The following is a 121,896-nucleotide window of genomic DNA, read 5'->3' as shown; positions in this document are numbered from 1 at the left end:
CTCCCACAGTCTAAAGACACCTATATTGGGTAGGTTCTCTCTCCTTCTCTTTGTTAGACCAAATGTCAGACCAGATGAAAAGATGGCCAGCCAATCACATCCCAGCAGCTGATCAAGTTTGTCCGACAGGGAAGTAAAGTGCCAAGCTGTCCCATTCATTTGAGGTCCCTTCTGTCATTAGGAGGTAATTGGTAAATTACAGCAGCCCTTGGCAGGCAGTTGAAGTTCCCCAGAGAGATCAACATAACATCACTGCATCCAGACATCATGCTCTGGTCCGTAGTACAGCTGAGTTTCTGTAAGAGGCAGCTTTTGAGAGAAAAGAGCTCCTGGCAGCAAGCTAACAAGCAGAGTGGAGAGCATTGATCTTCCCATTGGAAGATGGATAGAGACGTTTCATTGGAAGATCCACATAGAATTTCCTGAAATCTCTTGGAGTCATGGGTGGCAAGAGTAGGAGAAGAGCTATCCAAGGTATTATGTAGGAGGCAGAGCAGGGGAGCTTTTGGCTCTGGCTCCAGAGGAATGATAAGTTGTGGGACAATGATCTTAGTCCAGGAAATGAACGGTAGGGAGTGAACCAGCAGGGAGAGGTGGCTCCTGGCTGAAGACCATTTACCCTGTTCTCTCGCACTGTTGGAGGTGGTTCAGAAGGAGATTTTTACTGGTGTAGTAAATTGATAAAAAATTGATAATTGGCTCACTGACGAGCATTTGAGCTCCAATTATGTTTAATCATCTAGACACATGGATTTTCTTGCATTAGCAAGTTTCTTTATGTCAAACTAAGCTAAGCACATCTGGATTTCAGCTTTGTAGGTAATCTAAGAACACGGAGTCATACTTACCACCTCATCGTTTCATTCATAGAAAGAAAGCAAATTGGTCTGCTGCCCAAAGTATTAAAACATTTTAGGTTAGAAATTAAACAAAAAACATCTTGTATATAAAACTTTATTAATATTATAAAATGTCCTATTGGCTGTACATAAGTTTAGCTGTGTTTCTCTACATTGCAGGACACGGTAACTACACACAAGTCAAACACATGCCTGACAAAAATAAAACGTCGCATTCCTCAATTGAAACACCACCAATGTTACATTAAAGTAATAAATAGCACAAACACTAATTTACAACACAGGTGACCGTTACATTCAGCGAGGAAAATGGCTCTGGTAGAATGCTTCATATGGATTTTGTCTGCGTGTTTGTGTGTGCGGCTTTTTTAATATTTTCTTCCCGTCAAAACTATTCTTTTAGACTGATAATGCTAGTGTCCCCTAGAGGCTTCAGTGTGCATAACATCCCAGATTACTCAATGAAATACATCCTTGACAGCTTAGCTTAGTTTAGTGCAACAGCTAGGAAAATAACTATAACTATAATATTATGAAAGGAAGTTTGATATTTTTTCAAGATATTAAAAGACATCATTCTTACACAAAACTGGATTCAGTACTCTTGTTGTTTTACTAGGATGAAGGGCAAAATGACAAAATGATTTACTTTTAATTTTTTATTTTATGATGCATTTCTTTACTTTGAAAGCAAAGCTGTTTATTTCCTAGCTGATTTATGTCCCTACCCTATGCCCAGGGCAATACTGACAACATGCTGGAGAGATGTCTCTTCCAGCTTGGGAATGAATCTGTGTCCCCTCAGAAAAGCTGAAGGAAGTAGCTGGGGGGACGGAAGTCTGAGCATCTCTTCTTAGACCGCTGCTCACGTGCCCCAAACACAGATAAGTGTTGGAAAATAGATGGATGGATTTTCTTAAAACTAGAGTAACACTTTATTCTAATGTGACAGTGTTACTATAGGGTAATAGTGACTTTGCCAGAGAATGGGACTACAGAAATGTTCATGGACATCAACTGGCTTTATCCCCTGGACACACTTCCAGACATTACATTTCTTGTTGCATCCTTCCTATTTAAATAGTTTGTACATTTTAATATGTTTGATTTGGACTTTTCTTGATATTAATGGAACTGTAAAACTGAAAACAGTGGTAAAGTCAGGAAAATGGTTAGTATTCATCTTCCAGGGGTCTTGAGTAACCGTTATGGCAGCTTTAAAGTGTTTGTCAATGGAACATTTGACCCACCCTTGCTGAAAACACCACCAAAGCCATTACAAAACCATCATCTGCTGGAGGTTAAACTTCAGTAAAACTCTCCTAGAAAAACACTGTCAGCGTCAACATATACACATATCGGGGGGGAAAAACAAAGAGGCTGATGAAATCTAAAAGGCAAAATTCAGGAAGTGTGCTAAACAGCTCATTCTTTCCTGGTATAAAGCTTATTTTAAGCCTACACACACATAGTTGAATAAATTCTAAATCCTTTAGCTTCTACAGTAAGAGGAATGCAAATATCGTAGGAGCCAGTTATGTTTATGCGCCATAAGGCTGTAGATGAATTGTTTAACCTACACCACACAGGTATACAGAGACTCACCAGCCTCACATTGTGACACATTCAACCATGGCAGTTTGACACAAGCACACTAGAGATAGCTGAAAACTGACTTTGCCTGTGCATAGCCTGAATATGTACATTTGTTAGCTTCCGCTATGTAAAAACACAAAGATTGGGAAGAAAATTCCCCAAAACAAACAAACAAACTAGGGGTGCAACGATATTCGTATCGATATTGAACCGTTCGATACAGTGCTTTCGGTTCGGTACGCATATGTATCGAACAATACAATTTTTTTCAAATTTTTTTTTTTCAAATTTTTTTTTTTTCAATTTTTTTTTTTTTTCAATTTTTTTTTTTTGTGTCCCGTTTGGATCTATAGCCATCAGAATTGTTGTCTTGAGGCCAAGAAAGATGCCAAGAGGATTTATTTTAAGTGGATCATCATATTGGTCCATTTGATTGACCTTTATTATAATTATGAATTTATTTTATTTTCAGTTGCAAACGGGACAGACATGACTGTGGGATAGGACAGGGGGAAAGAATGAAAGAAAGAGGGGGAGAGAAAGAAAGAAAACCAAAGGGGAGAAAAAAAAAGAACAATACAAAATTTGTAATTTATTTTATCAACTTTCCTTCTGACGATGCTGTCTGTGTTGAGCACTCAGTGAATCTGCATTTGACTACTCCGCCTAGGCTCGAGAGTGCAGCCTAGGCGGAGTAGTCGAACGCAGATTCACTGAGCACTCAACACAGACAGGATGGTCAGAAGGAAGAGCGCAGGGCAAGCTAGCGAGACAGAAGTGGACCTCCCCACCCTCATTCAGATCTGGCGTTTGGAATTATTTTGGTTTTCATGTGACGTATGACCCTGAAGGTAAGCGAGTCATGGACTAAAGTAAAACAGTATGTTGGATGTGCCATGCAATGCTCAATTACATGGGTGGGAGCTAGTGTGTTAGCGCAGTTAGCTCGTTAACGTGTTGGCCGTCTAGCCCCTCTGTATAGGGTAGCTCGTTAACGGAGATTTGCCGTGTTGTGGCGTTAAGGTTATTTCAACGAGATTAACCTGAAAGCACTAGTGGGAACACAACGAATATGACTGCACATTTACACCGACATCATCCTAGTGCAAAGACAAAAACAAGCATGCATGCTACAAACTTTAGCCGAGTCATTTAGACAGCTGTTAGCACAGGATTCTCCTTATGGAGACCTGATATGTATAATATGCTGCTGAGAATATAGCCCAGAAGAAACGGATAGTATAGCTTTTATTTTGGAAAGAGACATTTCTCTGTAATAAACTCTCTTTTCCAAAGATGAGTGATTCCTCAATCAGATACAGGGCTCGCAATATCGCTAGCCCGACGTCCCGGGGCTATCTCTCCCCTGCCTGTCGGGCTATTGTAGGAAGGAAAAATATATGTCAATGCTTTTGCATTCTTTCAGAAATGTAGCTGGGTAATTATGTCATTGGGTGAGCCACTGTCAATATGTGACATATTGAAATCGTGTTTGAATTTGCGCTTGTTTTTTTGCTTTCACTTTGCAATCGCGCGAACTGTGTATAGAGAGCGACAGCACTGATCTGTGAGTGATGATAATTTGTGCACCAATTCCTCTGACATCGTCTTATTAATTGTTAGCTTACTATGCAAACATGACAAGTGAAATCTCCCGCAGCTTAAACATGTGAGAGTTTTTTTGTATCGAAAAAATATCGAACCGTGACACCAAAGTATCGAACCGAACCGAACCGTGAATTTTGTGTATCGTTGCACCCCTAAAACAAACACAAAAATCAAAGATGTCTCACTTTTAAGCTTTGGTAGACAACATGTTGGACCCCAGTAATAACACAATTCATAATAAACTTTCTTTATATTGTAATTCCAATGGTCTGAGGGGGAACTAGGCTTCTTCACCTACTCTGGACTCTAATTGAAGGCTTTAGAAAATCTAACCATTGATGACTTTGGCTAATCATGGGTCTTTTTTAGGAGAAGTAGTGCACTTTTAGCCAGCTAGGTCAATTAAGGGACTTTCATCTGGGTGATAAGGGTTCATATCCTGTGTTACATTTAATGGTTTCCACATTATTGCAAAAATAAAAAGGGGGTTAAAACAATTTCCAAATTTTGGGCTTATAGTAGATAGCTAAATTTTCAATTGTGTCCTTTTCCCCCAGGAAAATACTTCTTTAATTCTACAACACTAATTATAAAAATAATTTTACAGCATGAAACTGTTTTAAAGTCTTTAAGCATGACATCATGCTATAATTTAAGACCTGAAAAATAACGTACACGCTATTTAGCAAGTGTAAATTGATTCTATGCAACAATCTTTACCAACTGCTATTGGTCAAAGTTATTAATTTGCCAACACTCTGATGGCAGCACAAGGTGAATACTGGCCAAAGTGCAGTATTAAGTGCTCTAATGAACCAAATAAAAAAAAAAATTATTCATGACATTTACTTAATTTAGGACATGTTGTTTCTGGTTTCTCCTCTGCTCTCTGTTTCACCATGTGCATCTGCTCTGTGCGGTGTTGGTGAAACAGGAACAGAGTGAGCAGAGAAGAGACTGGTGAACTGAAGCTAGCATTATTTCATCTTTGTGTTTTACCTTGTTAGTATCTGATAGTGGCTGTTGCTGGATTTCCTTTCTGTTTATTTTTAAGTGCACACTTTCAGGTTGTTAGAAAAAAATCTAAACGGAGCAGGGTGTGGCTGACGGTGGGCCCTTTGTTTTGGGCTGACCTGCTGGTGCTCTAATACATCACCCAGTGGTTCTGTATGTCATAAATAGCACCAGAAAAATATCTCTGTATTTAAAGCCCAACAAGATGGAACCTGAATCTGAGAATGGCAAAGCAATATTACCAACAGTTAGCCTACGCGCTCTCAGGTATATAGAGCTTAGAAGATAAATGTCTTAATAAGATACATTTGAAAAATCAATCCTGAAACTTCAAGCACCAAAGCTGTCTGAACACATGAGCTGAGAAGTCTGAAACAGTAAATATCAAGATGACGAGGAAAAATAGAACCTGGTAACAGATACTGCAAGATTACAATTTCAGATATTGGTTAAAAAAAATGAAAGATGGGATTAAATAATATTAAAGTGCCTCTAAATAAATATACATTATTGAATAAAACAAATTAAAATGAAAGTCCTTTTCTGTCACACTCTTAGCCGGACACCATGCAGCAGAGTCCAGGGAAGCGTCTCTTCCTCTGCCTTATCAGTGGGTGAGGAGTCAGATTCAACAAGCTGCTGTCATCTGCAATAAACAAACATGTTATCTTGTTTCCATCACAGCCAGAGAAAGTCCACCGTCAGAGGTCACCTCCTAAATATCAGAACTTGGGAGTTACATCACAAAAAAGAAAAAACGGGATTTGGTTTTGCCTGGTCAATGCTCTCCACGTGGCAAATCATAAATACAAGACAGTGACAGACTACAATTTTTACAGTTTTACTACTGTTTACATGCACTGCACCAGCTTGAATTGCTATGTTGGGGTTGGTGGGGCTATCTGAATTGACAGGTGGCATTCCAGTTGAAAAAGTAAACTGGGAACTCAAAAATTCCAACTTCAAACTCTAGTCCGACTGCCACCTTGGAGGTCGCTCCAACATACACAGACATGGCAGGGCATGTTTGCATATTGTCAGGAGATTTGTGAGTTGGTGCCCAACCCTCCCATCATGTTGGTAAGGTCACATGGGTCAGTGTTTGAATGGTGGTTAAATCACCTGGGAATGCATCTCAGCACGGCATTATAGGTGTCCGGAAGCTGTTGTCGTAGGACACCGCAATCAGTCAGTCAGTGATCATGACCAACTACAACTGGTAGATTCTCTTTGCCAGCATAAAAAAGGACAGCACTCACTTGATTGACCAATACTCAGTCAAGAGAGTATTGATTGGGAATGTCCAACGAATTCAATGAATATCTAAGAAAGAGAAGTGTAGACTTAAACAAATTGGCAAAGTCTCTTGTTCTACGTTTCTGAATAAGTCAGAAATCAGAATTTCCAAGTTGCCAGTTGGAATTTGAATCTAGAACACCAACTCGCATTTCCCACTTGGAAAGTCGAAGCAACACCGGCAACCCTGAGTTGCCCTGCAAGAAAAGAAAACCTTTGATCTGTACTGCCACTGTTGTGTATTTGTGGCTCCCTAAATAAGCCATTCAGAGAGCACTGACCAGGCTTTATCCATGATTTTACTGCAGTAGTGCAAAACCACAAGTATTATGGTGTATTGCTAGTGATACCTGAATGGCTTTTTCCTTGGTAAGACCAAAAACAACTCCTGTTTGCTCTCATTCTGCAAGTTACCAGAGGAACTACCAGTTGTAGGTGCTAGGTGGGAGTGATGTCACATTCAAGTTCCCAGGTATCTGGAACCATTTCTAAACAACTAGGAACCAACATCCATCTTGAATAACCATTATGGCAGCTTTAAAGTGTTTGTCAATGGAACATTTGACCCACCCTTGCTGAAAACACCACCAAAGCCATTACAAAACCATCATCTGCTGGAGGTTAAACTTCAGTAAAACTCTCCTAGAAAAACACTGTCAGCATCAACATATACACATATCAGGGGGGAAAAACAAAGAGGCTGATGAAATCTAAAAGGCAAAATTCAGGAAGTGTGCTAAACAGCTCATTCTTTCCTGGTATAAAGCTTATTTTAAGCCTACACACACATAGTTGAATAAATTCTAAATCCTTTAGCTTCTACAGTAAGAGGAATGCAAATATCGTAGGAGCCAGTTATGTTTATGCACCATAAGGCTGTAGATGAATTGTTTAACCTACACCACACAGGTATACAGAGACTCACCAGCCTCACATTGTGACACATTCAACCATGGCAGTTTGACACAAGCACACTAGAGATAGCTGAAAACTGACTTTGCCTGTGCATAGCCTGAATATGTACATTTGTTAGCTTCCGCTATGTAAAAACACAAAGATTGTTTTCTTCCCAAACAAACAAACAAACACAAAAATCAAAGATGTCTCACTTTTAAGCTTTGGTAGACAACATGTTGGACCCCAGTAATAACACAATTCATAATAAACTTTTTTTATATTGTAATTCCAATGGTCTGAGGGGGAACTAGGCTTCTTCACCTACTCTGGACTCTAATTGGAGGCTTTAGAAAATCTAACCATTGATGACTTTTAAAAAACCCAGGAACCAACAAGGCTCAAACCTATCATGAACTGGAATTTGCTAGAACACCAGAGTCACTGTCCACAGTGAAGCCAGTTTTATATCACCATGGACTGAGAGGGTGCCGACCAAAATAAGAAGCGACCCTGTTCCAAAATCTCCACCTTCTGAAATTTTCAGCTGCCCACATAAACAAACCAAATGCCTTCTGGAGAAACGTTTTAAGGACTTTTCTGATTTCCATTCTTCTTTATCAACTCTCTTACATATATTTTACCTATAACAAATATTACATACCTTGATTTTTCAGTGGCAAGGGCATCGTCTCCCTGAGTTTGCTGAGTAGATTTCGCATCTCTCGCATATCTCTGCACACAAAGAACCAGCAGTGTTTTATGAGTAGTTTAGATAATCCTGGACAAAAACAGAGTTTATACTGGTAAAACATTTTCAGAATATAAATTTAAAAGCAAGTGCAGTGCGTGTACCTCTCTATGTTTTCAATATCATTTCCCACCAGCCACTGCTCCTGAGGAAAGTCGATGGGAGAAGAGGATCGGTCCTCCAGGATGGGAACATCTGAGCTCTCGTCCAGCCTGAAATCCACCCTTGGCTCCGAGTCTGTTCCTTCAGAACCGCACAAATACAGCAGCACTCAAGCATGATTGACAAAGAAATCTCACACACTATAAAACACTTACATCTGGAATGCAATTCATGATTTCAAGAAAATTAAATACTTTAGTTTTAACATTTGACAAAAATTATTTCTTCCTTTTAACATTTTTTTAATTATGTTTTTAAAATGTAATGAACGTGAATACAGCACTCTGCTTCCCCCTACTGTTTCAATACAAAATGACAGCTCCACTGCAATCTCAAATGGGAAAGTTGTGACGTTTATACAGCAATTTACATATAACATTTAAATATATCAGGAGTTTTCCTGCATATAAGAATTTCAGGTGGCCAACAGTGAGGTTTCAGGCAGGTCCAAAATAAAATCACCAGTTTTGCAGTAAATGAACTTTTAGAGTTTTAATTCGTTTTTCATTAAGCCAAACAGTTTTTAGAAGTAACAGGAACATTTACTGCACTTGGACAAAACCTGTGCAGTCACCCCTAAAGCCCCAGTGAGCTGGGGAAAACTGTGCATATAAAAATAGCACATGATATATTTTATTGCATTGTGCCCTTAGCTATCAACTACTGATGTTCAGCATAATTAGTTTTAATAACTATAAGCAAACAAAACAAGTATTCAGCAAATGCTTTAATATTTATATGTATTTAAATGTGTTTTAAGCCGAAAACAGCACTTTTGGACAAATGCAGTTTGAACTCATTACCAAGTGAACTAGAAATGAATTGCAGATCACAAGAAATTATTCCTAGATGAGGGGCCAGTACAGTAGGTCAATCTGAATTCCTGACTAAATGTAAATGAACTGCATAAAAGTTTTGTATTTTAATAATTTACTTAATAATATTTTAATTAGTTCAATAATGGAGAAACCCAAATTCTGAAGCTGTAAATCCTAAAAGTGTCAGAAGTTTATATTTTCCTTCTATACAGTGGGAAAAACAGAACATAATGTGATAGTTAGTGTGAGTACAAGAACATAATTATTACAACATAATGTTGTTTTGTTTTTTGTTTCTGATGTATGGGGAAGGTTTTACCATGGCACACACCTGGGGACAAAGGAAGAAACTGATCATTTCAATCTGATCATTGGTTGGTTGATGAAAGTTTTGGGGATTTTTTTTTTTTTTTTAACTCTTTATTTTGTACTTTTTCCTTTGTATTACATACGGACAAGACAATAATAATAATAACACAACAACAAACACACAAAAAAAAAAAAAAAAAAAAAAAAAAAAAAAAAAAAAACCACGAGAGGTCCCGCCCTATAAGGCTGACTGAGACTTATAAATTATCCATTTTGTCCACTGTTTTCGGTGTTTGTCAGATTTCAGTCTCAGAGTGTAAGTCATTTTTTCCATTGTATATATGTCCTCGATTACGTCCATCCAGTCTTCCAGTTTTAAAGGATCGCTTTTCAGCCAATTCTTTGTTATCACCTTTTTGCTTGACAACAACATAATCTTAAACAAATACCAGTCCTCCTTTTTTACATTTTCCCATATTCCAAAATACATTACTCGTGCCTCACACAGTACTTCATACCCCAGCACCTTCGTCATTGTTGCCGCGATTCTTTCCCAATATGTTTTGGGGATTTAATTGGCTGAGGTATTTTTCTTTTTCACCAAGTTTTAGATTTGGTGTGTTTTCACCTAATAGAGGAAGAATATTCTGAGACAAGTCCTAAGACCGGGCTTCTGTATTTTTATTTTTCATTTTGATTGGTTATTTTTATTTTATTTATTTTTTTTGGTTTTTGAACAGTGCACTGGGAGTTTTGTTTGAGAGTTTTGTTTGGGAATTTCTTTTCTTTAAGCAGATCTGCACGATGGGAATTAAAAGCTCTATACGACACGTCGAGAAAACCGTTGCAAGTGAGTTTCTCCAAAATTACAATGGGCTCGGAAGAAAGTCACTTATTTGGGACAATTAGAAAATGAGTCCCTGCCCAAAAAGGATTCAACGAGGTAATCCAGTCTAAATTCTTCTTTTTCTTTTGAAATGACGTCATTTTGCTGAGGGTGGAAACGAAATGCGACAATTGATTCCACTATCAGCAAAGAAAGAAAGAATGGATGAATGAATGAGTGAAAAAAACAACAACAAAAAACCCAAAACTGACTGACTGGTAAAAGCTGACAAAAGCTCACAAGACTTGACTGACTTGACCACTACTCAAGGTTAACCTCCACCTAGACAGGACAAAAGGGTGGATGAATCTATGTGTGTTTCTTTTTACAGGAGCAGAAAGATGACAGCAACATCCTAGGTTGCATGAGCTTTGGGCCATACCGATTTGACCTTTTAAATGGCACTTTCTGTGTTTGTGGATTTACCAGCGCTGTGTTATTCATGGGCTTGTGTTGCTCACAGAGGTCACTGTGAGAAAGTGTGTATATACCTGCGCAGCACTAACATTTGCATTCTCTTTTCTACAGCATTACAGTTCTTCATGTGATTTGATCATGTGATTTATAACAGGACACAACTGGTTGATGTTTTTTTACTACAGGATTACTGGATTTATGAGTGAAGGGAACTGTGTTTGCAGGCTACAGTATATGTTGATTATGCTATTACAGTGTGTTCTTGGGAAAATGTTGAATATTACAGGGGAGAAGTGACTATAGTGTATTGTTGATCTGCCATGGGGCAGATCAAAAGAGGGATTTGTGAGTACAAGAAAATAATTATTACAATATAATGTTTTATTTGCTTAGATCAGAGGAATAGGGAAGGATTTGTCTGTGTTTCAGTTTGGCTTAGCTGTAGGCTTGCGAGTGTGTGTAATTGTTTAGAGGGAAAGGAATTTATTGACACTGGGGGTCTGCTGTCATAAAAGGAGACAGGAAGCTGCAGTTGGGGATTGCTGATGCTGATGCTTGTACCTTTAATAAAAACTCATAATTGTTATAACTTAGAAGCAGGTTTGCAGGAGACTCTCCACATGCTTATCTGTAAATGTAAGACAATAAGAGGCCAATGGCCCAGTGGATGCAGAGTGGGAGTCTCAGTGTTTGTAATATGTTAACTGTGTTTTGTATGTTGTCTAGAGGAATTTGGTGTAGCTTGGGTGAGGCGATTACTTTTATGACCCCCAGGAAGTCACGTATACAGAGACACACACACACAGTGCTTTGACTGTTACGACGCACCCACATTTACATGCACACTCACTCAGGTACTGGTGCATACACACACAAACTTTTTGTTTGCAGCACACCATGGGGGTTTTATGATGGGGTCGCTTCTATAAAGCTGACTGTAACAAACAAAGGAGTGGAAGATTTTCAGAGGGACACCGGCCTTGCTTCTAGAACAGCGGTCCCCAACCTTTTTTGCGCCACGGACCAGTTTATGCCCGACAATATTTTCATGGACCGGCCTTTAAGGTGTCGTGGATAAATACAACAAAATAAAACTAGTATCGGTACCAAAAAAAAGAAAATTTATTCATAACACACGTGAAAAGACCCAGGAAAACCGAGTAAACGATAAAAACGACAACAAAATAACGCTGAAAACCGATAAAACCCCTGAAAACCATACATTTCACACCTGAGCCTCAACTCTCGCGGCCCGGTACCAAATGACTCACGGACCGGTACCGGTCCGAGGCCCGGGGGTTGGGGACCGCTGTTCTAGAAGATGGATGCTTAAATGAAGATGAATAAAGATGAATAAAAGGTTTTTGTGAAAATGACTACTGAGTCCGGTGCAGTCTCTGGATGCCCGAGGAATAAAAAGAACCGGGGTGAAACTGATTTCGTAACATTAGTAAAGGCTGCAATGTAAAAAAACAAACAATCTGCATTTGCAGCTTGTTTATAATTTAATTTGTTTCCTTAGTAATATCTAAACTTATTTGTTTGTGGACATATTTTTGATCTGGAGAAAGATTAAAATTGGAGGCAATGTAAGATCAAAACACTACATATACTCTTCAACTAAGTTCAGCATTAAATAATAACAAACTAAACTGATTTTCTCTTATGATACAGTCACCCTATAGAAAACAGCAGTTGGAGACTGCAGCGCAAACAAATTAGCTTAACAGTGTGCAATGAACTTGAGCTTGTGCCTTTGCTTCAAAGATGAGGACCATGTCTGCAACCATTCGCAGTGACTGCTGTCTTCAAAGCATACAGTGGCTTGCAAAAGTATTCGGCCCCCTTGAATTTTTCCACATTTTGTCACATTATAGGCACAAACATGAATCAATTTTATTGGAATTCCACGTGAAAGACCAATACAAAGTGGTGTACACGTGAGAAGTGGAACGAAAATCATACATGATTCCAAACATGTTTTACAAATAAATAACTGAAAAGTGGGGTGTGCGTAATTATTCAGCCCCCTGATTCAATACTTTGTAGAACCACCTTTTGCTGCAATTATAGCTGCCAGTCTTTTAGGGTCTGTCTCTACCAGCTTTGCACATCTAGAGACTGAAATCTTTGCCCATTCTTCTTTGCAAAACAGCTCCAGCTCAGTCAGATTAGATGGACAGCGTTTGTGAACAGCAGTTTTCAGATCTTGCCACAGATTCTCGATTGGATTTAGTTCTGGACTTTGACTGGGCCATTCGAACACATGGATATGTTTTGTTTTAAACCGTTCCATTGTTGCCCTGGCTTTATGTTTAGGGTCGTTGTCCTGCTGGAAGGTGAACCTCTGCCCCAGTCTCAAGTCTTTTCCAGACTCCAAGAGGTTTTCTTCCAAGATTGCCCTGTAATTGGCTGCATCCATCTTCCCATCAACTCTGACCAGCCTCCCTGTCCCTGCTGAAGAGAAGCACCCCCAGAGCATGATGCTGCCACCACCATATTTGACAGTGGGGATGGTGTGTTCAGAGTGATGTGCAGTGTTAGTTTTCTGCCACACATAGCGTTTTGCATTTTGGCCAAAAAGTTCCATTTTGGTCTCATCTGACCAGAGCACCTTCTTCCACATGTTTGCTGTGTCCCCCACATGGCTTGTTGTAAACTGCAAACAGGACTTCTTATGGTTTTCTGTTAACAATGGCCTTCTTCTTGCCACTCTTCCATAAAGGCCAACTTTGTGCAGTGCACGACTAATAGTTGTCCTATGGACAGATTCCCCCACCTGAGCTGTAGATCTCTGCAGCTCGTCCAGAGTCACCATGTTTGGAATCATGTATAATTTTCGTTCCACTTCTCACGTGTACACCACTTTGTGTTGGTCTTTCACGTGGAATTCCAGTAAAATTGATTCATGTTTGTGGCTGTAATGTGACAAAATGTGGGAGAGTTCAAGGGGGCCGAATACTTTTGCAAGCCACTGTATCTGGTGCAGAAATTCACTGTAGTGTACAAGTAGTGATGTAGTTGCTGCAGGATGGCAACTTAACTGCACAGTGACAAAGGGTCTGGTCAAAGTGCTGTTACACGGTGATCATTCACAAATCGGAGTGAGATTGGTTGGAGACAGCAGCTACCATGAGGCGACCTGTACACAAATGTGTTCCCCCAGAAGATGAATTTGTCACCTTTGAACAAGCAATTGGTTACTGCAACGACTTGCAACTGGTTGATGAAAGTGAAGAATAATCACTGCAATCACCAAGCAACCACCTGGTGATATACTAGTCACAAGGAGTGTTCTACTTTTACTCCAAGTGTGACTGAGCCATTAGCACAAAATGCAAGACATGCTGCACAACTGCCTGGAAAACACGGAACTTTTTTCTCCATATACGTCAGAAATATTTATAAGTTGAACCACAAACATCCACTCAGGTCTTTTGGGGATTTCAGGTTGTAAAGTCTGCATCTCATCAAGCTGCATCAAACATCTGTACTGTGCGTTATTGGGCATATATATCCAATTACTCCGACTATACAAACACAGCCCAAACAAACCAAAACATAATATCCATGGTAGCAGCATATTGCACTTGGAAGGTGGTTAAAACAACAATAATAATATTCTTGTTATCTGAAAGCAAAATGAAATCAGTTGGGAGTAACACTTGATTTTTAAAGCTTTTAAATACTACACTTGGCTTTTAAATACTACACTCAAACACCTGGCCACAGGCGGTTTTTATTTTTTATCTTTACTCAGCAATTCAGCATCATCACACCGTGTGTTCACTACTGTAACTGTACTTTTTCTGTGTAGCTGCAGCACCCCCAGCAGGCACATCGACTTGAGCATCTCCGTTATGAACATCTCCAGGCAGCACTGCAGCTGGATGAAGAGCCGACAGATCTCGGGATGGATCTCCCCGTCCTCTGGACTGCAGCATTAAGGAGAGGAGAATCAGACACTCGCAGTCAATAGTTTCATCTGTTATTCCACACCAATACGTAACAATTAAACTGCTAGACAAACTTTTAGCTAAATAAGTTCTACTTATATTTTTACTGTATTTAAACCATTTTTTTGTTGTTGTTTTTTTCATTTTTTGTGGTCTCAAATCAACAATAATCTATAACTTTTCATTCATAATTTAGCCACGTTTTTCTGTTAAGTTTATATTAAACTGTTTAATGCATGTAATATTTTTCTAATCGTGCTTTTTCAACCTTTTATTCCTACCTTTTATTTAGATCATTACTTTTCTATTACAGTCACAAATTAATTTATTTTGTCTATATTCTAAGTCTTATTTTGCATTAACTGTTACCTTTTCTGCTCAAAGCTAATTCATCAGTTGTAGTTGTTTAGATAACTGATTGATTAGTATCCCGCTTGTATGTATCCCTGATTGGGAACACATAGTATCTAGCATATTTAACCTTCACTTAATAAAATAAAATATGTGTATATGTGTGACTAACTGTGGATAAAATCTATCACTGACTCCTTTTTCAAAATTGTTGCTTTACTGATTTAACTTAAAATACACTCTGTGATGCTCACCTGTTCTACCTGAATAAACGTTAGCTCATAAACGTTTAAAAAAAAGACAAAATAAATTCAATAAATGAGGGAGCCACAGTTTCTTCTTAAAAAAATATTATCATTCAAACTCGTGTCTAACCCCGAAACAGAGATGACGGCGAGGTCCTGGTGCGCAGCCCGGGCCATGGAGCATCCTTTGGACCGTGTGTGGTGCATCTGAGCCCGCAGAGAAGGACAGTCGGCGGAGATCTCGCCGACGGAGATGACCTGCTCCCGGTACAGCGCTACGAGGGTGTTGAATTCCTGCACAGTCTTAAGGAAAACAAACCATCACGCGATCAGGAAGGACACGATATTACTGTGTGTGATTTCAAATGCAACAAATACAACAAACACACTCTTAATGCGGCTCATCGCGACGCTTTTTATCCATTATGCGCCAATGCTGCTGCACCTGCGCGTAAAAAAGTCGGATTTACACGCATGAATCTGTCCTTTGGTGCAGAGCTGAGCTCAAGTTAATCATTAACAGACATGACTACGATCCTTATTTCAGTACCCACCATCCTGCTGTCGTCCACAGCCCCCTCAGTACTCTCCCGGCGATCCGTCTCCGTCTGCGCCGCTTTACCGAGCGGAAAGATGCTCCCTGTGGATCTTGGGCGTTTTTTCCGCCCATACGGTGCAGAACACATGCATGCACACCCACCACCGGAGCCGAGCCAGACGCAGCGAGCGATGCCCTCTCTTTTCTGGTGGCTGCTGTGTCCTCTGTGGAGAAGAAGACGACACGCAGACGCTGCTGGGTGTGGGCTTTTCTTTCCCCCCCCTGCTTAATGCCTAAAGCCCCCTCCCGCAGCGGTGCGTGACTGTTCCCCAGAACAGGATCAGAAAAGATATCCCAGCAGCTCCCTCCACATCCCAGCCGAGCGGAGAGTCACCTTCAGCCCCTCCTGAAGGCCGACAGGGAGGCTCCTCCGTCTTCCGCCCCACGCTCACGTGTGCGGAGGATACAGAGAGAGCCAACGGCAAAACAAGTCGTCACCCTCCGACTGAAAATTAACCGTTTCTGTGCATACAGGACAAACGATATGATTTTCTTGCATCCACGAGATGCACGTTTTTTAAACTCATTACCTACTGCATATCAGTCAGGGGCGTGTGCGAAGTGGACTGTGTGGTGGCAGCAGCCCACCTCCCTTTCACTGGTCAAAGTGGGTTGCATGTGGCCTATGACATTAAGTTTGACATCCCTGGTTTAAATGAAGACATTCACTACAAAAAAAAAAAAAAACAAACAGGTGAAAACAAAGCTACGTTTCTTTAGTCCCCAGTGTGCCACCTTATTAAAAAAGGAGTCCTGGAAACAACCCCAATATCAGACATGGGGTAACTTCTTTTTTTTAAGAAACCAAGACCTTGTCAGCATAAATGCTCATCTCAAGGCTTCAAAGTATGACTTGAATGAATGAATCATGTAACTTCATCCATCTTTTTTACTGTTATGTCATGTATGTAAAGAAACTAGGCTTCAAAATACAGACACTTGATGGCTAGATTACAGCTTCCTGTGCTTTAAGCTAGCTTGATGCAACCTCAGACCCCAGTGTGAAATAACCAGCATCATTATGGTGGTTATCAACTTTATCTGTTAAACCAGGCTCTCTGCTGCAGGCGCCATGTATACTCAAATATCAAGGTCATGTGACTTCTGACCAAAATGCTCTCCGAGTACTGCCTGCGCCAATCAGACTCACAGTTAGATGATGATAAAAATCTGAAATGAATAAAACAAACGTAACAGTAAAACGCAAAATATACTGGGACAGAAAAACATTAATGTGGTGATTTAGGGCTTTCTTTGTCAGCAGATACTGATTTAGATTAGAATCAAGTATAAGAACATGTATAGATTTTCTCCATCACCACATTATTGCATGCAACTATGCAATGCACATTTTGTGCTTTATATCGTGGTTTTACTAAAGAACGACATTGCGGCAGCAGAGAATTTTAATCATTTAATTACATGGTGCTTCAGCCATTTTTAAACCACAATTTAAAACCTGCTCCTGACCAGGTGTTTGCTGATTTAGCTGGGTAAAGAGAGACAAAGGAGGGGCTTTGGGCCCACTCTGTGAGCGCCCTTAAGTGGTCCAGTCAGGGCCCAGACTAACTCGACTGATCTGAAAACGGCTGTGCACCAGCGCTCCCCGTCAAACTTGAGAGGTTCTGAGAAGAATGAGAGAAAGTGCCCAAAACAGGTGTACCGAGCAGTTATTATAGTTTAGCATTTTCCAATGAGTTAAAAACCATAAATAAAAACACATTTTCAACCAAAAATCAGCCAGCTAACCTTTATTGAGACTCCTGGTATGGATTACATTTCACAGAAGCAGCGTGTCTCTGTACATTTGATACAGAAAATGGAACAGCAGCAAGATCTTTGGATGGCACTTTTGAAAACACAAAGTGCTTCACAGTTTGGATAAAGTGTACATAAGTCAAGGATATGTACTTACATTCAATTTTTTTCACATCCATACGTTGTGAAACATGACGGACAGAAATTAAAGACCTATGAAACAGTTTTCAGCAGATGATTGAAAAAAATAAAAACACTGATACGGTCGTTTTCAGGTGATGCCTCAAAGCTTGGCACCTTTGAATTTAAGAAATATGGCATTCAAAATTCAAATTGCTGTCAAGTGACCTTAGTGAACACGACACAAGAAGCTCAGTTTTGCAGTTCTGTGCTTTGTTATGTTAGCAGGACAAAAATCATCAGACTGAAGATTTTTCAAGTAATTAGGTAGTTATTAAACCCTAATCACACTCAATACTATAAACTTTTCTCAACAATTTCTGCAAATGTCTCACATGCCCTCTGTTGTTTCAGAGGTATTCCCGGACTCTATTAACATCCGACATGCGATTCAGTAGGCCTAATCTGGAAGAAACGATGCAATTAGACCATAAGGTCTAAAACAGCAGAGGAATAGGATAAAACAGAGGAACACTAGAACACAGCACAGGATGCAGCTGATGACAAAAAATATCTTTAACAAAATGTGGCCCAATTGCACTCCGTAAAAATGAAGCACGGGAAAATCTTCGTCTCTGATACCTAATGAGAAAGAGATGAAATGTTCCACATTTAATGACCAATCAAAATTTGTGTGTAATGTCATTATTTGTGCCGAGGTTCAAAATGTTATTCTTTTAAACAACAGAAATACAAATTTTATATTTTACAAAGTGATACATGTTTAACGGGGAAAAAAATTTCTCCAAATACAAATAAACCTTTGATAAGAGCAGAATTTTATAAAGTGGAAGAATATTAAACCTATAAAACAATGATTAGCTTTTAGATGAAACAAACATATGAAAATATTCAATTCATTCGGCAGATAAGCGCACTACACATCATTTCCTCAGCCAGAAACCTTCATCTGGTAATTCTGCCTGAGTCTATTCACAACCATCAAATCCTTCAATCTCTCATCAGTTTCTTTCCTTTACTTTTGCTCTGCAATAACATAAGGAGCTCTACATAAAGAATTCAAGTTAGAAAACCAGACATTTTTTTAATGGGACTCAGGTTTTTTCCTTATTTTAGGTTCTATGATTGTGCCAGTGCTAGATACTCACATTAGACATGACATGTCTGAACATGTAAAAATAATAGAGGTTATCCGAGTAATTAATTTGGATTTATAACAAGTATTAAAACAAAATGAGTGAACTGAACTGCATTCTGTTCAATAATTTACTCCTTTTGCCCTTCAGCAAACTTTTCTTTTACTCTTGTTTCTCCATGAAAGTCCAGATTCACTCGTTGCCAGGCTGCTGTGAAAGGTTTAGTTCATTTATTTATTAACATTTTGAGTATATTTCATTTGAATTTTAATTAAAGCTCAAGGGAAAAAAGTGACCATAATAGTGGTAAATAATCATGATCTCAAAACAAACATAATTATGGTTTTATGCCCTGATCGAGAAACCAGAAGCTCAGGCTTCAGACTGCTCCACACACTCCTCAGTTTCACACAATGTCATCTTCTCTTGGATTTGTTTGTGAGTAAGAGGGAGTAACTCCAATATGGTCACCTCAGGCACACAACTAAGGGGTTCAAGTGAATACATACATGTATCACAACCCCAAGTGTACATAAGTGTGTTACATTTAAAGAATTAAAAATTATATATTTCCCAAAGACATAAATATCTATTGTCAAATCAGAACTGGTCCCATTCCAAAACTTTAAGTTCTGATGCTTCTTTCTCTGGGTGTCACAGTTATCACAGGCAGTATTATTGTAGCGTCTATTTTACAATATAAAGCACCTTGAGGTGACTGATGTTGTGATTTGGTGCTGTATAAATAAAATTGAATCATCTATCCACCATAAGAGACTAAAAGCTTTTAAGTGGAGGAATGCTCTGTCTGGTTTGCAAACCTAACTATATCGATTTTAACTCCAGTTTCAGTTATTGTTTTAACAGTTTACAACCAGCTGTGTAAAGATAAAATACCCTACAGACACTAAAGCAAGGCGATAAAGCAATACCATTTATTGCTTCCTCAGAACCAAGGTCCTGATGCAATGTGAGCTGAGATTGAAAACTACTTCATGCATTTTTGCTTTTGTCAACCTTCACAGAAACGGGATAATCCAGACTTTTCTGTCACAGTATTACACTGGAAACACTTCCTAGTCAAATAAAAACAAATTAAACTAAACAGCAAAGCTTCTCACCTTCAGGCAGAGGCCATGATGCACACGGCGAAGCCTCAAATTCACACTTGCGAGCCTTGTAAAGTTTTGGGAAAAAGGTTTTTGCCCTTTGATCGAGCTCTGAAGAAGACAGAACAGGGGACGAACTAAAGAGCATATCCTCACCAGAAAATGTTTGCTATTCTGAACACAAAGAGCGAATTAACAAACGTACCAGTTTGTAAGTTGGTGTATAAGATGACATCCCGGCAGAGAGGGCAGGTGGTCTTGTCATTTCCACTGTTCATGGCATGTGCGCGAAGACATGGCTCACAGAAGACATGACCACAGGGCTGACTTCTGTGAGGACTGAAGTAGACATCCAGACAGACAGCACAGGTGAGGTTCTCCCTGTTCTCCTGGTGCTCCTCCTCCTCATCATCATCATCATCCAGCAGCAAAACTCTCACATGTTCAGCCTGGACATAAACATCCGAGTTTTTATTTTTTGGTCCCAAACGGCGGAGGGAAAAAACGCTTCTACAAGCATACTTTGGAGGAGAAACTGCCCAGATCACATTTTGAATCTTGTATCTAAAATAATTTAAGTCCTGCTCATTATTACATGCATATGGTAACTGCACTGGTTCTTATATAGTGTTTTTCTACACTTACGGATACAGTTATGTCTGAAGGTTTTCACAGGACTCCAGGCAGTCATATGAAAAACTACACTCCGTGATTCAACAACATCTAGAACCACCTTCAACAGCAACTTTAAGTAATGATTTTCTGTATGACTCAGTCTCTCACATCATTGTGGAGGAATTTTGGCACACTCTTCTTTACCATGTCACTTCAGTTCACAGACTTTTGCACACCACAGGGAAACGCACTTCAGCTGATTAGTGCCAAACAGCAGACTACTAAAACACTGGATTTTCGCTAACCACAACTGAAGCACGGCCTTCATGCATTTGGTCTTCCATCTATACACAGCAAGCCAAATCAGATCATTTTATTAAAATGCATCTAAAAGTCACCAACATACAAACACTTAGGTGAAGTCCAGCAGAGCTATCAGCCCCATCAAATAAAGCAGCCACAGCCTCAAGTTTCAGTCTTAAAATAGAGTTGTTATGAAGGGAAAACTATCCACAGAGGCCAAAGCCCCCATTCTGTGCCAAACAGATTTTTTATGCTGTAATGTTTTGGGGTATTTTACCATGATAATGGGGACTGCCCTGCTTTTTGAGCTAGAACGAAGGAATCATTGGAGAAGCTGCAGTTTTCAGCACTTCCATGTTGGCTTCCTTTTTCAGCCACAGCAGCTGCCACTTGATCGCATCCTTCATACTGACACTAACTCAGTGTGAACCTTGCTCTCTCACCAGTGCTTTCTCATTCTGGTGTTGCAGCCATCTCTCTCTCTCCTCCTTTGTTTCAGTCTCACACTCTTCATATGGTTCTTCTCTTTTTTGCTAAGGCTGTTTGAGGGTGGGGAGCCGACAGGTTTGAGGCTGAGACAATAACACACACGTCACTTATTTAGCAGCTCAAACAACAGAATCTATCAGCTAGTGAATTTTTTTTCCCACTGGTATGCAAGCAGACAGTTTAACCACAAGTTTGGGCTGTCTATCAGGGGGCAAGAGGTTGGGAACACAGGGTCATCAATCTGTCACAGAGTTAACTTGGAGAGAAAAACAACCACATTCACACTTACAGCCAAGTTAGAATCACAGTTTAACCCAATATGCTGGTCTATGGAGTGTGGGAGGAAGCCAGAGCACGCAGACATGGGGAAAACATGCAAACCTCGCACAGAGGTCCTAGTCATTGGATTTGAACCCAGGACCTTCTTGCTGTAGGTGACAATCCCATTGGACCACTTTGCTGCTCACTTTGGAAGTTATCTGCCCACCAGCTATGGTAGGCTACAGCATACATTGCTATATGAGAATGAGGTTAACCGTGCCTTAAAACTCTCTTGGCTGCTAAGTTAGACTGAAAATGGGAAATAACCTTGCCAAGGTTTCAGCCCCCCCCCTCCCAAATTCAGATGCATTCTGAACACTGGAAATACTCAGTGTGGTTTTGGGATGAAAGTCAGTAACAGAGTCGAGAATTCACTTGACCATTACTTCTACTACTCTGTACTCACACGTAATCACGTGGTCTGGCAGGTTAAAGATAGTTTACAATAAATCCAAACAGAGAGAAAATAAATAAATAAAAATGAATATACCACTGGTTCTTCTTCATGCTCAGAGACACTGTCAGAGATCCATCTCCTGAGAAACACAGCAGGATCAGAGACCTCGTCGCAGAGAGCTGCAGTCTCTACAGAAGACTCAACACCCTCCTCTGTTAGCAGGAGATGCTGATCCAGAGGCGGCTGGGTACCCTCAGAAACAGATGAAGAGGCTTCACCATCTGTGTGAAGCTGCTCGCTTGCAGGATGTGAGACAACATCAGGGTAAAAATCACGACCACAGAAAGCTGGCACACTCTTCCAGCGAGCATTTTCTCTTTCTACAGGAGTTCGCCCATCAGTTTGTGGATTTGAGGCCTCCATAGGACTCTCATGGGGCATTGTAGCAGCACAGTTAAAATCCTGAAATCTATCCAGTGTAGTCGTGCTAAACTCAGCCCTCTCCTCGTGATTCTGAGAAATGTCCATCTGTCCCCTGTTGAGCCTCGACCTTAAAGGCTGGCCCATCAGGATGGAGTGCTTGTGGTCGTAATCCAGGCGGCTTTTGCTGAAGTGAATGGAGGCGTCAGTGCCACAGGGACACTGACTGCGATTAATGAAGTTGAAGCCTCCCAGGCGAGCTCTACAATTCTGGCAGTTGAGTTTTCCAGCAGTCCACTGGGTCTGGGGACACCAAAGGAACAAAGCTTAAAGATTAACTTTTTTCAGTTTCTTGCTCCTCTTCCAACAATAACAGTCAACACAGCTTTAAAAAAAATAAATAAATAACTAAATAAAAATGTTGACATATTATCTTTGTTCACACGGGTCACACTCACTTGGTGAACTGAGGTCAAAATCCACTCTGGCAATATGTCAACATCGAGGTGCCAAATACTGCAAACATCAGCAGAGGCTTCATCTGTGTACGGAATCTGCTCCAAAGCAAAAAACACACAGACAGCCGAGACGGTTTACATGAAAAAAAAAAAAAAAACAGCTTCTCAGGTACTGATAGCCAGTTAGTGCCATGTGAGAAAGGATGTTTTCACACGACTTTCTACAGTCCAGTGGTGGAGGTGGTGATGATTTGGGCTTGTTTTGCAGCCATGGGACCTAAGCACCTTTAGTTATTGGGTCGACCATGAACTCCTCTGTACATCTGTGGACTAGAGCTCTATTAGTTTGAGGTCTGGTCCATAAACCTCAATGAACTGAAGCCACATTAAAAGACTGGGCCAAATTTGCTTTTTTGTGAGTTTTGTTTTAGCTTCTGTCACACATTAATTTCCCAATCAAATACCATAAAACGTCTCCTAAAGTAAACTATGAAGTTAATGAAAGAAAACACATTTAGGATTTTAAAATAAACTGTTACCGTTAAAAAACATGTTGAGTCTATGATGCTTTTCCGACACTTCCTGCAGCGCAGCATGGATCTCTGCATATTTTCCTGCAGTGGGTCCTTCATCTGTACATGGTGACAAAGGCTGTCAATGCATAATGATGAACTCACCTGCACTGGTCCTGACTCTCAAATAAAAGGACAAAAAAAACAAAACTAATGACAAAAATATTTGGACATTCAAACTGTCAGCTGAAATAATCAGCTGTGAATACAAACAATTGGTTGTTTGAAGAGTCCTCCTCCCATCTCTCTTCCAGAGGCATTAGGAAAACCACATGTACAGAGATTGATTTCTGAGTCGGAAGTTGGAGGCTGGAAATCAATTAGTTCAATCGCTTGATGATGTGGATCCAGATAGGATCTGAAGTGGCTCAAATCATTTTAAAGCTACTACCTTTGGAAGTAGCCTACACATGCAAATAGATATAGGCTCCATGTGGTCCACAGCTGTTTCATTTTGATGATAAAAAAATAAATTTATAGTTTGCAGCAAATACGTGGATATTACTGTTTAGTATTTAAGGTGCAAAGTTAAACTCACTTAAAGCTAGGCCTGTAATCCTGGAAGGTGCTGGAGGTGTTACAGCAGTCATCAGAAGGATTGTTAAGCATTTGGATGAACAAGGGTTTTACAGTTAACTAAAGTGCGACTTCACTCACCTTCAGGACTTTTTGGATTGACAGGGACGTTAATCTGAGCACTGAGAAGCAATGTGATGAATCCTGGACATGAGATGTTTCAAAAATCAAAACACTTATTGTCACATGGATTTGGTGAGACAACATCAGTCTCTGAGATTCTTTTGGTCCTGGTAGAGATCGCGCTGAGATGTTTCCATGTTTTGCACAATCCTTTTATTACCATTGCAAGCAATCACAACTATGTTCTCTTTAACTTTGATGTACATTAAGGAATCTATTCTCAACAGATTACATGGATTCTTTCATCAGCTGACAAAGAGGTGATCAAAAGGTGAGCTATTGATCTGATAACCCTCTACACCACCTACTGGAGATGAACACTACAGGGAGTGCAGAATTATTAGGCAAGTTGTATTTTTGAGGAATAATTTTATTATTGAACAACAACCATGTTCTCAATGAACCCAAAAAACTCATTAATATCAAAGCTGAATGTTTGTGGAAGTAGTTTTTAGTTTGTTTTTAGTTTTAGCTATTTTAGGGGGATATCTGTGTGTGCAGGTGACTATTACTGTGCATAATTATTAGGCAACTTAACAAAAAACAAATATATACCCATTTCAATTATTTATTTTTACCAGTGAAACCAATATAACATCTCCACATTCACAAATATACATTTCTGACATTCAAAAACAAAACAAAAACAAATCAGCGACCAATATAGCCACCTTTCTTTGCAAGGACACTCAAAAGCCTGCCATCCATGGATTATGTCAGTGTTTTGATCTGTTCACCATCAACATTGCGTGCAGCAGCAACCACAGCCTCCCAGACACTGTTCAGAGAGGTGTACTGTTTTCCCTCCTTGTAAATCTCACATTTGATGATGGACCACAGGTTCTCAATGGGGTTCAGATCAGGTGAACAAGGTGGCCATGTCATTAGTTTTTCTTCTTTTATACCCTTTCTTGCCAGCCACGCTGTGGAGTACTTGGACGCGTGTGATGGAGCATTGTCCTGCATGAAAATCATGTTTTTCTTGAAGGATGCAGACTTCTTCCTGTACCACTGCTTGAAGAAGGTGTCTTCCAGAAACTGGCAGTAGGACTGGGAGTTGAGCTTGACTCCATCCTCAACCCGAAAAGGCCCCACAAGCTCATCTTTGATGATACCAGTCCAAACCAGTACTCCACCTCCACCTTGCTGGCGTCTGAGTCGGACTGGAGCTCTCTGCCCTTTAACAATCCAGCCACGGGCCCATCCATCTGGCCCATCAAGACTCACTCTCATTTCATCAGTCCATAAAACCTTAGAAAAATCAGTCTTGAGATATTTCTTGGCCCAGTCTTGACGTTTCAGCTTGTGTGTCTTGTTCAGTGGTGGTCGTCTTTCAGCCTTTCTTACCTTGGCCATGTCTCTGAGTATTGCACACCTTGTGCTTTTGGGCACTCCAGTGATGTTGCAGCTCTGAAATATGGCCAAACTGGTGGCAAGTGGCATCTTGGCAGCTGCACGCTTGACTTTTCTCAGTTCATGGGCAGTTATTTTGCGCCTTGGTTTTTCCACACGCTTCTTGCGACCCTGTTGACTATTTTGAATGAAACGCTTGATTGTTCGATGATCACGCTTCAGAAGCTTTGCAATTTTGAGACTGCTGCATCCCTCTGCAAGATATCTCACTATTTTTGACTTTTCTGAGCCTGTCAAGTCCTTCTTTTGACCCATTTTGCCAAAGGAAAGGACGTTGCCTAATAATTATGCACACCTGATATAGGGTGTTGATGTCATTAGGCCACACCCCTTCTCATTACAGAGATGCACATCACCTAATATGCTTAATTGGTAGTAGGCTTTCGAGCCTATACAGCTTGGAGTAAGACAACATGCATGAAGAGGATGATGTGGACAAAACACTCATTTGCCTAATAATTCTGCACTCCCTGTACAGAAAGTATCGTTACCGCCTCATAGCACTATACGTGCTAGTTATTCTAGATTTAACTCCTTAATGTGTCTTTAGAGGGGTTTTTTTAAGCTCTTGTATAAATTAGCTTTATTGTATTTTTTATTTTATGTAGTTCTGTTATAATGTTTGCTATGTTGAGCCATGTGGCCTTTTCATGTTTTGGATGCTGTACCACAGCAATTTGCAAACTTTAGTGGTAGTAAGTATTTCTTATTTAACGTTATTTTTTTAACGCTCACAGGTGTTTTGCGGCTCCAAAGAATCTAAATAGTCACTAAAATAATAAAGGACACTCTACAGGCACGCTGGCGTGCACAACACACACATCAGCCTGGGACAACCAAACTTCTCACTATCGATGTTTAAACTACGAGGGCAAAATTACGGGTTTTCGCTTAACGTGCATAGTTTAAAGTTAACGGTTTCGATGAAATAAGAAAAACACAATTCAAGTAAAACAATAAAATGAGTCGCTAGTTAGCTACTGAGCCCTATTAAACGACAACGGCTACGGTCCAAATACAACGAAGAACATTTCGACAACTATAAAAATAAAATAAGCTTACCTTTAAGACAGACGTATTTGCTAGGTAAACACGGCTACGCTAAGAAAACAAAATATTTCTCTTGAGTTTAAATAGCTCGGTGACGTCATGAAAAGTGCTCAACGGGACGTCTAATGGGCCAAAAAGGACCGTAAAGGCCGCTGCTGTCGCTTCAACTTCATGGTAAATGGAGTTGAATTTGTATAGCGCTTTACTTAGTCCCTGAGGACCCCAAAGCGCTTTACACTACATTCAGTCATTCACCCATTCACAAACACACACTGGTGACGGCAAGCTACATTGTACAGATCAGTACAATTTTCGTTAAACACAAATAAAATCTGGACTTGAATAAAAAAAAAAGAGAACTTGTAAACTAAAATAAAATGAAAATATAGAGGACAGATCTTTAAGTAATTTTTAGTTTGGTTAAAAAACATTACAAGTTGCCTGATGAGTCACTGAAAGACAAGTTTACTGAGACTCTGGATGTTTATAATAGTATGACACACGTTCAAACAATTTGTTATTCTAATAATACCTGTACTAATCTTAACTATGACACGTCATTGCACACAGCAATAATTGGAAAGACAGAAACTAACAAATACTAAACTAAAAACCCAACATTGTCAAACAAAAACTAAAATGGAACTGAACTAAATTTTAAATAGATCAATTAAAATAACAACAACAAATAATTCGAAAATACCAAACTATATTTAACTCTGAGCCTGAGGAATAAGCAGTCACCAGACTTGCGGGATGTTAATTTATTCTTTAACAATTTCATTTGTAAATCACAAAATAAAACTGATTTTGTTTAACAGCTAAACACAGTGTTATGTTACTTTTATGGGTTGGCCTTGGGAGTCCAGTAAGGTCATTGTGTCCCCTCAGATGAAATCTACTGATATGTTTTTACATCTATGAGTAAAACATAGAGATTCTTAGTTTTGTAATGACAGACTTAAACGCTCACGCTGCAGCGCACACAAAGATCAAGCTTAGTCCTGCAGCAGCAATGGAGGGAAAGAGTGTGACTGAGGATACAAACTATAAAAGTCAGATTTTGAGAAATACTAGTTTCCTTTTTTGACTTAAAAAAACTGCAGTGCGGTGAATTTCTGCTCTTGTCTGTGACTCCAGGTGTTCTCGTGTGTGGTGACTTCATTAATCCACGTTTGCACATTGAGAAAATTTCTCTCCTTTCCACAATATGCTACCCTCTTTGTCCTTTAGAAGTGCTCAAAGTATGCTAAGAAAATAAGTCACCACCAGCCCAGAGCTTTAATAGAAGGCAGCATGGATCCATGCTTTCATGTTGTTGATGCAAAATTCTGACCTACCCTGTGAATGTCTCAGCAGAAGACTTAACAGAGCAGGTGATGTTTTTCCAGTCTTGCATTTTCCAGTTTTGAAACCTCACTTTCCTGTCCTTAGCTGGCTGGTGTTCTGCTGATGTAGACCATCCGCTTCAAGCTTTGATTGGATTCAGAAATTCTCTTCTGCATACAGTGGTTACATGAGTTACTGTCGTATCAGCTTGAAGCAGTCTGGCCATTCTTCTCTGATTTCTGGCATCAACAAAGCATTTTCTCTTTTGAACCATACCCTATAAACCCTAGACATGGTTTTGCAGGAAAATTCCAGTAGATCACCAGTTTCTGAAATACTCATCTGGCGCTAACTGTAATGAAATGCTATGTGACAGGTAAAGACCGAAACACAGGACTTGGGAGACTAACTTGGGAGAGTAACTTAAACTCAGCTTAAGAACAAAGCATACATGGAGCAAGGCTGGTGCAAAACACATGGAAAACTTAAAAATACAGGGAACAGAGGGATACAACATAGAGGGAGAACATAAGAAAGAACAGATTCACACACTACACACCAGGTAATGAAGGAAGAGGAAACAGGTCGGAGCACAGCTGATGCTAATCACAGAAGAATAGACAAGGGAAGAAGAACTTAATACAAAACACAAGAGATTATCAAAATTAAACAGAAGCTAACACTGAGACACGGACTCAAACCACAAAACCTGACACAAGGACAGAAAGGTAAACATGAAGAAAAAGCTGACTTCACCTGAGAAAAAAATAAGGACAAAACACAAAGATGAGGCTTGGACAGAATGGGCATGAAAGAGACCTAACATCATCAAGCGACAAACAAAGAACTAGAAGCATAAAAAAGAAATTAAAAAGCAAGAAGCAATAATAACAAACTCAAAAGAAAAAATGATAGAAAGCTTTACCATAAATCAATATTCAAACCCCAAAAGAATCATAAACCTACAATACTCAAAACCAACCAGATCAAGAAACACCCTTTCCACATTTCACAGTTACTTAAATTGCATTTATTGCCCATTCTGATGCTCAGTTTGACCTTCAGGTGGTCACCTTGACCATGTCTGCATGGGTCAAAGCATCAAGTTCCTGCCATGTGTATTCCTAATAAAATGGCCAGTGAGTGCAAATGGTTGTATACTAATGCAGGCCATTTATGATTTAAAGCAGGATGTTTATCCTTGTTTATACTTGACATTATGTAACATGTGACACAGATGACACAATGTATGAGTTTATTAATTATACAGGAACTCATCCTGCACTCCAGTTTTGCATGTAATTTTGCAGTTGTGCATCTGAGTTTATAACCTCTGATTTGTGGACAAAGTGTGTAAGTGCAACAGCACACATAAAAGATACTTAAGATAAAAGTTAATTTTGCCTTTAATGGAACAGAAAAGTGATGTAGGGAAAATGCCCCCCTGTTAAAGTTGTTTGGTTGGCCAATGTTTATGTCTGTCACAGATCCAGCTAAACTTTCATTACTTTTAAATATTTATTTAAATTGATGGCATAATTTTTTCCAAATCAAATAGAGGAAACAATATGGAATTACTCAAAGATTTTAGGCTCTCATTAAAGCTCGTTTACTCGGAGGTGCAGCAAAGCAGTACTTTTTATATTGTTCTTGACGTTTTTTGGTTTTTAACATTGAACAACTGAATGAAAATAATACAGTGTCATAATAATACAACAATCTGGCACAATGGCCAAACTTTTTAATTATTTTATTTTATTTTACTTTGAAGGCGTTTGAAGCTTAAGATAACAAAAATGTAATAATTGTTTATGTGTTGTGACAGTGAATCAACGCCGGGTGGCAGTGTGACATCTCAGATTGACTGCACTGCGCTGATCGTGGTGCTGAAAGCAGACGACTGCCACAAATGAAATACACGGGAAGAAAAACATATTTCATATCAACTCATATTGAGTTGAAACAATAACTGAAATAGTTTTAAATTAAAAAATGATTTTAATTTTAGGCCATTCAAAAATGAGCAAATCCACTTTTTTCAATAAAATTTACATAAATAAATAAATAAATAAATCTTAATCCACTTGCAGTCTGGAGACCACGGAGTAGAAGGAAACTACTGTGTTTTTTTTCACAGCTCCTACATCTTCACTGCCTGAGCTGTGGACTAAACAGACATAACCATGCCTCTGTTACAGCCTCACACAGAAATGACGCATTTTCCATCACCGGTATAAAACCGCAGCATCATTCTCCGTCAGCAGCCAACACTCGCAGTTTACAGCCTCTCTGCACTTCTCGGCAGACCAGCTGACCGCTATGCGCTCTTCACGGTGTTCCCGTGCCATGCGCTCTGCAGAGTAGAACCTCTCCAGTCGCATCGAAGTGGCCCAACGATGGAGGGCACAAACAACACGACCGCCTGGCTTCAACTCGACAACTCTTCAAACAAAGCCCCAAAACCAGAAGACGAGGAGGTGAAACTCAGCTACCAAGTGGTCACATCCTTCCTGCTCGGCGCGCTCATCCTGTGCGCAATATTTGGGAACGCGTGCGTGGTTGCAGCAATCGCGCTGGAGCGCTCTCTCCAGAATGTCGCCAACTATCTGATCGGCTCTCTTGCCGTCACGGACCTGATGGTGTCGGTGCTGGTGCTGCCCATGGCGGCGCTCTACCAGGTTTTGAATCGGTGGACTCTCGGGCAGATTCCGTGCGACATCTTCATCTCTCTGGATGTGCTATGCTGCACGTCGTCCATCCTGCACCTGTGCGCCATCGCTCTGGACAGATACTGGGCCATAACCGAGCCCATAGACTATATGAAGAAGAGGACCCCGAGGAGAGCCGCGGTCCTCATCAGCGTCACTTGGCTAGTGGGGTTCTCCATCTCCGTGCCGCCTATGCTGATCATGCGCTCCCAGCCCAGCAGCATGGCAGAGGACAGGGCGAACCCCAAGCAGTGTAAGATAAGGCAAGACCCCTGGTACACAATATACTCCACTTTCGGGGCTTTTTACATCCCGCTAACTCTGATGCTGGTTTTATACGGGCGGATATTCAAAGCTGCCCGGTTCCGCATCAGGAGGACGGTGCGTAAAACGGAGAAAAAGAAAGTGTCCGACTCCTGCCTGGCGCTCTCTCCCGCGCTCTTCCATAAAAAGATCCAAGGAGATGCACAGGGCAAGAGCTGGAAAAGAAGCGTGGAGCCCCGGCCACTGCCGAGTGTCAACGGCGCGGTGAGACACGCCGAAGACGGCGAGTCTCTGGAGATCATCGAAGTTCACAGCAACTCCAAAGGCAACCTGCCGCTGCCCAACACCCTGAGCTCCGTGCCGCTCTTCGAGAGCAGGCATGAGAAAGCGACGGAGGCGAAGAGGAAGATCGCGCTGGCACGGGAGCGCAAAACGGTGAAGACTTTGGGCATCATCATGGGCACCTTCATCCTCTGCTGGCTGCCTTTCTTCATCGTCGCCCTGGTCATGCCTTTCTGCCAGGAGTCGTGCTACATGCCCCGCTGGCTAGAGGATGTCATTAACTGGCTGGGCTACTCCAACTCTTTACTGAACCCCATCATTTACGCGTACTTCAACAAAGATTTTCAGAGCGCTTTCAAGAAAATCATCAAGTGTCACTTTTGCAGACCGTGATGGTTCAAGACTCACCGGGTCACTGAGGGCTGATCTGGAGACATCCAGGTGAAAAAGAGACCAACAGCCTGCGAACAGATTGTTCTCAAACAAGAACTGAGGGCTCACAATGATTATTGCCGCTCATCACCATCGTTAAATATCTCCAGAGATGTCTATAGCCTATGCATAGATAAAGCTGTGATCGTTTGATTCAAGCTCCGTGTTGCTCATCCTGTTCTTTGATGTCCAATAAAAAAAACAACTTTTTAATACTTTTCCCCCTGAAGTCATTATTTTAACACTTTTAAATTCTGCGCCAGGAAGAATTTATTGAATTAAAACTGTGAATCCACGTTTCCAGTAGCTAAGCTGTGAATATTTAAAATTAAAAAATAACATTTTAACTAGGCAAAAAATCAATAATATAGTGTTTCTTTTAGAAATTTGATGCTTTCCTCAGGTGCCAGTCGAAATTTTAGGGTTATTTTAATCCGATGGTTTACATTACAACATTGAGGCGATGGTTGTTGTAATATGTTACTGTATAAAAAATAAGAAAGAAGAAGAATATGAAGCATTTTGTGGGGTCTGTTAATTGAATAAAAAAAAACAGTAAAATAAATTAAAAAAAAAAACTAAGACGACAATTTTTTGGACATTAAATTATAGACAATGACATGTATCTATGATGTCGCTCTGCTACACCATAAGTAATTACATACGTTAATAATGGATGCAGTAATAATGGATACAATAATGTGGCAATTAGCAAAACAGAAAGGGATTTAGTCACAATAACATAACCTTCAACTTCTGAAGGATTGTCATTGTCTCTGGTGATAACCCGTCACCCAGCTTCTATAAACTACCATGCATGGGCATGCAAATGATGGCATTAAATATCTACTGCAGTGCCCTCAAGCAAGGTGCATAACGAGACACTTTTCCCAGCAGAAGCGTCAACAGTTAAGGATGTGACTGTGCAGCTTCCACATGTGGATTTTTTTTTTAAAATCCGTCTGTCTGAATATGACTAAATTACCTCTCCATCCACTGCTGACCTGTTGGAGGCCGACTCATTACAGAGTCATGCCATTTTGGTGTTTATTAAATTAAAAAAAAAATCTTAAATCAGAATCAGAATACTGTATTAACATCAATCCCAGAGGAAATTATTTAGATGAAACTGAATTTCTGGGAAATGTGGCCATAAATTAATGCTAAATATAATGAGAATATTTAAATGGATGAAAGAGTGTCTCTAATTAGAGAATTTCTTTCTACAAGAGCAGGAATGAATTAAACTGAAATGTGATCTTGCAGGCATTAAAGAGGAAAGTGATCTTAAATTTAAAGGGGCAGCTGTGCATTTAAATCTGTCAAAAAAGCACCTCACTTCCTTACAGGATCTAATCCCTTGCATTTGAAGCATGTCACCCTCCGCACAGCATCTTCACACAGACTCCTGAGTCCTGAGATGGTTCCTTATGAGCGCCACCTGCATTCTGATCATGTCGTGTCATGCATGTATGGGTGTTACATCAGTGTTCAGAGTGAAACAAAAGCTTCCTTATTACAGTCTGAAAAAATGTATTTCACCATTCCACTGAGGTGTGTGTGTGTGGGAGCTTTTTGCATGTGCCGGATATATGGACAAACCCATGGAAAGAGGGGACAAAAAATAAACACACACCATTCATCATATGTGAGATTTCACAAATAGGTTGCAGCTTAAGTGGAAACGGTGCTACTTCACTTGTGGCTTCGTAACATATAAGTTCATCTTAAAAGGGGTGTGAAGGCGGCTTGCAGATGGATGCTGAAGAGGTGGTCGCCATAGAGACATATGGGGGATGCAAACTCCGGGGCCGAGGGGCAATTACCTGATCAAAGGCCTGTTGCGACACAGGAACACGGAGGTGTGTATGAGGGACCCACAGCTGCCTGCTGCCTCACACAATAAGCAGGTGTATTATTTTATTTTATTTATTTATTGGCTGGTGCTGAAAAGTGGTCTTCTAGCAATAAGAGTTCCAGAAATCTTCCTCATATCTGAACAAAAAACCCCAAAACAAATAAAAAAGAAATTATTATTTCTAGAAGTTGGGAAATCATAATTACGGCAGCTAAAACATGAAAAGTGGCTTATTTCAATATAATGAAAGCAATTACTCAGAATGAACAAACTCTGAAAATTAAAAAAAAAATGACACTAAAGAAGAAGTTCAGTTTAATAGAAAATGAAAAGAGGTAAGAGCTCAAGAATAGAAATTGAAGATGCTTTAAATCCTATTTAACTTTTATTTGAACTTAACTGTTTTTTCTCTATAAACCTCAGACAATAACAGAGCCACATATACACCCACAGACAATTCTTCGTTGCAGTTCAATGAGGTGCTGGAAACATTCTTCAGTGAGTTTGATTCATATTGACATGATAGATTTTATGTGGCTGCACATCCTGAATCTCCTGTTGCTCTGTTTGATTGAGATGTTTTGGCTGTGGAGGCCATTTCAAACTGCTTCACTGAACTCATTGTCATGTTCAAGAAACCAGTTTGAGATGATTTGACCTCTGTGACATGGTGTGTTATCCTGCAGGAAGTAGACTCCAGGAGATGGGTACAGTGTGGTCATGAAGACATCGAGATGGTCAGAAACAACACCAAGCTGTGGCATTTAAACAGTGCAACACCAGCCTAAACTGGTGCTACACGATGCAAGGGACCCACACTTTTGTGTTTTTTACACCAAATTGTGACTCAACAACGTGAACGCCACAGCAGAAATACAGACTTAGTCCAGACAATGTTTTTTTTTTTTTTTTTCAGATCATCTATTGTTCATTATTTTAGCTGATCGGAGTGGTGCCTGGTGTGGTCTTCTGCCTCTGTAGCCCATGTGCTTCACGGTTTGATGTGTTGTACAATCGATCTTCTGCATACCCTGGTTGTAATGAGTGGTTGTTTGAGTTACTCTTGCCTTCTTATTTGCTTGAAGCAGTCTGGCCGTTCTCCCCTGTCACCAAAAAAGCTTTTTACCCAGAGAATGGCCGCTCATTAGATATTTTCTGTTTTTTGGACCATTCTCTAAAAACCCTACAGGTAAATGTGAAGGAAAATCCCAGCAGATCAGCAGTTTCTGAAACACTCAGACCAGCCCACAACAACTCTACATTCAAAGTAACATTTTCACCACAATTCTGTTACTCTGATTCAACCCTAGTAAGTCATCTTGACCATGTCTACATGCCTAAATGCAATTAGTTTCAGCCATGCTCAGCTGATTACATCTAGGTTAAGGAGCAGCTAAACAGGTGTACCTAACAGAGTGGCCAGTCATTGTATTTGTTTTAACAAAACATCTCAGATATACAATACAATGCAAAAGTTTTAGGCAGCTAAGAAAAAATGCTGTAAACAAAGAATGCTTTGAGAAACATAAATGATTGTTTATTGGGCCCAAATGTATTCTGGAGCAGAACAACGACCCCAAACATACAGCTAAAGTCATTTGGAACTATCTTCAGCATAAAGAAGAACAAGAAGTTGTGATGGCATGGAGTCCGCAGAGCCCTGATCTCAACATCATCGAGTGTGTCTGGGATTACACGAGGAGACAGAAGGATGTGAGGATGCCTACATCCACAGAAGATCTGTGGTTAGTTCTCCAAGATGTTCGGAACAACCTACCAGCCGAGTTCCTTCAAAAACTGTGTGCAAGTGTAGAACTGATGCTGTTTTGAAGGCAAAGGGTGGCCACACCAAATATTGATTTGATTTCGATTTCTCTTTTGTTCATTCGCTGCATTTTGTTGATTGATGAAAATAAATGATTAAAACTTTCACTTTTCAAAGAATTCTTTGTTTACAGCATTTTTCCTCACCTGCCTAAAACATTTGCACAGTACTGTTGAGATTTACATTTTTTCTGGCTCAGTTCTTCAAAGGACGTTTTCAAGACAATTCTCATGATGAGTTTGGATGATACAGAATAGTTTATAACTCTTCACAAGTTTACATGTCAAATTTCTTTTCTGGCCTGAAAAACTAATTACAAGAAATGATGCTCTCTCACACATGAGCCAAAAAATTAATGTGCTTTTGTGGCTTTTTCTCTGTGCCACAGTTTAAATATCTGGGGAGATCATATTATAATTCCATCTGTGTCCAATGAAGAATATCTAAACTGACACAAAGATTGGCTTTTCTATTTTTTTATATGAATACCCAAAATATATTTGTCATCATATATATTTCTTAAATTAATGATTATAACTATTTATTTTAGCTTGCCACAACAGAGCCTCCAGAATCCCCATGGATTCTGATAGATTACACTTTAGCTAAAACAGAGGACTTTGCATACCAGTAAAATACAGAGAAATGGGAGAAATTGCACAAAAAGGAAAAAAACAACAACCAAAAAACCAAAAAGGAGTTACATATTTTTGTGTGTGTGTTTTTTTTTAAATACTGTTCATATTACATTACAATCATGCTACTGACAGGATTCACTAATTTAGGATAACATCAACTTATGTCACTAATGCATCCACCATCTTAGTATTAACATTTCTTTAAAGATAGGAATACATGGTGTAATGTAACACAAACGCACATTCAAGTGACAGAATAGCCTTTTACATTATATATGGAGTACGGTGGTAAAAGGCCTAGCAGGTCAAAAGGGTGGAGTTTAAAGACTCCTAGGTGTGCCCAGCAGATTGACAGGTGACGCGATATGATGTTTGCTGGTATAGTGAAGTTGGAAAAGTTTTAAAACTTGTGATTTTAACAGTCTTACTTTGAAATATTTTAACATAAAACTACATAAATCTAAAGATATAGCCTGGAAGTGTTGCAGAAATGTTTTAAAACTAGGACAGACTCACAGAGTTTGATTGATGTGTGTTTTTAGTAGGTAGTAATGAAGAGAAAAATGCTATTGAGATGCATAACGGGAAGTAGGAATCACTCCTTTAGGCAGTTCCCTTAGAAACAAATCCAAAGTTCTATAAAGTACCTACTTAATTCATAAATATACAGCAATGGGGAAATCAAAAATACAGAAGTATTTTTAGTCTTTCATAATGCTTAATGATCTTTTCTCTTCACAGTGAGGCATCCAATTTGTGTGTCCTAATAACTTTTAAACAACAAAAATAGGTGTTTTTTTTCCCCGATGGCTGATTGCTCAAGGTTTCCCCCTCTGAATGAACATATTAGTCACATTTGTCATCATCTCTTAGAGGTAATTTCTCAAAACACCAGCAGCAACAGTTTCACAAAACCTGCTGAGCAAAGCATTAAACTTTTCCCTGAGTGGTCACTTAAAAATGTGCAGGACAGAAGCAAAGCCACTGAAACACTGTTTGGATGCTAGTGTTCTCCAGCTTGGTTTACTGCACTTCCTCCGGAGACTGCAGCCAAGTGCACTTGGCTGTAAATCAGCCTGCATACTGGAGGAGGTGAAGAGTGTGGATTAAATTTCATCCATACACTCTTGAACTGTTCCATCGTGTTTCCCCTGCTGGGCTGCCTGTGGCGTTCTGCTGTCAAAGGAATTACGTTATGGGTTTCCGCAACCTCACGGGAAGCAAAGGCGAAATAAAGCCTCGTTGTCTATTAAATTTTCCTTTCTTGAAACTGTTGTTAACGAGTTCAGCTCAGAAAACGAGGCATTAAACTCAGAACAGGGCTCACAGTAGATTATTAAAGATATATATAAGATATATACAAGATATTATTTAAGAAATATATAGGAAATAAATCTTCATCTTTTTCAGGGTTGTTTCTAGGAACTGACACTTTTAAAGCATTGTTGCAAGTCTTCAATTTTCTGTTATGAGTTTCACTCATAAAGAGCAAGTACATAAACTATATTTAATGAGATGTGTTGTGTAGCAGCTTTTGCACTTTTTGATGGGATGACATTTTCTTTGGAAAACATCCAAATTAATTCAGTCTATGTTGCTTCCTTTAATCATAAATTTAATATTGATCTTATTCAAAAAGGGACAAATGCACAACAAACATGCAAATGCACAAGATTTTACCCAACCAATTGTAATCTACCACCCTGGCAGGTCAAAGGCATTTACACACAGTAAAATGTGAAGCAATTGTTCTGTATGAGTTTATAAGTCTTCCCTCTACTTGTGTAGAGTTTCAGTCTTCTTTACAAAAGTGCTTTATTTCATCTAAGTTTGCGGGGATTCGTATATACATCGCTCTCTTCGGGCCCCGCCCCTGCATTTCAATCAGGCTGAGGTCTGAAACATTAGCTAACCAAGGTCTAATAATAAATAAAGCTGTCATCTTGGGTAGGGAAGGCATATTTAACATGTCTTCACTCCTCATCCAAGGGCTCTCTTTAAACTGAATTAAAGATGCTTTCCTCTCATCAAGGTGAAGTTCTCAACTGCTTCATCATCCTGTCTCTGTGGGGGAAGCACATACACCTTCATACATCATATGGAGGAAGTGGATGATGCAGTAATTTCATGTTTTCTATCTTTAAGTTTTGTATATTTGTATATAATAATAATAATAATAATAATAATAATAATAATAATAATAATAATAATAATAATAGTGTGTGTGTGTACAATGTAAAATCTTACATTTAATTAAATATAGTCCAATCAAATTTACTTTGGTATACATTCAGTTGATACACATTTATTGCACATTTTCCTTAATTATTTAAATAAATTAACCTTACAATTTTTTGCATTTTGCCTAAATTTACTATATCATGTTTATTTGAGTATGAAGAAACCTTAGGGTTTTTTTTGGAGTGTTATTGTAAGAAATAATACTCTCCTGCTTCTTTTATCGCAGCACACTGTGTAGTTACAGAGTTCTGAACGTGTAGCTGTTCTTTCATTGGTGATCAAGCTTCTGTTGATGGGTTCATGTGAAACACACATTCCTGGTCATGCACGAGTGTCTCTTCTGGAGGCGCAAGTAAACAAATGAAGCCTCTGCTGTGAAGTCGTGATGGTTCGGTGTGCAGCTCAGGGCTCCTCTAAAAGTAATGAAGTCAAGACTCATTATGAGTACATCTTTATTAAATTAACTTTGCCAACTGGAGGCCGGAGCAAAGTTTTAATGAATTTAAGTGCTCCGATCCTGCATTTGAACTGAACTGACTGAAGCAAAGGATAAATCCTCAGTATCATATCTAATATCTTAACCTGATTTATCAAATCTTAGCAGGCTGTTGAAGATGAAATTTTCCAGTATTCAGCATAGAAAACAAAATGTGTAACAAGTAGTGATTTAAGAGAAATTATGGTCTGTAACTATTATTAGGCCCAAACCACTGTATTATTTTGCATTTTGTTGAATCAGACACTGCTCGCTCCTCTCTCTCTCCAATCCTTTCATAAATCTTAGAGCCTGTTCGGCCTCAGTCTGACCCTCCTGAACCTGCAGCAGGTGTCAGCGCTGTGACTTTGTTTGGTTTCACAGGCGTCATTTTAAGTTTGACATCAAACAGAAGCTCTTTCTTTGTTGTCTTCTGTTTGATACCTTCAGCAGGTGTTCAATCTCATCTCCAGCAGATTGAGCACAAGATGTTAAGAGTAACTATCATGTTTATAAAGAAAAAGGAGTAAGAATGTGCAGAGTTGTATGTGATGACCTTTTTTTCTCAACCTCTTGATCTTGAGTTCCCTGTAATGGGTCCAGACTGTGCTATTTACATGTTTCCACATTTTTTAACCCTCTGAGATCTAAGTTGTGTGACATCTCGAGCCCTAACCATAACCCTAATCCAAATCCTTGGCAATCGGAATATCCATCCATCTATCCGTCATTCCTAACTCTAACCTAACTCTCCCCAGCCACCTGCTTCAGCTCTTCTGGGGGGACTTCGAGGAATTTTGAGGTGCACTGAAAAAAGGAGACTGGCCATCTCTTGGATTTCTGTCTTGGGTGTATTAAACAGAAATTACCTAATGTTTTAAAATTAAGTGTTAACTTATCTCAGCTGTTCAAGTTGCTGTCAAAGCAAAACATCTGTGTGCAAGTATTGAATTAAATAAATCCAACACGTTCTTTTTTTAGTGTGGGGCTCATCTGAATATGCCTGAAACGTCTTATCCAGGAAGCGTAGTTAGAGCCACCCAAAACTGGTTATTTTTGATGTGAAGTGGTAGCTGATCTACTCTGAGCTCCTCTTGAATGACTGAGTTAATCACCTTATCGCCATGGGAGAGCCCATACACCTACGGAGGAAGCTAATTCCACTGCTGTATCGGCAATCTCATTCATCTGATCACTACCCACAGCTCCTTGCCATAGATGAGGGTGGGGATGTAGATCAACTGATAAATTTCTCTTTTTTCTTTCACGCCAAGCTCTCTCCTCACCATGACACATCAGTTCAGCATCCTGCTCCAGTCTGTTGTTACTCTACTGCTCCATCCTTCCCTCATCTGTTATCAAGTCCCCAAGCTACTTTAGCTCATACAATTTGGGCAGCAACTCATTCCCAAACTGGAGCGGATACGCCACCTTTATTCTGACTGAGAACCACAGCCTCAGACTTGGAGCTCTTTCTCCTTATACTAGTTGCCTTGCACTCGGTTGCAAAGTTTCCAAATTAAAGCAGGAGGTCCCCACTTGATAAAGCCAATAGGACTGCATCGTTTGCAAAAAGCAGTTACAAGATCCTGAAGACACAGAGTCCTCCTCTCTTTATTTATGAACCAAATCAGTGACAATAAGCAGCACTGGCAGTCCAACAGCCAACTCCCAAAGGAGGGACATGGCCTACAGTTTGAGCTCCTGTTCTCATCCTTTTAAGTCAACTTTTCCCTGATTTGCTGTCCTACTATTGCTACTATGTTTTTACATTATTATTTTCTTAGTTAGCAGCTATTTTTGACATTGTATTGAAAGCTTTAAATGCAGTTTGCTGATAAAGTTTGCTGGCATTGGCTGATCTGATCGAGTTTCAAAAAACTGGTGACTAAAACCCAAAAATTAGGGCAAACTTTACAGTGGATTCATCCATCTTTAATATACAGTCTATAGTGTGGACCCAGGCAAGTAAAATTTCATTTAAAGAAAAGCTTAATCATCAACCAAATGAGGTGATTATAAGATAGGAAATAACTAAGTTATTAAGGATTTCTGAAGTTCTTTGCTACATCAATTGAAATGGTGAATATTGATAATTATAAAGAAAAGAACATGCTGTTGGAAAAATTAAAAATGAACTGAACTCAAAGGAAAAATAGATTCCACAAAGATTTTTGCATTTAGTCACTAATTTTAAAAAAGCAGTCGTCATTTCTCCCACTGTAGTTTTGTCCATGCATTCTGGTTCATTTTTAAACAATGAAAGGAAGACGAAAACGTCAGAGTCATAGCACAGCCTTTTTGTTTTCCTTCAGAGGAATGGAAAATTTCTCTCGATGTTCAAAGCACAATATTGTCTATGTCGCTTGGGAAAGCAATTTCCATGCATCCTCATCCTGTGTTATTAAGGATGGATCAATCCATGACATTTTCCATCTGCCTCTTAAATCTGCCTGTATGGATGTTTTGGGACACATATAAACTTTGTGAAGGTGGAAGTCTGTTTTTATTGCCGACAGCTGACAGCAATCTTCTCTGGAATTTGGCTGTGTGATTCCAGCGGTAACTGAGATTTACCTTTCAGCATTTCCTCATTGTTTAACACCACGTTTGTTTTTAGGCGATAACAAAAACACAGCATGCAGCTTTTAGGAAAGGATAAGGTCTTTAATGTTTGATATTTTTTATAACTTTTAATAAACTGTGTGGCACAGAAATCAAAACTAGCTGTACTGACCTAAAAACCCATCTGTAGTCTTTTGGAATGAAAGTGTAAGTTATAAACACCCTCTCTTGTGCCATCTGGTTTACAAAAACAAGATAGGGATGTCCAATCTGTTAAACTCAAGGCATTAAAATTGTAGTGCATGATGTGTGAAGTCATCGATACCCGGTCACTGGACTGTGTGATCGTCGACACACTCGTTCCAGCAAATGGCGACTATGACACAGTAAGTAATGATCCTCGATCTGATACACAGTTACATGCGTTAAGTAGGGACAGAAACTGTATTTCATTTTATTTAGCACTGCAAACACTGTTCCTACCAGTCAGACACAGCCAAGCAAGATTTAGAACACTTTTACTCACTGTTATAGATAATAATTATCATAAATACCTGAAGTATATTGAATAGTTTTCTCTTTTTTTATTTAAAAGGAGTGCAAACCTACAGACCCCATGAACAGGATACATAGACAATATGTTATGTTATGTTGAAAGAACTAGATATAGAGATATAGATATAGAGCTCATGAGCTCACCGAAAACTCAAAACATTCCAAAACTCAAAATTTAGGGTCAAAAGCCCATGACAGTCTGTATGAATTATATTCATCTTTCTTTCTATCTAAACATTTCTTGTCAAAAAAAAAACACAAAACACCAAGAGACAACATTCATTAGCTATATAGTCACATATTTCTACATAATATGCCACCTTGCAGAAGAACATGCACTTGTGCTACCCGTGTTACCTTTTGGGAAAGAAATTCTTGCAGGAAATAAGATTGTGATCTTACCTAATCTCATAAGGTTCCCTTAAATCCAGTGTAGCGATAATCAATTCAACTGAACTTCTAGGGATCAGTTGTGGCTGCTGAGCTGATCGGTGTACATGTAATTAAAATTGATCTATTCCTACTAATAGTTTATATGCTTTTAATCCAGTGATTCTTAGCACAAGCAATATGCTATTCAGTGATTAACTTAACGAATAGGAGTACTTCAGTATTTCACTACTAATAACTCTGATGTGAATGTTAATATGAAAATGGGAGCATTTAAATTGGCTTGTATCACACTGACATACAGTTTCCTCTAACAGCCTCTTAGCTATTTTTGTTTGCTTGCTTGTTTTTTATTTGTTCCCTAGTTTTTTTCCTTTTTTTTTTCTTCAGAAAATCACCTCTGTTTGCATTTTCATCATTGAGCAGCACTAGTTTATGATAGCTTATGGAGTCCATTGATCACTAACTAAAGACAATGAAGATTGTTGTGGCTAGAGACAGCATTTTTCTAGAGATAATGTTAGCCAGCTAGCTGCTACAATGAATGCCAAGTTGTCCACTTTATTACTTAAGCTAATGCTGGTAAGCAGAAAGCTTTATCTGGCCAAACAGGAAATTCACTGTAAGCAACAAAACACACCAGCATCAAATATTGCCTGTAGAGGTCAGTTTGCCTCATTAATCAAATTTCCCTGCGCTGAGATTTGAGGTATCACTAGATTTGTGCAGCTAAGTTACAGGTAGACTGACCAGTTTGAAAAGAACAATTATGTTCTTTTCACTCATTTTCAGTCTAGTTTTTATGCCGATAACTGGAATACTGACAAGCATTTCACTACATATCGTACTGTGTATGACTGTGTACGTGACAAATAAAAATTTGAATTTGAATTTTTTGACATATTTTCTTACTTTGCATGAATAACAACATGCACTTAATTACTTCAGGGTGCCCTCCACAATGCAAAACTCAAGTGGTTTGTAATAAATAAACTACTGCCCGATTAGAAACGTAGCGCTCCTAACCTGTTTATCTTAACCATTTTTACTGAATTGTTGCAGTAGCAGAGCTCATTGTTTCCTTAGTTGGGAGGTATTTCCTGAGCTGGGTTTTCATGGCAGCGTCCCTCCCTGTTTCACACCATTCTTTGCATTCATGCCCCCCCCCCCCCTTGTCTCTTTCTGTATCATAAGCTTTTGCTTCATTTAGTAATATAAGCCTTTAACAGCAAAAAATTCAAACATGATTATTAAACCGTATGTTTAACAATGCAATCGCTCAACTCTTAACTATTTCATTAGTGCTCTTCCCCAGTGGATGAACTTAGCACATATTAAAAAGCCCCATTGGCACAAAGGCAATGTCTGACATCTAACATCTTTTTTCTATGGTGATCTTAGTGGCCACATTAACAAGGTGAATTTTTCTTCAATATTTCAATATGTTTTTTCCAACCAACCTCTCATTTATAATTCAACATTAGTTTGTAAAGGGAAGCTGTTTTAGTTGATGGTTGTTTGTTGCTCTCTGCCTGCTGGGGTGAAAACCGCGACCTTGTGTACCTTGTATCTTTAGTCATTTCTGCATACAAGTCTGCTCGTGGGGTCACGGTCTCCATTCTAAAAGCCAGTTAATTCAATATGTGCATGCGCTTCTGCAATGTCTCGTAAGTGGTTGTAAGCTGAGGAGGAAAGACATTTGTAACAATATACAGCAGAGGCAATTAAATAAAATGAGGAAATGTCAGGCAAGGATGAATATGAATGTGTTTGTTTTCTGGATGTGTTGAATATTAATCAAAGTTTTTCATTTTGAAATGTTGCATATCCACTTTAAGAATCCTTCAAACTTCAGAACTACTTCATGCAGCAGAAATTATACATGGTTATACATATACATGACTTCTTTCATTAGTTAAAGTTCCTCTTAAAATTTGATGATACATGCACTGTTTACTTGAATCCCCAATTTTCATGGAAGGATTAAACAGTATTAGCCACTAAGAGATAATAGTCTCATTTTAGGAGACTAACAGCATCCAGGTGAAAGGGCTGGAAGGATGGCATTGACATTAATCCCATATTTCTAACTCAGGAGGCCATTAAACATCAGAATGTACAGGAGAATATGAGAAAATGAACCTACAGGTCTCTTGATTTATGATGGTAGTGAACATTTTCCTAAACACTGTCGTCGAGTTTTAAAGAAAACAAAATGATCATTTTGTAAGTTATGATGCTCATTATTAAGGAGCCACAGAAAGAGGCAGAAAGTAATAGTGAGTTAATCATTAGGTGATCACTAGATAGCTAAAGTGACTAGGGATCATGGTTATTTTTTTAATATTTAAAAATGTCGTTATTATTATTATTTTTTATATTACAATATTTTAAGACAAATAACAGGGTGTGTATTTTCTCAATCTGCACGATGAAGTATGTAATGCAGAATTTCTTATTCACACCTGAATGTGGTCACACAACGAAAACACAAAAATGTGTTACTAACTACCTGGTGATGGACTCGTTATACAGTGCTTAACAAACTTATGAGGACACCACAAAATGCAAGCGTTATGCCATATCTGCCCTAAATTAACAGCATAGGTAACTTATTTATTTATTTTTTATGTTTCTGTAATGGTTAATCCACCAGGATTGAAAGGTCTTTGATCAAACTATTTTAAACTCTAAAATACAATCATTATATCCATCCACCCATTCACTTTCGCTTCTCCTTTTCAGGGTCACGGGGGGCGCTGGAGCCTATCCCAGTTGTCATAGGGCGAGAGGTGGGGTACATCCTGGACAGGTCGCCAGTCTGTCGCGGGGCCAACACACAGGGACAGACAACCATTCGCACTCACATTGACTCGCACATTCACACCTAATGGCAATTTGGATTTTCCAATTAACCTATCCCCACAAGCTGCATGTCTTTGGACGGTGGGAGGAAGCCGGAGTACCCGGAGGGAACCCACGCAAACACGGGGAGAACATGCAAACTCCACACAGAAAGACCCCGGCCTGATGGTGGAATTGAACTCAGGACCTTCTTGCTGTGCGGCAACAGTGCTAACCACCGTGCCACCGTGCTGCCTACACTCATTATAATCCATGAATTTTCAAATTCTTAATTTTTTCTTTTCATGGGATCCCTGTCACGCTGAGAAATGAAGCTGTTGTCAATTAGATGCTTCCAAATGGTTCTGATTGGTGGATCTGGCTGTGCTTTTTTTGCATTCACATCAACTTTAACACATTCCCTGACACCACTGACTGAAATGCAACCTTCTGCCATGTTTTACAGATGACTGTAGATGTTCACTGTTGTACCTCACTCTTGAAATCCTTCACCAAAAAGTCAATGTATTCATAAGCCCTGTTTTACATACTGTTCATCTGCTATTGGTAGTTTTTTAGTCCTGCTTCTTGGACAAGTGGAGGGTTTCATCTGTCCTCCTGACGTCACAATCCAGTTAAGAAAAAAACATGGTTATAATAGAGGTGTTTTTAATTAAATTGCAATTTTATTGCATCTGCTTTTTTCTTTCTTTTTTTTGTCAATAAAGCCCTTCAGTGGCTGACAAAGTGCAAACTTCATGTTTTAAAGTTTTGAAACGTTAACCTCTTATATTTTGCTGTATATTACACACACAAACATAGAGTACAGGAAACATCTTGTAATCCTTGTCACAGTCACAGACTCCTTGAGGAGATCACACACATTCTGTGAGAGTTCAAACAGATGAGTGTTCAAACAGGATGACCGTCGACTGGTTGGAGAGGTTGGAAAGCCTGGATGGCCTGAAAGTCCCAATCCGAGAATAAACATCTGCATCTGAGCAGGCACCCCATGACAGGTGAGGGCTGGGCGGGGTGGTGTGGATGACAGGCACGGGAAGAGGGAGTGACAGGACAGGGGGTGTCGGAGGGAGAGAAACTGGAGGGTGAAGAGGTGGACGTGGTAGGACAGGAGGTGGGGGGAGTGGCAGTGGAGGGGGTGCCGGTGAGGGCAGCGATGGAGGTGGCACTGGGGTGATGACAGCAGGTGTCACTGAGGTTATGGTTTGGAGTGGTGCAGTGTCTTCAGGTACTGCCCTGTTCTTCTCTGGCAGCTCCTGACAAGGTGTGGGGTGTTTGAGTGTGTAGGTGCCACTGTGGTAGAAGCTGGTGTACTCCAAAGCATGCCTCGCTCTGGCCATCCTCAGCCTGAAGAAAACATAACACCAAATAAATATAGTGGTAAAACTTGGATCCCATTTCTGAGGCCAAACTGAATTGGGTCAAGACGCACACAGATGACTTACCAAACAAGCCTGACATCAATTTACCTTTTGGCTACATGTTATTACACATGTACACACCTGTGTCTCAGCTGTAACAGTCTGTACAGCAGTAGGAGGATTACTGCTCCTGCCAGAGTAAGCAGAAGAATAGCCACCCTCAGGTCTAAACTCCAGCAGGATTTCCCACCAGGTCCCGATGAGCTGCAGTTACTGGGGCTTTGTGGAGTCTGCGGCTGGAGAGGTTCCTCCATCCCCCGTTTTGGATTGATGATAGCCCTGACCAACACGGGCTGGATGGAGTCCAGCAGGAATGGGTGTCGGCTCCTGGATATCAGACTCTGAGGTTGGGGAGGGATTTGGAGAGAAGTGCTGATGGTGACTGGATGACCAAGCTGCATCGCTGCCAGTTTGATCCAGTGAGGAGGAGTAATGGAGTGCAGCTTGATGTAAATCAGTTCTCCATTTCTTTCTCGCAAGTGTGTTCTTGACTCCCCAGGAAGTGGTTTTTAGTCTCTCTGAAATATAAAATAAACTTTCTCTGTATGCCTGCTCTGTCTGATATGCTTTTGTTATCTTTTATGTAGTTCACTGTCATTCTAAGATGTTTTCACTCTCACTGCAGACAATGGCAGAATATTCCCTCTACAGTTTTTTTCCCACATGTATAACACTGCCTTATCACTGGAAAGAATCCATTAGGTTTGTGAGAGGAAGATGTCTAAATAAGAGGTTGGACAAAAGACATCCACTCACTTACTGTGAACCCAACAGACTATTACCACAGTAACCCAAACACAGACTTTATAGTGGTGGGTATCTAAACAACCAGTGGTTACCAGGCAGTTGCCAACATATCTCTGTGCTTGTCTTGCTTATCCCATCTCTATTGATTCCTAAAGATTCAAGAGTTTAAAAAAACAATCTAAAACTAACACAGACCATGTTTAATATAGTATATTTAATATGTTATATCGGAAACATTATGCCCATTGACCACTTTAACAGCAGCAATCAGCCAATCACACAGCAGCAACCTAATACAGTTAGTCAAAAACACATGGTTAAGATGATCGACTGAAGTTCAAACTGGGTATCAGAATGGGGAAGAAAGGTGATTTAAGTGACACTGAACATGGCATGGTTGTTGGTGCCAAACAGGCTGGGCTGAGTATTTCAGAAACTGCTGAGCTACTGGAATTTTCCCACACAATCATTTCTGGGCTTTACAGAGAGAAAATATCCAGTGAGCAGCATTTTCTCTGTGTGAAAATATCTTGTTGATGCTAGAAGAGGTCAGAGCAAAATAGCCAGACTGCTTGGAGTTGATTCGATGGCAACAGTAACTGAAATAACCACTCGTTACAACCAAGTGAGTGCTGTTTATACACAACAGCCTACCTGAGTATTGTTGCTGACCATGTCCACCCCTTTATGACCACAGTTCTGCCATTATAATACATCATGTCTCAAATAATCTTAACTCGTTTATTGAATGTGGCAAGCAATTCACTGTTACCTCCAAAGTCAACAGATCTGATTCTGGTGAGAGCACCTTTGGAATGTGGAAAAACAGGAAATTTGCATCATGGATGTGCAGCCGACAAATCCGCAGTAACTGTTTAATGCTATAATGTCAATATGGACAAAAATCTCTGGGGAATGTTTCCAGCATCTTGTTGAATCTATGTGAACTAATGTAGTAGTGAAGATCAAAGGGAGCCCAGCTAGAACTAGCAAGACGTAGCTAACAAAATAGCCAGAGAGTGTAGAAGAGACGAGACATGTCAATGAAGAATCCCGAATGCAGAATCACACAACAGCAAAGATGAAGGTGCTTTAAGTATGACTTTTAAAACCTTACTTTAGGGCAAAGTTAGCAAATCTTTAAAAGATTTTTAAAAGTCAGAGCTGACAGCTGATTTTATACATGCAGCTCTCGTGTCCCACTGAGCAGTGATATGAAAATAAATTTAGATAAAGCTTCAAAATCACATTATTAGAGAAATTAATTGATCTCACTGGTTTTGTTCACTCGAGTAATCACCTGAAAAGTATTGAAAACATAAGAAATAAAAATGAAATCTTGAAACTGCCACTGCCTAAACTCCTGTTTGGTCTAAATTTTTACAAGAAAGTTTAAACTTACGTCATTCAAATGTGACTGCGTTGAGGGCAAATTCATTAGAAAATGCAGAAAACAGAAAAAAACTGCTCACAACAAGAGCTGTGGTTAAAAGCTGCACAGCTTTCCAGGACCTAATGCGGAATCCTGAGTTCACACCAGTGGAGAGGAAGCCAGTGAAAACAGCAGGAAGCTGTTCACTTCCCTGACATACAGTACAAAAACGTGATTGGAGAGGGCTTCCTATTACCATGGTTACAGGAAACTAGTCAAGGAAATGCTTTTTTCAAGGACCTGAGCTTAATTCTGATAGACAATGACAGACGCTCTACTGTGTAGAAGCAATATTTAATTCTTACAATGCTATAAATACCACTCACATCATCCAACCATGTACGATAAAAAAGTAAGCCTCCTATTTTGCTGTAAAGCCTCATATAACAAAGAAATGCTTTATAAAAAGGGTTTTTAAGGCTTCTTTGCTTTGATAAATAAGATAACAAAATGCCCAATAGAGTAGAAGAACCACATATATGCTTCCTAACCTCTAAATCTGAGGTTTATCTGGTAAGAAAGAACAAAATTAACAAAAGCTGTTTCAAAGGGAAAGTGCTGTTTCAGAGCCGCCAAAGCAGCCCAAATTATCCCGACTGTGCCGCAGTGGGTCAACAGATGCAGAGAGATGGAGGCCGCCATGAAAGGCTACCCACTATCTGATGGAGCCTTTATTCGGGGGACGAATAAATGACACACAGGCACAGAAAGAGGCCCGCTCCGGCACAAGTCCAGCTCTCATTTATCTATCTAATAAGTTTTGATGCCGGGCCAAGCCGAAAGGGAGAAACTCTTAGCTTTCGCTCAATATCCCTGCCTGGCAACCTTGCAATCCTCTGATATTGAAGTCGGGAGTAATATTAAAAGATCTCTTATCAGAAGCCCAGTTGTAGTTCAGAGAGGAGGTGATCCGCCCAGGCAACCTGGCAGAAAAGGCTTCAGCAGCTGTCCTGTTTCTTAAAAACACTAAGACGATAACAGAAAAACGTGTCTTCATTCTGACGTCTACATTTAGTTTGGTTATTCTTAATGTCTCTTTAATGAAAGTAGCCTCTATTGTCAGGAATGCAAAATCCAAGGAAACACAAAGCTCAAAGAGTAAAACTAGACTAAGTATAAGGAAAAACTATTTGTCACGGCCAGGCGGATCAGCTGCACGCTGATCAGCACGCTCTGTTTCTCTGAAGTCATACAGTTACACTGCCCTGTTTAAAAGCCGCCACCCCCGCCATGAACCCACCAATCAATTCAGCGATCTCAGAACCGTCAGATCTGTCCTCCATGCCGTCTGTTTATTACGACCTGGCACTGGTGTTTTGTAAGGATAAGGCACACTCCTTTCCCACCCACCGGCCGTACGACTGTGGGATTGACCTCCTCCCAGGCGCACCACTCCCGACTAGTAGGTTGTAGAGCCTGTCCCAACCTGAGCGTGAGAGCATGGAGGGATACATCAACGAATCCCTTGCCGCGTGTCTCATTCGTCCCACGTCCACATCTGCTGCAGCCGGTTTCTTTTTTGTCAGTAAGAAGGACAAGAGTTGCCCTGTATCAACTATCGTGGCCTCAATGCCATCACAGTTAAATACAAGTATCCCCTCCCGCTGCTGAGTTCCGCGTTCGAGCTTCTCCAGGGGGCCACTATCTTCTCAAAGCTGGACCTGCGCAACGCCTACCATCTGGTGAGAATAAGGGAGGGGGATGAGTGGAAAACGGCTTTCAATACTCACCTGGGCCATTTCGAATATCTTGTAATGCCTTTTGGTCTCACCAATGCACCAGCTGTGTTTCAGGCTGAACGACGTTCTCCGGGATTTCATTGACCACTTCGTTTTCGTCTACTTGGATGACATCCTCACCTTCTCCCGCTCTGTCACAGAACACATACGCCATGTCAGGCAAGTCCTTCAGTGTCTCCTTGAGAATCGTCTCTTTGTTAAATGGGAGAAGTGTGAGTTTCATATCTCAACTGTTTCCTTCCTGGGCCACATCATCGACTGATCACGCGAAGGTCCAAGCCGCTGTTGACTGGCCGACCCCCTCTAACCATAAACAGCTACAAAGCTTTCTGGGGTTCGCGAACTTCTATCGTCGCTTTATTCGCGACTACAGTAAACTTGCCCTGCCTCTGACCCGTCTTACTTCTCCCAAGGTTCCCTTCTGCTGGGATGAACCGTGCTCAACAAGAATTCGCTCATCTGAAGGACCGCTTTGCCTCGGTGCCCATTCTCGTCCAACCCGACCTCAACCTGCAGTTCGTTGTAGAGGTGGACGCCTCGGACGCTGGAGTGGGGCCGGTGCTTTCCCAGCAGCAAGGTGATAAGCTTCACCCCTGTGCCTACTTTTCACGCCGTCTCACCTCTGCAGAGAGCAACTATGATGTGGGAGACCGAGAGCTACTAGCCATCAAGCTAGCTCTGGAGGAGTGGCGCCATTGGCTGGAGGGCGCTGCCCAGCCGTTTGTGGTCTGGACCGATCACAAGAACCTGGAGTACATTTGATCGGCAAAGTGCCTCAACGCCAGGCAAGCCAGGTGGGCCCTGTTTTTTCCTAGTTTCCAGTTCACAATCACTTACAGACCCAGTTCCCGTAATGTCAAGCCAGACGCCCTCTCACGCCAATTCGCCACCTCTGAAGACGCAACTCGGGACTCTCCCATTCTACCGCCCACCTGTGTAATTGGGGCCCTGACCTGGGAGATCGAGTTGGCTATTAGAGAGGCTCAATGGACAGAAGCAGACCCCGGAGAGGGACCTCCAGGGTTGCTCCATATTTGAACGCCATCTGGAGAGATGGCGGTCAAATTTAGAAGCAAGACGACAGCTACATGGCCTGTGTCTATTCTGGGACAGGATGTTGAAGTGGGGGTTAGTACAAGTACATAGTACATGACACATCGATGCACAGTGTTTGCTTGAGTCTGGGAACAGAAGAAGAGTTTGGACCCAGAAATGGCTAATAACATCAGACTTAGTGGCGGTTTATATAAAAGGGGGATGTAGCCACTGTGACATCAGACGCTGGTTAGTGATCTGTGAGCTCAGCATTTTGTCCAACATCATTTTGGTGGAAAGAGCGGTGGACTATTAGAAACCGAAGGAAACTGCACACTCACACAAGTTAGGCCAACCTTGACAAAAAACATGGTTTACTGCCCATCCAGCCTCTTCCAAACCCAGCTGTCGCAGGGCAAGAGGACAGGTTGTTAATCTGCCGCGCAATTGGGACCATAAATTCATCAGAAAAGTGGTTAATGAGATCATAAATCAAGGATATGAGTCACCTCCTGTTGGCCATTAGAAAGAATACAGTTTTTATTCAGCTTCATTTTTCAGTTTCCACACTCTACCCACAGAAAAGCTACTAATAGTTCCCAGTAAAACAAAATATCCACTTCCTTGTTTGGGACCAGATTTAGTTTCCTTGGGTAATTTGACACAATTGCAAAGTGAAATTTAAGCTTGTATGGGACCAGTCAGAAAGTTAATGGTGCTATGGTTATATAGCACCATTAACTATAGTCAGCACTCACTTTGCAGCCAACACCTATTTGAACTGAGCTTTACTTTATTCGTCAATTTCTTTTTATGCATAAAAATAAAATAACATTTCTGCTTGCTCTAGGCAAATAAGCATTTAATGTAACATATAAGTGCCATATGAACATTAATAACTACAATAACTGTGTCTAATTAAAGACAGTGTAGAATAAAATGCAGAATAAAATCTTCTGCATAATAGAAAGTTTATGTCCAGAAATCAGAGTCACATGTTTTAGTTTAGTAGTCTGATTATGGTGGGGAAGATGTTATTTGCCACTCTTGTGGTCCTGATGCAAATGCTTACCTTATCCCTGACTGCAGGAGTGAGAACAGGCTGTGAGAATGATGGGAGGCATCATTTATGATGATGCAACCTCTGATAATGCAGTACTGGTTGTAGACATCAGACAGAGATGGAAGCAAGGCTTTTTCACAATCCTGTTCTGTTTGTCTCTTTCCTGCTGTTTTCAAGCCATGAAGTGATGCTGTATGTAAATAGGCTTTCAATGGTTCCTCTCTAAAACACTGTTAGTGCTCGAGTGGGTCAATTTATGAAGAAGGTGGAGAGAATTTTGCCTTCTACACAATGGATGCATTCCCCAAAACTTAGTGCACTTTACCCTCCCTACCACTAAAGGTCAGCTGTGGAAGAACTCCATGATAATCTCATTAGTTTTGTCTCTGTTCACAGTGAGGTTGTTCGTGTGAATGCAGTGGAGCGAATCCTTTGGTTAATGATCCCAGAGATGTAAATGCATTCATGAGCTCTTAATGTGAAGGGCTAATGTGGCCGAGTGTGGAGCTGCTGTTCTGACACGCTGACGAGACGACAGAAGTAGGATCTCTGTGATTGGACTTTTGTTTTTTTCTGTGTGCATGACTAAAGACTCCCAGGGAGCTCTTAAGTGCTCTTTGACTGGCCACTGTTAACCTGCAGTGTTAAACACAAGCATGTTCGTCACATCCTCATCTTTATAGCAGCCTTCATGAGTATGACAGTGTGTGGGGGAGTTTGTCTTCATAAAGAAACTCATACTGAACTGTATACAGAGATGCATTATGAAACATGAGTCATCTCAGTTTGGCTATACCATGGTGTTAGTTTTTGCAGACAATGTAGTACTTCTCTAATAATTCTTCTCTTTCAGAAAGTAGATACTGAAACCTGTAAAATACAGGGTGGGCCATTTATATGGATACACCGTAATAACATGGGAATGGTTGGTGATATTAAAGTCCTGTTTGTGGCACATTAGTATATGTGTGGGGGCAAACTCCTCAAGATGGGCGGTGACCATGGTGGCCATTTAGAAGTCGGCCATCTTGGATACAACTTTTGTTTTTTCGATAGAAAGAGGGCCATGTGACACATCAAACTTATTGGTAATGTCACAAGAAAAACAATGGTGTGCTTGGTTTCAATGTAACTTTATTCTTTCATGAGTTATTTACAAGTTTCTCTTTGTTAATAATAATAATGGATTGGATTTATATAGCGCTTTTCAAGGCACCCAAAGCGCTTTACAATGCCACTATTCATTCACTCACACATTCACACACTGGTGGAGACAAGCTACGGTTGTAGCCACAGCTGCCCTGGGGCAGACTGACAGAAGCGAGGCTGCCATATCGCGCCATCGGCCCCTCTGGCCCACACCAGTAGGCGGCAGGGTAAAGTGTCTTGCCCAAGGACACAACGACCAGGGCAGAGAGCCCGGGGATCGAACCGGCGACCTTCCGGTTACAGATACGCTTCCCAACACCCTGAGACACAGTCGCCATTGACATGTTGAAGAGGTTAACACGTGAAGAGCGGATTGAAATTGTGTTGATATCTGGTGAACGCAGTAACCGGGTCAGATTTTAATGCAAGACACCCTACGAGAACACCCATCTCCCATGCTACAGTCAGCAAACTGCTTGCTAAGTTTCGTGAAACTGGTTCAGTGTTGGATTTGCCAAAATGTGGAGGCAAGAAAACTGTCACTAATGAAGAAACATCAGTGGCTGTCCTAGCTTCATTCAGCTAGCAGGTGTGTTCACTTACATCTTCAACGAGTCCCTGGCGAAGTCTGTGTTCCCCACATGCTTCAAAAGATCCACCATCATCCCTTTGCCCAAGAACAGCAAACCCTCATCCCTGAATGATTACCGGCCAGTTGCACTGACCTCGGTAGTAATGAAGGTGTTTATGAGGCTGCTGAAGAACATCATCTCCTCCTCCATCCCAGACACCACAGATCCGCTGCAGTTCGCCTACAGATCCAACAGATCCACAGAGGATGCCATCGCCCACGTCCTACACACCACTCTCAGCCACGTGGACAAGAAACAGGGTAACTATGTGCGAATGCTGTTTGTTGATTACAGTTCAGCGTTTAACACAATAGTGCCCTGCAGACTGTTCACAAAGCTGAGGGATCTGGGACTTAACAGCCGTCTGTGTGCATGGGTGTTGGACTTCCTCACTGGCAGAACTCAGGTGGTGAGGGTGGGCAGGTGCTTCTCCAACAGCATCACCATCAACACAGGAGCACCTCAGGGATGTGTCCTCTCGCCACTGCTCTACTCCCTCTACACTTCAGACTGTGTGGCCACCCATGGCTCCAACACCATTGTGAAGTTTGCTGACGACACAGTGGTGTTGGGTGCCATCTCCAACAACGATGAGGCGGCCTACATGGATGAAGTGAAGAATCTGGCATCGTGGTGCCAGGACAACCACCTCCAGCTGAACGTCAGCAAGACCAAGGAGCTGGTGGTGGACTTCAGAAGGGGTCAGCACAGAGACTACAAGCCCATCATCATCAATGGAGCTCCAGTGGAGAGGGTGCAGTCCTTCAAGTATCTTGGTGTCCACATCTCCTCAGACCTGACATGGGCTGCCCACATTCAGGTCCAGACCAAAAAGGCTAGGCAGCGCCTGTATCACCTACGACAACTGAGGAAGTTCAGGGTCTCTCCAAAGATCCTCAGGATTTTCTATACAGGCGCTGTGGAGAGCATCCTCACACAGAACATGACATCGTGGTTTGGGAACAGCTGTGTGAAGGACCAAAAAGCTCTCCAGAGAGTGATCCGTACACAGTGTTGGGAAGGTTACTTTTAAAATGTATTCCATTACAGAATACAGAATACATGCCCCAAAATGTATTCTGTAACGTATTCCGTTACGTTACTCAATGACAGTAACGTATTCTGAATACTTTGGATTACTTAATATATTATCATGCTTTTTACAGCAACGTGAATGTACTATTGCTGTGTGATTTATTACTATTACTGAAGGTCCGCGACTCCGAACTGTAGTAAAGGGACCTCTGACTAATACGGCGGGGTCCCTGTCGGCTCGTAGCCGAAAAATAGCTTTACTTTGTTGTCTGGGTCAACTTTTCTTGCGACAGACAGAGAGAGGCGTTGAAAGACTGCTCCAACGGAACTTATTGTTTTCGGAGGAAAACACGAACACGGTGTACAGTCGAGTCTTAATAGCTTACTTACAACTGGGCTCGTCAGGCACTCTTCTTGGCTGAAGTGGTTATTATTATATTTACATGCTTCCAGCTCCCGTTTTTCCTCGATGACAACTCGTACCTTTCCACTCCCCTTTTTCTCTCTCCCTCCTCGCGCTCACAGACTCATAACGTGTATGGCAGTCCATTCTCCCTGCAACACGGACTACACTGCCCATGATGCTACATTCTTTAGAGCTATGCTTGTAGCATTCTGCCTGTTAGCTTAGCACAACAACAACAACGAAAAGGCGCTCTCTCACCCAGGAAACACACAGTCGCAGAGAGAGAGAGAGAGAGAGAGAGCGTCGCCCTGTAACCATGGCAACCGTAACGCTGCCGCCTGGAACAACAGAACGTAGCTGTCAAACAAAACCCAAACAGTCCTGACCCGCCACAATATGAAACAGGAAAGTACCGCAGTGTAATCCATTTATTTCAACAAAGTAACTGTATTCTGAATACCACCCTTTTAAACGGTAACTGTAACGGAATACAGTTACTCATATTTTGTATTTTAAATACGTAACGGCGGTACATGTATTCCGTTACTCCCCAACACTGTCCGTACAGCAGAACGCTGCTGCAGGATTGCTCTCCCCCCGCTTCAGGACACCTACACCAGGAGATGCCGGACTAGAGCAGCGCAGATACTGAAGGACCCGTCCCATCCAGGCAACAAACTGTTCCAACTTCTGCAATCTGGTAGAAGGTTCCGCATCTTCCGGGCAAGGACAGAGAGACTCAAGAGGAGCTTCTATCCCCAAGCCATCCGTGCCCTAAACACACACACCCGCCCTCTCACATCATCTATAATTGACTGAGACAGGACTCTTCCAGACACTAAACCAAGGCACAATGTACATTTCAATTCCTTTAATTTTAAATATGTTTATATTGTCTATCCTGTAAAATAGTCAGATGTCTATTCATATTAATGTACAGAATTCACCTGCTTGCTGCTACTACTGCACATTCACCCAGTGTATATACTATATGTATGTATATATATATATAATGTTCTTCCTCTACACCCCCCCCCCCCCCCCCCCAATTTTTGCACATGTCGAGGAGCGTGTCAGGCTACATTTCACTGTGTGTTATACTTGTATAACTATGCATGTGACAAATAAAGAACCTTGAACCTTGAACCAAGAGCCCACAGCGTAGCAAGAACCCACAGCGTAGCACTCGCCGCATGTCACTACTCACAAATGGCACCCTTACAAACTCCAGCTACTGCAGCATCTCAACGAGGATGACCCAGATCGGCGCACAGAATTTGCAGAATGGGCAAAACAAAAATTGGAACAGGACCCTCAGTTCACGTAGAAGATTTTGTTCAGTGATGAGGCAAACTTTTATGTGAATGGTGAAGTTAACAAACAAAACCACCACTATTGGTCTGACACTAACACACATTGGATGGATCCCTCCAAGACTGTTGGAACAACAAAAGTGATGGTTTGGTGTGGTATATGGGGTACAACGATAGTGGGTCCATTCTTCATCAATGGAAACCTCAAGGCCACTGGATATTTGAAATTGCTACATGATTATGTGTTTCCCTCTTTGTGCACTGAAGCTGGCACATTCCCTGAGTTTTTCCAGCAAGATGGTGCACCACCACATTATGGGTGCCAGGTCCGAGTATTCCTAGATGAACAGTTTCCTGGAAAGTGGATTGGTCGTCGTGGGCCAGTTGAATGGCCCCCAAGGTCTCCCGATCTGACCCCCTTAGACTTTTATCTTTGGGGTCATCTGAAGGCAATTGTCTGTGGTGTGAAGATACGAGATGTGCAGCACCTGAAACTACAGATACTGGATGCCTGTGCTGGCATTTCCCCTGCGGTGTTGCTATCAGTGTGTGAAGAGTGGGAGAAGAGGGTTGCATTGACAATCCAACACAATGGGCAGCACATTGAATACATTTTATAAGTGGTCAGAAACTTGTAAATAACTCATGAAAGAATAAAGTTACGTTGAAACCAAGCACACCATTGTTTTTCTTGTGACATTACCAATAAGTTTGATGTGTCACATGGCCCTCTTTCTATTGAAAAAACAAAAGTTGTATCCAAGATGGCCGACTTCTAAATGGCCACCATGGTCACCACCCATCTTGAGGAGTTTGCCCCCTCACATATACTAATGTGCCACAAACAGGACTTTAATATCACCAACCATTCCCATTTTATTATGGTGTATCCATATAAATGGCCCACCCTGTATATTCACTTTTTAACATATAGTTCATTTTAAATAAATATTACCCTACAGTAATATGCACATTGCTCAACTTAAAAAGATTAAAAGCCATATTTAGAGTGTGTGCATAGTTGGTCAAAAACACTCACACTACTCTAAACATAATATCTGCAACTCTGATTTGGGACATCAACTATTACAGCATTGTAGCCCTTGAATTAAATACTTAAACTGATTTGTTGATAGAAATTGGGTTTCTTTTATAAAAACAGAATCAGTGTAGTGTGTAATGCCTTCTAAATGAAGTGATAAGTGCACTGGTCCAGTCAACCATCAGAGGCTAGAGGTCCCCGCAGTCAATGACCAGAATTTATGTAATGTCCACAAAACCTTAAAATAGCAGTCACCTCTAGAAACAGAGTTGTACTTCTCTCAGTATTGAGAGCAGTCTATAGTAGCAGAACATGTTCATAAAAAGAAGCTTTTTAAAAAAGTTGCAACATTTGAATCCGGTAAGTGAAGCAACTGATAAAGCTCAGAGGGCGCAGAAACCAAATTAATAATTTCATCACAACACTGAGCTGTTTTTTTTTTTTTTAATTTTACCTGAGGGACTCAAGGACACAACTGAATGACTTAGCAGGTTTTGATGAACAGTTTCAGGAATGTGCAGCAAAAGACAGCACTGAAAAGCACTTCTCCAAAGACCAGAACATCACTCGGGAACGTTTTCTCAAAACAAAATTTTCAAATAAGTATTTTTACTTCTTTTTCACAGGGTTATCCGTCTGGTTTCCTCGAGTTCCAGAACAGGTAAGTCTAACTCAGTGGGTCAAACAAGTGTCCAGGTGAGAACAAACAAACTCACAGGGCTTTTACATTAAGGGTCGTTTAAAAAATCGATTTCCTGATTCAAAATGATTTTAGTTTGAATAAAGCAATATCGATTCATTAAATCCTAAATTGATTTTTAAATATAAATGTGTTTTGCCAGAAATGCCAGAATCTCAGGTTAAAGCTCACAAAACTATTTCAACAACCACCAGAGAGTTAAAACACCAAATTAAAAAGCATGTAAGCAGATTCCACATAAAGATGTAAACACAGAGCGTGGATCGTTCACCCGAGGGCACATACATGGACACGCCGTCGGGTAATGAAAACCGACATCTCACATATTCTGAACCTTTAGGTTTTGTCACTCTCTGGCCAAAAATCATTAAACCAGCAGCAAAAGAAGATCAAAGCTGCGCTTGAGGTTGGAAAAACACAATTTTTAATTCCCTCTGACTTTCGCTGTTTTGCTTCCACCACAATAAAATCACACTTCCTGCACAGCTCTTTCTCTCTCAGTGTAATTCAAAAAGTTTCCGATCTCAAATCTCTGTTTTCTGCATAATTCACTTGCTTTTTATGCACCAGTCTACCATTGTGTACAGCGCTGTCAGCTGCTGTATTATCTTTTTTTTGTTTTCTAAAATGACCTCCTAGAAGGAAGCCTAACTTCTGCTGTCTGTGAAAGTTCTTAGTCATCCAAGTCTTTGTAGTCTAAGGAGCTTGGAAAGAAAAGCGTCTGGACTTTTTAAAAAAGTTTCCTTGAAGACGTTTCACCTCTCGTCCGAGAAGTTTCTTCATTCCAAGAGCAACTGATGGAGAGTCCCAGATTTCAAGCCCTATGGTAGTGTCCCCCAAAAGGATCATGGACCCCTGTTGATCCTTTACCTAATCACACGAGCCAAGGTGTGAAAACTGGTGTGGGTCAAAAGAGTGACTTTTGTCCTGTAGACCAAGGACAATTTCTGCTGTTCAATACCAAAGAAATTTAAACTTTTTAAAATTATTCCAAATTGCAAAAGGCTTAGCTGTGTCCCTTATAAACCTCTGTGCCTTTGCTCTGTTTCACTTCAGCAGCATCAGGTAATGTTCATATGTTGATTCATGGTTTTCTTCTGTTTTTGAGCTACTGCAGAGTATTTTTAAGTGGTTTATCTGCTATAAAAAGCCAGGCCAGGAAAATCTCCTTCATGTTTTTCTGTGCTTTATCCTCAGTTACTTTGACACCAAGGCATCTGCTGTGATGCTTACACCTCTGATGAAGTCTCACAAGTGTCAGCTTTGTTTTTGTACACAGACATAAAAATATAGATACGTACTGATAAATGAATCGGAATCGAATTAATTATAGAAATCGATACCCAGCACTATTTTACATGGAGTAGAAATACAGGCAATAAACAGAAAGTGGAGATAGGAAACAGCTGAGCATGCTTGAGTTCAAGCCCACTCCTGGAAAACGGTCAGCATGTGATACATAGTCATGACTTGATCTGGAACAGGATGAGGCAACAGCCAGTGCCAGTCCCACCATGCTGCCCCTTATGTAGCCACAGTGTAGGAATTTTTATCAGGTAGGAGTCAAGTTGCTGAAATTAACTGTTTTAGTTATTTGGACATAACATTTTTTGACTTTTAATTTTAATGAGGGCACTGCTGAGAGTTTGCCCAACTCATTAATTCAGTTTTTAAAGAAAATAAAACGACACATCAGGAACTTAATATGTTGCTTTTGGATATCACAGCACTGAGTGCAGGGACTGAACTCTTGACCTGTCTAATATGATGCAGTCTGATCTACTCATCAGGCTAACTCTAAACGTGCCAATTCAAAGGAGAGTAGCAATTGTTTAATTGATGAGCAAAGTGTTGTTGTTAATGGCTCAACACCTCCCAGCCCTCACTCTCCTCCTGCCTCCACATCTGACAGTTAGTCAGTCTGTGTCCTGGTGGCTATCTGCTCTTCCACATGTGTGTCTGCGGCCTTGGGCCTCGTGCTGTCAGATCAGCTTTCCACGGCAGACAGCACAAGGTCATCAGACGACGACCCTCGGCCGGGGCTGCCCCGCGGTCACTCAGCTGTCCAAATTCATTTTCAGCCATCCATTGTCCTGCGCTCACCAGCCATCAGGGTGGCACCACTGTCAGGAGAGACCCTCATCTGTACACACAAACACATACGAACACGCTCATAGCAAGCATGTCCATCTTAAAGTATGACGCCTGACATCAGTTTAATCTTTAAGCACTTGGTGCTGAGGCAGTTCAGACTTTTTATTACATTAAAAAAATTCTGAAGTGATGTCAGATATTTAGTTTGCTAGTAAATAACAAAGAGAGAAACGGAGAAATCTTCAGAAATGCTATAGCCCGCTCATTTTTGGAATTTTGCTCCAAAAAGGAAACCATTTTTTAAAAAAAACCCAATTCCAAAAAACATTGGGACGCTGTATGAAGTGCAAATAAAACCAGAAGATAAGATAAGATAAGATAGAACTTTATTAATCCCTCGGGTGGGTTCCTCTGGGAAATTCGACTTCCAAAAAAAGCACAGCAACGACCGAAGTTACAGTTACAGAATTGTTATATATATATATATATACACACACACACACACACACACACACACACACACACACACACACACACACACACACACACACACACACACATATAAATACAGAGACAAATATAAATAAAATATACAAAGGGGATAAATAGAATAAATAGGAATAAAAAATAAAAATACAAGTGAATTGCACATTTCAAGTATTGAGTCTATTGCACTGTTGACTATTTACAAAAAGTATTGCACAAGGTATTGTACAGTGAGGTGAAGAGGCACTACAGCTTAGTTGTTCCCCCCTCCTTTGTCCTCCTGTTTCCCCTCCCTCTCCCCTCCAGAGAGGAGTTAAACAGTTTGATGGCGTGTGGGACAAAGGAGTTTTTAAGTCTGTTAGTTCTTGTCTTGGGGAGAAGCAACCTGTCACTGAACAGACTCTTCTGATTGTTTATGGCCGTGTGCAGAGGATGCCCAGCATTGTTCATAATGTCCAGCAGTTTCTTTAATGTCCTTTTCTCTGCCACTGTCACCAGAGTGTCCAGCTTCATGCCGACCACAGAGCTAGCCTTCCTGATCAGTTTCTCCAGCCTGGATGAGTCCCTCTTTGCTGTGCTGCTCCCCCAGCACACCACAGCATAGAAAAGTACTCCAGCAACCACTGACTGGTAAAACATCCTCAGGAGCTTCCTGCAGATGTCAAAAGACCTCAGCCTCCTGAGGAAGTACAGTCGGCTTTGGGCTTTTTTATACAGGTGCTCTGTGTTGCATGACCAGTCCAGTTTATTGTCCACCCACAGCCCGAGGTACTTGTACTTGTTGACCACCTCCACCTCCTCCCCCTCTATCTGAACCGGCAGTGGACCTTCTCTGGACCTCCCGAAGTCCACAACCAGTTCCTTAGTCTTTGAGGTGTTGAGTTGCAGGTGGTTTGTGTGACTCCATGCGACAAAGTTCCTCACCAGACTTCTGTACTCCTCTTCCTGATCATCCCAGATACACCCCATGATGGCCGTGTCATCTGCAAACTTCTGAATATGGCATAATTCAGAGTTGTAGCAGAAGTCAGAGGTGTACAGGGTGAAGAGAAGAGGGGACAGCACAGTTCCCTGTGGTGCTCCTGTGCTGCTGACCACAGTGTCAGACGTGATGTCCTTCAGCCTGACGTACTGTGGTCTGTCGGTGAGGTAGTCGGAGATCCAAGCCACCAGGCAGGGGTCCACCTCCATCCTGTTCAGTTTTTCCTGAAGCATACAGGGCCGGATGGTATTAAAGGCACTGGAAAAGTCAAGAAACAGTATCCTGACCGTGCCTTTTCCCCCATCCAGGTGTGAGTGGGCTCTGTGTAGGAGGTACAGGATGGCATCCTCCACTCCGACACCCGCCTTGTATGCAAACTGTAGTGGGTCCTGGGCATGTTGTACCTGTGGTCAGAGGAGGTTGAGGAAGAGCCGCTCTGGAGTCTTCATAAGATGTGACGTCAGTGCCACCGGTCGGAAGTCATTCAGCTCATTGGGCCGGTTCTTTTTGGGGACCGGGACGATGCAGGATGTCTTCCATAGGGCGGGCACTCTCCCCAGTCGCAGACTGAGGTTGAAGACTCGTTGTAGCGGCTCCCCAAGTTCAGCAGCACACGCCTTTAGCATCCTAGGACACACCTTGTCTGGGCCTGCTGCCTTTCTGGGGCGAAGCTTCCTCAGTTGCTTCCTGACCTGATCCACTGTGACACTGGGAGATGTTTGGGAGGAGGGGAGGGGGGGAGATGTCTTGCTGCTGAGAGAGGGATTGGAGGAGGGGGGTGTCATGGTGTCAGGAAGGGGGGGGGGGAAGCGAGGGAGGCAGGAGAGTGGGGAGAGGACTCTGGATGGAATGATTTTAAATCTCATAAATCTGTATTTTATTCACAATGCAATATAAAAAGTGGATCTTAAAGAGGCAGACTTTCTCAGAAGTAAAGAAGGGCAGTGGTTCACCAATTTTCAAATAACTACAGTGGGGCAAAAAAGTATTTAGTCAGCCACCGATTGTGCAAGTTCCCCCACTTAAAATGATGACAGAGGTCAGTAATTTGCACCAGAGGTACACTTCAACTGTGAGAGACAGAATGTGAAAAAAAAATCCATGAATTCACATGGTAGGATTTGTAAAGAATTTATTGGTAAATTAGGGTGGAAAATAAGTATTTGGTCACCTCAAACAAGGAAAATCTCTGGCTCTCACAGACCTGTAACGTCTTCTGTAAGAAGCTTTTCTGTCCCCCACTCGTTACCTGTATAAAAGACACCTGTCCACAGCCTCAAACAGTCAGACTCCAAACTCTGCCATGGCCAAGACCAAAGAGCTTTCGAAGGACACCAGGAAAAGTATTGTAGACCTGCACCAGACTGGGAAGAGTGAATCTACAATAGGCAAGCAGCTTGGTGTGAAAGAATCAACTGTGGGAGCAATCATCAGAAAATGGAAGACATACAAGACCACTGATAATCTCCCTCGATCTGGGGCTCCACGCAAGATCTCATCCCGTGGGGTCAAAATGATCATGAGAACGGTGAGCAAAGATCCCAGAACCACACGGGGGGACCTGGTGAATGACCTGCAGAGAGCTGGGACCAAAGTAACAAAGGTCACCATCAGTAACACACTACAACGGCAGGGAATCAAATCCCGCAGTGCCAGACGTGTTCTGCTGCTGAAGCCAGTGCATGTCCAGGCCCGTCTGAAGTTTGCCAGAGAGCACATGGATGATACAGCAGAGGATTGGGAGAATGTCATGTGGTCAGATGAAACCAAAGTAGAACTTTTTGGTATAAACTCAACTCAAATTGACCAGTACTTATATATTATATAAAACAGCCTCATTTTTACTTCAAGGCTCATGCCCCCAGTCACACACACACATTCATACAAGTGCTTTTTCTGTACCCAAGCCCACTGCCTAACATTCGCACAGACATTCACACTGGGGCAACTTGGAGTTCACTATCTTACACACAGATCCTTTGACATGCAGACAAAGTAGCTGGGAGTAGACCTGATTGATAAATGACCCGCTAGTCTTTTCAACCATAATTTATAACTTGAGCATCAGTTAAATGGGGCTTGAGATAGCTATGCTGTGACATCATAAAAAGTAAAGAGAAGGACAAAAAGGGTGAATTTGAGCTTTTAGATAAATTTGAAGCAGCGTTTGTGATATTACACGTTTAAAAAAGTTCAAGCTTAGAAAGAGGAAACAGAAAATTAATCACATGGTTGGGAGGATCCTAGTTGGCGCAGCCTCTGTAAGAGTCATCCAGTATCCTCTTGATCTGTGTGTTGTAATGCAGGCCTAAGGCCTGATGAGTACCAGGACCTCCAGCGGAGTCAGGCCAAACTGCTGTTGTGCAGCTTGTTTTTTCCACTCTTGAGCTTTCTGCTGCTCTACATGGGCCTGGAGAATATTTACAGAAATGCCTTTCTATTCTACAGGGAGTGCAGAATTATTAGACAAGTTGTATTTTTGAGGAATAATTTTATTATTGAACAACAACCATGTTCTCAATGAACCCAAAAAACTCATTAATATCAAAGCTGAATGTTTTTGGAAGTAGTTTTTAGTTTGTTTTTAGTTTTAGCTATTTTAGGGGGATATCTGTGTGTGCAGGTGACTATTACTGTGCATAATTATTAGGCAACTTAACAAAAAACAAATATATACCCATTTCAATTATTTATTTTTACCAGTGACACCAATATAACATCTCCACATTCACAAATATACATTTCTGACATTCAAAAACAAAACAAAAACAAATCAGCGACCAATATAGCCACCTTTCTTTGCAAGGACACTCAAAAGCCTGCCATCCATGGATTCTGTCAGTGTTTTGATCTGTTCACCATCAACATTGCGTGCAGCAGCAACCACAGCCTCCCAGACACTGTTCAGAGAGGTGGACTGTTTTCCCTCCGGATGATGTGGACAAAATACTCATTTGCCTAATAATTCTGCACTCCCTGTAAAGTGATATAGTACAAATGTTTCTATATCCACAAAACACAAATAAAAACAAGATGTGATTAAATAAAAGCATAATTGTGGTTTCTGTTTTAGATTCATGGTCTTACTTAAAACCTCCTCCAACTTCACTGCCTTGGACTACAATTACTGACTTTAGCCTTTGCTCTGCACTGCTGATAGTGAGTTCAGTGTAGGGGTACCTGAACCCTGTGCTGCTTAAAGAGGCCACATAGCTTGCAGTGAACATCCAGAGCAGAACAGCTGGAGTTGGAGTCCATCAGACTACAGCTTTGACTCTGGAGAGCAGCTGATATCATGGATCATAACAGCAACCAGGTCAGGAGGAAACACGTGAAAACTAAATGATGGGAGCTTTGTTTGCAGACCATATGCATGAGGCCCTGAATTGTTGCTGATAAAACCATCAAATGATCTTTTAAGAGACATGTGACTATTTTAAAATATCGATGCATTTATTTTGAAATGGCATTTTATAAAAAGAAGAGGTGAACATAAATGACAGCAGTTTAAAGAGATCTTTCATTAAATGCTAAAGAGAGAGAGAGAACGTATCAAAGGCTTCGCTTAAAAACCTGTTTTTCAGACTCCCCTAAATAGTGAGACCTCATGAACTATAGGCTTCATCCCCAGTTTGTTTGTTTTTGTTAGTTTAAACAAATACAGTGTAAACAATGTCTGAATTTACAAAGACCCTTTTGGTGCAGAAAATGTGCATTACTCACCTCGATACGGCCAGAAGTCCCTGGAGTGGGAGCTCATCAAAAACCAAAAAGTAGGTGTACCTGAAATGTGTTCATCATGTCCTGTACTGGTACTCATTTTATTTTGATGGCTTTTAATCGCCTTTAAGAAGCATTTTCACAGGACTTTTTCTTTTTTTTTTAAATCCAAGAACTTCTTAGGCACTCCAAACTTTGCATGGCTGAATGTGTATTTTAGGATCTGCTTTCACGCCTCGTAATTCAAAGTGGACATTAGTGTCAGTATTGTTTGTCTTGAATGTGAAGATGAGATGTGGGTTAAATGGCTTTTATTAGTGTCCAACCAAACGCTTTACAAAAGCTTCACGCTTATCAAGCGATGGCTCATTGGACTGAATAATTTCCAGGCTTATTTGCATATTCATGTTGGTGACAGAGGTCAGAGTTTGAATTACTGTCAAGGTGCCTTACAACAAGTTTTATGGCGAGGACTGTCTGATTCAGTATTTCTTTCTGTGGACAGTCAAAGTTAATTTGTGACCTTGGAAGACAGCGAAAAGGCAAAACAAAAGCAACTGAGCAACAATCAGACTCAAAGTTACTTTGAATTCCTTTTTGTATGACTCACATATGAGCTTATTCCACAGCTTTATAATCTGGATCACATGGGCTCAAGAGGTTAAGCATACACAAGTGGAACACTTAAAGTTTTCAGAAAAATTCAGTGTTGTGACAAACTCTGTTCACTGAGTGAGACAATGTAACACAAGTAAAAACAACAACTAGAGTTCTGAATATGAAGTACGACCAGCAGATTGCCCCGGTTGCCTGTAGTTTGTTGCCTGAACCCCATAAGCATGCTCTGCCTTTGCCCATCCATCCATCCATATGCTCTCAGTGCACTGTGTGGGGGCAGGTATGCCTCTGTATATTCCAGTAAACATTTATACCAACTGTAGGGACTCTATTGCAGTTGAAATTATACAATTTGCAATAGAAAAAAAAACACTTCTAAGAAGTTTCTGCTGTATAGCTCTATCACGTTGAGGTGGAGTGCCTACCTGCCTTCGATCACCTCAGGAAACACAATTAATTATGCTCTTATTCCCAGCCAGACGGCTCCATCTTTCTGATTTATCTGAAATGCTCTGAATAAGTTGTCACTCAGCCCTCTGACTCATGACTTTCACAAAGCAGCAGGTACAGATTCCCGATGGTTATGCCGGCTGTTAAGTACCCTTTTAGTCAGACAGGTGACCGAGCAACTGCCAAGAAAAAACGACTTTGCTCATTGTTTTTTAAATACATCTTTACATCTTAAAATTTATGAAAGAAATACCATGCTTGAAAAAAAATAGCATACAGTTTTTGTATTCAATATATCATATACTAGCCCTGTGTTTCACAAACCATACAAACTCTTTAAAAACTTTAAGACATAAAAAACAAACAGTTTCTTTTCTGATATGTCAATCAAAAAATGTCTGAATTACTTTGGGAGGCTGGAAAACCACGAAGAAGACTGAAATGTACACAGTCTAGGAGAGAGATCTGAGCTTATATCAGCCACAGAAGTTATTTTAAGTGATGACAGAGCAGCATTGTTTCTAATGCCTTTGATTAGGCCCATATCTTTTTCATATACCGAGAATAGACATGAGTCCCCCTCCCCAAAAAATATTGAATGATCATTACAGCTTTTTGTTAGCACTGTCTCCGCATAGTACGACACCAGCCAGTTTAACCAACTGCTTGACTCAATAAAAGAAGAGCGCTTGTTTATTTTCTAATGCTGCTGTTTATTTTCTGGATAACAACAGAATATGCACCAGACAGGCAGATTGGCTCATTACAGAAGGCCCAAACACTCCACGCTGAGATTTGTGCTTCAGTTTTAGTGACTGACAGTATTTTATTAGTCTGTTGCTTAGCACTGATTAGTGGGTATTTGTCTCTTTCTCTGTCATAACTAACCAAATGCTTGGACTCAAAGGAGCTGAACCCAGAGACAGACTGCAGTTTAAAAAGGCTTCATTGCAGGAATTACTAGGAAAGAACTTGGAGTCGTTACAGGTAATTGTGCAGGTAAGTGTCTCTTTTACAGGAGCGAGACAGAGAGGAAACAAGAGGAGGTTTCGGCCCGAAGTGATTGCTTCAGAATTGATTTTGATAACGAGTGAATTTTGGTTAGAGTTCTCACTTGGATATTTCTTTGTTTGTGTGGAGGAGAGGTTAAGAATGGGCTGGGGAAGCAGAGAAGGACAGCAGTGGAGAAGTGTGCAGGAAGGTGAGTTAACATTTACATATTTTATAGGGCTTTGGAGTGTGATGCCACGGATTTTTGGTTGAGGCGCCATCTTCCTGGGCCAAACAAAGCTCAAGCGAAAGCACACACATCAGCCATGGTTCGTATTTGCTGTGTGGTCGGCTGTAATGTTTGATCGCACGACCGGCAAGGAAATAAGCTTGAGAATGGTATATCTTTTTATTCTTTCCCAACCTGGAAGCAACATGAGGGAGCTTGTATAGCGGACCTTACCAAAAGAAGGCGTCTAGCCTGGATAGCCGCCGTGAGACGAGCTGATATCCAGTTCTCTTCCATCTCCAAATATCGGTTGGTGTGCTCCAGACATTTTCATTCCGGTAAGTTCAATATATGTTCATATCACTCTTTATAGCTTAATAATTTTATTGTTGATGCGCTCGGAGGTTATAGAAATTGCGAACAAACATCGTATTGAGTGACTTTGCAGACATATGTGCTATGTAGAGATTTGCTAATTCTTTCGCACAACTGTAGGGAAGCTTGCCTATAAAATGGATCAAACAAATCCTGACTGGGTACCAACGCTACACATGGGGCAATCTGAAATTTGAACTTCACATTCTGACCGTCACAGACGGCGAACGCAACGACAGCAACAAAGAGCACTAGTCGGAGGTAAACACCACCCCCACCCCAACCAAAGGGTTTTAAGTAATATCTAACCGGATTATCAATGTAGTAGTTTGCATCTACTTTGCAATTATGGACACATAATATGACAACGAGATTTTTGCAATTCATTGATAAATATATAACATTAATTGTGGTGGGGGGTGGACAATGGCTATTATACTCGACGCACTCCAGCTGACTTAGCTTGGTTTGAATGACGACGTTCTCACAGGTTGGCAGCTTGAAAATAGCCAAATCTTGCATCCAGCCTTTAGTAAACTGGATGTGCGCCTCCAGTGATATGTAATTACGAAACTGGTTTGCCGTGTATGTGCTGACTCCACAAACAAGGTACGTAAAGATATCGGGGTAGGACAATGGCAGTAAGTTGTCTGGGTCTCTACTCCACTGGCGTATTTCATACGGGTCCACATTTGCGACGCACTCATTTTATGTGCATACATTTTTTGCAAGTACCGTCGCTTCGCCTCCGGACGCAATCGGTCTCTATACCGTCCTTTTTCTTTTGAGCTGCTTTTAAGCATGTTTCTTGCAGTCGTCCTTCCGACACAGTGTGTTTGTTTTGATTCGTGGCCCAGGAAAATGGCACCACGCTCCCACATTACCTTGCGGCGTGACATCAACTCCAAAGCCCTATTGTGAAAACTGTTGGCGGAACCACACTGAATTTAACCGGATAAATATTTTACATGGTGAGAGAGAGAGAGTGAGAGTATTCAAAGGGCTAATGCCCCTCTCCTCCCTGTGCAGCAAGCAGCAGACGCACCTCGTAAATGGAGGTCGCCCTTACTCCTCACAAATGGGCAATAGAAAACCTTTCGGTGCCCGTGCAGTCCCCAAAATCCGCTGGCATGATGTCGGGGCAGCATGGATGCAAGCAACTTTTTTTGCCAATGCCATGATGCCCCCCCTCCACGATGCTGCCCAGGGCAACCGCCCATGTCGCCCATATCAAAAACCGCCACTAGTCACTTGTGCATTGGTTCCTATTCCAATTGGCCTTCCAGGATCAGAACAGAGAGAGTAATGTGTTCCTCTACATGCTGCACAAGATCAACACATACCTGCAAGATCTATGATGCCTGTAGGAATCTTTTTTGAATATATTCCAGCACCTCATACTGAGAGATCCTGGGTAACAGATTTCCTGATAGAATATTCTCAGTTTGTTAGGTTGGGGAAAAGTTATAATACTGTAGATGGAGGCCCTCACAGGGCTGCAGAGCTGAGCAGTTCAGAAGGTCCTTTGTCCCCACTTAAATTCATTTTTATCCTTGTTCTTAATGCTATTTAAATATACAAATCGGATAGTGTAAATATAGATGTTTCTATATGAATGTTTACAGCACTTTGGCAAACCAATGTGATGAGGAATTAAGGTCACTCTGAAGGCAAAAGGAGGTCCAGCTAGAAAGAGGTATGTACTAAAGTTTAGGTGAAAAATAACCAAAGCTGAAACTTTCTGTGAAAAATACAGATTTTTCTGATCATTGAGAGCAGTTCCAAGAACTTCATGCTGATGTAAACATGTCCCCCAACCACACACTTATTACCGTGAATTAGTTTGAACAGCACTATATATACCTTAAACAAAGGTTTGATCATTTTTAAATGTTAACCAGGTTCTTGTTCATCATTCAAAGCTCATCACTCTCTAATAAGAATTGTAAAATCAGTCCTCATTATGTTAAAATGTTCTGCTCACTTGGCGAAAGAGAAGGAGGGTTGGATCCAATCAAAATAAATATTTGGTAACTTTTTATCTGTGAATGCAAGGATGACTGGTTTTAAAGCTGTAACATGGGGAGTAAAACACCTTACTTATGGTTTTTATGAGATTATTTTTCTTTCAACATCTTAAATGATCATTTTATTGAAAATTGATAATCGCCTTTTTTTTAGATGTCCCTAGTATTAACATCCTGCTGTGTTCTTGCAGCTGCGTTTCTAAAGACCGTTTGGTTACCCTCCTGTCTGAAAAGGCTGGAGATTTATACAACCTGTAATGATCAGGAATTTTCCAAGAAATACTAAATATTATATGGAAAGCTGCAAATTGGGGCCAGCAGGCCTCATTAGTTGAATCTCTCAAAACATCGTGAAGGCCAGTCATTTGAATTCTGGCTTCTCACACGTGTACCCACCATGTATGCTAAGTATTTCTGTGAAAACCAACCAACAGCAACAGTGAACTGCTGTTTATAGAGGATGATTGCAAAATGATTTAAAAAAAAGATGATAATGTCAATGTGTTTGGTAAAATGCTGAGATTCTCAGCATCAATAATTAAGAAGGGTCGCCCCTGCTTCTGCTGGTTAGAATAATGGAGCCCTCCTCACGCGGTGAGTTTTTCATAAATCTTCAACAGTCTGCTTTATTTACCTGATATTTTATTCATATTGCCATGTGATTTAACTTCTCCTCCAAACCACACAATATCATCTGGAAATGTTGTAGTCCACAGAGACTCCTGTTTGACTTCACTTGTCAACCTGTCCATCACCACTGCAAACAAGAAGGAGCTCAGAGCAAATCCCTGATATTATTTCACCCCTACCTTGAACCATCTGTATCCCTGCACACCTCACCACAGGCTCTCTGTGTTTGAACATGTCCTGAACCACCTTTACGTACTTTTCTGCCACACTTTTGACTTTAGTACCATAGTTTTTCTCTTGACCTAACTTATGCTTTTACCAAAATATGAGCTCATATTTTAAACAGCATATATTTGGTTTGTTTGCTCAATGTCTTTATTTGTAAGTTCGTTGGTTGTTTTTGCAGAATTAGCCAAACGCAGGATTTAAAGCAGACAGTACAATGAAGAAAAAGCAAACAAACCTTTCGTTCAGGTTCAACATTCAATTTAAAATAAAGTCCAGCACAGGAACGAAGAGAAATCCAGAGCGTTCATGTGACAGATGAGGATGCCAGAGATGGAGGTAGATGATCCACTATATCAACCCCTAAAGGCAGCAGCCAAAAGAAGAAGAAGGAAGAGACCATAAACAACCACACTCAATCATTTAAAGGTTGTAAACACTTTCTTAAGCAACTTTCTTGGCTGTGTCCCTGCATGGGATGACCATATTAGGCCATAGCTGCTCTCTCTAACATCATAATGAATAGGAAAAAGTATGACAGGCTTTTAAGGGAGCTGTCTCAACTACAGAAGGGTCAGCATAATGATGGTTATTGTCATTACCCTCAGGTTTTAAAAATCACTGTGCTTTGTAACACCCACTGAGGCGTAACACTGACTGCAATTATCTGTCCTCATCAGACACAACGTCTTGCTCTCAAACACAGACAGTGCTGTGCTCTCATGCACCTTTTTCCCAGCACATTTTGAATTTGCACACAGTACAACCTGAATAGAAATGTGACCAATCTAACAAATACCTGAACATTAAAAATGTACATATGACAGTATGTACATATTAATTTATGGTCACTAACTGAAAATTTGTTTAAAAAACTTTACGAAGCAAAGCGAGTTGCAAAGCAAAAAACGAACTGTTCATATGAACAGAGTTCCAATCAGGAACAGTGTAGATGGTAATTTTTGAATGGATTACATGTGATCATTCAAATTTTCTTCCATTCATCAGGTCATGCAGACTCATCACATATTGTTTGCCCTGGTAGACAAAGTTGCCATATTTGCTGTATGCCAGAACAATTTTTCAGCGCTCAATTCCTGATTTTTTTTTTGTTTTATTACAAACTAAACAGACTTTCTTTTTCTTGGATTATTTTTTTTTCTACTTTAACCAGACACAAACCAGAAAGATCACCTTTATCCTCACACACACATTCAACTGTCTAGTCTGCACGCGAGAAATCACTTAGGTATTTAAAGATGAAACTGCCATGGTCAATTAGATTAATTATTTGCGCGCAATGACTGACACAATCTCAGTCACGCATATCAGGTGTCTTTGATGAATCAGATACGCTTGAAATTTGCTTCACCTGACTGCTTAACGGCACTTGCACAACATCTTGGCATGTCTTGATGCATGCTCATTATTCCAGGTAAAGCTGATTCTGTTCATCTGGAAGTAGTTTTCAGTGGGACAAACGACTCATCAGTCTTCTGTCTCGGCTGATTTACTCCAGCCCTATAAAAGGACAACACACCAATAAAACAAACTTCAGGAGGCCTACCGGGCTGGTAAAACACACACGGATTATTATAAAAAGGTGAATAATTTAAAAATGAAGAAGCAAATAATTATTAGAGTGCAAGTATTCAAGTTACTAGAGCTGCAGCTGAGCAGTCAAAAGGGGGTTAGATCTTTTCTGAGTCACTTTTTCTTGACCTTGAAAGAAAACATCATGAGGTCAAGAAAGGGTCAGAGAGGTTTCATAATAACATTTGAAATGGAACTGCAGTGCTGAGAGGATCACTGCATAATAATACGATGGAATACAGTGAGTCTGCAAAGTTTAAACTATAAGTCAACAATGGACTACAAAAAGCAGATCTCTGACACTTTGGCCTGTGTGCTCTGATCATGCTTGACTTCGTGCAGGCTGCATAAACATGGAGAATCTACTGAAAAATATCCCTCAGAAGACAGGAAACAGAAGATCATTTCTCTTCCTGATAAACCCTTCCTTTTTTTAAGACTTTTTTCTGAAGTTAATTAATGATAATTATAAAGAGACTCCAACACATAATATACCAAAACGAGGCCATAACCAGCACAAGCGGAATTTCACTTTAATAATTTGAATATTGCTAATTCTCCATGTACAGAATATTTTTTTAAACCCACCGACAAAACATGTTGTTGAATGTTCATAATGTATCTGCAGTGTATCCTGTGCATAGCCTATTATGCACAGGATGAAAGCGCGCGAAGATCAGAGTCACTAGTTTTTGAGGCTGGCATATATCCTAATATGGAGGTGAATGAGATTTTTGTAATTACATTAAGAAGCCTGCCCCATGAGATTTATATCTAGCTTCCTTTAATTCTCATTGTATTCAGTTAGTCAGGGAATTAGGAAGGTCACATTCAAATAAAACATGTCCTTTACATAATAAATGCCTCTCTTCATTAGTAACACAAACATGCTCTGTGTTCCATATTTAGTTTGTTGGGTTCTGGTCACTCTAGTTTCAACTCACTGTTACAACCTGTCGCTGAGCAAGAGCAAAAAGCAATGAAAAGAATTTTACTGAGCTCAACATTTGAGAACTTCTATTCTATTTTTCTTTAACACAGCCTGAACTCGCTCATGCATGGCTTCTTTAAGTAGTCTTCAGGAATAGTTCTCCAGGCTTCGTGAAGGACATTTAAAGCTATTCTTTGGATGTTGGCTGCCTTTTATTCTGTTTTCTGCCATGATGATCCCACTGCCATGCTGAAAAATGAAGCTGTTGTAATCGGCTCACTGTCGTACATCTCTCCCAAGCTCCTCTGTACACACTGATAAAGGTGAAGCAAACTTTTCAGCTGATTCATGACTTGTTCCACCGATTTTCAGTCCAACCCTTGTGTAATTTGGAACACCCCATCCTTTTTCTCTGTTTCCCTTCCTTAAGAGATTTTTAAAGATATGACTTTCAGATACTGTTCATCTGCTGTAGATTATTTTTTAGGCCTGCCACTTGTTCAGTTTCCTCAAATGTTTTTAAGGAGACTTTGCAAACCATGTCAATACATGCCTGATTTTTAGCTCACAGCTCTTTAAGAATCACCTTGCTGGTACAAAAATATTCTTTCATGTTTGTAAAACTTTATCATTTTTGTGATTTTTTTCATAGATTCAGTGAAAGAGAGATTATGGGGTTTTCTGACAGGCTGCTACTAACAAAGAGCCCCTAGATACAATGTAAAATGAGTTCTTTGCTATATTGTCTGATGTGTGCAGACCCAACACTGGTTCATCCTTTGATTTCAAACCTTTTCATGCTGATTGATTCATAGAACAGGGACTTAACAAACATGTCTGAAGAAAGCCTGGGGAACTATTGCTCAAGATCACTTTAGAAATAATAAGAAAGGCTGACTACTTGGAAGCAAAATGACTCAATACTTTTGATCATTAATGTAACTTCTTGCTTTTTACCACCAAACACCATAAATGTATAAGGCTAAATAACATCCGTAATACAAACAGTCTTTTAACCTCTTAAGCCCCAAGCCTAACTGATCTCCTGCCTTTTGCCCCTGTATCAGGGGGCATTGGGGCTTAAGAGGTTAAAGTGTTGCATATGGTGATGCAAGAAGATTAGGAAAACAAACCAACTTCTCTGCACTTAGCTAATGACATCCATTCATTAAGAGCACTGCATTTAACATTCAGCCTTTTGCGCGTGCACACCATGTGGTGTTGTGCAGTGACACGTTCGGGCGACATCATCTCTGTGAGCATAAACATGAAAGACAGGCTCATTGAAGAGAAGATAGTTATCAGGCAGCATCGCACCCACACGGCCACTGATAGCTGCAATCAGCAGAAGAAGGAAGAAGGGGACTCGAGAGGGCAGCTCGTCAGCTCGTCAGCTCTGATAAGGCCTTTTGTATCACCTCTGATTGAGTTGGAATACTTAGAAGATGCACTGTAATGACAGTCATCTCGGCTAGTGCCTGTGCGGGCGTGTTGTCTGAAGATCTGAAGCCATTTTATATTCATACGTGCTCGTAAAGAGCGAGGGAGAGAAAGTGAAGATGCAGGGGCGTTTGTGTAAGTCAAGAGCTCGAGTGGGAAAATGTAAACACGACCAGGCCCGTCGTCCTCCATCAAGAAATTCAATCTGATGTCACATTGGATAAAATGTGAATGCAATATAAAGACACTTACAGTGAGAACATTTCACTAAATAAACTAATATTGAGCATGACAGTAACTCCATTTGTGCAGTAAATGTAGTTCTCTGGCTGTCTTCTACTGACAGTTACTGGGAAATTACCTGGGAACCTTAAGTGATGAATATCTCTGTTGTTGAAGCCAATAAATGGAAAAAAGATGCTTCTCAGCAGGGACAGTAGAGTGATTTCCACATTTGCAGCCGACAAGTAATTTTACCCCGAACATGGTGCACGTTCTTCTCCATTTCCCCCACTAATAATTACTACTTGAAATACTTCCAGTGCAAAAATAATTATGTTAATCAATAAGGCGACTAAAGCGACATCTGGAGTGATTCTAATGAAACACTAAGGAAGAGGACTCCCTTACTGCATTTATTTATATTGTATTGTCTGTATAGCACTTTAGAGCACACCTTTCACTTTATTAAAAGCACCTTATCAAGCACTTTATGAGCATTGCACTTTAAGCATGGATTTGCACACAAGAAGTTTAAATATTTATTGACTATTTATTGGGAATTTTAAAATCAGTTGGTGGCCTTGTTTCAGATCCTGCACAGCTGCTCCTCATCAAGGAATGTGGTGGTTGTCTGTCAGGAGAGAAGAATGGTGATTGAGATTGTGATTAAGGTTTACCAATAAGGAAAACTAATGCAAATGTGTGTGTGAAATCTAGGGATAAAAGTGGTGCAAATAAGTGTTTGTAAGTTAATGATTACTCACCTTTCTTGCCTGTGTCCTCTTCAAGGTGTTTGGGCAAATGTTTCCCTGGGGGTCCAGACACCATTTAAAGGTTCCGGGAGAGACCATTGGTAAAGAGAGTGTGGTGAATCTTTTTGTGCTTGGGTTTCTGGGTTTTTATAATATTGGGTTTTGTGTAACATTAAAGTGTGAAATATTTATTAATATGTAAATGTGAAGATGTATTTATGTATTTATTTATTCTTATTGATATATTGTATACTGTGGTGGAAGGTTGGGATTTAAGAATTTACCTGAGAGTGGAATAATGGTTAAGTCTGTGACAGCTGAACATATTTAAGGCTGCCAGTTGTCATTAGAGGATGGATTTTTGTGCTGTGAAGAAGCTCGACAAGTTAATTGTTTTAAGGAGAGCCATATAGCAAATAAATACTTTGTTCCACTACACTTGCCTTGGTCTGTCTCACTGTGTTTCCAGCCGCTAAGGGCTGCACTGTTACAAACACTGAAATTATTATGTTTTTAAATGTGGCAAAAAAATCTGTTTAAATATTTCCTATATAAGTCAGTTTTCTATATAAGAATCACCAAGCGATTCTATCTATACTGTGCACAAAGCAGAAACTAAAATATCACTGGGTAACATGAGTTACATTCACAACCATATAGATTCAAAGATTAAACAGCAAAATCGTCTGTAGAATTAATATGTGTTTAATATCAATAACTAATAAAACTGGCCTCCAATATGTTAAATGATAACTTCAAAAACCATCAACTGCATCAGCATATGACCTTGAATGAATGTTTTTTTTAGACATCTTTGGCCTTTATGTAAGGTTTATTGTTCTAATGTTGTTTGATCCAGAGCCTCTTGTTTGTTGCTCTGAAGCTGGAGAGTTTGAGTTTTCTATAAATTGCTTTTGAGGTTAATATTGTCACATTGATGTTCCTTTTAATATTATTGCCAAACACTGGCAAATGTGGAAGATGTACATTCGCCAGATTAATCTTCAGGTTAATCTTCATCCTGTTGGATGAGGCATCCTGTGTGTGTCCATATGAAAATGAAGGAATGTTATATAAGTCCTGCTGAAAAGAAAGTATACCCTCTGACAGTTGTAAGGCTGTACATATCAGAATATAACAGAAAACTATCCAGTAGTTAGCAGGTCTTAAAACAAGGTAATTACAGCCCAGGTACATCCCATGATTCAATAGCTCCTTGAAGCACTTTGAGCAGTAATAACTGGAAGTAATGGTCTTCCGTATGACTTTATCAGTGTCAGGAATTCTGGCACATTCGTTTTTACAGTGTTTCTTCAGTTCATTCAGGTTTGCAGTCATTCGCCTCTGCACCACTCTCCCCACCTTGATTGTTTTCATCATAAGACATCCTGGTGTAGACTTAGTGCCGTGCTTGGGATCTTTGTCTCGTTGCATGACCTAATTTTGGCCAAGTTTGAGCTTGATTCTATAAGCTGGGGCAATCATATTTAATGAATCTTTTTTAGTTCTCAGAAGCTGAGAAGTAGCTTTTACTTCTCCTTATTTTTAGTAAAAACCTGACTGCAAACCAGTGATCAGAGGTTATTCACAGATCTGTGCCCCACAGACTGGCTTATTTAACTTCCTGAGGGCTACCGGGTGAAGTGGAGTTGCATTTGTTTCCTCTATATTGAGTTCTACATGGTCTTCCTAGGTTAATATAACACCTTTTTTCATTATTCTGTATTTATTGCATTGGATCTTGGAAATCGCAGTTCCATGAGAACATCCATAAAAAGCATTGTGGATCTTGGATATAAAAAACTGGATATCCCAGAGTTTCTTAGAGTGAAACTACAGTTTCCCCCCTCCACTGTTAATTGGGACCTTGAAGGATAAAGTCAATGAAGCAAATATGAAACAAATTAACACTGTGGTCAAGAACAGTTTCTTGTAGCTCGGAATCAATCGCCATCCTTTTTAAAAAGTTCAGGTGTGAAATGGGTTAGGCATGCCTTTGTTACATCTAGTACTTTTAATGGGTGAGCTTAGCTTACACATTAAAGTTGCTTCCAAAGGCCAAAGGAGCTTGCAAAGAAAAGCGTCTGGACGCTTTTCTTTGCAAGCTCCTTTGACTACGATGACCTGGATGACTGAGAACCTTCACAGACATATTGCTTCCAAAGGTTCCAGGGGTGTTGGACTGCAGCTCGCGATCATTACTGTATACAGATCAATCATCATACTGGGTTTATTAAGTGGAGCACTGTTATAAAGTTGAAAGCATATAATTGTTTGAAGATTGCATAAGGATTTGCCTTTTAGTCCAAGTCACCAGAAGCCTTATATGCGCCCAGCTACTTTAGGCCATAAGTAGAAAAAAAGATACTTTAACTGTTTTAGCTGTAATGTTCAGGCAAACTACTTCGATCTATTTCAAGTACTACCGTTTGCCGGGGTGCATTTTTGCGATAGTTGCTGGGAGTGGAGGGCTGAACTTTCTGACTTGCAGCATGTTGTTGGTTTCCCAAAAAGCTCTTTGGCATCATGGAGCTGTCAGAAAGGAGAAGGTCAGACCCATGCTGCGAGCAGTCATACCCACAGATGGCTAAAACCTCCCTAATATTAGCTGATGTTGTCACAGCAAGCTGATGTGTGAAGAGTTCCAGATCACGCCAAATATGTTCAACATTTTTGTTATGTCTACCCAGAGTGGGATTTTTTTGTTGTCAGTCTTGAATTGGAAACAAATTAGGAACACAACATATGGAGGACACAGGTAGGATCATACCTAGTTCCTTGGGTTAAGTAGGTGAAGGTGGAAAATGTGACAAGGACAAGATAGACTAAATGGATGTTTCACTGTGTCAACTGAGTTTACATCTCCCTCCCTGCCCACACATGTATATATGAGCCATTTTCTCCCATTTTTAAGTCAGAACCCAGCTGCTGATCATGAGGCTGTGCTCGGGGGTGGAGAAGGGGGAGGGGGGAAAGCCTGTAGCTTATTTTGCCCTTGTATTATAAACCTGTGGGGACAGCACGGAAAGCCTATGCTTGTCCCTCAAAGGTTCAATCCTGTGCAGAATACATACGGAGAGAAGTGTGGCATTATTTGAAATTCACAGGTCTCTGAAATTCAGTGAAGGCAGAAAAAGCCTTTAGCAACATTACCTGCACTATAAGGTTTCCATGCTCATTGTACTTATGAAAGTACTCTTTCAAGCTTAATAGCACTGCAGAGAAAAACAGATAATCTGCTCTGTGAGCAGTGCCCGATGAAATAGTATCGAAAGATTAGATTCCATGGAAATAGTTTCTTTTTTCTTTTTACTTAATTCTTATTGAAATAGATGAGAAGTCGAACAGATGAAGTAGAAATCCTTGAAAGACTGATATTTAAAAATAATTGAATTTCCACAGAAAATTAATAATTATTCTGTGAAAAATTAGGTAAACCATCACCACCTTAAACAGAAGCACCTTTGACTTCTCAAACAAAGAAAAGCTCAGTCCATTTACAGCACCAAAAGTGTTACTATTATTTTAATATAATTACTTCTGGCATTTTTGCCTTTATTGGATAGTGAAGCAGTGCAAATTGATAGAAAAGTGGGGCTAAAAAGAGGGAAGAAATGCAGAAATTACTAAAATTACTAAAAAAAATTTACTATTTTTGAGTGGTACGGTGACATTAGAAAAAGGCTTCAGATGACTTTTTGTTGTCCTATAAAAAAAAAAAAAAAGCACAGCGCATGAGTCATGTAAAGCCACTTTTAGCAGCAATAACTTGAATTAATTGTTTTCTGGATGACTCCATCAGTTTCTCACATGGTTGTGGAGAAATTATGGTCCACACTTTTTTTTTTTTACAATATTGCTTAAGTTCAGGATTGCACTTGGACTGGGCCAGACTGGGATCATTGTCTTGCTGCACGATCCATTTTCAACCAAGCTTTAGCTGTCAGGCAGGGCCTCACTTTTGACTCTGGAATGCTTTGGTACACAGAGACATTCAATGACCGCAAGGTGCCCATGTCCTGTGGCTAAAAAAAGAACCCAAATCACTAGGGCTGCTCAATTAATCGAATTTTAATCACGATTACGATCTGGGCTTTCAACGATCATTAAAAATGACTGAGCCGATTATTAGCCCCTCCCTCGTGCTTTACTCTCGCGCTGCTCCATGTGGCAAATCGAGCGCACCTATCTGCATTTCGAACATGCATCACAACAATTAAGAGGACCCGAGGGAAGCTCGGAAAGCTAAGCAGAAGTTATTTGGAGAGGAGAGTGACTGCCGTTGGTTGAAAAGAGAGGTAAAAAAACTTCAGTGGTGTGGAAATATTATGGGTTCGTGGAGTCAGACGTGGATCAAGTAGACACAGTGTGTAAACTTTGCTACGGTGTCGTAGCTGCACCACAGAGCAACACTGCAAAGTTCACTAAACATAGATGTTTACATTTTTCATTTATTTTTTATATTGCAAACATTTGCACTGTTATCAGTATTTGCACACTATTTTATATTATTTTTTAAAGTCATTATTCAATACATTGTTATTGTTAACTCTTTAAATCCCTGTAGAACCGGAACCGCGTAAGCTAGTGCAATAATTTGTTTTGCATATGAAACCAGAGGAATTGTACTTACATCTTATGCCATCAGCTTGTCCTCGGTCACGGTTTCCTTTCACATATAGCTTTGCAAAAATTGCATAAAAAGCGCTTGCAGGAACAAAAACATAATATTCCAGAAACACGCTTTGCCAATCTGATCAGCTGTCCGTAACACTTCCCACATTGGTCAACGCAAACTATCGCATGTCCACCATTTCCTGTCCGAAACCGGAAGTGACGTAATTTTCGCGGAAAATGTAGTTTTGTACTTGTAGGCCTTAAAAGCCTATACTGGTGTTTTTATAAGTCATGTTTGACCCTATGCTTTTCTGAATAGTTTCTGGGATGCTTAGAACTCGAATTGCACTGCTGGAAATAGTTTATTTTGACGCACATGCTGTTTTCTTTGCAAATTTGCATCATAGGATTGTTTTTTGTTTTTCCTGCAGTATATAAAAATTGCTGTATCTCCAAAATAAAACTATGAAGACACTCAAAATAAATTTCCTGTGGTGGGAAACTATTTTTGCAACCTTTTTGTATTTAAAGTTTTGAGGGATAAACCTCTTAAATTTCTCCAAGTAGAAATATATATGTAAAAAAACAAAAATGATTTTCAATTTTTTTGTAGTTTATTGCACTTTTTTGTAATTAATGTAATTACTATGGACTTAATGCATACATATTATTAAAATATGGGCTATAACAGTTGTATTGATGTATAGCAACTTGAAATGCTCCCAAAAATGGCACTACAACATGTAAAAAAATAATATAAGCTCTGGCGGACTTGGTTCTATGGTAGGTCTTAAAGGGTTAAATAAATATCGTCAAATAATCAAGATCTCAATTTCAGTGAAAATAATCGTGATTATCATTTTTGCCATAATCGAGCAGCCCTACAAATCACCACCCTCCACTACAGTGATTGATACTCGGTATACGGCGTTTGTACTGATATGCTGTGTTTGGTATTCATCAAATTTAGCACTGTGTGTTGTAGCCATGCAGCTCTACTTTGGGTTCGTCTGGCCAAAGGACACTGGTCCAGTGGCCTTGTGGTTTGTTCAGATGCAACTTTGCAAACCTAAGCTGAGCTGCCATGTTCCTTTATAGAGAAGAGGCTTTCTTCCAGAAACACTTCCAAAACAATTGTACTGTCATGAAGTATGTCAGTGAAGGTTCTCAGTTATCCAGGTCATCGTAGTCAAAGGAGCTTGCAAAGAAAAGCGTCTGGACTTCTTTAAGTTGCTTGAAAACGTTTCACCTCTCATCAGAGAAGCTTCTTCAATTCTAAGGTCAAATGGTGGAGAGTCCCAGATTTAAACCCAGTGGGAGCATCCCCCCAAAGAGGGACAAAAGGACCCCCTGATGATCCTCTAATCACATGAGCCAAGGTGTGAAAACGGCTGTTGGTCCCAATCAGCCAGGGTTTCGGGTGAGTTCATTGTGAAACCTGGCCCCACCTTATCATGCGATTTCCTGAGGTCAGATGGCCCAGGATGTGAGTGGGCGTTAAGGCGTCTGGGGAGGGATCTCAAAACTGGATTATAGATGGCAGAGAGTTGGTGTCGTAACCACCGCCTCTGTTCAAAGATGGACACTGTGAGTGACCATCGTCATGAACTTTAACATTTAACATGCTGGTTGTAAACCTGTTCACTGTTATTTTTAATAAATTTGACACCCCAATTTTGTGCATAATCAAGTCACCAAGTGAAGTGATAGTTGACAAAGCGTTTCAGCTGTTTACTCCTACATAAGGAACACGGGGCTCATTCTGGTTACTTTTTGGCTCAGTCACGTCAGAGTCACAAGGAATCACAAACTCCTCGTAATGAAGAAAAATCCGCGGATGACCAGTGATTGTGCAATTTTTATTTTTTATTTTGCATTCAGGAACCGATTGAAGAGAAAGTAGTTGCATCGACCAACTGGTCTCCCAAAAGGTTGCATGTACAATAATCTGAATCTCTGGGTGACCACTTTCAACTGAAAAGGTGACAATAGAGGTCGCATTTTAGGGGGCAACCTGTCTCCAAGCAATCACAGTCAAGCTTGGACAGACTGCAAACTCTCTTGGGCATATTGGCAAAACTTTGCAAATAACTGCCAATCTCATTTATAAACATAAACAAATGACCAAGGCATTGCAATCAATAAGCATCTGTCTGTTTGTCAGCTCTTGGCAGTAGAGTAACAGAGGACTCAACTGGTTGCCGACTGTTATAGCTGCTCATCTTGGCTCCTTGTTGTGTCAAAGGCGAGACATTGAATATTTCATGCCTGCTTCACAATAACACCCAACTTGTGATCTGTTTGTGGTTGTGCCGTTTTCTTGCATCCTTGTTTCTGTTGCTGCCTCCCCAGCGAACTGCAGCATAGAAAAGAACACTTACCACCACAGACTGATTGAACATCAACATGTCACTGCAAATGTCAAGAAATCTTAGTTTTCTTGACAAAAAGAGGCAACTCTGCCCCTTTTTTCTGTCATAATGTAATTTTACTTGTCCAGGGTTGCAGGGGACTGGATAATATCCCAGCTGCCATAGGTTAAGAGGTGGCCAGTCTGTTACAAGTCTAACACAGACCACCAACCATTAACACTTTCACACCTGCAGCCAATTTAGAATCACCAGTGACATCAAGCCCAGTGAACTGGTGAATTCAAACTGAGGATTGTCTTGCTGTCTGGCACTGACTCCACACCTATCATTTTAACTCTAATTTTTATTTTGAAAATGAGTGTGGGAACATTTCTTCCAGGCAAATATACAGTAGTCACCAAAAGCCTCTAAGCGTTTGACTTTCTGATGCTAAAATCTTTGCAGAAATCTTTTATTTAGGTGAAGCTGCTGTACCTGTGGCTGGACAAAGATGGTCTAAGACAGGGGTCCCCAATCCCAGTCCACGAGGGCCGGTGTCCCTGCAGGTTTTAGATGTGTCCTTGATCCATCACAGCTGATTTAAATGGATAAATTACCTTCTCAACATGTCCTGAAGTTCTCCAGAGGCCTGGTAATGAACTAATCATGTGATTCAGGTGTGTTGACCCAGGGTGAGATCTAAAACCTGCAGGGACACCGGCCCTCGTGGACTGAGATTGGGGACCCCTGGTCTAAGACCTTGATGGAGGATTCCATGATATATGTTTGATGTTATCTCTCATGTAATCTAAGGAGCTTGTAAAGAAAAGTGACTGAACGTCTTCTTTTTTTTTTCCTTCTTTTTTTTTTTTTTTTACCATGAACTGGATGACTGAGAATCTACACTGCCATATTTTTGATGTACAAATATCTAATTCTGTCCATCCTGGTCACAACATTGAAAATCTCAGCATCTTGAACACTACGAGCTCTGCCTCTTGTCCCCCCATTAGTGCCACCATCTCAAAACATGCATCACAGCAGGTCTCAATAAGATCTTGTTAAGCGCTTTCCCTCTTGCTGCTATTCTTCCATCTGAAGTGCCCCTGACACTCGTGTCCATCCCACTCCATCCTGCCTGCAAAATGTTTCTTTGAATGGTTGACCCCAGCTATATTTAAACTCTTTCACAGCCACCACCTTTTCTCCTTCCAGCTTCGCTGTTACACCTGTCTCCCTCTCATTTACACATGTTTTGCTGTGTGGCAGGCAGGATGCAGGACCCAAACACACGACTCATATTCAGAGTACACGGAGACAAAAGTAACTAGACGTGGAACACAGGGAAGACGTAGTGACAGAGAACTAACACTCAGAACTAAGCATGCAACACACAGAGACAAATAAGGAGAACAAGAATACAGAACTAAACCTTCACAAGAGACATGACACCAGGAACACAGGGGAGGCACAGAAACAGAACAGAAACCTCGAAACTAGGACCTATAAATATAACACAAGCAGAAAACAATAAAACAAAATTACACATACTGGGTCACAGACCAGGTACCGTGACACATGTATTCTGTCTCGCCCCTACTGACCTCCATTCCTCTTCTCTCCAAAGATTCCACCTTTTCAGGCTCTCTTTTACCTGCCCCCTACCATTACTACAGATTAACACATGTTGTCTGCAAACATTATTATTATTGGAAACTCTAGCTTGACCTCGTCTGCCAACCTGTCCATCAGCACTACAAAATTTTTCCATCACTGAGGGAAAATGTTGGATCAACATGACATCTGACAAGCATAATATCCTGTAAAGTCCTTGCCACCTACAAAGAAGGCAGCCATACCCAGAAACATACTCTAAGTGCGCTGTACTTTCCACCCTTGTAAACTAAAGAACTATAGCATGAACATGTAGCTCAAACCCATGTACAGGCATCTTCAAATATCACCAAAGCCCTATTTTCTCTAGCATTTTTAAGTGCCTCTAAAGAAACAAAAAGTTATTACCTACCACAAAGTACTGAGTGTAAGAAAGAAAAAGTGACCTCGTCATAATCTCAAAATGCCACAGTTCCTGTATTTCACAGATCCCTGCACATATTTCCCTTCTAGGCATTGCTACAGTGGGAAACAGACTGCAGCACCCACTGCTACCATCTGCCAGTCTGCACTGGCCTGACACGGGTTAGCAGGTTTTCACATTATGAAGAAGCTCGCAAGACTCATCTGCTTCTAAATAGGAAAAAAATCAAACAGGATAAATTACTTGGGTGATCAACTGAAACTACCTTTGGCAGTTTTCATAGACAAAACTTCTATGAATAAAAGGAGAAAAAGTTTTTCTCCAAGTCATTCACAAAACTTATCATGAGGCATGATCACAGCATGTGCCTGTGTGTGAGGGTGTGTGTGAGGGTGTGTGTGGTTATGCTGTGTTCAGATCTTTGGGAAAGAAAATGTCTGTCAATTAAAACAAAGTCACTACAGGTAATTGGTTTAGACTGATGACAGTATGGTATCTCAATTAAATATCTGACATCTCTGATAAAGATAATGATATTCATATGTAATTCCATTACTACAGATAAAACAGATTGCCATTACCTTAATTAATATGCTGCACCAAACCTGAACACAGAAATTCAAGGACAGCTTTGGGGGCTGTTTGTAAAAGTAACCAGAAACAAACATTTCCAATATATGCACCCATGTACGAAAGGAACTAAAACTTTGAACTTTGAATTCTAAGGTTTTATGTATCAGAACATGATGAAAAAATCTCACCTGGTCCTTACCAGGTTCTAAAATTATTTAAATTAAACCTGGGATGAAGAGCAGACAATTTATCAGACCATGTGATTATTTATTTAACAAAAATTCAAACTGCAGAAGCAGCACGTGAAAAGTACACCCTGAGATTCAGTAGCTTGTTGCACCACCTCTAGCAGCAAAACAATTTCAAGCCTCAGTCTCTCACATCGTTGTGGAGGAATTTTGGCCCGCTCTTCTTTATGTTGTTGTTTTAATCCATTGAAATTCACAGGTATTCGTTTATGCACAGCTCTTTTAAGGTCCCCCACATAATTTCCATCAGACTGAGGGCATGTGACATTGTCCTGTCACATGACTCAGTTCCTGTGACTGCGGCAGTTATGCAAGTATGAGGCACATAGTTTGGAAAGGGTTTTATGAGCCTTCCCAGATTGATGGGCAGCAAATATCTTTGATGATGTCTTTTCTCCTTGGGATTGTGTTAACATGCCTGGATGCTCCAAGACTGCACACTGCTAATGTTAGGGTCCCTGGGTAATCGACCCAGAGTTTTCAGTTTTACATTATTATTGAACTTTGATTTTTTTATATTATTTATCATTTCTAGTCTTTTGGTTTCTTAGAGTTCTCTGTCTTATGGTTTATGTCTCTGTGTTCCACAGTTGCTCTGCCTCCCCTGTCAGCTGTATCCCCTTGTCAGGTCCATGTGTCTGTGCTATGTTTCCTGTTTTACTTTGAAAGTCCATGTGTCTTGTTAATGTATCTGGTTTTGCTTCCCTTGTCTCGTTTTCCCTGATTTGTCTTAGCTGTGTTTCCCTCCTGTCTCCCATTCCCTGATTGCTCCCTTTGTGTTTTGAAGCCCTGTGTTTTCTTTGGTCTGTGTCATGATTGTCCTTATCCTATGCTGTGTGTTCTGTCTGGCTGCCTGTGAAAGTTTGTTTTGGTATTTTCAGTTGTGTTACATTTGAGTTGAGCATTAAAGCTGTTTTGAGTTCACATTTCTGCCTCTGAGTGTCTGCACATTTGGTCCACCGTTCCTGCCTGCACACAGCTCATGACAGCTCAAAGATCTGCTCTTACAGAGGTGCCAACACTTGCTCATGATCAATTAGTCAAGCACATGACTGGCTGCTTCTTACCCTTTTATTACCTAGCAGTAAGGGTAAGCTAGTCTTTGACACACTGATTCTGTATTTTGTCGTAGCCTTGTATTTACCTAATTTTAAGATCTGCTCAAGACCAGATTATTTTTTTATTATGTCCTGATATGTAAAAACTTATAGATGGTGCATTTTCATTCTCACATAACTCTATATTGAGAATGTGTTCAAACTGGAGCTTAAATATATGCACTGTGCATATATTTAGCATAGCTACTGGGACGCTTCAGGTTTATTAAGATCTGTTTGATTTAATGGTTTGATTCCAAGGTCTAATAGTCTAAAGCCAAATGATACAAAACACAGTAAATGTTCATGCTGGGCCAATATTGATTGTTTTATTTAAGCAGTTTGAGGTTTTTAGATGTTATTTTACACTGCAAAATGACACACTTGATGCAGCAATACATAAACAAGAAACAGAAGCCTGAAGCAGCATGCTTTATGTGGAATTTTGCTGTCACACAGGACAAAAATGCCAACAAGTGAAAATTGATAAAAGTCAAAAAGATAGGAGATGAAATCATTTGTCACTCAGATGAGAATTAGAGGTGTCACAAAGTGTTCATTCTTTGACAGACGCTAACTGCCAGAGAAAATCAGTTTAACCATTTCCTGACAGGAGAGTGTGTGAGCATGAGGCTGAAGCTTTAGATGCACTTAAAACAAATGTGGACAAGCTAAACATAGGTGAGATTTACATCTTCCAATTCTCACTTTTATGTGAGAAAATTCTCAAAGTGAAAACCTCAAAGGCAAGCCAAATGTGATGAAGACTAAGGCTTCACTCACACAGGCCTAGAGACAGGTTAGCAAACCCCTATAAATATTGTTTCACAAGAAAAAAAAGTCTAAAATTGCACGATTTTTGGTTCAGCACTAAGTTCAAGTTCAAATTTTATTCGCCACATGCAGTGGACCAGTTGATCAAATCCATAATTCTCTTTTAGGTTTTAGAGAACAGACTGTGAGAGAGTGTTCCAGGGAAAGTAATACACACGAGACAAGACAAGGACACAAGAGGCTAAGCAGGGAAGATAAGGGGAAGGAGGAGAGGAGAAAAGTGCGACTGCCTTCGCCGAGAGCCAAATGACCATATACCTCTTTGCAAACAATTTCACATTAGCAACTACCAGCAAATGCTTGCTAACCTGAATACACACCTTTTCCTAGTAAGTGATGGTTGCCAGGGCATCATTGACGAGTCTTTGGGACAGAGGCACTGGGGTCCCTATGCCATCAATGTTTGAGTCTCTTTTAGCTCAGTTTTTGGTCTTTATCAGTCTCTGAGGAAAATACAGCTATATTTAAACAATTTTTTGCTAATTGCGTGTAGCTGCACATAGGGTACGTTGTATAGTTTGACTGTTAACGATGAGCTGAAACTTTCTATTAGGCTCTGAGATCTGCAGATTTGGGTGCTAATGAGAAACCCGTTTCTCTACTGTCATGCTGCCTTTTGATACAAGAATTACTTGTTTTTTATAGTTGTTTAAAAACTATTTTGTGCTGTTAGAGAATTGAAAGTTTTACTTATGTTCATACTGTGACACCCTTTAAAAAGTATTCTGTTAAGGTTAATTATGTATGTGTGACACTGCTTTCATTGGTTGCTGTGCCACCCATTAATAACATGTTTGTTATTGTCATTAGCAGTTAGAATGAGCAGCAATGTCCCTCTATGTCTTATGTTGATATTGCCTCCCAGCAGCTGCTGATTGATCATCAACACTGACCTCAGTCTACACTGCGACCTCTGGGACCCTCATCAGGACAGCATGTGAAACAGAAATAATATGTTTTGAGTTGGCTGGAGAGACCAAAAGGCCCCTAGATGATACAGTATGTCATTTATCAGCCCCTGTCCAGACTGCAGCCGCTGCAACCGCCAATGCATCAATCACATCACACTCCCAACCCATCAATATAAATGCAAATCACACAATCTGGTATTGCTGTGTAGATTATGACTTTGCAATAGACTGTCTGCAAAATGATGCTGAGAAAGGTCACCAGCTCATTAAGTTCGGGTGATCTCCAAGACCGGTACACAGAGTAGAAGGGGATGAGCTGATTCTTCTGTACACTGTAAAGAGCAACAGTATTGCCGATTTAAGATATGCAGAGCTGGGACTGCTGTATTTGGCAGCAGCTGTATGATGTTTCAAATCATTTTCAGAAAGGTAAACCTGCCCTGGATATCCATGTGACCTTTTGTCATTTGACGCTATGTTTATGCCCACTGGAAATTTCATATATTTTTCCATCTTTTTTTTCCTGTTGCTGAACTTCCTTCTTCTTCTCAAGTTGACAAGAGATGATTTATTACCTTTGAGATAATTGTAAAATTTAGATAGAGGCCAAAATGTTGAGAGTTGAGTTAAACCAGGGTCGAATTTCTGTGTGGATTTTAAGTAACACGTGATTTAAATGGCTAATACGTGAAAATCCTCACTGGCCAGAGCAACAAATTACTGTCTCATGACACGAACGTGCTTTGGACTGGCTTCTTGGTGATAAAGCGACACACAAAAGGGCACAAAATGATGACACCAATGGAAATTATATTTTATTTTTAATGGAAAAAAAGTCGGTATTCATCCTACAGCATTGCAAAGTGATCAATCTGCACTCTGAAAAAATTTATTTTGCACAAACATTTCTACTTTAGGCAAGAAATATCCATCAACTGCTGGATGCACTTCCTTGAAACTTTGTGCATTTATTTTCCCCTTGTGGATGAAATGAAATAACTTTTACATTTTAGTCACTGCTGTTTGTTTTTCAAAATTTAGAGCTTATTAAAAGATATCGACATGACAACACAGGAAATTAAGATGGTGAAAACTGCAAAAGCATTCTGCCCTAAATTCACTGGTTGCCACCAGTCAATGGACAGTAGTCCACCTCACTAGTACTAGATTTGCCTTTTGCCTTCATCACTTCAGTCACATCCTGATTGCTACCCTGAGGTGGACACCACAAGGAAAATGATAAAAATGATGTGTCTTTGTCCAAAAACTTACAGCCTTAACTGCATGGACTGGGACAAATAAGCTTCCTCTGTTACCACATGAACAACATGTTTGGGGATAGCTTTTTTTGAATTTCTGGCTGCCCCATAAGCCTGTTTGCTCCCATGTCTGTGCCCTACTGCCCCTTCCTCTTTCTCATTTTCTTGCCTACTTTTGCTGGTACGAGGGAGATCCTCACTAAGACCTTCCCCAAACTGCTTCAAACATTGTCTAATTGTATATGACGTTGTTGTCCCTTCTAGTGAAATGATAGTAAAAATCTAGTAGGTAGATTCCACATGACATTAACTAAGCACATTCAGTTCTATCTGGAGGATGACTGCTTTCCAGTAAAATGACCATGTACCTCTATTTCAAACTTCATGAGAAGCATGATCAGCAAATATGATTGGAGGATGCTGTGTTGGTTCTGTTACATGCACAGAGAAAACAGACACCTCCGCACTGGACTTAATCTAGTGATGGCTAAACTCCAGCCTCAAACAGTCCATTTAAATTGCAGACCTTTCTCCACTCGAGGGATAATTACCCCCATTATTCTATTGATCAAGTGGCACCTGAAAATCCCTTTAATGTCTTACCCGCTTTGTATTTAGCAGCAGCAACACACCTCCTGTGATGTATAAGCAAAAAGTTCTTTTTCAAAAAGGGCTAAAATGGCTCTGTGGGCACCGGTTCAACCTCCAGATAAACCAAATGTCCACCTGTGTTGAACTGTGGTGGAGGAACATTAAACCCCTCCTGTTGCTCCTTTGTGCTTGTAAATCGTTGTTCTTTTATCAGTGGAATAAAGCCCCTGGACTATCGGTATAAAACACAACGAAATAGAAATTATTCCTCAAATGTGAAAGAAGTATGGGTCTTGTTGTTCATTCATGACAGCACCTCCTTCACTGCCCATCCCCACAGAGGTTTCAGTGGTGCAGCAGCCACCCTCATTTGTTTTGCAAACTAATTCAGAGCTATCAGCCGCCAGGCCCATTAATTAGGCAATTGGTCGGAGAGCAGAGGGAGTTTTTCCCAGCAAGGTCATTGGGTGAGGCGTCCGTTATTCTCATCTCCTTCTGAGGTCTATGTAATCTAGGATTTTAATGCAGATCGTATTTACATTAGCTACAGTTACTTCATTAGTTTTGGGAAGAAACAAAAATAGATTGATTTTTTTTTTAAATCCAAAGGAGGTTAGGTCTTGTTTGTTAACTGATCAGTCCAATCTGATGGCAAGTCCTGCTTGCTTAAATGCAGGGTGCCTCCAGAATTGTTTACACAGGAGTGGCCATATGGGTGCCACTAAAAATATTGGGGTGGCACACCAAATACAGAATTTTCATTTTTATTATGCTGGGAGAATAAAGCTGGTGCTGTATCTATATATCTTTTAGAAACACTAAAAATGGAACAGCTTCTTGTTCATGATGTCCATCCATGAGATTGAGGATAATCCTGGCCTTGTACTCTCTAGCCACTGTGAACACAGAAAGTTGCAGACATGTACGAGTAGCTCCTTTAATGCCACATTCTAATCAGTTTGAAGGATGCATGTACAGACAAGACTATGGAGACAAGCTGAAGCAGTCACAATAAACTAGAGGGGACGTAGATGTCTGCAAAGAGTCCAGCCTCTAATGATCAATTTTGCATCACTCTGAGCCAAGCATACCTTTGCATATTTGCAAATGCACACAGTGGTGTACAGTGGTCTGGTGTTGCTCAGTTTGGCAGTTTGTTTCTACAATTTGTATTCATGATTGAATAATTTGAGTTTCTGGACTATGTCAAAAACCCATGCACCTTATAAAAACTGAACACAAATTATTAGATTCAATTTCCTGGCTGCTTCAGCCTGTGTTGTCATGATTGCATGTTAGCAGTTAACAGCGCTCAGACTGAAAAGTCATGGTGGCCCGTAGCACATGAGTGCATCAAAAACTGGGGAGATGTGCTGCAAAATTATTATTTAGTGTGAATAACATGTGCAGATATTATTCTGTGTCTATTATAAAATGATGCCCACAGACTTCCTTAGAGATATTATATTTAAAAAAAAAATTTCCTGCAGGAGATCTTTATCCTTCAAGTTCAGGTCCTCTACTGGTGGCTTGGGAGCTTGAGGGTCCTGCACAGAATCTGTCCAGTTCCTAGGACTGTGTTCTTCTGGACATAGATCTCAGATGTTGTTCCTGGGATCTGCTGGAGCCACAATTGCTATACATTATTAAAATAAAAAAATAAAATAAAAAAAGATTTATCAAACAACTTGATTCATTCCACAGTGGACATTATACCATTTGTAAACATACCCTGAAGCCCCAGGAATCTGGCTTTTTCATGATCCTGTGTCATTTGACCCATCATTTTGAGTTTTTAAATGTTTTGATGGTTTATGGTTTATGTTTAAGTTCATTTAGTTATCTTAAGCTCCTAGATTGCCAAGTTATAGTTCATTGTTTATTAGATTCTGTGTGTTTCTGTGTGATAATGAGGCTGCAGCATGGATACGGACATATGATCACAATGATCATGTTTTCCTTTGTGATAATCCAGAATCTGCTATAATTTTTAAAGAATTAAAGAAAACACAGGCCTTGTTATAAATAACTATACTGCTCTCTACTGGTGTATGATTTAACTGCCAATATATTTTAAAAACAGCTTGAAAGTGTAATCTATGAACTTGGCAAATAAGTATCCGCAAGGATAACCACAAATCCTTAAAATTCTGTTAACAATCTTCTGAAACTGAAATATGCACAAGGAATACAAACTCCAAGTCCCAGAGTTTGCACACTTAAACATAACACCAATGTGTGGGTGGTGCTATTATACTGATTTTTGCTACTACTGTTTCTACGACTACTAATACTGCACATAATAGAAGTCACAGACTGATGCAACATATGATTAGGCAATGTGTTACTGCTCAGAATACATGATGGAAAAATGTAGAAATTACATTTCCTGTTAATCCCCTTCTCAAAATAACAGATTCAGAGCTTTAGGTCCGTTTACTTTTTTCAAATTACTTAAATTACTTGTGTTTATGCTTGAGTGTCGCTTCCATTTTCACTTCCCCCTTTTTGGGTTGCAGACAAATTTCAGTTTTATTTTGAGTCATTAAAGCAAAGGTGTGACACATGCAGCCCAGCTCGCCAAAGGTTCGCCTGCAGCCCACTGCGTAGAGCTGAAATGTGAAATCTGCAGTTATTTTCTTTTTTTTTGTAAACCTCACTGCCACACCTGCTATACCTGACAGTGAGGTTTAAATGTATCTTCTCTGTAAAGGCCACCAGAGGGAAAGTCCTCTGTTTGCAAAGATTCAAAATTAGGTACTAATGAGATCACAAAGAGGTATTTAAGGTGTGGTGCATCTTCAAAGTACTGTGGGAAAAGAAGCTGTTCAACATCCTTTAAGTCTTGCAATGTGTGCCATAGGGCAGCAGTTCAAAGAGGGTTGCGGTCTCCAATAATATTAGAGGCCCTTCACTGGCCCTTCTCTCTAGAAAAGCTGTGTGCCTATGATGTTCTCTGCAGTTCTGATAAAAAGCCATGCCATCAGGTGCTGTCAGCACACTCTCCCCTGTGCATTTGGTAGAAGTTGATGTCTGATTCTCCTCAGCCTTCTCAAAGGGGTTGTTGTGTCATGTTACTGGTGACAGTGGAAGTCGAAGAAAAGACCTTACTGATGATCACTCCCAGAAATTTGAACTGGGACAGTGCTATCCAGCTCCACATGGTTTGATCAGCTCATGCCAAACTTTAAAAACGGCCTGGAAAGAAAGAAATTATTCAAGGACCAACTTATTCTTCTCTGTCCATTTTATTTTCAGTTCACATTCATGGCAGTAAGATCTTCATCATTTATGCGATGCCAAAAGCTGAACAACCCTTCTCTGTTACTTCTTCCATAACAGAATAGCTGACTGTCTTTGTGTAAAGCCAACACACAGCTTATTATACATGCACTCTGAATTTACCTACAAAGCTACTTTCAGCTGCTCCTTTATTTAGTCGGGGTCACCACAGGAGGTAGCTCCACGTTTGATTTGGCAAATTTTTACATCAAATGATCTCCCTTACACAACAACAAAGGATTTGTATGTCCTTCCAAAATCAAACCAGGAGTCTGTCGCTTAATCTGTCGCTTGAATGTGTAATTCACAACATTAAAGCCACTCTGACTTCACCTAACAAGCTTAATTCATTTCTTTCTTCCTTTCAGAACTACAGTGGAGTAATTTCTCCCCTTTAAGGAAAGCTGAAACTGATGTCCTTTCAACCACTGCACTGAGCCTGAACTGATGGTTGGACATTCGTCTTCAGGATTTTTTATTAGAGAGCAGAATATATCAATTACAGTGAGGCATCCAGGCCCTGAAGCAGCAAAGCAGCCCCACACTATGTTACTACCACTGCTATTTTTGAATATTCTCATGATGTTCATTTTATGAAATACTGTGTTAGTTTTATGCCAAATGTAATGGGAATCAAAACTTCCACATAGTTCAGCGTTTGTCTTGTACGTCTGTGGTTTTTGCTTTGAAGCTCTCCCATGGATGCTGTTTTAGGCCAGTCTGTGTAATTTTAAAACTGTACATACTGTATATTCCGTGTATTTATTATTTCACTCCTATTGCCTGTTCTTATTGTCTTTATCTTCAACTTATGCTGCTCGGTTGTTTGTTAATTGCTCCTTGGGGATAAATAAAGTCTTCTGATTCTGATTCTCTTTCTTCTTGTCGACTCATGAAGTCTAACCATAACGGAAACGAGATAAGCCTTAAGTTCTGTAGCTGTTGTTCTGGGTTTTGTTGTGACCTAATGGTTTAGTCATTGATGCACTGTTGTAGAAGGTTTGGGTGGCCAGCCACTCCTGAGAAAGTTCACCACTGTTCCAAGTTTTCGCCTTTTGTGGATATTGATTTTCACTGTGGGTCACCGGAGTCATAAATCCTTGGAAATGGCCTTGTAACTCTTCCCAGACTGATAGATGTTGTTTTTCAACTGCTTCTTTAGATCCTGTTTTGATGTGTTGCTTTTTGACCTCTCTTAGTCTACTTCACTTTGTCAGACAGGTTGTATTTAGGTGGTTTATTTATTCAAGCATATGGCAGTAATCAGACCTGGGTGTGAATACTGAAACTGATCTTTGAAGCTTTCCAAAAAAAGTGGTCAAGTACACGACTTAAGGCCAGGTACATTAAGATACCTTTTTTCTCTTCATAGAAAAACATGAACTCATCATTTTTTTTAAAAAAACAGCATTTTGTATTTACTTATGTTACTTTTGACAAATATTAAAATTTGTTAGATGTTCTGAAATGTGTAAATGTGACAAATATTTTAAAAAAAATAACACAAAAAAATTAGGAATAAGGCAAGTACTCATACAGAGTTGTTCTCATCTTCTGTCTTTGTGTTTTAGTTTTGACTTCACTATCTTCACTTTGCAAAAGTGCTGTTAAACTTGCCGCCCCTGGCAAAGCAACACATCCTTAATTCCTGAGAAACACATCCAGTTCTCTTTCTCTGTGGCCTCACCCGTACTAATCTTATCAGTCACCTACAGTCACACTCCAGGCACACACGTCTATCCACAGCGCTGCGCACGGCACAAGATGTCTACAGTCTAGGGAGATGTACTGGCTCACTGTGATGAGGATAAGCCAGCACACTTTGAACACATGAAAGTGAAGTTTTTCATCACCGCATTAGAATGTTTGAGTTGGTGCCCAGTCTAAATTTAAATGTTAAAAAAACCAAAGAAAAAATTTTAAATGCTCAGAACAAGAGGAGAAATGTGAGAATGAATGATATTTACTACGAAGAGTCTTTATAACTGGTGGAAATAATGTTGGGAGAATATTTTGTGCTATAATGCAACTGATCCCCTTTGATATATCAACATGAATGTAAATGAAGAAAATGCTGGAAACCTATGACACACTATGTTAAACAATGATTTAATTATAAGCTTTAAAATAAAAAACCCCACTAAAATACAATTACACTCCACAGTAGATGGAGTAGTAGATGGTATTACTAGTAAGTATTTGTAAGTATAAAATCATACAGATCTTTTAAGAATCATTTTCTTCATGGTCAGTATAATCAGTTACTAGTTCAAATTATCATCCTTTTAAATGAACAAGTAATGCTGGATCTGCATTATCTTGTTTCACCAACACTACTAAAAAATGAAATTGGCACGCCGGTGTAGACACAGGCAGTCAATCAACAGTTTCAGTTCAAGTTTTTGAACCATTTTCAGGGAAACCGAAACCTTTTCCAGAGAATCGCACAGCCAAACCTTTGAACCTGAGTAAGCTGGTTCAAGAGAGATTGATTTAGATAACTGCACATCTAATCAGATACCGCCTTAGTGGCACTTTTAATGTGAAAATATTCTATGTTTATGATTGTATTTGATTTTAATTATATCTGAATACTTTTAAACTCCACACTAAATATTTCACATTACAAACCCTTAGTGAGCTACATTTATGATTGCTAATTTTATTTTTAACTTGATATCAGACTTGTACTACATTTCAGCTATTCTAGTACAGCTACTGTTGTTAGATTTGTATTGTTGATTGTCATTTATGCTTAGAAATATTTAACCATATATGCTTAGAAGTGTATAATCATTTGTAGATTGAAAGAATGTCTCATCCTAGGAGGTCTGTAACAGCTCTGTGTAGCATGAAGGGGGAGGGCGTTCACTCCCTCTACAGAGTGTTCTGGCATAGATCACACACCTCCTAGGAGAGGTCGTATCTTCTCTTGCTGATATATGGTATAGCAAACACACGTATATCTGTTTAAGTATAAGAGCCCTTTGTTCAGATAGATCTGCTAGACGCCTGGCACCAGCTAGCACCAGAGTCTTCACAGGGTCACACCTTGAACTCACACACACACACACACACACACACACACACACACACACACACACACACACACACACACACACACACACATACAGTATTCTTTGTTCACATGTATACCTATGTAAGATGTTATATGTTAATGACCCTATGCATATTCATGTAACCACAATAAAAGGAGTGCTATGGGGAGCCTAGCTGAGAGTCTGATGGAGGCTAGGTGGTGGGACGACACTTGGCCCCAGCCAGATTTCCCTCATGCATGAGTAAACCAGCCTGCTTGTGTCTTGCTTTGCAGTGTAATTATATTGTCTTCAACGTTCCAGCGGATAGGTACAAGCTACAAACCTATCAACTGTGGTACTGCAGCTAGTGTAGTACCCACTTTAGAGTGCCCAACACCTATCTCCCACATCTTTACAAAAACAAATTGCTCATGGATGCCTTTCTCCACCCAAACTGTCTTTCATGCCATTTCAATTTAATTCAACATAAGTCAAGTGCTAAGTTTACACAAATGATTGCTGAGACAGAAGTAGGCTACCCATGTAATTGTTACTCAGCTGTCAAAGAAACTGCAGGAGCAGCTTTCGTGCCAAGTGAAGGCATATATGAGCTAAAGGTGATTATGTATATTCAGATCTTTTCCAGTGTTGTGTTTGGACTACAAAGATTTAAATTCAAATTGATTCACTTTCTGGGGCTCGAAGATACAGAAGCGGTATGTGTTCATTAGTTCAAAAGAACAAATTAATTAGACTTCCTCAGAAAATGTTACATTTTTCTGATAGGGTTTTTTCTTTGTTTGTTTGTTTGTTTGTTTTAAATAAAATGTTCTTTGACTTTCCAAGATAACTGTATCTGATATATTTCTGGGAGGCAAAGAATATAAAAATCAAAGGAAGTCTCTTTAAGGAGGAAGTCTCCTTTGCTTTATTAGGTTAAACAGTCAGAAGAAAAACGAAATTGAAAATTGTTATTTCATGTCAAATTGCATGTTAGTGATAACATGTAACCCACATGCTACTATTTTATGCACACAAAAAACCCTGCAGCTAACATTTGCATTAATGTTAGCTCATTTACACAGCTGGCTCGGTCTTAATTTGAGTTACTGGGAACATCTGATGGGTCTCTAATTTGCCTGAGCACTCACTCGATTTACTATTCATGGAATTACATTTTTCTTACGCTGTGTCTACATCAAACTAATAGTGTCATGGTCCTGAGTCTGAGGACTCGGTGTATTGTGTTTCTTTATATTATTCTTTGTTCTCGTTTATTCTGTTTTGTCTTTTGTTTAGGTTTGCTATGTGTTAGTGTTTTTGTTTCATGCCTACCCGTGTTCTCTCTGTCTGTCCATGGTGTTATTGTGTCTGCTCATGAGTCTGCCTGTCAAGTTCAGTGTCCTGTCTGGTTCTCTGTGTCTGTTAGTTTCCTGTTTTATTCTGAAAGTTCATGTCTCATGTCAGTGTGTTCAGTTTTACCTCTCCCCTGTCTCGTTAGCCTAATTGCTCCCAGCTGTGTCTCCCTCCTGTGGCCCATTCCCTGATTACTCCCTGTGTATTTAAGCCCTGTGTTTCCCTGCGCTCTCTATTGTGTCGTCTGGTTAATGCCATGTCCGGCTGCATTACTCTGTGTAACCCGGTGTTCAGTCTGCGTCTCTCTGCCATCTTTCTTTGTGCATTTTGTTCCTCCTCCTGTGCGTGTTTGGTTTAAGTTGAGTTCTTTAGTTTTCCCCAGTTTAGGTTTGTTTACTCCCCGCTCTGCTCCTCCTGTTTTTGTCACCTTATCACCTCTGTAAATAAACACTCACTCGCACCCCAGCCAGTGCCTGCATTTTGGATCCTTTTCTCTTTTTTTTTTTTTTTTTTTTTTTTTTTTAAATGACATCAGAAACAGCAGTATGCGACATTACGTGATGGCAGAGCTTCAGTTCATCCTTTGTCATTTTTTTTTTTTTTTTTTTTTTTTTAATAAATAGGACAGGGGGAATGAATGAGAGAAAGAGGGGGAGAGAAAGAAAGAAAACCAAAGGGGAGAAGAGACGGTGAGAAGGGGGGGGGAAGAGAGAGAAAAAAAAAAAAGAACTCCTGGGTCACCTGTATGGAGAAAAAAAAAAAACAAACAAAAAAAACAAACAGAGGAGACAGCAAACAACAAAGAGCAACATAATAATAGAGAAAACAAAGCACCATCACAATAAACTAGCTAGTCATAGATATCAATATTTACTAAATAATAAACGATATTGTGCAGCACGCAAGATAGACAGCGCACAGTGTGCTTTGAGGCAGCAGCCAAGAAAGCTTTAGTCCGCGTCTGTGAATACCCATGTGTGCATACCTGTGTGGATCAGCATGCTTGCATTCCAAAGGTTTCTCCATGTAATGATCTGCTAGGGAGTGTGGAGGGGCCACAGCCCCGTCCTCCAGGGTGTGAAGTGGGTATGGAGGAGATCAAAACTCCAGACATCCAGAGGCCCCCAGAACACAAGAGACCATGGAAGACCAACAGAGGGGCAGCCGCGCCACTGTTCCAGTAAGAGCTGAGGAGAGTCCCAGATGAGGGCTCGCCCAGCAGCCGCGGAGCAGAAGTCAGGGGGAGTTGCAGTGACGCGCCCGTGAGCTCCGCCGGCCCCCAGCTGCGCCTGAGTGACCGAGCCCCAGGCCGAGAGGCCGGGGGCACCCCACCTCCAAAGGGGCCCGAGCGAGCCCCAGGCCCCAGGCCCCGACAAGCGGCCGCCAAGGAGTGAGCCGGTGTGTACCCGGACGCCCACCCCCAGATACAAAGAACCACCAACACACCGACACCTGAGGGAGTCCGCCACCGGCAGGGGAAGTGGTGGTGGGTGGAGATAGGCCTCCAAACCTTGGAGGGCCTGAGGTGTCCCCAGAGAGGTGGCGTCTGATACCCAACCTGACATATAGACACAGACATACGGGCACACACAGACACAAACATCCATTCCCACCCTCATGCTCTCATATGCACTCACTCCACACTCACCCAATGTGGAGACAGATATAAAGAGACGCTGTACACACAATCACACTCCCCAAGCGTACTCTACAAACCGGGTCTAGGTACCCTTGCCCCTGGAGGGGGGAATTGCACCCAGACCCAGGTGGTGTTACCCTTTTCCCTGCGGTGGGGAGAGGCAGACCACCCCGACTCCGCAGCAGCAGGGAGGCCCCACACCCCAGACCGCAGTCGGACGGCCAACTCCTCCTACTAGCCCTCCCGCTCCAGCAGGCCGCAGAGAGTGGGGGTGGGAGAAGACTCCAAACCTCCCTCCACCCGCTCATTGTAGTGTTGATGCATATGTGTTCTAAGGTGCAATTAAAACCCAGGAGGGCATGGAGCTACCTGCCAAGGAGCAGCAGGTAAGCGCATAGTCCCTCCTGCTAGCCCTCAATGACTAAGTGTATTTAAAATTGAGAGGTGGGCAACGACGTCAGGGGTGAGGTATACACCCTGATGGTATTTTGGACTCCGTGATTGTGCCCACCCCCAAGATCCTATATGTATGTGTAATGAGAGTGTGAATAATGTGAATGTCTAAGTTGTGGGATAAAATTGAGGCAGAGGCAGCCAGAAGGGGACAGGGGGGGGGGGTAGTCTCCTCTGCACCCTGGTGACATACCCCCACTCCAAGGCCCTGCATGTGTGAGTGGTTGTGGAGGAGCGGGAAGAGGGAGGCAGCTGGAGATGGGGAGGGAAGGAAGGGAGGGGCAGGTAACCCCTCCCTGGGGCCAGCTCCCCCGCTGACCCCAGTAGGCACTCCCACCCTCCGCGACCCGCCAGGGAAGGGGGGCCCAGGCCCATCAGACCGGGGCCCAGTGCAGTAGCGCCCTCCGGCTCCACAGAGCCCTGGATAGTCCACCCAACCCCACCACAGAGAAAACTGCACCCACCCCACCATCCACACATCTTCCAGACTACATAAGACGGTAAACGCCCAGGCTGAGATCTTCCTCCACCTCTCCTGTATCTCCCCCTCCTGCAGAGAGTTCCTGAAGAGAAGAAAGCTCCTGCAAGATGTGACCATCCCCCCTACCAGTTGAAGAGCCCCCCAGGCGGCTCGACGCACCGGCGGCACCCTGCTCCAGGGCCGGGCCCCCATGCACCCACCCGCCCACAACCCCGGCAACACACCAACCAGGACCCAAGCCCCCGAGGCCCGGCCCGGGCCCCAGCCCAGAGACGGAGCGCCCCCAGAACCTCACGCCCATCCCGGACCCACCCAGGGGCAGCCAGGTTGCCAGGTCAGTAACCCACGTCCGTCAGCACAGACCCTCCCCTAGCCCCGCTGCACGCAGCCGCGAGGAAACAGTCACCTGAGAGCCAACAGAGCCCCCAACCGGACGTGACCGCTACCCCGGGTTGAGCCCCCCAAGGAAGATGCCTCCGGGGAACCCCCCGACGCCCTAAGCCTGTCCCTACCCCCTCACCAATCACAACAGTGAAGGCGGGACCAAACTATGACCCCCCACCCCCACTAGGTGATGGAGCTGATAAAAGGGGCCCAGAGCAATTGATCTAATGTGGTGGCAGAGGCTGTGTCAAGACTAATGTAATCTAATAGATAATTTCTATATTGGTTAGAATTAAGATTATTTTTATTTTTCCAGTTCATGAGGACTGTTTTCTTGGCTATGCATAGGGCAGTGAAGATCATATGGGCTATATTCTTTTCTGAAGTGACATTATCTAAGCTGCCCAGTAGACACACTAAGGGGGAAGTTGGAATGTTACATTTCAGACACTTTGATAAGTCTTCACATATCTCGCGCCAAAACTTTTGCACTGGTGGACAGAACCAAAGAGCGTGGATGTAATTGTCTGGTGTATTGCCTTGACAGTGTGAGCAGTTGTTGGAAGATGTAAAGCCCATCTTGAACATCCGATGACCTGTATAGTGCACTCTATGAAGTATTTTGTATTGTATTAATTGCAGACTGGGATTTTTAATTCATTTAAAAGTTTTTAAGCAAATCTGAGACCAGAAGTTTTGGTCTAGGTTGACTGATAAATCTGCTTCCCACTTTGCAGTAGGAAGGGATATTGATTCATCTAATTTAGAAAGTGTTCTGTATATTTTAGATAATAATTTGGGGGATTTAAGAGTAAGAAAATGTGCCGCACTTAGTGGTGTTTGTAATTCAACTTGACTGAGGTTAAATTTCTTTTTTACTATGGATTTAATTTGTTGATATTCTAAAAACCTTGTCTTGTTGATCCCATATTGTTCAACTAGTCTGTCAAATGGAATAAATTCTGTTCCCTCTAATATATGTTCTAAGTATTTAATTCCTTTACAACTCCATTCTGGGAAATTAATCATATTATTGTTTTGTAATATGTCAGGGTTATTCCAGATAGGTGTACGTTTGCATGGGATTAATGAAGACTCCGTTATTTTTAGAAACTCCCACCATGCTGTTAGAGAAAAGCTGATGTTGATACTTTTAAAGCATTCATGTCTTTTGATGTTTGAGCTAATAAATGGTAGGTCTGAAATCTCTAGATCCTTGCATAGTGCCTGTTCAACATCTAGCCAGGGCTCAACTAAGAAGGTGTGTTTTGTTCCTCCTCCCGTGCGTGTTTGGTTTAAGTTGAGTTCTTTAGTTTTCCCCAGTTTAGGTTTGTTTACTCCCCGCTCTGCTCCTCCTGTTTTTGTCACCTTATCACCTCTGTAAATAAACACTCACTCGCACCCCAGCCAGTGCCTGCATTTTGGATCCTTTTCTCAATTCACCACATGACTGCTGCCCAGCCGTGACAAATAGTAACTAATATACAGTGTTGGGAAGGTTACTTTTAAAATGTATTCCATTACAGAATACAGAATACATGCCCCAAAATGTATTCTGTAACGTATTCCGTTACGTTACTCAATGACAGTAACGTATTCTGAATACTTTGGATTATTTAATATATTATCATGCTTTTTACAACAACGTGAATGTACTATTGCTGTGTGATTTATTACTATTACTGAAGGTCCGCGACTCCGAACTGTAGTAAAGGGACCTCTGACTAATACGGCGGGGTCCCTGTCGGCTCGTAGCCGAAAAATAGCTTTACTTTGTTGTGTGGGTCAAGTTTGCTAGCGAGAGACAGAGAGAGGCGTTGAAAGGCTGCTCCAACGGAACTTATTGTTTTCGGAGGAAAACATGAACACGGTGTGCAGTCGAGTCTTAATAGCTTACTTACAGCTGGGCTCGTCAGGCACTCTTCTTGGCTGAAGTGGTTATTATTATATTTACATGCTTCCAGCTCCTGTTTTTCCTCGATGACAACTCATACCTTTCCACTCCCCTTTTTCTCCTTCCTCGCGCTCACAGACCCATAACGTGTATGGCAGTCCATTCTCCCTGCAACACGGACTACACTGCCCATGATGCTACATTCTTGTAGCATTCTGCCTGTTAGCTTAGCACAACAACAACAACAACAACAACGAAAATGCGCTCTCTCACCCAGGAAACACACAGTCACAGAGAGAGAGAGAGAGCGTCGCCCTGTAACCCTGGCAACCGTAACGCTGCCGCCTGGAACAACAGAACGTAGCTGTCAAACAAAACCCAAACAGTCCTGACCCGCGACAAAATGAAACAGGAAAGTACCGCAGTGTAATCCATTTATTTCAACAAAGTAACTGCATTCTGAATACCACCTTTTTAAACGGTAACTGTAACGGAATACAGTTACTCATATTTTGTATTTTAAATACGTAACGGCGGTACATGTATTCCGTTACTCCCCAACACTGCTAATATATTAGTTGGCTCTCAAAGGCTCATGGCAAGCTCTTTGTCATATATCTTATATCTTTATTTCTCAATGACTGGAACGTGACTCAAAACCTGTCCAATCAGTTTTTGCTAAGTGTCCACAATGTTCTGATGTTACAGCTCTAAACCTGTCATTGATTTACTCTCCTCCACCCTCCACATCACCTTGAAATGCTGAAATAAAGGTACATGTGGGGAACAATGTGTACAGCCCATATCTGGTTTTATGCCTCAGATAGTTTTTTCTAAAATAAAAAACATAAATATAAATTTCCTATAATACCATATTACTAGGTAGTATATTACTGACTAGATATGCCAAACTAAAGGAATGTAGAAACATATAAATGGTTTCTATATTAAAAATAGACCATGAAAAGCACAGACAGTGGCTGATGCAGACATTTTTCATTGTTTATAATGCTTGGTTTCACACTTAGTGTGTTACAACTTCACTCTTCTCCAAGACTAGCTGATGGACAAACACCAGCATGTAAAATGTTAACTGGTTGTACCACACATTTTTGATACTGTCAACATCTGATAACAGACGCTCACTTTAGGTAGGCGGGGTACATAATTTCCCTATAAGATTGCATTTCTGCTTCCTGGTCTCAGCTCTGGATAGTCATGGTTTGGGAGTTTGATAAATTTGGCCAAAGTTGTAGAAATGAGAGATGCAACAAGACAATATTCTCCACAGAAAATTTTCAAATTATCAATAAATCCTTTATTATTTTCGGGACACTACCTAGTCAGGCAGAGGTTGAAGGACGACAAGTGGGTATACCTGTCCTCGCTGCTGATATTGGGTTTTTTGCTCAATATTATTGACAAATAAATGAGGCCAAGTAATAACTAAACAGCACAATGACCTGGTCCCATGACATTCTGCCTATTAGCTTAGCACAACAAAAAGGCGCTCTCTCACCCAGGAAACACACAGTCGCAGAGAGGGCGCGCGTCACCCTGTAATCATGGCAACTGTAACGCTGCCGCCTGGAACAACAGAACAAAACCCAAACAGTCCTGACCCGCCACAATATGAAACAAGAAAATACCGCCGTGTAATCCATTTATTTCAACAAAGTAACTGTATTCTAAATACCACCTTTTTAAACTGTAACTGTAACGGAATACATTTACTCATATTTTGTATTTTAAATACGTAACGGCGGTACATGTACTCCGTTACTCCCCAACACTGACTACCAGCAATACTACCACAATACACATAAGACCAAAAGGTTCAACTCTTCTTTGATTCCCAAATTCAAACACTGTGGTATCACTGAGAGTTAAAAATGGCCCAAATTCTTTCAACTTCAATAAAATGTTCAGTGTGTCTGATCTCCCACATGTTACAATAAAGTAATAAAAAAGAGGATTTATGAAATTTAACGAGTTAGCTTGGAATGGAAAGTTAGCTTGCTCGTTGTAATCTATACACTCTGACTGAGGGATTGTTAAAACACTAAAAATTAAAACATGCAGCTCTATCATTTCAGACGTAAATGAAGGCAGAAAACTAAACAGCAGTAATGTTACTATGGTTACATTAGTTGGGGTAGCTAGCATATAATGGTGTGCTACCTGATGGCTAGCTACAGAGCTAAGGAAAGCGCTTTGGGTTCCTTGAAAAGCGCTATATAAATGCAATCCATTATTATTATTATAAGTGGGGGGTGAATGTTAGCTTTCTTCCTGTCAAAAAAAAGTTAATTTGAGAGTCCCCAATGGACAGAGACAAATGCAATCATATGGCAGGGAAAAGAATGGACCAAAGTTCAGTTAAGAGAACACCTGAGACAGTGTTGGGTGTAACGCGTTACTAAGTAACGCATTACTGTAATTACTTTTCCACTGAAAAAGTAGAGTAACTGATTACTGTTCATTTTTAGGCATTTTAATTACAGTTACTTACAATGTACTTGCGTTACATTGTAAAATAATTAAACTCGCTGAAGATCATTATTTAATTTCAATAATTTATCTTCTAAGATGTCGGACTCGGCTGAAGCGAGTGGCTGTTTTATGAAATGGACATACTCTTCACTTTTCTGAAACAAGCAGACAAGAATATTACCGAAATATGTAAGCTATCTCTTGGGGAGAAAAAACTATCGGCCGTTGTTAATAGCACGAGTAATCTACTGAAGCGCCTGACACAAGAGCATAGACGAACACTTGATCCTTGTTCATCATCCATGGATAACACCGCGGCAACTCCTGCTAAGCAGGCAAAACTAGATTTTACTTCAGCAGCACAGAAAGAGTCTGAAGGTGAGCTTAAAAAAATGATTGCATGCTACGTTATGGAAGAGATGCTACCGCTGCGTACAAAAAAGGTTAGGGACCGCTGCTGTAGAGTCTCCGTCTTTTAAAAAAATATATTTATTATTCGAAGAGTTTAATTTCTATTGTTTGTCCACTCAAGGTTTATAGGGATTTTAAAAAGTATTTAGTTAAATTACTTATTGAGTAATTAAGTTGCTTTTCAGACACACTAATTAGATAAGTATTTTAAATACAATATTGATTAGTAATTAGTAATTAATTACTTTTTAAAAGTAACTTACCCAACACTGACCTGAGATGATCCATTCCCAGCATGAGGTTAGTCAGTAATATCCTGCTGCATGGTCTGGATGACTGGCTATGAAAAAAATCCTGATTCTCAGCGTCACCTACCCATACAAATATTATTGAATCCAAATCTTGATTATTCAAAACATCATAAATATTTAGTGCCTGGCAATCCATGAGCCTGTGGGCTGTAGTTAGACCATGAGGTTTTAAAAACTGAGATTAAAGATGCACGGCCCATTAACAGTGTTAATAAAAATCCAGAGAGGCCTACAGTGATCACAAATTATGTTTAAGGTCTTGTTTATATTAAACAAAACAAGATACAAAGCATTAGAAAACTTGTTAATAAATTCAGTGGGAGACTTGGACTTGAAATTTAAACATTTCTTTTCTTGACTATCTCACATGCACATATTATGAAACCATAGGGGAAGTTCTGAGTCATACTAGTTCTCTGACAGATTATATCTAAATCTAATGTGTCAGTCATCTAAAATTCTACAGGCCTTTATATTGAACATCACAGATGGCTCAGCTTATGGTGACCTTTTAGACTGATGCTCGGATATTGAAGTGTGGAATTCAGTAAGACATACAGTATTATGCAAACAATAGTATGCAATCCTAGACATACTTGCAAGAATGATGCTGATAAAAAAGACAAAAGGCTGACAGCATAGCTGGGCAGTATAAAAATTACAGACAACAGGATAATTAACAGTTGCACAACTTTACCTCTTTTGTGTAGAGCAATGCAGTACTATAAAAAAGTATTGAGTCACCCTTCATTTCTTTACATTTTGCTGGGAAAATAGGAAACGTGCAGTGATTTATTGAAATGTAAAAATCAATAAATAACAATGTGGAATAACAGTTTACAAGGGGGAGTGGCCACAAGTCCATCTGACTTGTGCCCACTGGATTTTCAGTCCAGTTCTTGTTTAATCTGGCGTACCTCAAAATTTCTTTTCTGTCTTCTTGACGGTGCCTTCCTTCCATCGATACAGAACTGTATCACCTGAAGGCCCAGATGCATCTTTCATAGATAGTAGATAGGTTATTTTTTAGGCCTGCCACTTCGTCTTTTGACCCACGTTGCATTTTCAGCAAACATCTCTTTGAGACTCACCTTGTTAGTACAAAATTATAAATGTATGTTCTTCAGACTGTGATATCTTTATCTGTTTTTCATAGATTCAACCAGTGGCAGATGTAGAAAATTTTAGATGGGGGAGGGGTGAAGGAGGGGCAAGAGGTCTAGGCAGGGTGGCACATACCTGTTCAGTGAAGTATGGGAAAAGCCCCTATATGTAAACGGAGTCAATTATCCACAAAAACACTTTAGGAGAGACCATGATACAATAAATAGTTTTAAGCTACAGATATCCGGTTGTTCAGTGATGACGCGACGAATCCTACTTCCGGGTCTAAAGTAGTCTGCGTTTAATATGGCTTTTGTGTTGTTAACATGTTTAATGTTATGTATTTTCTTCTATTTGATCTCAAAAAGCTCCTAAAACAGTCAGTGATCACTGTTGACCTCCCTCGGCTTTTATTACCGCTAATCATTTATTTAAGCTCAGTTTTTAAAACCTTAGGATGTAACTACAGCCCAGCCCATGCAGCAGTATATGAATGACTAACCTCGTATTGTGGATGGATTATCTCAGTTGTTCTCCTGGCTGAAGTTTGGTCCTTTTACAGCATCCTGCCATGCGATTACATTTGTTCCTGACCACCGAGAACACACGGTAACTTTTATCGAGTGGAAAAAAAAGTTAGCTTGTTTATATTATGCTAACGTAGCTGTGTCGCTAGCGGTCACGCAGCACATCATTATATACCAGCTAGCCCAACTTCAGTAACCCTACAAACGTTACTGCTGTTTAGTTTTCTGTCTTCATTTATGCTGGAAGTGATAACAGAGCTGTACGTTTTAATTTGTTTCCAAAACCCCGCAGTCAGGACATGCTATATTGTATTTAGATAGAAGCTAGCGAGCTAACTCCCTGCTAACTTCTAACTCCGTTAAATGTCATAAATTCCGTTTTCATGGATGCCTGGATGTTAAACTCAATTGTTACACCTGGTAGAGCAGAACGCTGATCATTTTATTAAAGATGAAAGACTTTAGACAGTTTTTCAACTCTCAGTAATGCCACAGTGATCGTTTGATATATGGACCTGCAGCGGAGTTTAGACCCAGACACGGCTAGTGACATCAGACTGAACAACCGGATTGGAACAAATGATGTCCTATAGTAACAACATCCTGAAGATACAATTAAAAACTGGTTCAGTCTTATTTTTTTTTTTTTTTTTTTTTTTTTTTTAAATGACATCAGAAACAGCAGTATGCGACATTACGTGATGGCAGAGCTTCAGTTCATCCTTTGTCATTTTTTTTTTTTTTTTTTTTAATAAATAGGACAGGGGGAATGAATGAGAGAGAGAGGGGGAGAGAAAGAAAGAAAACCCAAGGGGAGAAGAGACTGTGAGAAGGGGGGGGAAGAGAGACAAAAAAAAAAAAAAAAAACTCCTGGGTCACCTGTATGGAGAAAAAACAAACAAACAAACAAACAAACAAACAAACAGAGGAGACAGCAAACAACAAAGAGCAACATAATAATAGAGAAAGCAAAGCACCATCACAATAAACTAGCTAGTCATAGATATCAGTATTTACTAAGTAATAAACGATATTGTGCAGCACGCAAGATAGACAGCGCACAGTGTGCTTTGAGGCAGCAGCCAAGAAAGCTTTAGTCCGCGTCTGTGAATACCCATGTGTGCATACCTGTGTGGATCAGCATGCTTGCATTCCAAAGGTTTCTCCATGTAATGATCTGCTAGGGAGTGTGGGGGGGCCACAGCCCCGTCCTCCAGGGTGTGAAGCGGGTATGGAGGAGATCAAAACTCCAGACATCCAGAGGCCCCCAGAACACAAGAGACCATGGAAGACCAACAGAGGGGCAGCCGCGCCACTGTCCCAGTAAGAGCTGAGGAGAGTCCCAGATGAGGGCTCACTCAGCAGCCGCGGAGCAGAAGCCAGGGGGGGTTGCAGTGACGCGCCCGTGAGCTCCGCCGGCCCCCAGCTGCGCCTGAGTGACCGAGCCCTAGGCCGAGAGGCCGGGGGCACCCCACCTCCAAAGGGGCCCGAGCGAGCCCCAGGCCCCAGGCCCCGACAAGCGGCCGCCAAGGAGTGAGCCGGTGTGTACCCGGACGCCCACCCCCAGACACAAAGAACCACCAACACACCGACACCTGAGGGAGTCCGCCACCGGCAGGGGAAGTGGTGGTGGGTGGAGATAGGCCTCCAAACCTTGGAGGGCCTGAGGTGTCCCCAGAGAGGTGGCGTCTGATACCCAACCTGACATATAGACACAGACATACAGGCACACACAGACACAAACATCCATTCCCACCCTCATGCTCTCATATGCACTCACTCCACACTCAACCAACGTGGAGACAGACATAAAGAGACGCTGTACACACAATCACACTCCCCAAGCGTACTCTACAAACCGGGTCTAGGTACCCTTGCCCCTGGAGGGGGGAATTGCACCCAGACCCAGGTGGTGTTACCCTTTTCCCTGCGGTGGGGAGAGGCAGACCACCCCGACTCCGCAGCAGCAGGGAGGCCCCACACCCCAGACCGCAGTCGGACGGCCAACTCCTCCTACTAGCCCCCCCGCTCCAGCAGGCCGCAGAGAATGGGGGTGGGAGAAGACTCCAAACCTCCCTCCACCCGCTCATTGTAGTGTTGATGCATATGTGTTCTAAGGTGCAATTAAAACCCAGGAGGGCATGGAGCTACCTGCCAAGGAGCAGCAGGTAAGCGCATGGTCCCTCCTGCTAGCCCTCAATGACTAAGTGTATTTAAAATTGAGAGGTGGGCAACGACGTCAGGGGTGAGGTATACACCCTGATGGTGATTTGGACTCCGTGATTGTGCCCACCCCCAAGATCCTATATGTATGTGTAATGAGAGTGTGAATAATGTGAATGTCTAAGTTGTGGGATAAAATTGAGGCAGAGGCAGCCAGAAGGGGACGGGGGGGGGGGTAGCCTCCTCCGCACCCTGGTGACATACCCCCACTCCAAGGCCCTGCATGTGTGGGTGGTTGTGGAGGAGCGGGAAGAGGGAGGCAGCTGGAGATGGGGAGGGAAGGAAGGGAGGGGCAGGTAACCCCTCCCTGGGGCCAGCTCCCCCGCTGACCCCAGTAGGCACTCCCACCCTCCGCGACCCGCCAGGGAAGGGGGGCCCAGGCCCATCAGACCGGGGCCCAGTGCAGTAGCGCCCCCCGGCTCCACAGAGCCCTGGACAGTCCACCCAACCCCACCACAGAGAAAACTGCACCCACCCCACCAACCACACATCTTCCAGACTACATAAGACGGTAAACGCCCAGGCTGAGATCTTCCTCCACCTCTCCTGTATCTCCCCCTCCTGCAGAGAGTTCCTGAGAGAAGAAAGCTCCTGCCAGATGTGACCATCCCCCCCACCAGTTGAAGAGCCCCCCAGGCGGCTCGATGCACCGGCGGCAGACTGAACAACCGGATTGGAACAAATGATGTCCTATAGTAACAACATCCTGAAGATACAATTAAAAACTGGTTCAGTCTTATTAAGTGGCTGAACAAAAACAAAATCAGCCAACGTCCAAACCTGGAGAACTATTACTCAGGACCACTTTTTAAAAAACATTATAAGTCTGACTCCTTGGAAGCATTGAGAGGTGGACGAAGACTTTCACACAGTATTTATTTGTTTTCACTGTTATTTCACACCTTTGAGTCTATAAGTATATCAACGCTGTTGTATATTATAAGCTTATCTGCTGGTTGAGAAGGCCTGAGCCATGTTTTAAATGTTTGTGCTGCTCTCTGCTGGTACAAAATAATAATTACAATTATCAATGGTTTAAGGTTTGATTAATTATTTACATATACACTAGCCCCAAATAAGATAGAATAAATGACACAGATATTCAAAACACAAGATTACAGCTAAGGCTTATTTTGTAATATACTAAAGTGACAAAACTTCATCTCCGAATTGTTACAGGCGTATCTTAGATCAAAAATGAAGATGAAGTCATTATAAAAAATCAAATACAGATGAATTTTGCAATTTCTAGTCAGACTTCCTGTCTTCGCTTGTTCATATTTTGATGAACACAGCCTCATGAGGTTTGAAAAGTGAAGTGACATCACGAAGCCTCGCCCCCCCAGGCTTTTATAATTAGTCACCTACAGTCACAAGCAGCCGTACACACTACAGCTTTCTACAGGGAGCAGAGAGCACAAAGCTACAGCCACAAAAGTGTTTGTGAAGACATACAGCTAAAGGAAAACTATGACGAGGGTCAGTCGTCAAACTCTGATAACATGTAAGTAAACATCAAAACAGGCTCCTTTCTGATTTACCTAGATCTGTTTTTAAGATAAAGGTCTTTAGTAAGTGATTGAAGAGCCATGTGAACTATCATGTTTATTGTTAGTATTTTTTTAGATTATAAGTGCAGAAATTACTCCCTTCAGTAGCTGATCTGTAAATTATTTGAACTGAAGGTTCTTTGATGAAATCAGCCTTTGCAGTGTTTTTAAAATGCCTCTTTTCACTGGTTCAAATAGCTTGTTAGAAGTGAACTTTCAGTGTAAGAAGGTTAAACTCAGACCTGCTAGAAGTTACACAACACAATGCTTTTTCAGTGTTTGATTTGTTAAGGAAGTAAATGACACATTTCTACCGGTCTAAACTGAGTGATGATGACATGTGGTGCTAAAGCTCTCAGACAGGAAATGTGTTGTTTTTTTTTCTTTTTTTGACTCAACACTATTTTGGAACCTTTGGGTTGAATCTTTATCACAAAGTACTGCATCATCACTTTAATGTTTCTTTCTCCCACTGGTGATAAGTAGATAGTTTATTTTCATTAGATTCTCTTTTTTAAATTAAACTTTTAAAATTGTGATCAAACAACTATAATCGAAGGAGGAAAGAAATAATACATTCGTCATACTAGATCCTTGCTCTGACTTCCTTTACGTTGACAGAAACGCTGATGGCAAGACTGTGTCTGTGATGAAATATGTACTACACAGACTGTAAACGTTCAGCCTTTCTGGTCTTTTATTCATGTTAAATTTCAAATCAAAAGATGGGGAGAGCTTTTTTTTTCATGGTTCTGCCAGATAAATTATCATGACTAACCATGACCAACTACATTCTGATTGCACAATGGTAGTGGTCAAAGAGGTATGAAATATACAGTCCCGGTCAAAAGTTTAAGATCATATTTTGCATGGTTGGATCTTAACAAGGTTCCAAGTAGAGCTTCAACATGCAACAAGAAGAAATGGTAGTGAGACAAAACATTTTTTGAGCATGCAATTTATTGAAAATAATGCTTAAACCGAAACAGTCTGTTTTACAGCTGATCAATAGTTTAGGACCACATCCCTTTAAAAGGCCAAATCTGTGCAAATGTGGATTCATTGTCATTTTCTGTCAGGTAGTCACACTGTCATGACGTACTGATGGCAAAGGCAAAAAAACTTTCCCTTTTTGAATGTGGTGTTATTGTTGAACTGCATAAGCAGGGTCTCACGCAGCGCACAATCCCTGCTGATGTGGGATGCAATAAGAAAGTCATTTGGGACTTCTTAAATGATCCTGAGGGTTATGGAACAAAGTCAAGTGGAAGACCCCAAAAAATTTCACTAGCACTGAGCCAGAGGATCCAACTGGCTGTCTGTCAAGACACTGGACAATCCCCAAACCAAATTAAGGCAGTTACTGGTGCAGACTGCAGCCCCATAACCATCAGACGGCATCGGAGACTGAAGGGCTTCAAAAACAAAAAACGTCTACAAAGGCCTCGTCTCCTTGAACGCCACAGAACCGATCATTTAGACTTTGCAAGAGTGCACCAAACATGGGACAATGAAAGATGGAAGAAAGTTTTATTCTCTTATGAGAAAAATTTAACCTTCATGGCCCTGATGGTTTCCAGTGTTACTGGCAAGACAAGCAGATCCCACCTGAGATGTTTTCTACATGCCACAACAGAGCTTCAGGAGGTGCAGGGGCATCAAACGGCTGCTGGCTATGTCCAAATGTTGCAGAGAGCATTCCTCATGACTGATGGCCCTCATCTGTGCAGTAACGAATGGGGTTTTTCAACAGGACAACGCTACAGTACACAGAACAAGGGACTATATCCAGGAGAATAATATTGCTCTTTTGGACCATCCTGCATGTTCCCCTGATCTAAATCCAATTGAGAACCTTTGGGGATAACAGGGTTTTTTTTAGGTGTGGTCCTAAACTTTTGATCAGCTGTAAAACGGACTGTTTTGGTTTAAGCGTTGTATTCAATAAATTGCATGCTCAGAAAAATATTTTGTCTCACTCCCATTTCTTCTTCTTGCATGTTGAAGCTCTATATGGAACCTTGTTGAGATCCAACCATGCAAAGTATGATTTTGTGCCATTTTTCAAGTGGTCTTAAACTTTTGATGGGGACTGTATATATAAAAGCTGGAGTTGTGCAAAATTAATTGACTTCAATCCGACTAAGCAAGTGAGATACTGTTCATACCTAAGTGACATTAGAACTACCTTAAATTTAAAAAAGTGCAGTCTGACAGTTTTGCGATCAGTTTTAGCCTACAGGACATTAGAAAGAATGTAAGGTCTTCCCCCTTTAGCTTCAGACCTGGAGGCCTAAATTCATCTTTTATATGTAGTTAATGGGTTTATTATATAATTAACATAGTTTAGTGCATGCAAACTCACCGTCTTCAGTCCTTGAAAACAGCTCAGTGTTGTATTTGCCAAAACACCCAAACTGTTTCACAAAAAAGATCAATACTTTCAGTAATAGATGCTTTCAACTTCTCTCTAATTTTCCAAGAGGTCACCAAAGATGAAGCTACACATTTGATTTGTCACTGATGTTACACCAGATCCCCTTCCTGATGCAACCCTACTATATAGCCAGGGTTGGGACCAGTACTGTTAGTATGAGCCTGTAAACAAATAAAAACAGCTTCCAAAATGTACCTTTAATTGGCACGAGTTCAATAAACTCCAAATAAAGCTGCACACTATATTTTTTTAACTAAATATCAGTCAGAGAAGTAAATAAAATCAATAACCTATAAAACTATATACAACCTAAATCAGATTGCATGAATTCCAAAAGCAGAAGACTTTCCAGGAAGCACACATGTTGCAAATTTAAATGTTAGAGATCCTGCAACTGGCGTTTGGGCTGTGTAGGGGTCTCTCTCTTCCGGAAGATGATTGAATAAAAAGAAATATAAATGTTTTAACACACTATGAGTCAGTTTTCTCTGTTCCATCACGGGGACACAAGAATCGGGGTTAATACTACCTAACTCTAATTTCTATTTGGAAATTCATTTAACACCAAGAACTTTCAGTGTGACACTCTACTTATCAGCTAAAACATTCTCAATCCTACCTGGTACATATGGAAGGGGTCCACGTTACTATCGATTTCTAAAGCTCCGAAATACTAGTTTACCATCATTTTAAGAGAGAAAAGAAAGGACAGGAAAATTCCAAAGTCTACATTCGAAAGCAGGAGGAATGTCATATATCACATTCTCACCACCTTACAAAAATCTCCTGTCTTGAATTGCAGGTCTGCTGTTATTCTGTGCAGTAACAAAACAGATAGTAACCTCCACAGCACCACCTTCAACTTCTGCAAGCCTTAACGAGACATCAACAGCAGGTGTCACTGAAAACACCAGCACCACTGACCTCACCCAAAGCACCAACACAGCCACTACTCCCACAAGCACCACCACCCAAACATACAGCACCACTGACCTCGGCCAAAGCACCAGCACGACCATTACTCCCACGAGCGCCACCCAAACAAACAGCACCACTGACATCGCCCAAAACACCAGTACAGCCATTACTCCCACAAGCACCACCCAAACAAACAGCACCACTGACATCGCTCAAAACACCAGCACAGCCATTACTCCCACGAGCGCCACCCAAACAAACAGCACCACTGACATCGCTCAAAACACCAGCACAGCCATTACTCCCACGAGCGCCACCCAAACATACAGCACCACCGACATCGCCCAAACCACCAACACAACAATCACCTTAAGCACTTTAAATGCAAGTATTCAAACAATCCCGGAAACTACTACCACTCCTGGATTCACCACCTCTCCAAGATCCACCACGAAGGGTACCACTGTGGGGCAAGATGAACACAAGCCCAAAGGTCTAAGCTCAGGTATGGAGTATTGCTCAGATATAGTTATCCTTTCTATTTCATGCATTTCCTTTCCTTTCCCGATCAATCCCACAACAATTCTGCTACATGACAGTAAGTCAGAAACCAGTGTATCTTCACTGACAAGAGGACATCAAGACTGAAAAATGTCATCTAACATCAAAAGCCTGAATGCAAAAATGGTATCAATAACCAGAGCTTGACTAGACAGTATCATGTAGATTTTTATCATAGTTTAGCATAGAAGCATTACATTATTACTAATTAGTTATAAATAGAAATCTGATCTAAAAAAAAATGTATAGTTTATCCTCTTGGCACCATGAAAGCTGACAAACTGCCAGTTAGTTGAGTCGAGTTACTGTTGCCTTCCTTTTCACTTGATGCAGTCTTGCTATTTTCTTCTGACCTCTGGGATTAACAAGGTATTTTCACCTAGAGTTACTGCTCACTGGGCCATTTTTGGACCATTCTCTGTAAACCTTTGAACAGATGGTTGTGTGGGAAAATCCCAACAGATCAGCAGTTTCTGAGATTCTCAGATCAGCCCATCTGCCACCAACAACCATGCTACATTCAAATCACTAAAATCCTCTTTCTTCACCCTGCTTATGCTCAGTTTGAACTTCTGCATGTCGTCTTGACCATGTCTACATATTGAAATGCATTGAGCTCCCATCATATGATAGATTAGATGATTTGTGTTAGTGAGCAGTTGAACAGGTCTACCTAATAAGTGCCCAGTGTTAAAAATGGTATACCCAAACTCATAACTCCTAAAATGTCAAACTCAGTAGGATTAAAGGTAACACTTTATAAAAATGACCCAAGAGCAAGGCCTCAATGCTCATATAATTAAATGGAATTTCAATGTATTGTGTTTAAAATTATGTAATTATATTTAACTAAAAATACAGGTAGCTACACTCAAATAAGGGGGAAAGCAAGGAAAAATTATAATGTAATTTAAAAAAATGGATAACAGAATATATATTGTGCACATAAAATAATGAATATTAAATAAAGATGTTAAAAAATAAGCATAAAAAATGGAAAGATTAAGGCCTGCACCCCTCCAAAAATACAGCAAAGGATGACAGATGGAAAATATTATTTGTTTCCTTAAAATTTCCTCCAAAATACCATAAACATAGCATTTAAAACTACTTACAATGTAATTTATGTCTCCTTTCCAGTAAAATACATGAAATTATGCACTTAAAATTACTTACACACCTCTGAAATTTACTTATAGTGTAGGGTTTTTGTTTGTTTGTTTCTTGCAAAACTTGTTCTTATTCAAGTGTCTCCAAGTAGCTGATAATTAATCAGACATATCACGTAAAGTAAAGTAAGGAAGTATACTCAATGTTTATCATATATAATTTATTACTTCTTCTTCTTTTTTTGATAACACTAACCTGTAGTTTGGATGCTACAACATTTACCTGAGACACTGCCACATATTTGATCAGATAGTACCACATTACACTGCACCAAAACTTGTTACCCAAGTACCTGCCCTTTCTAGACAACTCTGTGTTTATTGCAGATGCTCTGTCAAGACACCCACTGTGTGTTCCCTTGAAATGATAAATTATTTTCTTATCTTTATTGTACTCCTTCAGATATCTCTAGTATGCAAGTCACTCATTAACTTTTGGTTTTAATCAAAGAATAGTTACAGTATACTGCCAGTAAAGGGCACGTACTCTAACAAAATGACTGGTGTCTGACCTGAATCTGATGTAAACCAGCTGTCTGTCTATAACACCCGAATGTAAATATCAGCGAATGTGTTGAACATAGGATTTACAAACACAGTGGCACAGGTACTCATAGTTCTTTTGTTAAATGAGCAAAGTGAAAGCATGCAATACTCATGCACTACCCCAGCCCTTCTGTTGCCTGTCTGTGACTGACCTCTTTTCAGCGTGGTTTAGTCTGTGGTTAATATGTGAACAGTTTCCTTTCACGCTTCCTTGTTTACTTCATAGTAAAGTCCTTACCAGCTAAATAAATGCTAGTTCTTTCTCTGCTCATTCTTTACGTTACTTCATGGGCTCAAAGATCAGTTACTTTAGACATTGGGAATTATCTTAAGAATTATCTTAAGTTCATAGTACACTGTGCCACAAAATGGCCACCACCTCTCGAGACTTTTAGCTTATCTCTGCATAGTCAGTACAGTCGGCTGAGGCCACTGACATACTTAAACATCAGGTGTGTTCAGTTGATGGGAAAAACACATTTTATGAATCCCAAATGAAGAATCATTCAATAAAGTTTTCAATACACTTTAGACTGATTGATTTTAGCTTGTTGGCGGTGTGGCTCTTTGGTTAGTGCTTTCCTGATACATCAGTCGATTGAGTTCGGGTTGATTTCAACTGTAATTTACAGAGTCCTTTAACCTTTTGTTGATTGCTATTTTTAAAACAGCTGCCCAGTTGTTTAGTTTATGACCAAACACATGCACAAAAAGCCTATATATTTAGGCTGTATTCACATTAAGTAATTTATACTTAGCTGAAGAATCTGAACAGTAAACATAACTCTGACCACCAGTTTTTTCAAATTTAGTGTGATTACTGCATATTATGTGTGCGCACGGTTAACCCTACTTTGTCCTGGCCCATTGAAAAGGTCAGACCAGGCAGGGTTTGGTTTGACTTAAGAACAGTGCACATGTAGTGTGATTGCTAACCACTCCATTGAACTCTTTCAAACCAATATAAAAAGTAAACTAATAAACTGGAGTGAACTAAAGAAGGAACTCACAATCTAGTTACTAGGAACCATAAAGCAGAAGGGGAAAAAAAGAACATTTACAACTTTGAGTTTACAAGCAAACCATGATACACAAGGACGCACACAGCAAATGGGGACGATGCGACAATAAGAAGAGGAAGACTGAGGATAACGAATGGATGGGAAACAGGGGGAAACACACCTAGAACTAACCAGTTAGCAAATGTACAAGTAGAAGTACAACTACTACATCTAAAAATACTCCAGTAATAGTTGAAGTACTGATCTAACTTATTTCTCAGGTAAAAGTAAAAAAGTACAGGCTCTGGAATTTACTCCAAGCAAGAAAGTAAAAAGCGTTTTTTATTTTTATTTTTGTGCAATGCTAACTGAACCTTCAGCTAGATTTAACATAATGAATAAATAATATCAGTAGATGAGAAAACAAAATTTAGTCTAACTTTTTAAAATTCTAACTATACTCAATTTGAATCTAAAGAAAAAGAAGGAAAAAAAAAATCTATATATTCTGTTGCCTACATTGTAGAGGGTGACTTTGCCTCTAAACAGGCAAATGTGTATAATCAGGGGTTTAATTGGGTCACACACTGTTCTTTACTTTAAACCCATCACAGTAGAGCAAACTAACCGGTTTATCCTCCACTAACCTGCAGAGAATTTTCATGCAGCCTTTAAATAACAGTTAGTCTACTTCAGTTTAATTTAAAAGCATGTTTTACAAAATAAAATAAAAAACAGCCAAAAACCATAATGTCACATGTACTGATTTAAAAACATGAGGACTTATGAAACTGACCTTTGTGGATTACAGTGTTGGACCCAAATCCGCCACAAACTTCACAAAGGAACACACACTAAAGTACACATGCACTTCAACAAAGGGAAGACAGGACTATTTATACACAGAATTGACTGGGAGTGACAAACAGGTGAGGAAAGAGATACAGGTGACAAAAAGTGAATGCACATCAGGGAAGGGCCGACAGGAAGAAAAACTAACACAGAACATTAAAGAAACTAACCTTCAAAGTAAAACAGGAAATGACGGAAAGAGACGAACAAAAAAGAATTTCAAGGAAACACAAATGGGTTGAGGCTTAAGGACAGAGTGAGACAGATGGAGGCACAACTTGAAACAGGAGTCAGGAGTGTACTAAGATAATAAAATAAGAAACACAAAATAGAAAAAACAAACAGTTAAACACCATTAAAAAAAGAAAAAAAGAGACTCAATAACAAGAATGATCAAAACAGGAAATGACAAACCCAAGTGAAACCAAACAGGAAACAATAAAAACCTGAAGGCAAGTCAAACTCCTGGACTCAAACCACAGACTATAAGAGGAACCCTTAGACTTATTGTCTATTTCTTTGTTCTTTTCTCCAGGAAGTATTGCAGCCATCGTTTCTTTATTCATTGTATTGGTTCTCGTTGTGTTGGGAGGGCTCCACTACTACAAGATCAGGTGAGTCAACTTGTGTTATAGAAGCTGAATGCTCATAGTTCATAGCCAAATTTGATTGTACCAGTCAGATGATTTCATTTCTCCAAGCAGCCCCCATATGTGTCACCAAAAGGATAGTTCCCAGGGGATTGATCCTTTGTCAGTCGTGCTCTAAAATTATTATTTTTTCCATTGATGGTATAAAAGATGGCTTCCAGATCTAAATAGTAAAGCTAACCTAGAAGTGTGTCTGTGGTTGAGAAATGAACTCAGTCATTAGATTCAGGTCACATTAAGTAGCAAAATAACTGCCCTTAGAAATTTCTGATCACTGTAAGAGTGAGAAAGGTCAACCCCTCACTGAAGTGTTTGGAACACTGCTTCTCTCACTCCGTTTCGTCTTTGTATTTTCTGTTTCAGACGGACAAACTACGGCCGTCTCCTGGACAGCCAAGATTACGGCATGACAGGAAACTTCAACAACCCAATGTATGACCCCTATGATGCTTGACCTCTGATCCCAGAGAAATCCAAAGTCCTGCAGGCAGAGCCAGTCTGATCAGAATGTGCTAACAGTATGTGAATGATGACTTCACGATGGTCAGATTTTTCAAGTGTTAGCTAGACATCGAGCCAGTCACGCCACTGCTCGAATGCACTGAATTTCTCGAACTGCTATTGTATTTCCAATGTGACAAAAAAGTATTTATTTCAAATAATAGCAGCTACTAGCATTTTCTCAGGTACCTTTTCAAAGAGCTTTAGCTTCATGAACTCTCATATATGATCACATTTCTAAGAGTGGAAAGTCACAGGTTATCTAGTGTGTTTGTACAGGTGTTATGACTTTTCTCAGTGAAGATCAGCTCCAGTGTAACATTACAAGAGACACTGAAAAAACACGGACGGTAGCAAATAATAAAGAGCCAGCAGAGAAACCTTTCCAATGTGCCAATGAAGTGATGAGAAAAGCTTTTGATCATTATACAATTTTCATAATAATTTTGATTTATAGAAAAGTGAGATATATCGCAAATCTAAGATGGAGACACGTTTTAACAACTCCAGGTGTCCATGTTAAGTGAAGTAAATATAGTCATTTAGATAAAATGTTTTAGCTTTATTAGTTTTTCTTATTGTGTGTGTAAAAGTGTCAAACTGAATGATGTAAAGGAAGAGAGTGACCAGCCTTTGAAAGGAGGGTACAAGGTTTAATTCTTTAATTGTATTCAAAAAGCTAAAAGATGCATTTTTTGTATTAAACATCTTGTGTGCCCTCAGTAAAACACATAATAAGGTGTTACCTCTCTCTCAAACCTGATCAGCTGCATCTGCCATATTTGAGTGACATTTTAATTACTAGATTCTGTGTTGAGATGTGGTTTGTTTTCATATTTCTGGGATATTTCTGTCGTCAGCCAGGCTGCTGTTTTGACTGTTTGTATATTTTAATGAGCTCGATAGATGTGTGTTTGTGAATAAATTGGTGAATAAAGGTGATTAAAGTCAGTGTTATCACCATTATGGCAACAGCAATCTGAGTGATGTTGTGGAAAATGTAGAAGCTAAACCCAGCGCACTTTAATGCTTCAGACTTTTCAGCT

The 121,896-nt window shown here is 40.6% G+C and overlaps 5 protein-coding genes across 8 annotated transcripts; 2 read left to right on the top strand and 3 right to left on the bottom strand.

The window, feature by feature from the left end:
* Positions 1 to 938: 938 nt before the first annotated feature.
* Positions 939 to 16,275, bottom strand: LOC146705479 (regulator of G protein signaling 7-binding protein B-like). The gene is made up of 6 exons (XM_085463161.1): positions 15,718 to 16,275; positions 15,294 to 15,466; positions 14,416 to 14,546; positions 8,124 to 8,262; positions 7,933 to 8,003; positions 939 to 5,724 (listed from the first exon to the last, which is right to left on the bottom strand). Exons 1-6 carry the CDS (start codon positions 15,847 to 15,849, stop codon positions 5,633 to 5,635), a joined length of 738 nt encoding a protein of 245 aa, XP_085319287.1. The 5' UTR covers positions 15,850 to 16,275; the 3' UTR covers positions 939 to 5,632.
* Positions 16,276 to 17,497: 1,222 nt separating this feature from the next.
* LOC146705478 (E3 ubiquitin-protein ligase RNF180-like) lies at positions 17,498 to 26,757 on the bottom strand. 3 transcript variants are annotated; one of them, XM_085463153.1, is made up of 8 exons: positions 26,655 to 26,757; positions 24,138 to 24,200; positions 23,448 to 23,540; positions 22,909 to 23,004; positions 22,124 to 22,753; positions 20,111 to 20,354; positions 19,918 to 20,016; positions 17,498 to 18,281 (listed from the first exon to the last, which is right to left on the bottom strand). In XM_085463153.1, the coding sequence occupies exons 3-8, from the start codon at positions 23,538 to 23,540 to the stop codon at positions 18,100 to 18,102; spliced, it is 1,344 nt and encodes a 447-aa protein (XP_085319279.1). In that variant the 5' UTR covers positions 24,138 to 24,200; positions 26,655 to 26,757; the 3' UTR covers positions 17,498 to 18,099. The 3 variants fall into 3 exon arrangements, with proteins under 3 accessions (XP_085319279.1, XP_085319278.1, XP_085319276.1); XM_085463152.1 differs by lacking the exon at positions 24,138 to 24,200; XM_085463150.1 differs by lacking the exon at positions 26,655 to 26,757 and having other exon boundaries at positions 24,138 to 24,217.
* A 3,490-nt stretch (positions 26,758 to 30,247) lies between these two features.
* Positions 30,248 to 31,877, top strand: htr1ab (5-hydroxytryptamine (serotonin) receptor 1A b). The gene has a single exon (XM_085465199.1). The coding sequence runs from the start codon at positions 30,368 to 30,370 to the stop codon at positions 31,616 to 31,618; it is 1,251 nt and encodes a 416-aa protein (XP_085321325.1). The 5' UTR covers positions 30,248 to 30,367; the 3' UTR covers positions 31,619 to 31,877.
* A 13,826-nt stretch (positions 31,878 to 45,703) lies between these two features.
* LOC146705476 (uncharacterized) lies at positions 45,704 to 48,761 on the bottom strand. 2 transcript variants are annotated; one of them, XM_085463148.1, is made up of 3 exons: positions 48,640 to 48,761; positions 46,572 to 47,008; positions 45,704 to 46,416 (listed from the first exon to the last, which is right to left on the bottom strand). In XM_085463148.1, the coding sequence occupies exons 2-3, from the start codon at positions 46,889 to 46,891 to the stop codon at positions 45,945 to 45,947; spliced, it is 792 nt and encodes a 263-aa protein (XP_085319274.1). In that variant the 5' UTR covers positions 46,892 to 47,008; positions 48,640 to 48,761; the 3' UTR covers positions 45,704 to 45,944. The 2 variants fall into 2 exon arrangements, with proteins under 2 accessions (XP_085319274.1, XP_085319275.1); XM_085463149.1 differs by lacking the exon at positions 48,640 to 48,761 and having other exon boundaries at positions 46,572 to 48,588.
* Positions 48,762 to 112,002: 63,241 nt separating this feature from the next.
* Positions 112,003 to 121,828, top strand: parm1 (prostate androgen-regulated mucin-like protein 1). The gene is made up of 4 exons (XM_085463147.1): positions 112,003 to 112,169; positions 115,455 to 116,075; positions 120,235 to 120,313; positions 120,713 to 121,828. The coding sequence occupies exons 1-4, from the start codon at positions 112,136 to 112,138 to the stop codon at positions 120,801 to 120,803; spliced, it is 825 nt and encodes a 274-aa protein (XP_085319273.1). The 5' UTR covers positions 112,003 to 112,135; the 3' UTR covers positions 120,804 to 121,828.
* Positions 121,829 to 121,896: the final 68 nt, after the last annotated feature.

This window comes from Copadichromis virginalis, linkage group LG7 (genome assembly GCF_057382275.1).
Source record: "Copadichromis virginalis isolate Kocher_CV1m ecotype Utaka linkage group LG7, C_Virginalis_male_GT1.1, whole genome shotgun sequence".
Taxonomy (NCBI): Eukaryota; Metazoa; Chordata; class Actinopteri; order Cichliformes; family Cichlidae; genus Copadichromis; species Copadichromis virginalis.
Note: the sequence above shows the minus strand (reverse complement) of the source record. Positions and strands in the feature narration are given on the sequence as shown.

Excerpts from the sequence above, each read along its gene's own strand:
- LOC146705479 (XM_085463161.1), bottom strand. The coding sequence starts at position 15,849 with ATGTGTTCTGCACCGTATGGGCGGAAAAAACGCCCAAGATCCACAGGG. Across the intron at positions 15,467-15,717 it reads CTGTGGACGACAGCAGGATG|ACTGTGCAGGAATTCAACAC; the intron begins GTGGGTACTGAA and ends GTTTTCCTTAAG. Across the intron at positions 5,725-7,932 it reads CTTGCCACTGAAAAATCAAG|ATGACAGCAGCTTGTTGAAT; the intron begins GTATGTAATATT and ends TGTTTATTGCAG.
- LOC146705478 (XM_085463153.1), bottom strand. The coding sequence starts at position 23,540 with ATGAAGGACCCACTGCAGGAAAATATGCAGAGATCCATGCTGCGCTGC. Across the intron at positions 22,754-22,908 it reads TTTTGACCTCAGTTCACCAA|ACCCAGTGGACTGCTGGAAA; the intron begins GTGAGTGTGACC and ends TGGTGTCCCCAG. Across the intron at positions 20,017-20,110 it reads ATACACCAACTTACAAACTG|AGCTCGATCAAAGGGCAAAA; the intron begins GTACGTTTGTTA and ends TGTCTTCTTCAG.
- htr1ab (XM_085465199.1), top strand. The coding sequence starts at position 30,368 with ATGGAGGGCACAAACAACACGACCGCCTGGCTTCAACTCGACAACTCT.
- LOC146705476 (XM_085463148.1), bottom strand. The coding sequence starts at position 46,891 with ATGCAGCTTGGTCATCCAGTCACCATCAGCACTTCTCTCCAAATCCCT. Across the intron at positions 46,417-46,571 it reads CTGTTACAGCTGAGACACAG|GCTGAGGATGGCCAGAGCGA; the intron begins GTGTGTACATGT and ends TGTTTTCTTCAG.
- parm1 (XM_085463147.1), top strand. The coding sequence starts at position 112,136 with ATGACGAGGGTCAGTCGTCAAACTCTGATAACAT. Across the intron at positions 116,076-120,234 it reads GCCCAAAGGTCTAAGCTCAG|GAAGTATTGCAGCCATCGTT; the intron begins GTATGGAGTATT and ends TCTTTTCTCCAG. Across the intron at positions 120,314-120,712 it reads CTCCACTACTACAAGATCAG|ACGGACAAACTACGGCCGTC; the intron begins GTGAGTCAACTT and ends TTTCTGTTTCAG.